This window comes from Salvia splendens, chromosome 18 (assembly GCF_004379255.2).
Source record: "Salvia splendens isolate huo1 chromosome 18, SspV2, whole genome shotgun sequence".
NCBI lineage: Eukaryota > Viridiplantae > Streptophyta > Magnoliopsida > Lamiales > Lamiaceae > Salvia > Salvia splendens.
Window position 1 is genome coordinate 17,566,355 of NC_056049.1, and position 144,179 is coordinate 17,710,533.

Sequence of the window (144,179 nt, forward strand, 5' to 3'; positions counted from 1 at the left end):
TAATTTGTTACTCATGCTAACATTTGCTATACTGCAGTAGCTTTTTAACTTTCAAATTATTATGATGCTAATAAAAAGTGCCATTATAAACATACGTTTTGTATTTGATGCTCATATATGTTTGTTTATACAGTTTCATTAGGGATTGAAGCCACTCACGGTCTAGGGGTGCCTTGTTTTGGTAGTGGCATATCCGTCCCATTTGGCACACTAAAATATTTTATTTGGATTTCGAATCATTACAGTAAAAGCCTCTTTGTGTTAGTACTGAATTTTCGTCAATTTCCATATATTTAAGCTAAAATGATTTTTATAAAAGTTCATTTATGGTCTTAAATATATGTTTATTTTATTATTTTGGCCTAGAACATTTTGTATCCTTAACTTAATATTTTGGTCCATTCGGGTTTTAATGGAAACGTACAAAACTAAATGGTCAACCCCTTTTCCTCTAATTAATACATTAATTGTCTTGCATTCCAGATCCCTCCCGCATGATTTATCATCACCCCTTCATTTCTAAAATCCACGCATGTTGAAGGTGGGAGCCATGAATGAGGATGGCGTCGCCTCCGCCGTCGACTGTAGGGGAATTTAGAATGGAAGGCGTGATGATAAATCATGTTGCGGAGGTTTTGGAATGGAAGGCAAATAATGTATTAATTGGATCAAAGAGGGGGTTTACCGTTAATTTTTTACGGTTCCACTAAAATTGGATTAAAATTGGATAAAAAATGAACCAAATAGATAAGTTAAGGATACAAAGATGTTAAACATATAATGTTTTGCACGAAAGCGTAAAAACATATATATATATATATATATATATATATATATATATATATATATATATATATAGGGTCCTGTTAGGTTGAGATTTTTTAGCTTAATTGAGAATTGAGATGCATTTTCAGCCACTCATTTTGAAATGTCAACTGCAAGTAGATTATGTCAACTAAGGGGTATTATCGTCATTTCATTTCAATAGCCAAAATATCAAATGTCAACAACTCGTATTAAAATGTCAACAACTAAAAAAATGTAATTTTTTTTATTTTTTTAAATTTTTTTTTAAAATTTTTTAAAATTTTTTAAATTTTTTTTAATTATTTTTTTAATTATTTTTAATTTTCGCGCGATGTCAACTAGTGAGACATTATGTCAACTACGATGTGTAGCCTGCACATCAAATGTCAATAGCCCTGCACATCAAATGTCAATAGCCTGCACATCAAATGTCAACAGCTTATAGTTGACATTATATATGTGTAGTTGACATGAATTGTATATGTAGTTGACATTATATATGTGTAGTTGACATGAATTGTATATGTAGTTGACATTATATGTGTGTAGTTGACATGAATTGTATATGTAGTTGACAAAAAAAAATAAAAATAAAAAAAAATGAATAAATAAAAAAATTAAAAAATTAAAAAAAAATTAAAAAAATTAAAAAAAAATAAAAAAATATTTATTAAATAAAATGTATGATGAAATTACAAATCTGCCCTTTCATAATTAATTAATGTAAAAATATTTTCCATGTGGCAAATTCTGGACCACTCATTTAATAAAAATGAGTGGCTTATAATGCATCTCAATTCTCAATTAGGCTAAAAAATCTCAATTGATCACAACCCTATATATATATATATATATATATATATATATATATATATAGGGTCATGATCTATGGCAAACACCTCTTAAACCTATAACTAGAGAACAAATCATAGCCACAAGATCAAGAAAATCAAGGGCTAGTATTAATACATGTAATTTTCTAATTTAAGGAGAAATTAGTTCCCTCAATCATAAATTTACTCCATAATAACCAGACGGGGGTATTATGGTAATTTTGTAAAAGCTTGATACCAAAATCAAGTTATCACAGTTCTCATGGCGTCGCAGCACTCCGCTGAGGGTTTCGTCGAGTTCAAGTAGGCCCCGCAGGGCACCAGCTTAGAGGCGCAATCCAACGACTGCCCCTCCGCCACTCTTCCAGCGGCCAACAACACCGCCACCATCAACAAGGCGGCGGCGGCGCTCCGGAAGGAGCTCATCGCGGTGATCAAGGAGAAGAAGGAGGCGATGGCCAAGGGCGGGCCGCTCCACGACATCTTGTCGCACATGATCGTGGCATCTGACCCCGAGCGGGAACACACAGATCTATGATATGATTTAGCCTGCATTTCCCAATTTATCTTCTGTTTTTCTTAGTTTTGATTTCCTTTACTTAGGGAATTAACATTAGGTGATAAGCTATCGTTGCAATTTTTATGATGGGATGTAGTGTAGTATTTGAATTTTGTGAGATTTTAGCTATGCATTTCAGATGTAGCCCCTTTCTGTTTCTTCTTGCTCTGATCTAATTATAATATCAATGTTGAATTGTCCCAAAAATAATCATGCTAAGAGTGAAGAGTGAAGTAAAATCATGCTAAGAGTGATGTGTTTTGTAAACAAGAGTGAAGTAAAATCATGCTAAGAGTGATGTGTTTTGTGAACAAGAGTGAAGTAAAATCAGAACAAGAGTGATGTGTTTTGTGAACAAGAGTGAAGTAAAATCAGAACAAGAGTGAAGTGAAATCAGAACAAGAGTGATGTGTTTTGTGAACAAGAGTGAAGTGAAATCAGAACAAGAGTGATGTGTTTTGTGAACAAGAGTGAAGTGAAATCAGAACAAGAGTGATGTGTTTTGTGAACAAGAGTGATGTGTTTTGTCCCGGTTTAGGAATATTGCACATTTTCATTACTATGATTATTTAGACCAATATCACAAAATGGTGCATCAAAGCTACTGGATAAATATGCAGAAAATAAAATGGAAAGGATCACATACATTTTTCAGTGACAACAAAAAGGCATAATTTGACATTAAATTAATAAATCAAATGGTTAAGCTATGCTACAAAAAAATAATCAGTGAACAAACATTGCCCAATCAAAAAGTTTAACGGGAACATACAAACAAGAAAGAAACTTATAAACACTTTTATACATAATAATTGAATGTCATAACACCAGCAAAACCTCAAATGGGATCAAATTGATGCAAAACACATTTTAAACAGAGCATAAAATTAAATTTGGGAGTACTATTTTTTAATTAGTTAAATTCGTGACTTGTGAATTTGTTTCTTGTCGTTGTTTTAATATGAATAACTCATATTTAAATCTTTGTTATTCTTCATTCTTACTACTATAAAATTACCATCAAGAAATTATAATACACTTATTATTTTTGAAGATTTATTCGATATTTGTAAATTAAATTAAATTTTGATTTTGATTTTTAAAAAATTATTAAATAGATTATGAAAGACTACTTAGTGAGGTCATAACGTAAAAGGATATAGCTCCATTTATAAATTAGTGCACCATGTGCAATTCATCCCCACAATACAATAAGTTAAATCATCCCCACAACTCATCCTCAAAATCAGAACAAGAGTGAAGTGAAATCAGAACAAGAGTGATGTGTTTTGTGAACAAGAGTGAAGTGAAATCAGAACAAGAGTGATGTGTTTTGTGAACAAGAGTGAAGTGAAATCAGAACAAGAGTGATGTGTTTTGTGAACAAGAGTGAAGTGAAATCATAACAAGAGTGATGTGTTTTGTGAACAAGAGTGAAGTAAAATCAGAACAAGAGTGAAGTGTTTTGTGAACAAGAGTGAAGTAAAATCAGAACAAGAGTGAAGTGAAATCAGAACAAGAGTGATGTGTTTTGTGAACAAGAGTGAAGTGAAATCAGAACAAGAGTGATGTGTTTTGTGAACAAGAGTGAAGTGAAATCAGAACAAGAGTGATGTGTTTTGTGAACAAGAGTGAAGTAAAATCAGAACAAGAGTGATGTTTTGTAAACAAGAGTGAAGTAAAATCACAATAAGAGTGACGTGTTTTGTGAACAAGAGTGAGGTAAAATCATAATAAGAGTGACGTGTTTTGTGAACAAGAGTGAGGTAAAATCATGAGTGATGTGTTTTGTAAATAATTACATTTCACCTATAAACCAACTAATTACATCAACTAATTAATTAATGAATCATTCCTCTTGTCCGCCCATTTCATTAAACTACCCCAGCAGTCACATGAATATGTAATTGATTTCATTAAGAGTACTTTTTTTTATAGATGGGTTAAGATGGGTTTATTGGAGTTAACATAATTATTCCCACTGTTTGTGTTGGGTGGACTTCGAATGCATTTGTACTTAGATTTGTTGAATAATTATTACCACAATTAATTTCATATGAATAATCAACACAATTAATTGTAAAAAAACAAAAAATAAATTAGGTAATTAAAAAAATTAAATAGATGTATATAGAAATTATCCTAATCTTTCGGAAACTCCAAATATAGTTTCCAAATTGAATTGGAGCTGGAAAATTGAGTGATACACACACAATCTGATCAGCCTCACCACCAAATTCACATCATACACCCCTACTCCTCCGCCGGACACCAGAAGGTCCAGCTTCGCCTGATCGAGCATCTCCCAATCAGCCGCTCCAGCGCCGCTCTACTCTCCCGGCTAATCCCCAGCCCCGAGAGCAGCTTCAGCACCCAAAAAAGCCCCAGTAGGAGAACACACTCCTCCCAATCACCACCACCCCATGCACCGCCGTGTCTGCCAGCTCCCCGTACTCCGCCGGAAATAATGGAGTGTGAATTGGAGTTGGAAAATTGAAGGAGATGGTTGGAGTTGAATATGATTTCCCAAAATACCCTTGTTAATTACTTTTTATTTAAAACATGTAAAAATAGCTAAGCCTTGAGATTAATTTGGAGCATTGAGATGTGTGGCTGAGATTTGTTCTCTAGTTATACACTTAAGATTAGTTATATATTGATCACTACCCTATATATATATATATATATATATATATATAGGTCCATGATCAATTGAGATTTTTTAGGCTAATTGAGAAATGAGATGCAATATTAGCCACTCATTTTTATTAAATGAGTGGTCCAGAATTTGCCACATGAAAAATATTTTTAGATTAATTAATTATAAAAGGGCGGAATGGTAATTTCATGTTTAAAATAGGTTGTTCAGCTTGTGTTCTCCCTCTCCTTCCCAAATCACCGAGCAGATCCACGACCCTCACGTCCACGCGGCCCTTCCTCCTCGCCCTGAGGCGGCGCCGCTCCTCCTCCGTCAGGAAGCCGTCGCTGATCTGGCTCGCCGGGATCGAGAGGCGGTTGTGGTTTTTGCTCACGTCGGTGCGGAACAGCTCCTTCTGAATCACCAGCGTCGCCGGCGCCGTCAGCTCCTTCCCGCGCGCCATCTCCTCGATCGCCCTCCTGAATTCCTCCGGCAGCTGCGGCGGCAGCGGCCGATCATGTTCCTGATGCGGCGAATTTTGCCTTATACTCCTCGGCGGCGCTAATTTGGATTGCGCGCTGCGCGGCGGCGGCGAGTACGTCGAATTTGTGGCCTTCTATTGTGAACAACAGAACAAGTCTTCCACATCTTTCAATGTTAAATCCCTAAATCCCATGAAAATCTGTCTCTGCGGCGTTTCTCGGATGTTGTTTATTTGTTGAAAATCTGCGGCATTGGCTGTTGGTTTTTGGGTGAACAAATTTGTTGTTGACATTATACTGAAACTTCAGTTGTAGACATTTGCTGTTGACATGTTGAAATGTAGCTGGTTTGTTGACATTGTGAATTGAAGATGAAAATTTAGGATGACATTTTGTAGGTGCCTTTGGAGGTCTGTTGACATATTGACATTTGCGTTGCTAGTGACATTTCTCTGAAATTTATGAATACATTATGGGATGTTTTTTGCTGACATTTGTGGAATTAGCATGAGAACATACCTTGAGCTTCGTAAGACATATCCATAAAATACCAATTTGGTAGATGAGATTGTATAAAATATTGACATGTCATGTCAACTACGGTACATATCGTGTCAACTACACGTACAAGCCATGTCAACTGTGTTACAAGTCATGTCAACTACACGTACAACCATGTCAACTGCACATAGAAACCATGTCAACAACAATTATAAGTCATGTCAACTAGACATACAAGCCATGTCAACAATCCGACACATTAAAACACGAAATGACACTTATACCCCCGTGTTGACATAATGTGATAGCTGTTGACATGTCGTTAATCTTGTGGATTAGTGGCTGAGATTGCATCTCATTTCTCAATTAAGCTAAAAAATCTCAACCTAACAGGACCCTATATATATATATATATATATTTAGGTCCACAAATAAACTTTAGTCTATATCTTTTACAAGTACGTAAGCATTTCTCACTAAAACGAGCCTATCTTACAAACTACTATTAGTGTTGTTTTAGAATTAAAATCCTATTGATATCAATAGGTTTGTTTTGACACCAGCCTCACTAGCCATCAATACATAACTAATGATAGTACTTATGATTGTAGAATGAATAAATAAATAATAAATTAACTTTGGTAAGGAAAATAAATAAACAAAACATTATAAGATCACTCGTTTAACTATCTTTGGTCATATAGCTTCAAGATAGATGGATTATCTACCCTATCAAACTGCCCTTAAATATATATGATAGCAAAATTAAGACCACTCGTTTGGCAGCAAGAAAGTGCATACTACTATTGAACGAAGAGTTTGAGGCAATTGTTGGAGATTTTTGTTTGGCTAAACTGAATTATTTGTATTTGTGGATATGCACAACATTGTAAAATACATAAATTCTTGTAGGTATCACCTCCATTATAATATTACAAAGCAACAAGAGAATATACAAGAATTGAAGTCCACATCATACTTTGATGGTAGATGTTTCTTCACAAGATTTGTATATTTTCTTATAGGTGAAAAGGCATCACTCAGAGTCATACCCAAAGCCTATCAATTTCTTTTAATCTCCACTTGATCGTGGGGTCCTGCATTTGGATTTGGATCATCAATTTCTGACAAGAACTCCACTAACATATACTTTTATCACCTTTTATTTTTTAGCCTCTCCTCCTTCATTCTCAAACTTCTTCAGCAAATTTTGGAGAACATGTCTGAATTGCATCTGCCACAGTAAGAAATATCTTCTCCTCACCGATGAGGCTCGCCAGCTTCGACGCATGCACCTTGTCCATCACCACGGGTCCGGGATTTGCCAGGACCAGCTGATGCAGGTCAAGCCATTTAAGGTAAGTTTTTTCAATTGTTTCGAATTTATTTATGTTGGTTGGTTACCTCGACGTCTCTCTTTTGCAGGCTTCTCAGCAACTCCTCCAACGCATGGATGCCACTCGTGTCAATGTCCGTGACGGCTGCCAAATCAAACGACGTTACAATGAAGCATGTTGAGAACAGAGGTACTATATCAGTTCGTTGATTCATGAATATCAATTGAGTTTTGTTATATTAAAAGTCAGCAACTACTGATATGTTTTGTGATGCCAACTGATATTAATGAATCAACAAACTGACTGCGGTTTCATTTGATCAAAACACATACGTGACATTTCAATGATAAGAAACTGAATTTTGGGAAGGCCAGCAGTTGTTAGTTGCTCTTCCTCTGTGGTTAGCCATCTCAGTATCCTGCAATAGTGTACAATGCATAAAAAAAAATTCAATGTTTTTTTCTTGATTATGTTAAACTTTAATGGGAAATATATATGATTTCATCACCTTTCTTTAATATAGTTAGAATTTGAGAAATAAATGGCTGAATCAACTCTCACAATCACAACTCCTGGAACTTTGCTTGCCTCTGGATATTGTTGAATATTTCTATAAACATTTGTTCTAGGAATTTTTCCAAGAATGGCTGTTCTAGGCCTTGTTACTTGCAATAGTAATTTAGCGAAGGATATAGAGACCTGTCACGAAACAAAATAATATGATTTGTGTATCAATACGCGATCAAAATGACAAAAGTGTTTATAGTCCTTACAGCAATCAGGAGGCCAATCTCAACAGAGGCGAAGACCACACCAAAAAAGGCTCCCATGCAAGCAATGAAATCGGACTTATCGATCTTCCATATCAGAACTGCTGCGTCGTAGTCAATGAGGCCGATGACCGCTGATATGATGATGGAGGACAGGATCGCGTTTGGGGTGTACTCGAAGAGAGGGGTGAAGAACTGCAGCGTTAGGAACATGACAACGGACATCACGATGTTTGAAATAGCAGTTTGGCAACCGGCCATGTAGTTCACCGCGGAGCGTGAGAAGGAACCTGCAAAAGATGGTACACAAGAGCTAATCATGTAAGCCTCTGATGTATCCAGACTTAAGGATATGGTAGAAATGATTTGATTTATACCCGTGGCGACGTAGCAAGATGTCATTGAACCAGCAATGTTCATTGCTCCAAGAGCCACCATTTCTTTGTTCCCATCTATTTGGTAGTCCTTCATGCCAGCGAATGTTCTCCCGATTGCAACTGCTTCCTGGTATACAACGAACAGATATATGTCGACTACTTTCTACATCGTTCTTGCATGATGTGACGTAAATAGGTTTTCAGAGGAGAAACAGCTTACTGTGAGTGCAATAATCCCAGCAACTAGGCCGATCCTGACGCCTTTCAAGAGATAATCGCCCGTGAAATAGATTTCACGTACTGATGCGGGATTGATGCCTTTCTCTATGTGTTTAACCTGTTTTTAACAGTTCATGATCAAACATATATTATGACTTAAAACCTGAAAAATATCACTAAAATTCCTTACAATCTGCACTCCCTTCTTCTCTGCATGAGTGATGTAGACGAAAAAGGTGGACAGAACTACGGATACCAATGGAGCAATCGCAGGTACCCAAAATAACTTCTTCTTCTTCTTCCCCTGCAACGAATACCGTATCAGAATCTCATACCATTATGACCTCTGCCTCTAAATATGTCTCTCTTTGTTGGTTACTTATATCTTACAATGTACTTTGCTACGAGAAGAAACACCAGAAACGCTGCTGCGATTACTATTGTAGGCCAGTTCCACTGCAGATGCGTATAACACAAAAATCGTACTTCAGTAATCATACAAAGATAGATAGAGATCAAGAGAGGGAGAGAGGACTGACTCCATGGTACGCGGAGCTGAAAATCGAGTGCATCACAGAGATGATATCGGTCTTCTTGGTGAAATTCTTGATTCCTAAGAATCCCTTGAGCTGCTGGAGTGCTATGGTTATGGCAGCGCCGCCCATGAAGCCAACAACAGCGGCATGAGACAGGAAATCAATCAAGAATCCCAATCTGTCACACAACACAAAACACAAAAGTAAGAAACAGATATAAAGATTAACATTTGACAAAGAAAATCAAAAGAGTTATGTATTATTACCTAAGAATTCCAAGTGTTGCTTGTGTTATTCCTGCGAAAAAGGTTGCAGTAAAGGCAAGCCTTCGATATTCCAAAGGATGGTTTATCGGATCAATTTCATTTTGAAGCAACGTTCCCAGCAGGAGGGATACAACAGCAACCGGCCCTATGGCTATATCTCTTGAGCTTCCCATCAATGCATACACCAGAGGCGGGACAAAGCTCGAATCTGATAAGGTTCAAGATACGCACAATATAACAAATACGCAACTAATAAAAATCTACTCAAGACCAAAAACTATCACTCACATAAACCATACTGAGGAGACAAATTTGCAAGCTTGGAGTAGCCAATGTCCTGTTTCATCAAAACGTGATCACAACGTTTACACGTTAAATATACGAAAGTTTTTACTATAAACAGCTTTTTCCAACCTGAGGAATGCAGAGGCTGGCAATGGTAAGCCCTGCAATAAGGTCTCCTTTAAATTTCTTAAGATTGTATCGTTTGCCCCATTCAAGAATCGGAAAAACAGCTTGTACTCCAAGAACGAACTTCCTGGACCTCGACTGATCCTTGAAGGAGTGGAGAGGGTCGTCCGAGAAGAAAGTCTCCTTCACCGTGCTAGAGAACTCCGTCCAAAAATTCTGCTTTGGTGGCACACCAACTCTGTATGGCAAAGAAGCATGGCGTGACGAAGGCATGCTTCTGATATCCATCTCTTTCGTCTCAAACCTCTCTTCGCCACGGCCCTCCATCAAGTACGACTACAACGTGAAACACAGTTACTAGTTAAAACTCACGATTTTCGTTACACTATTTGTTACTATCTGGTTTCATTATTTGAATATTGCCATCCCTATTTATAATAAATTCTTGCAAGAAACATATTCAAACAATTGTTTCAGAGTTAAGAGAGTACTTTTCAACCATGATCATAAAGGGAAAAATAAAAAGTAATAAAAATAAAATATACTATGCTTCCCCGACAGAATGGATGGAAGGAAGCAAAAGTAGGTTGAACAATCTTAGAAATGAGAGTTTACAATACTTTTTTAGGTTTCTCCAACTTTTACAGAATTGCAGGTCAAAGTTTTCTAACTGGTATGAACCTAGATGTTTTTCATGTCAGATACTGATGGATCATGGAAGCCATAGTAATTTCTGATCTTGACTCTCTAAGAATAAAGAGGCCTAGTTTGTGATAGTTTATGTAGGCAATGATATCATTCATGTTAGTGTGTTTGATACATAATGTGTTAGGTCTACTTGTGTTTATTTTCTTGCTAAGGAATTAGGCACTGAATAGACGTGTTTCGAACTTGAAAACTAGAGAAGAAATTGAACAAAACGGAGAAACTATATGTGAGGGTTTGTCGATGCATACCAGAACTTCACATTAGTATAATATCATCCACTTTGAGCAAAACCCTAAAAAGGTCTTTTACTAATAAAGTTGATGTTACACTTATAATGTATGTTAATTACATAACTTGGAAATTAAAAAAATAAAGTCGTATAATCAAGAAATATAATGAAAAAAAAACAGCGTGCATGGCGGAATTAGATTTTGTTTGCATTGAAATGATAGATGTTGCAATAAGTATTCTGATTTACCACAAATTTAATACGAACTTTTCACATTATACCAATCAAAGTACTGAATCAAATGGAAGGGATAAGTTAAAAAGAAATGAAATAAAGAAACTGAGGAGAAAAAAAATAAAGGGAACTGATTAAATTAAGAAGAGAAACCAAAAATTAAATCACTATGTAGCATACAAAATTTAATTATTTCAAAATTTACCGCAAATTATATATATGTTGAATACAATTATCCCTACAGTTTCTACTTTCTAGGGTTTTAGCTTAAAGGAAAATAAAAATTAGATTGGGATAAGATTTTAAACATTCAAATTCGAGTTTTGAGCACTTCATCCCAAACTTGTAGAAGGACATATAGAGTTACAATTGTCACAAAAGATAAAAATAGAAATGGGACCAACAAAGATACATAAAGAGAAATTCACTATTCATTTTGATAAGTTAAGAGTTTAATTGTGAATGATACAAATAACATAATTCAGTAACCTTTTGTACAAATATTTGTTGATGATAGTCACATGATATCAAAAAGATGTAATTTAAAAGTTACTTGGTAGCAAATGCTAAAATTTAGAACATCTTTCAAAGAGAATAAAAATCAATACAATAAAGAGGTGCCACTAAAAGTGCACAAATTGAAAAGAAAATTGACCCACACACCACTCAATTCAACACACTTAGTTAGCCCAAAGTGGCAAAAATTTGTTACATTTTTCTAATAATATTATTGCAAGTATCCCCTAAATTTAATGACAAAGTTAGGAAGTTACCTACCTTTTGCAACGCACACTCAATGGCTCTCTGGTTTCGGAATAAACTTATCACACAGAAATGCGTCCAGGTTCAGTGAACCTGACGATTTGCATTTCCAATTCCCCAATTATTTCTCTCCATTTGTGAACAACATTTTTCTGGGCTGCAATCATTTTCAAAGATGAGTGGAAATTTTGCTTTAGATTGATGAGATGTGGCGATTCCTGTTTCGGATGAACATCAATCCCTCAAGCTTGTTTCTTCTTCACAATAATATTTCCAAAAATCAGAAAAGAATAAATCTTAATAAAAATGTCGGAAAACAAACCAAACTATGGTGTAAGAAGGGCCCCACCCCACGACCGCGTTTATATGAAAATCTCACCATGTCAACGGCAAAATAAAACTATTCATTATTTTATTTCTGTATATATTGGGATTTGTTTCTTTGTACAAAGGAGTAGTAGTATTTCTAAATGGAAACTTCACATATAAATATTAAATTTAATTAAATTCTGATCAATTTTATAACTTTAAAATCAATAATAATTATAAAATATAATTAATTCTGGTCGATTTTATAACTTTAAAAATAAATAATTATATCAAAATTTTGATATTGTTTTTAAATGCCCTATTGATTTAGATTTGGAATAAAACTACACTCTCTTTGTTCAATAAAAATAAAGACTTTTAGGAGTATGGCTGACGAAACGATTAGCGGGTAACGAGTAATTTCCATCCCGACCAGACATTCGTCGAGTATCGGGTTTCAACTACTCGAGGATATCAAAAAATGAGGCAGTATCAAGTAGTATAATTATAAGTGTTGCAAATATCGGGTATATCTGATATAACTATTAGTACCAGATTTTTTTTTTGGATTGGGACTTTCAAATTTTAGTTTTAGTTAAATAAAATATACTACCCGCCGCACCCAGCCCTCCACCTTCTTCATTTCTATTGGGCATCCTTCTTCCGTTATATCCATTGTATAACAATACATGTATATACTGCCATACACGTATATATATTATACTTCCTCTGTTTTAAGGAAGATGATCTCTTTTTGGATGTCATGAGATTTGATGCAGTTTTATTTTATGTTAAGTGGAGAGAATAAAATAAAAGAGAGACAATAAAGTAGAAATAAAAGAATTTATATTTTTAATAATGAATCATCTTGGATTTAACAAACTAAAAAGAAAAGTGAATCATGTTCGGTGGATTGAGGGAGTATATGTACTACATACACATATATTAACACACACACATATGACCTATACTCCCCCCATATATGTGATCCGTTGCTAACTTTCTTAAGTTGTTAACTCTGTTAATTCATTAATACAATGTATTAAAAATGTCAACACGATGACAATGAAATGTCACCATAAACTTAGGTGATATAATGTGATCGTATAGACATTTTTAAAACACTACGTTAATGAGTTAGCAAGTTATCAATTTAAGAAAAGTTTGCATTATAACGCACTTCACTCCCCCATCCCCCAAAAAATAGATAAACATGTATATGACACGAGTTTTAATGTGCAATAGGTAAAGTTAGAGAGAAACGAAAAAAATAAGAAAGAGAAAAGGAAAAAGTAGTGGAAGTAGTGTTAGTTGATTGCATGGTCCAGATTACTAGTGGTATGTAAATGGTTAAAAACTTTCCATATCTGGACTTTGTCTAATTTGGGGACGACCCAAAATGGTAAAACTAGCCTATTTTTCGGGACTGGTGGAGTATTAGGTACAACTCACATATATTCCTTTCGTCTACCAAATTTTGTCCACATTTTTTTTTTCCGTTTTTAGTAAGCGGTTCTACTTTCCACTAACTCATTACACTCACATTTCGTTTTTATTATTTATATTTTATTTGATTTTTAAAATTAAAATTATTGAAAAAATCAGAAAAAATTATAAAATAAAGTAAAGTTTTTCCATTTCCCCAAATATTAATATTTTATTACCATTTGTTTTATTTTTTTATATTATTGTATTTATTTTTATTTTTATTTTTTAATCTCCAACAAGTCCATGAATCGTATATAAATACATTATTCATCACCTATTTTTTTAAAAAAATCCCTCACTCATTCTTTTTTCATCATTCTCTCTAAAAATATTTATTTGCATTCTCAATTCATGAATTGAATCATTTGAAGTTGCTCGGTTGATTGCGCAAATGGAGCAAGAACAACAAGAGTATTATGTACTTTATCGCATTTAATAAATTGTAATTATGTAATACAGAACCGAAACTCTTAATCACAGACGGACTAAAAATGATAAACCGACACTCCTAATAGTGGAAAGAGGTGGTTGGGGTGGTTTAGGGAACATAGATTCAAAAATAAACATTTAGTGATTTAAGAATAAAGTAAAAGAGAAAATAAAATAGCGAATTAACAAATAAATAAAGTAGCAGAGGACAAACCAGGAGAACAAAGTAAAGGAGATTTAGTGTGTATGATTTTGCCAAAAAGAATGAAAGAGCAGGTTTGTACAGGGTCGTGTAATCAACTGATAGGGAGAAGCCCAGACCCAGTCGTGTCGCTGGCACAAGGACCTAAAACCTGTTATCAAACCTCAACCCACTGCTACTGGCTAGTATAATGGAGTAAAAGATCGAATCTCACAAAGATGGATGTGTGCATCATACGATTGAGATGACATTTTGGAAGGTTGGTTTGCTACCACGCTTGGGTTGAGTTTTATCTAGACACGAAACTGAAAGGGGACCTATACTATCCTGACCGGTAAGATGGTATCATATCGGAATGAGATGGTGTATGTGAAATGCAGGGTTGAACTGCTTGAGTGCATGTGAAAAGTGAAAGGTTACTAAAAATGGCCAGACAGCGACTAAAACGGATATCTGACCGAACTGGCCGATTAACTACCAGATCAGCAGAAAAGCTGGAAAAAGCGGAAGGACAAAAAGTAAAAGGTGACTGAAAAGTATAAAGTGGTCCCAAATCAGATAGGGATGTTGTCTTCCCCAACAAGTATGCGAACTTGCAGATAGACAAAAACTCCATGAACAACATCTTGAATTAACACTTTCTACAATTAAGATCTAAATTTTAATTCTAATCAAGAGGATTAACAGTGCTAATCCTAATTCATGCAAACTGACTAACATGCAAGGTGACATAAACTACGCAACTACGGATTTCATGCATTTTCATCAAGTTTAAACGATCGAACACTTGGAATATTGCTCAAAGAAACCAGATCTAATCTATTCAAGGGAATCCATGCTCATAACATTCGGAATTGACACTAAACTAATAGATCGAACTAATCTAGGTAGGAACAAAGTTCAAAACCAAGTATCAACGTCGATCAACAAGAGAACTTCAAAATAACATGAGTTATAGCAGAAATTTAAGCTACGGAAAAACGATAAAGATTGTTTGAGCCCATCGGGTGATGAAAAGGCTAAATCCTTCCAACTACAACGACTGACATGGAACGACAGTGAACTCCCCTCCGGCAGAGTGCTGGATTTTTCAGGTGATTGTAGACTAAAGGCAAGGAATGAGAAGTGGCGGAGCTAGCCTCCGTGTTTGGAACTAGAAGCTCCAAGAGTCTCCCTCTTTCTTTATGTGACCTCCTATTTATAGGGTGGCTTGCCCTAATTTCTAGGGTTGCCTCTTCGTGTGAAATGTCGCTTTTGACCTCTTTAATAGTTAGTCATTTCCTAGCAATCATTCCTTCTCCATCTCGAGCCTGCGGCATGCATCCTGACTAGTATTGCACCCATCTGGCGTCCTTTTCACCTGAATCATTTCGATACCTCTTCTCCTGGCTTGTACCCTTTTCCTGCACACTTCAGCAACTTTCTTGCTGATAATACACGTTAAACCCAACATACTGACTAATAACCAAGGTTTAGAATGCGACTTATCAAAGAGAAATGACTCTATTGTAGTAAAACAACTCAAAAAGGATTACGACTCAACACTAATAGGATGGAGGACCGTCGTGTTCTGGCGTATATGTCTCTCTTTGGTGGACCGTCGGATTCATTCAGTTGCGCAGTTGACGCTTCTTATCTTGCTCTAGATTTCTTATATTGCTCTGGTGGACCTTCGGGTTTGTGCACAACAAACACTTGCAAACCGCCGACTTTATAAAGCTTACGGTGTCGACTCCAAATCATATACTCCCCTCCGTCCCAGTCTAACTGAGACGTTTTCTTTTTCAGTACATCCCAACCTAAGTGACACGTTTCATGTTTTGGTAATAACTTTATTACTCCATTCGTTCCATATAAATATGTCATATTTCCTTTTTCGCCCATCTCATAGAAATAGTTTATGTCCATTTATGGCAACTTTTTTCTCGTTCCTTTTACTTTATCATTTATGGGTCCACCATCCGCTACATAATTTCAGCTACTTTTTCTCCTTCTCTCTTACTTTACTAATTACGTATTAAAATCTGTGCTAATCTCAAATGGTGTATTTCTATGGGACGGATAGAGTATAACTCATTCGAATATATAATTCAGGTATTTTTTTTGCCATCATCTTTTTCCAGCATTTTCTCCATTTGGAGAAATTTTTTCAAACAAGAAATTCAAGAGATATCAAATCAATAACGATTCTACTTTTCGGTGTTATTTTATTATGTTAATTTTGTTTTGTTTTAGTTCATCAACTCATGATAAATAAAGTCCTAAGATTCTGTTTTGTTTTAGTTCATCAACTCATGATAAATAAAGTCTTAAGATTCTAGGATTGTAGATAATTGATTTTAATGTTATACCTGTTTATATATAGTAGCATACTCTGTTACCCATAATAATACGATTACTTTTCATTTTTGTCCATCTTAATAATACGATTACTTTTCATTTTTGTCCATCTTACAAAATTATATGTATTCCAATTTTTGAAAAGTTATCTCAATTTATTACTCATATATAAAAACTTATTTACAACTTATAGTACCATTAAACAATATTTATAATGTTGGTGTCATTATCCACTAACACTACTTTTTCATCTTTCTTACTTACCAATTTTGTCTTAATTCTCGTGGTTTATCCATTGTCCATATTTTTATGGGACGGATGGAGTATATGTTAACGCCTTGTTTGTCATGTGATACCTGCTTATATATAGTATATTCTCTCCAGCCCATAATAATATGAGTACGTTTCATTTTTGTCCATCCTAAAAAAATATGTGTATTCCAAATTTGAAAAGTTATCTCAATTTATTACCCCTATATAAAAACTTATTTGCAACTTATAGCACCATCAAAAACTACTTATAATGTTGGTCACATTATCCACTAACACTACTTTAACTACCTTTCTCCTCATCTCTCTTACTCTACCAATTTTGTCTTAATTCTCGTGGTATATTCATTGTCCATATTTTTATGGGACGAAGGGAGTATATGTTAACGCCTTGTTTGCCAGTGTGAACTTCTCGGTGAGTTATAACACTGAATATGATAACCTTGAGATAAACGCTTTTTGCTGGTAAAATCAAACACGTTTTGCTAGTAAAATCAAGTTTGAGATCTCGGTGAATATATTTTTTTCTAATCTATTGATGTAACATTGAGCATACAATGTTGGTTATACGATACTTTGACTTATCAACATGTGTGAGTTTTTTGTAACCCAACAATCATGACATGTTGGTTGGCGATATCTAACATCGAAAAACACTAATATTGTTTGTTATTCTATAGAATCATGTCTCGGTACACCGGAGATGATACTGTCCTCAAGAGATGTTTTTAAACAAGGTTTTTAATGTCCAAAAACCTAGCTATTTATAATTTATTCCAAGATACCCCATCGGGTCCAAGCCAAATTAAATGAGGCGTATTCCTTTTCAGAACATCCTAGACTAAGTGGGACCATTTCCTTTTTTGCCAATATTAACTTTCTTGTCTCTTACTTTATTCTCTCTTTCTCTCTCCGACTATTATCTACTTTCTCTGTCCCACAGAAATAGACAATTTAGGGTTGACACGGTTTTTAATGCATAATTGGTAAAGTAAGAGGGAAGGAGAAAAAATAGTTGAAATTGTATAGTAGATGGTGGGCACATAGATGATAAAGTAAAAGATGAGTAAAAAATTGTTATAAATAGATATGAACTATTTCAAAGGGTCAGACGAAAAAATGATATATGACCTATTTATATGTGACGGGGGGAGTACTTCCTCTGTTCCCTTATAGTTTAAGCGAAACTTTTTGGCACGGAGTTTAAGAAATGAATGTTGAATGTGTTAAATAAATAGATAAAAAAGTAAGTGATGGAAAAAAGTAGAGAGAATAAAGTAAAACGTGAATAAAGTAGAGAGAGTAAAGTAAGAAAGAGAAAAAAATGTTACTATATATGAAAATGACTCAACTATGATGGAACTTCTCGAAATGGAAAAATGACTCAACTATGAGGAAACGGAGGGAGTATATTTAACCCGCTACATACCGCTTCCTATATTCTTGTGCCAAAATAAAATTGGTTTCACTCAGGTTGGGACATAAAGATGACCTCTTCTTTGTGCGACCCGAGATTTTATACAACTTTATTTTATGTGTTAAGTGGAAAGAATAAAGTAAGAAATAGTGAATAAAATAGAAATAAAAATGTTTCTATTTTTAACAATGAATTATCTTCATTGGGATAAACAAAAAAGAAAAGTGCATCATATAATTCGATGAGATGGAGGTAGTATATACAAATATGACTCATATTCCAGTAATTTTTTCAAACTACTTTTCTTAAAACCCATAGGGGGTCAACACCCTGTCCCTATATATATGGTTGATGATCTTGACACCACACAAATATCACTTGGTTTTATTATGCAACCTGATTTGCTACACTGAAACATGTGTAGTCAAATGGATGTGCAACCACCATCAAGCCAACAACTAACTCAAGTTCCCCCAAACACTTCAATTAACACCGCCATGGCCAAAGCGTCGCCTGAAAACTCCGCCGCCGTGGAGTTACAGCCGCTAGATACCGAGGCGGCCGCGGGCAGAGCGGAGAGGTCCAAGTGGCTGCTGGCCTCCGCCGACCCCCCGCCACCGTGGCAGCAACTCTTCAGCTCCATAAAAGAGTCTGTTCTGCCTCACCCCACCACAAAGCAACATAGGCCAAACCGACTACTACTCTTCTTGCAATCACTCTTTCCAGTCCTCAAATGGGGGAAGAACTATAAAGCTTCAATGTTCAAGAGTGATTTCTTGGCTGGCTTGACTCTTGCCAGTCTCTGCATTCCTCAGGTTTGTTTCTTTAATACTTTCTTCGTTCGCCATTAATTGTCTCATTTTTCTTTTTTATCTGTCCGCCAATAACTGTGTTATTTTACATTTAATATATTTATCAAATGGTGTGCCAGTTAGATATAGGACATTTATTCATGGATTGCATAATATTTTCATTTATTTTGCAGAGTATTGGATATGCTAATCTGGCTAAAATGGATCCACAGTATGGCCTGTGTAAGTCTTGCAAAAATTACAGTAGCTTCCACACTAACATACACCAATTTTCTTTTTTCTTTTTTTTTAATAAAAATAAATCTGTTTATGTAATATTTCAGACACAAGTGTGGTTCCGCCATTGATATATGCTGTAATGGGAAGTTCTAGAGAGATCGCTATTGGTCCTGTGGCCGTGGTCTCATTGCTGCTCTCTGCGATGATCTCCAAAGTGGTGGACCCTTCTGCCGATCCGACGGCATATCGACGGACCGTTTTCACCGTCACCTTCTTCACCGGCGCCTTCCAGGCACTCTTCGGAATATTCCGGTTAGTCGACTTTCTTATTCTATAAACTTATATTCCTTCCATTCGTCATTGAATACCACACTTTAATTTCATACGAATTTTAAAACATATAAAATAAATGAGTGGAAAGGTTAAGGTAATGTAGAATCCATTAATAAAATTAAAAGTGAAATAATTCCATGGTGAAGAAGGAAATACATCCTATTTTTCTAAAATAATACTCTATCCATTCTAAATAAATATGCACTTTTAGTCAGACATAAGTTTTAATGCACAATTGGTAAAATAACACAGAAGTAGAAAAAAAAAGTTATTAAAGTATTGTTAGTGGAGAATGAGTCACACCTCATTAGAGGAAAAATAGTTAGCAAATTTGGAAAGTATATTCTAGTGGAACGGACTAAAAAGGAAAGAATGTATATTCTTGTGAGACAGATGGAGTATAATTTTACCATTTTTTAGAATTAGTCCAATTTCTATATATAGAAAACACAACTTAACTACTTTTTTCATTCATGCTCATATTTTACCAATTTTGTATTAAAACATGTACTTGTTTATAAAATTCTAAAAAAATTATAAGTTGTACTCACTCCGTTCTATAGGTTTTGTCACACTTTGACCGAAAGAGGTTTTTAAAAAATGTAATTGAAAGTGAGTTAAAAAAGTTTAGAAATATGAGTCATACTTTTATATATTAGTTTTATAATAAAATGCGTGTGAGAATTAGTTAGTGGAATATGAGGTCCACTACCAAAAATGGTAAAAAGTGAAATGTGATAAATTTTTTGGAACCGACAGAAATGTAAAAATGTTTTGGGACCAAAATGAGTAACTAATTAAGGATTTTTCATGGCGTTTCAGGCTGGGATTTCTGGTGGATTTTTTGTCACATGCAGCGATTGTAGGATTCATGGGAGGTGCAGCTATTGTGATCGGCCTCCAACAGTTGAAGGGATTGCTCGGAATCTCCCATTTTACCTCCAAAACTGATGTCGTCTCTGTGCTTACTGCTGTTGTCAAAGCACTTGGTCAACAAGTAACTAATTACTACTAAAATACTATGATTTGTGTGTCTTAATTGGATTGAACTATCAACTCATGTTCAATCAACGTACGCAGTGGTATCCATTGAATTCTGTCCTGGGCTGTTCCTTCTTGATCTTCATCCTGATCACCCGATTCATCGTAAGCACTACTAAAACTACTAGTTCATTCATTACCAAAAATAAAATCATATTTTGTCCTTATATTTAGGACAAAAATTGACTTTTACTCTAAATAAAATAAATGAATTTGCAGGGGCAAAGAAACAAGAAACTGTTCTGGGTAGCCGCAACTGCGCCGCTGTTCTCAGTGATAGTATCGACCTTAATAGTCTACTTATCGAATGCGGAAAAGCATGGCATCAAGATCGTGAAGCACTTGAAAGGTGGCCTCAATCCGAGCTCGCTTCACCAGCTAGACCTGGGAGGCCAGCATGTCGGAGAAGCAGCCAAAATCGGATTAATATGCGCGTTAATAGCACTTACTGTCAGTTCTAGATCACATCTCTCTCTCTCTATATATATATATTTGCATCTTGAATTAAAATAAAAATACTACTATAAATGAATAAATCTATTCGTTTATAAATAATCAGGAAGCCATCGCTGTGGGGAGATCGTTCGCGTCCATGAAAGGTTACCACCTGGATGGGAACAAGGAAATGGTTGCCATGGGAGTGATGAACCTGGTTGGATCTGTAACATCATGCTACACTGCGACCGGTAATTAATCCATCAAAATTGACAATTTTTATTTGTTTTTCCACGCGTGACATGAATATATGTGGAAAATGAATATTAGGTTCGTTTTCAAGAACAGCGGTGAATTACAGTGCAGGGTGTGAGACAGTGATATCTAACATAGTTATGTCAGTGACTGTGTTGATAAGCCTGCTTCTCTTCACCAAGCTCTTGTATTACACACCACTGGCTATTCTGGCTTCGATCATTTTGTCGGCTCTGCCTGGACTCATCGATCTGAACGAAGGCTATAACATTTGGAAGGTCGATAAGCTGGATTTCGTGGTCTGCATTGCTGCATTCTTCGGTGTTCTCTTTGGTTCTGTCGAAATCGGCCTTCTAGTCGCGGTAATTTTACATAGTTTTTTGCATTGATAATTGACAAAACTTAATTGATATCGTGACCGAATAAGCAGGGAAGCTTGTAGGGAATAGTCACCAAGTCTGCTGATAGATGTCTTTTCTCTAACAAAATAAAAATACTTTTGTTGCATTTTTTATCAAAAATTCTGAAATAGAGTGATAGGAAGGATGATGTTGGATTAGTGGTAGGTAAATTGCGTAATGAGTGAGAAGGAATATTAACGGTGATGTTAGAAATGATGTACGGATAATATGATAAAGAGAGTAGTAAGTGGAGAATATTGCAAATTAATAAAAACAAGTTGAAGTAAATGGTTTACATAAGAATCAAACAAAAGAGTTTCCAATTGGATATATAAGTTTTACTTCATTGGCGTGGGATATTGACTAAATCTACAGTCACAAAAAATAAAAAAATTACTCCATAGATTTTTGGATATTTGAAAGTTGAGTGTGATAATTATTTGGAATTGGACTTTCTTTGGAAATTATATGTGCAAAAATAATTGTAACTAATTTTGATTATAATTAGTGAACGTCAATAGTTGGTGCAGATTTTTTTTCTATAAAAGTTACTACGGTATAATTTTAAAAATAGTCGATGATTTGAGAGACATATTTGATATTATAGTGAATATAGCTACTCAATTTCTAGGAACTTCACCGTATATAGAATGGTAATATAAAAGTCAAAATTATATTAATTAATCGTTGATTTTTATTTTTAGAGAGCTTGGGAGAGCAATCATCTTCTTAATATTTCTTCTTTCAAATTCAACAGTATTCTAGTACATTCTACAAGTTGATGGTCCTTTTTAAATAGTAGTCCCTATTAAAATGTTTGGCTCAAAGATTCGGATGTAAAAGGCATGGAGAATTTAGGGTTTAATTGTGTCAATATCAATGTCTTTAAAACACGTCCAGGTTCAGTGAATATGAGAATCTCCCATCTAATAATCAGCATCTAGGGTTCTTAATTGGAGTACCATAGAAAAGGTATCTTCAACAGTCGTAAAGAAAAGATTTTAATAAAAGTTTACCGAGATTATATTCCTTAATTGGTTGCTTTATTTAAGTGCTATCTTGATTCCAACGAAAAGTAACTCGGCCACTATCATATTTAATTATGAAAAGCAACTTTCAAAAAATGAACTTAATGCAATAAAAAGGTTATGTTTATAAATAGATTCTGTCAAAATTAAAGCCATATACTATACGACATTTTATCTACTACGTTTACAACACAAATTTTTAATCACAACCAAAATAAAATATTATGCTCCAAGTAGGGTTTCAACTGGTATTATATTTGTATGAACTATAAAATCACTTGAGTATAAACTAATGGCAAAAGTACAAATCCAGAACTATGCAGAATATGAATATTTTATATAAAAAAGATTTATATGTATGTACCGAAATTGAAAAAGATAAATTTGGGTTTTTGAACTTGAGCAGAACTCATGTAATTAGATAGGACCTGAAAGACAAAATAAGCTCAAACAATCTAATGTCAAAATAACTACTACTACTACTACTACAATTTAAGGCAACAAAAAATAAAATTACATGTTTTTAATTTACTTTATATGTCTATATGTTAATTTCCAATGAAATAATTAACGCTGCATGGTTTCTTGAGATTAGAAACAAAACTTTTGAATAAAAAAAACTATTGCATTAGTGTTACCATTGAAGCTCTATAATGTGGAATATAATCTTTCAATTTTTATGTTTCATGACTTGATCTAAGTACTTTCTCCTCTATTATGTGTCCCAGTTTTTTCGTTTAGTAGGAGTAATAAATAAGATGGAGTTATGGAATCGGTAGTGATTTTAGATCCCATCATTAGATAGTTTAGAATTTAGATTGAAGAAAATCTTGCTACGTACTAAGTATTTAGGAAATTGAAATTCGTTTGGTGAATGTGAAAAATGCAGGTGGTAATGTCATTTGGGAAAGTAATAGTGATATCTATCAAACCTAGTACAGAAGAATTGGGTAGAGTTCCAGGGACAGACATTTTCTGCAACATAATGCAATATCCCATTGCCAACAAACTCCCCGGCCTCTTAATAACTCGGATTACTTCTGCAACGTTTTGCTTCGCCAATGCCAGTTTCATCCGAGAAAGGTACACGCACACTACTTGTGCACGCACACACACATTGTTAGTAGTAGTTATAGCATTTTTGGATGAGTTAGCATTTGATTACACTTCATATATATTTGTGTGATTGTTGAATCAAACATAAATTAACGAACCGTATATATATGTTTCAGGATTTTGAAGTCAATAGACGATGAAAATAACATCGAAGAAGTCGCTAAAGGACGGCTTTATGTATTGATCCTCGACATGACTAGTAAGTAAATAATGTTATGATTAATTCCAGAGATTAATATATCAACCAATTATGATTATATTTCCATTTTAAACATGGTTTATCACTTTTAATTGTAATCTCAATTTCACATTTAAAGCAAAAATAGACATGCCAAAAAAATTCCGATGAATAGAAAAATGAGGTGACATGCAAGATACATACATGCACTGATGCAGTAGTATTTTTTAATCCAAACCCAATAGTTTGTTTTGTCGACTAGCGTAAATTCATACCATCTTTTTTCAGAATTCGTTTGAATTTCTTTTTTGCTACGTATTACATACATACATAGAGATATTGAAGATGGAATGTATTCAGACAGGGACGGATCCAAGATATTATAGTCGAGGGGGCAAAAATATAAACATACAAATTTCCATCTTATATATTATCTAGGACTGCCGTTTTTCTTCTTAGGTGGGGCAATTTTATTTTTTTATTTCAAAATATAAGGGGGCAATTTAGTGGTTAATTAATATATTAAAATAATTTTCTATATATATCTACATGTGGGAAGTTGACTCTGCCGTTTTTCTTCTTAGCTGGTGCAATTTTATTTTTTTATTGCAAAATATAAGTGGAAAATTTAGTCGTTAATTAATATATTAAAATAATTTGCTATATATATCTACATGTGGGAAGTTGAGGTGGGGCATTTTCCTCTTCTCATTACACATTGGATCCGTCCCTGTATTCAGATTCATACGCTAAATATATGCAAACTGTCACACCATGCAAATTATATACACCAGTAATGTACATTTTTAAGTGTATATAATGTACTATCTCATATAATGTAAAATATATGAATTATGTATATTATTAGGGATAGTACATTATATATACATAAAATGTACATTATATGACGTTTTGCCTGTAAGATTAGTTTGACGTCAACACACCCTTATTAAAGATTTCATAAGTCGTAGTTTAGCACTGTAAATTATCACAATTGATCAAGCATTCTCTTTAATTTTTCCCTTTTAATTAATCTTTGAGGGGTATAAAACCTATTAATTTACCAACAATGGCAGATGTGATGAATATCGACACTTCGGGTATTCATGCGCTAGAAGAAGTGCACAAGAAACTGAATGCAAGAGGACTACAAGTAAGCCATATTTCCAACTCATATAGTGATAAAGTAGAAGTACATGTTTTGCTTTTGCTTTTGCTTTTGAATTATTATTTTTTTTGGGTTTTAATAGTTAGCAGTGGTGAATCCGAAGTGGCAAGTGATTACGAAGATGAAGGCAGCAAAATTGATAAATAAAATTGGTGCAGCTGAATGGGTTTTCATGTCTATAGGGGACGCCGTGGAAGCTTCGGTTCTTCTCAAAATGAATGGTCTCAATAGTTGTTAATTAGTGAGCTTGATGTGTTACTATTAGAGGTGTTTGTGCTTGAATAAACATGATACATTTAGGACCTGCATTTCATCCAATATGTAATTAATGCTGGAATGAATCATATCCATCATTGTAAACTACTCTTGCCTCCTCTTGTTATATGTTCGTGTGAAGAATGTTACCTCTTTTCGTTATACCTAATACTTTTAGCTGCAACAGTTTATTTCTTTATAATCTTCTTCATGTGCGTCGAATTAGAGTATCCACAATGGGGCGCCCTAAAGCCCACCCTATGCACCGTCACGTCTGCATTTTATCCTCCTCCCCTTCCACCTGCAATGGGGCGCCCTAAGCATTTTACTATTGTTTTATTAATTAATTTAAATATTTTCAAATATATAAATGCAAACTTAGAAAAAACACAACGATTAACTAAGAACGGCAAAAAATTCATTGATTATAAAAAAAAGTTACACGGGTTAGAAATAAAAAAAATTGACTATCCTACAAAAGCCCCAACTTCCGGCTCAACTCATCGATCAACCTCTGAAGGAATTCGGCTCTGGCCGGATCCATACACTTCATAAGGGCATTGTGTGTATCCAACAACGTCCGTGCCATCTGAAAGAAAGGTGCGGAAGCCATGGATACACGCACACTAGAGATATATTTGGAGAGAGAGCTCAAATCGGCATTTTTCATTACTTCAAATGTAACCGGATGCAATACATATATACTACATTCAAACGACCTAAAACATTGTACTAATCTACTTTAACAAACTTTGCAAGACATGTTTCCTCTTTAAACCGCGCAACACCACGTCGCGCCAAGTACACATGTGGTCCACCATCTTAGCTGGCTTGTCGGCGGTTTCAACACGTGCGAGGTTGATCATTGGCTCCTTTTGTGCCGCACACTCTTTCCTCTTCTTTGTCTCATTCTCAGCTTCAGCTCTCGTGGAGTTCGTGGTTGTTCTGGTTTGCGCACAACGCACTGTAGCTTGATCAACTTGACGGTCCAGTGACTTGAGATCACGGATCGCGGCTTGTTGATCAACTCGGCAGGTGGCGGCTTGATCAACTCGGTTAGCAGCGGCTTGACCAACTTTGTTATCTCTTCCAACACGCCCCCTCAAACCGAGTGAGGCTAGAGATATTATTCCCAATCTTTCTCTCAGCTTCACGAAGGGTTGTCGACTCAAGGGTTTAGTGAATATATCTGCTATTTGATCCCACGTTGGAACATGCCTCAACTCAATCTCCCTGCTCAGAACCTTATCTCGAACAAAATGGATATCTATCTCAATGTGCTTAGTTCTTGCATGTAAGAATAGGTTAGAAGCCAATGCAATTGCACTCAAGTTGTCCACCCAAATCACTGGACTCCCTTTCTTCTTAATCTACAATTCACTAAGCATAGAAGACAACCAACTCACTTCAGCAGCTGCTTGAGCTAGGCTCCTATACTCAGCTTTTGTGCTGGATCTAGCAACCATAGTTTGTTTTTTAACACACCATGAGACAGGGTTCCTTCCATGATAGACACACACTCCTGTGGTAGATCTCCTATCATCTAGGTCTGCTGCCCAATCTGAGTCAGAGAAGGCACAAACCTCACCAGTAGAGTTTTTAGTTTGAATTCCATAATCTAAAGACCCTCAAAGATATCTTAAAATCCTCTCCACATCTCTCCAATGTGTGTCTAATGGTTCAGCCATGTACTGACTCACCTGGTTCACAGATAGCGTCTCAATCGGAGAATAGTCACACCACTGCTAAGAACTAGATTCACTATAAAACAAACATAAGGGAGTAGGGGAAGGGGGCTTAGCTTGCGCGAGGATCGATTGACGACGGAGCCCCGGAAGCTGCCGCGAGGCAGCTGCAGGGGCGTGCGGCGACGGGGAAGCGAGCTCGAAGCAGCGGCGGCAGACGTCGACGCCGTCGAGCGAAGATCGAGGAGGATCTGGTGTCACGGCCTCCCGAAGAGCCGACGGAGGGAACCGGTGCCGAGCGACGCAGCGGGCGGCAGCCCTGCTCGTCGAGCAGCCGGATACCAGGGACGGCAACGCTGCAGATCCGCCGGGGAGTCGGCGGCGGCAGCGACGAGATGGCTGTCCTCCAAGAGGCGACGCCGGAAGATAGGAGGTGCCTTCCTCCCCGTCAGTGCAATCGCCGGACGGAGCGAAGCGGAAGGGAAGCGGCGGGCGAATTTGGTAACGCCGTTGCTTCACCTCCGAATTAAGACGCCCAAATTGTTGAAACGAGAGTGAAAAATGCCGTGTTTAAGAAGAGTGAGAGAGAGAGAGACAGAGAGGGAGCGTGAGTAGATAGCGCCGCTGATTTGTCTCAGTTAGGCATTTACTTTGAAGAAATTGGGAGAGTTTTTTAAGGAGTCACGTCACGATGGGGAAGGAGTATATTTGAGGCTGAATTTTGGACCAATTTAATTACTTGTTTGGGCCACCATATGAATAAGGAAGTTGGGCCATAATTGAATTTAAAGGAAAAGGAGAAAGAGAATGGGCTTGTCCCAATTTATTAAGGACTTTGATTTAATTACTGGGCCACCCTATTTTAATGTTGAGGCTTCGGTAATCAAAAGTCGGGCCGAATTAATTCTTTCTGGGCTGGATTTAAATTTTGGAATTTAGCTTGGAGCTTAATTAATTAATTCTCGAATAAATTACTAAATTTTCGAAGATGGAAAATGTTGAAGTTGTGGACGCGGACCGGCGTCACTCTGCAACGCCATGGGCTGCCTTAAGAAAGTTTAAAGAAGAGAATTAGAATGGATTTTTCCAAGAACCCATATTTTATGAAATAATTGGCCAAGTATTTGTTTTCTAGAAAATAGAATTTCTCCGGATTTAGTTAAAGTAAATAATTAAATCCTGCAAAGTAGTGAAGCCGAGGTAGGATTAAGAAAAATCCTATAAGCGGAGACTAGGATATAGGTGTTAACCAATAGGATGCATGCATTCTTTTCTCAAGAAAAAAAATAGTTCAAGTACTAATTAGCGTGTTACGCTATTTATTTTCAAATGATAAAATGCTCAAAGGCAAGTGAGGCTAAAGCGAGTAATTGAGTTGAGGAATCAGCTTATCAGGTGGGTTTTCTTTTAATATCCAGCACATTAGTGTGGATATAAAGCAAATAGTTGTGAAATTATGAAATATATTTTTCTCAAAATGGAGTTGTGAATATTTTCAAGTTGTTGTCATGCCATAAAATGTGTGTTTTTGAGTCCTATCTGTTGGGGCTATATGTCTGCGGGTTTTGGAGACGCCAAAACTATGTAACGAATTCGGTTCCCAATGGGACCGCAAATTATGTTCGGAATAATGTGCGCGAGGGCTGTGAGCCATCCAAGAGGGGTTGGCCGGCTATGGTGTCCGCTAAAGGTGGCCATCTTCACGGTACACGATTCTCAGATATGGTATACATTTGAAGAACTTAGACTGCAGTCGGACTTTTAAGATCACAAAAGAATTTAGTATGCTCGGGCCTTTTAAGAAAAACCCTCGTGTGATACTGTTGATGGATGACATCTATATAATGTATGTTTTGTTTTTCGGCCCGTGTCCACTGAGTCGATGCCCTGCATGTATTTATAAATGTGCAGGTTGAACGTCAAGAGAAAGGAGTATTGATCGGAGTTGATATTATTAAATAATCAAGTGGATCTTCCAACGATTCGCTTAGTAAGGACTTATTCCGCTGTGCTTTTGTGAAGTGAGAATTGTAGAATCTCACCATCGAAATCTGATTGTTTTGATGACATGTTCATTCCCGTTTCAAAGACCATGTAATTGACTACTTGACTTCTATTTTATGATATCGATCGACTTGGCCTTTGTGCAAATTCTCAAAATTTTCCCCTTTTCTTTCCCCCGTTTCTATAATCCCTCTCATTAGTCGCGGTTTACCCGCTTTCGCTATCCTTAGCAAAATGCGGTCGTGACAGTAAGCATTGGGCATGGAATAACTACCCGACCGCGTTGATAGGCTAGTTCACGAGCTGGTTCAAAGGCACACACCCCAAGATCATTCTCGGAGCCATTGCAAACTAGCAGCTATGGATTTGACATGTTTACTTTGGTACCCGTGAGCAAGAACCATGGTTGCGCTCAGATTCTTCAAGCATTCGTCAGTACCCGCGAGCGAGAAGCCCATCAACGACTCCATCGCGGTATGGTAGAGGAGCTTTGGGCACGTAACCATTGATATGTATTTGTATTTTTTAAAAGATTGTTTCTCGTTGTATTTTTTTCTAATATTGTAATACAACGAAGATTTTCGTATTATATTAGTTGAGTCTTTCAATTTATTTTATTTATAAGGCAATAAACAAAAATTATAAAAAATAAATAAAATATGGGTGATGTGAGAAATGGAGATGGGCTGATGGATAGGGCAAACTATTGCAAGAAGATGAGACGGATGATAAAATGCTGACATGGCAGGAGGAAAATAGAGATGGATCGAATGATAAGCTTGAACTAGTGTCAGTGCTCCAAACATGTTCTCACTTATCATATCTGTGTCTAGTAGAATATGTAGTACGTGATCTATCCTGCCTAAATCTCAATATGTTTCCTCAAGAAAACGGTCATCCTACCCATTTACGCACAAGAATATAATTAATCCTTAGTATAACTTTTGAGTTGAAATCAAAGCAAGTGAGTAATAAACATAATAATTGAAACATATATCAAAAAAGAAAAGAAAAAGCAGTGATTTAAGGGAGATAGAAGGCGAGTCTGTCTTCATGACTGAACCGGAGGACTAAACACTGCCACCGTTTGAACAAAACAAAACCACCACATGGCTTCAACCCCAAGCTATTATTGGCGATTGGCTGTCCACTACTGTGAATGGCCTTATAACACTCCGCCGCCACAGTCGCCTCGTCCTCAAACTCATCCTCGTGCACGTGGACGAGATTGAGGACGAGGCGGCCATCCCATCGATCGGCTCTGAACTACTCATGGCTCACTCTCTCCTCTCCGATTATCAACCGCCCATCGCTCGTGCAATACTTCTTCATCGCCCACGCCACCCGAGATATCGGCGGCGGGAACTCCTTTTTCTGCGCCGCCGCCATCCGCCTCCTTCCCTGAGGCGCTGCGGCGGCGGCCGATTCCAGATCTGGCATCGGGAAATTTAGAATTGGTGAATTTGGGGTTTGTGCATGAGCGGTTCATATAAATACAGGAAGGAATGGTGTAACATATATTTGTATGAATAGATTTAGGAAACAAAATCTCGTTAATTAAGGTAATTACCTAAACAAAATATTTCGGATGATCCTCAATTATCTATTCCTTACATGTGTATATATAATCGTTTTAGATAAGATATTCATTAAGTGAGATGGATAGGTGTTAATTCTTGTTTTTCAACTTCACCGGAAATATTAACAATAGTAACATTTGTACACATGGTTTCTAGAGTATTGCATAATTCGAATTTTAAATAGTCTTGAGGAAATGTCAAAGAAATCATATGCTAGTACGTCGGAAAAAATATTTTTTTTAGTCTTGAGAATTTTTATATGACACTGAAACACAAATTTATCGAGTTTAAATCAAGCTAACCATATTTGGATCATTATTGGATTGATGGATTTAGATTAAGTTTGTATTGAATCTTACTGGATTTGGATTTAGATTGATATTGAGTTAATCCGATAACGATTCAATACTTACTATTTTTCTCATAATTAAGTTTATAGACTATTTATGTAATACTAAAATTACAGTCACGCTAACTTAATAGACAGACTACTTATGAAATATAGTCCTAAAATTATTATAAGGATAACTGTAAAGAGTAAAACAAGACTGACAGCTCGAACGTCAACAGATTCATCCATAAAAAAATAAATCCAGCTAATTATTTTGATCTCTGATTTGAAGTTTATTCACTCTTTATTTCCATATTCAAGGGCGTGAATCATACTCTGATAATTAATTAATAACTGAACATTATTGCAATTTGCACATCTCCGATCCTCTCACTTTTTTTTTTATCTCATTTATATCGTCAACAATATCATTATTATGGGATTATTAGATAACATCACATCACTTTTATAAAATGGAGATTAAAAGAAAATATGAAAATTTATTTTCGAATAATACTATGAAACTTGAAATGAATTCGACAGATCTAAAGAATGTGATTGTTTAGAAATTATAAAATTTTGAACAACGAATGATAACTCATACTATCATACACTAGCTAGTCTTTATTTACGTAAGCTCGGAGAGAATTACGAATCTTAGACATTTGCATTGCACTAATTTTATATGTACTCTCTTATCTTTAAAAAATCATGAAACATTGCTATAATGGTTTGAAGATTTTTTGCACACTTAAATATTTAATTTAGACCAGAATATCTCATACTATAAGGTCTTTTTTTATGAGAGAACGTCTCTTCGGTAGCACTTTGATCATTCATTTTTTTGTCTCCCTAGAAAAAACGTCAAAATATAATTAGCAATTTTGATTAATTATTCACTAAAAATAAAACAAATGTTGTGTCGGACTTGTACCCGCCACTATTTTGAATTAAAAAAAATTCTAAATACAGTTGATGACGAGAAAAGTCTGCCACTTAAACCAAAAATAAAATAACATAAAATTTAGTGTCAGAATTATTTCTGTCTCTAAAATTGAAATTAAAAAAAGTTTGAAATATAGTTAATGACCTCAAAATTCTGTCACTGATTTAAAAGCTTACTAAATTAAACAATAAATAAATTAATTTAGTGTCAGAATTATTTCTGTCTCTAAAATTGAAATTAAAAAAGTGTGAAATATAGTTAATGACGGAAAAAGTTTGCCGCTGATTATAAAATTACAAAATTAAATAAAAATAAAATAACATTTAGTGTCATAATTATTACAGTCTCTAAATTGAAATTAAATAAATTTTAAATATAGATATTGACGGTAAAAGTCAGCCACTAAATAAAAAACGCAAAATCTAAAATAAAAACAAAATGAAATAATTTACCGACGGCATCTTCCGTCACTATGATAAAAATATAATGTTACTATTTTCAGATGCTCATTTCGTCACTAGTTCTGCCAATAATTAGAGAATGATAGCTCTCTATCACTTATTCCGTCAGTAAATCACGCTTTTTTTTTTGTAGTGTGATAAATAATTACTCATCACGACACGATATACTTGACGGGAAATAAATAAAACAAAAGGACAAATTTTCACTCATACAAAATACATAAATAACCATTTAGCTTTGAGAGTATATTGGTAAAAAAAAGTTGTTCCAACAAAATTATATCAATGTCTAAAGATGTCAGTTAATATTTTTAAAGAATATGAACCATAAATAATACTCTCTCCATCGCATTTAAAAAAAATATTTTCATTTTTGAATTGTCTCACTTAAAATGAAATGTTTTCTTAAATAAAAACAATATTATTTTTATTTTTTCTCTTTTTTACCTTATTCTCTCTCCACTTAACTTATAAAATAATAATCCTTCCATCCCTCAAGAATATGTACGCTTTCCTTTTTAGTCCGTCCTACAAGAATATGCACTTTCTACTTTTGAAAAGTCTTCTCTTTCTAATGAGGTGGGACTCATTCTCCACTAACAATACTTTATTTACTTTTTCTCTCTACCTCTCTCTTACTTCACCAATTTTATATTAAAACTCGTGCTGACCCCAAAATGCATATTCTTTGGGGACGGAGGAAGTATAATTTCACAATCATTCTAGTGAGCCCATTACACGTAATGCAATACTGTACAAATTTCAAATGTTGTAGTAACTGTTAATATTGAATGTATCAGAGCATCCATACTAGGACAGACATCCCAATAGTCTAGCGCTAGGACTAACCGACGCCCTAGCCAATAAAACAAATTGAAAAATATGATTAATTCATTTTAATTGTTGGTGTTTAGAAAATATAAAACAAATAAAGTGCAATTAGTTGTAAATATTAAGTATAAATAAAAAATAAAAAAATTGGGACGTTTGTGCTCTTGTCCGCTGATGTGAGGTAGGACGTCCGGTTTCGGGCGTGGACGAGCGCTCGTCCTACTTCGGGATGTCCTACCTAACGTCCTACCTTTAGTCCGCTATTGCGATGGATACCTCCACGGACTAACCGCTAGTCCTACCTGACATCCGCTATTGCAGATGCTCTTATAGTATTAATACTTCTAAAGGCTAAACTTCAAATTTTAAATTTAGCTTAATATAATTAGGGTTTAGAAACCCTAAACAATTTAGGTTAGGCCCAGCCCAAAGAAGATTAGATATTCACTATATATACAACTAATTCTAACAACTCTTCTACTCCTCTCAAGCCTAAACGCCGTTTTGTGTATTCCAAATCCTTTCCCGAATTATGTTTTTGTTTCTTCTTTTCTCTTTGAAGGTGATTGTTGTTCTCGGGGGTATTCTATTTGCAAGATTGTATCCCGAATTAAATATGTTGTGTGTTTGGTTTATAAGATTCAATCCTACAATTCAATCTTAGATGGATAATCATGAGATAACTAGTCAACTAGTCATAGCTCCTCTATGACTAAAATAATCTCACAACTCAATTCTAGATTGTATTTTGGTATTATTTTATTTAGGAAAACGAACACCACCTATGATGTTAATTCTAAGAGAGCACAAATTCAAATTCGGAGAGAGCACAAATTCAAATTCATATATATTTTTTGGCTTGGCATGTTCATTATGATTTTCATTGTATTATATTTATGTTGATTAAAAATTTTAATTATTCTTTTATACTAGTACAAAATGTATAAAAAGGGGCATGTATTTTAATCTATATTTATACTATACCTATTCATTATGATTTGCATATTATTTTATATTTTATTGAATGTATAAATAGTAGTAACATATAATGTGTACATTGAAGATATAAAAACAGACTTTGATATATTATATTATCTTGAAACACGCAAAAAAGCTTATTTTATAAACATAAATTGAAAAAAGAAAACGGCTATCTTTTCTTTTCAAAATTGCAAATACGCTTAATTTATCTTGTTTTTTACTACGATAGTTTTTTTTCCCTCTGGATTTCAAATCAAATCAAATTCGAGCTGCTGAGTTTTTCCTCCCATTTTTCCAAATTCCCAACCCAAATTCCCAAATTGAACTAGGGTTTTAAAATTTTCACTGATTCAAGAGCATGGCTGTATTTCCCCATTACAGAAATTGTGTAACAATGGTGGCGGGCCTGGCAATGTCTATGGCCATTATGATTTCTCCCGAAAACTCCCCTTCTATTTATAGATTTTATTTTTCCTAATTTTAAAAAACTCAAGATTTTATTTTCCTAATTTAATTTATTTCGATGTTGATTAGGAATATCTCCCAAAATTTATAGTATAAATATGGTATGGAAAGAATTATTATCATCCTAACTCTCTTACTTCTATCTAGGGGTGTGCATTCGGGTTTCGGTTCGGTTTTTCGCCCAAACCGAACCAAACCCGAAAAACCGAATTTAGACTAAAATTAAAACCGAACCGAAACTGAAAAACCGAAAACCGAAAACCGAACTTAAAAACCGAATTAAACCGAAAAACCGAAATTTTTAAATTTCAACCAAAAACCGAAATTGTATGAAAAAACCGAAAAACCAAAATAAAAAAAATCACAAAACTATAATAACATGATTAACATACATCAACCAACAAAATTTACATATCTAGGCAACTCATCAACCATTAGCATAAAAGCTAAAGCCTTTCTTAGCCTTTTCTTGATCAAACTTCTCTTTTTTTCATGGCCTTTGTCATCCTCATGGGGAGTAACTTTAGTTACATCAATGCTATCTCCAATGGCTTCTCTTTCATTATTCAACATCTACAATAAGAAAGATTTAGAAAATTATATATTAAATCGTAAATTGGAGAAAATTATAACATCAATGGACAATGATAATCTCCAATTGTTCACCATATGAAATTCAACACTCAATTTCAACATCTAACGATGCATAAATTACAACAATTAAATTTTGTAGAAAATTAAACACAGTATCAGAAGAACAAAACATGCAGAGCACAGCTCCTGATATATAAGATCAATATATTTCAAGAATGAAAAGGCAAGTGGGATTTCAATAAGGCAGACGTAATTATTCCCATCTAATTGTTTAGATATCCAATTTACTGTTGTAAAAAAATGCTAGAAAGAGGCGAAGCCACCCAAGTCAAGAAGTCTCCATATTCAATAATCAGATACAAGAATGAAGCAAACTAAGATTTTCAACATATTCGAAGGACAAAAAATCTCAATCAATGATGCTCTCTCAATGTAAACTCGAAAGTACTAATAATCCTAGCATAGAAGCATACACCAAAAAGCCTCTAGCAAGAAAGCAGAACAACAAGAGAAACAGAGAAGCAACAAAAGATACAGTATAAACAGAGGGAGAATAACAAATTTTGAGCAAATGTGGTATAATTTTCACTCCTGCACAACATGTGAAAACGAAAGCAAATGCAAAACTCACAAGGCAGCATAGGCAAAATCCTTTCACCATAATCTCTAAAGAGCCAAGCTATAATATTTGTCAACAGAAACACGACACCATAAGCATATCGAGCCCTCAAAGACTTCTTCTTCCGGGCAGAGCACCGAAATTTTGAGCGGCGTGGCTGGCTGAGGGATGCAATACACAAATTAAATAGGAATCAAATGAGTAGGAGATTTTACCTTCTTGAGCGGCGTGGCTGGCTGAGGGAGGAGGCGGCTGCTGGACGCTGGAAGGCGACGAGTCGTCGGGTGGAGGGGCGTCAACGTGGAGAGGAGCAGACGGCCAAGAATCTGGAGCACGGCTGGAGGGCGGAGGCGACGGGGAGGAGAAGAGAGGGGAAACAGAGAGGAGAATAGATGGCGACAGAGAGGAGAGGAGAAGAGATTCCGAATCTGGATTTGGAGAGGAGGCGGAAGGAGTGAATTAGGGTTAGAGTCTTTTAATGAGTACTATTTATATAATATATATATATATATATATATATGTTAAATATAATTCGGTTTTTCGGTTTTTCGGTTTTTTTTTTCATCAAAACCGAACCGAACCGAAAAACCAAAATTTTCAAAATTTTAAAACCGAACCGAACCGAAAAACCGAAAAAACCGAACCGAATTTCAAATTTTCGGTTTGGTTCGGTTCGGATATTCGGTTTCCTGTTTTTTTGCTCACCCCTACTTCTATCCCTAATTTATTCTTACTTTTCATAAGCTGCCTTCAAATTAATATGGAGAGAGGTCCTTCCAAGAATTAGCAAGAAAGATTTGCAAAGTAATATGGAGAGACATCCTTCCACGAGCTTTTAATATTTTTTTTACTCATAATTCTAAAATATTCTATAATTCTAAAAATCTACTCATAATTCTAAAATATTCTATAATTCTAAAAATTTCCCAAAAAATTATTAGGGTATAATTTTTTTTCTTAATGTAGCATGTAAAAAATTCAAGATTTTTTTTGAAAAAATATGAAATACTATTAAATATCCTTTACTCCCCTTGTCCCACAAAAATAAGCACTCTTTTCCTTTTTAGTTCTTCCCACAAGAATTTGCATTTTGTAATTTGGAAACTATTTTTTCTCTAATAAGGTGAGACTCATTCACCACTAACAATATTTTACTTACTTTTTCTCTCTACCTCTCTCTTACTTTAACAATTTTGCATTAAAACTCATGTCGAACCCAAAATGCATATTCTTTGGGGACTGAGGGAATACTATTATATAAAATTTTATTCTGAAAAAATCAATCTTACATATTTAGTAGGACGAAGAAAGTATTAGATATGTTTAGGAAGTAAAAACCTATTAAAAATATGGTGGTTAAGGGCACCCGCAACGCGTCTCGCGGGTGTCCCTTATCTCGTCCCGACGAGACGAGACTCGCGCGGGACGCGTTGCAGCGTCCCGTCTCATCCCCAGCCCGCCGAGACGCCCGTCGCTGCGAGACGGCGCGCGAGCTGTCTCGCCACACGCGCGCGCGACGTGTCGCGCTCCGGAGCCATGCGTGACGCCCACTCGCCGGCCCGTGAGTGGGCGTCATCATGTTGACGCAATAAATCATTTTTTTAAAAAAATTAAAAATTAATAAAAAAAATTAAAAATTAAAAACGGTCATATGACCGTTCAACGGTCATTTTCCTTTTTTATTTATTTTTATTTTTTTACTCTATAAATACTCCTATTTGATCCTCATTACACATTAACACACATCTATTCTTCTCAAATCATCTCTCTTTCCTCTCCAATTTTCATCTCAATTCATCTCTTTTATTCTTGTACCAAAGTTAATCCATTCATGGATCCATTTGAGCAAATGCGTCGAATAATGGAAGAACAACTTGAAGAACTGCGACGTAGGGAGGCGGAGGAACCCGCGCCGCCCCAAAGACGATCCCGGACTTACATCCATCGTAACCGGAAGGAAGTCACCGCAAGGTTAGTATGCGATTACTTCTGCGATAACCCGGTATGGGGAGATACCTACTTCCGTCGCCGTTTTCGCATGCAGCGACCGCTATTTCTCCACATCGCAAATACGTTGGCAGCCCGGGAAGAGTTCTTCCAAGAAGGGTTCGACGCCGTTGGCCGTCCTAACCACACGACGCTGCAGAAATGTACTGCAGCTATCCGTCAGCTTGCGACTGGACAAACGGCGGATTTGTTCGACGAATACCACCACATTGGAGAAAGCACTGAGAGAATGTGCTTGATCCAATTCTGCAAAGGCGTCCGGGCAGCCTATACCGACGAATTTCTCTGGAAGCCAAGCACGACAGATTGCCAGTTTCTGCTCCACCTTCACGAAGAAGTGCACGGATTCCTCGGGATGCTTGGCAGCATCGATTGCATGCACTGGCAATGGAAGAATTGCCGTGTGGCGTGGAGGGGGTCGTACACGAGCGGCCACAAAGGCACCCACCCTACCGTTATACTCGAGGCCGTTGCCGACTACCGGCTATGGATCTGCATGAGTACTTCGGGGTCCCCGGATCGAATAACGACGTAAACGTGCTCAACCAATCCGACCTCTTCGCTGAAGTTTTGGATGGTAAAGCGTCGGCCATCAACTTCATCGCTAACAATCAGCGGTATACAATAGGGTACTATCTTTCCGACTGCATTTATCCGAAGTGGCCAACCTTCGTGAAGACATTCAACAGGCCAGTGAACGAAAAGCAGGCTCTTTTTGCGCAGAGGCAGGAGGCTGGAGAGGGCGTTCGGGGTTCTCCAAGCGCGCTTCAGCATTATCAAAGCCCCGGCTCGTACGTAGGTTATAGAGAGTATGGTCGACATCATGTATGCGTGCATAATCTTGCACAACATGATTGTCCAAGACGAAGGATCTGAGGCGGGAAACTGGTTCGACCTTGAAACCCCCAGAAGCTCCACCGCAAGTAGTCCGCCTCGTAGTGAAGTTCATCCGTCTATACAAGAACGGTTTTCTATTTGGGCAAGGACACGTGATTCTACCGCCCACGCCCAACTCCAAGATGATCTAATGGAGCACATTTGGGCAAAATTTGGCGGAAGAAATTAAATTATGTATTTTTAATTTTTTTAGGATTTTTAATTATGTTTTTTTAATTTTTACGAATTTTAAGTTATAATTTGTAATTTTATTTTATTTAATGAAGTGTGTTTTTATTAATTGAATTTGTTGGAAATAAAAATAAAAAATGAAATTAAATGAATAGTAATTTAAGAGATGGTTAAGAGACGGATAAGAGATGGAGGGTTGCAGGTTCTATCTCTTAGTTAAGAGATAGAGTGAAAAGTACAGTAGGGCCCATGAATAGTTAAAGGATGAGACGGTTACGAAACGGATAAGAGACAGCGTTGCAGATGGCCTAATTCAATTCAAAAAAGTTTAGTTATATGATCCAAAGTGAAAAAAGAAAAGAAAAGAAATTTGGATGTGATGGTAGAAACAATGATAGAATCTCGTACAATTCCTGATCGCTATGTGAATTTGAACAAATAGTTATTACATGGTGATAAGGCTCATTTCATGTATCGGTTTAAGGGTAAAATGTATACTACTTGATCGGTTTATCGCGCTAAACAAGTGTTAAAATATGCAGAAATCCTACTTGACCAAGGCAGTAAGGCCGAACTGATCAAGTAAGTACAAAAGGCGAAAAAGGGCCAAGAATCGGGGTAGTTGATCAAGGGGGAGCGATCAAGCAGTTAGTTGGGGACCGTTGGCTTCTAGAAGAAGAACACGTGAGGAAATGAGCTGGATATGGCGTAACATTCTGTTGTCAAGGACGACGTTCTAGAAGGGGACACGTGCCGGAATATGAGAACGCAAGGACGAAGCTGTTATATGAATCTGTTACCAAAAAGCATCGGCATTCTAGAAGAACAACACGTAGCAATCAATGAGTCGCTCACTCTCAGAATGAGCGAATATTTCCTGTCAAGATCGTTATCCAGCTGGGAGTCGAATCGAGCTTATAAATAGATGATGTGCCATCTCAAGAAGGGGGATCCGAGACTTTACTTTCCGTCTAATTTAGCTTAACTTAGTTAACTAGTGTAGTTTAGCTCCCTAGCTTAGTTTAGATCAGTTCTCTAGTTTAGTTTAGATAGCTTAGTTAAAAGGGCGACCGAAGGGAGCGCTGCAGAATACTCATTTCTGTCTGAGTTATCTTAAGTTTCCCGCTGAGATTCTTCTCAGTTTTTACCACTTTCATAGTTTCCGAAGTGTTAGCTTAGTTTAATTTCACGTTGTACTCAGTTTTTAGTTTAATCGAAGTTATTTTGCGTTTACATCCTCGCATTTACTTTTCCGCTGTTACCTACAATTCACTTGACCCAGTAGTTAAAGTTCCATTGATCAAGCTAGCTAGTTTAATTCTGCCTAGATTAAAAACAGTAGTTAAAAACTCCCAAGTTAAAGCGTGGCAGTAGCCAATCCCCCTGTTCACTACTCACACACTCGACACACCAACTTCTCTGTGGGATCGACCCCGAACTTGCCGCTTTACTGTTAAAGTTGTGCAATTTGGGAGTTATAAATATTTTCTTGCGTGAGTCGGCTTGAGGATTGATTTGATTAAGTGGGAACGACAATTTACTAACTGATCCGACCGGTTCGGTTATCTTCTATATAACTTGATCCAATTCCAATCCGTCGATCTCGAGCTCACCAAAATGGCGTCGTTGCCGGGGAAGCATGGTGTTATTTTATGTTTGTGTGTTGTGCGTAGGAGTAAATAGTTTTATTTCTTTCTTTTCTCATTTGTTTTTCCTGCTGTTGATGAGAAGGTACCACCAAGGCGATTACTGGAATCATCCCTTTATATACAGAAGAACTAACACTCAGTGGAGAATCCAGGAAGCCGGCGTAGTTACCACTCGTTACAGAGCCGCACAAGCAGCAGCAGCCACCGAGCAGAACACAAACCCACCACCACCTGAACAAGCAGAAGTAAAAATGGCCCTTGTCCCTGACGACTCGGGAATCGGCTCTCTACACGCTCATGATGAGAGAGAGCCCACACATGCCATCGCCGCTGCTCCTGGGCTGCGGACCATCGCAATCAAATCCGGAGTATTGGCCGTTTTGTCCCACTTCTACGGCCTTTCGAAGGAGTGTCCGTATGCTTTTCTGGAGGAATTCTTCCGATACTGTGATATTCAGCCTGTGCCAGCTGGATCCACATCCGAAGATTACAGGCTTAAGGCTATTCCCTTCGTTTTGAAGGGGGACGCGGGTGTCTGGCTGTCTAGGCTGCCAGAAGGATCCATCAGGACTTGGGCCGAATTCCACATTATATTCCTCGATCGTTTCTTTCCAGCATCGAAAACAAGTGCCCTGAAAAGGGAAATTACAGAAGCCAGACAGGAGTATGACGAGCCCTTCGGCCAGTACTGGGACAGGTTCCAAGGGCTACTTCAAGCATGCCCTAACCACAAGCTGAGAGAGAAGGAGATCTTCTCGATCTTCTATGGCGGACTCACGGTGGACAGCAAGAACGACCTCAACCTCGCAGCTCAAGGGAATTTCTCCAAAACCCCATCCAGCCAAGCCAGGAATATCCTGGAGAGGCTAATTGAAGCCAAGCGGTCGTACGAAACATCTCGAGGGCAGTACAGGAGAGGAGCAGTGCACGCGGCAGAGGCGCGCAACGATGAGAAGCTAGATGCTCGTTTTGAGCAAACGGAGAAAAGGCTGCTGGAGGCAGTGGAGAAAGCCAGGCCGCCACCACAACCTGCACCGAAGGAAACGCAGTATGTGCCGCAACAGCCCCCACCAGAAGAACATCACTATTACTATTGCGAGTTTCCCCCTGAGGTGGAACCGTAGGCCCAAGTGAATGTTGTTGGCAACTGGATCCAGGGGAGACAGAGAGATGCTCCGTGGAGGGACCACCCCAACTTCAGATGGACTAATCAGAATCAAGGCCAACCACAACTAACCGCGACACAACAGGTACAACCCTCTGACGGGCAGTCCAACTGGCCAGCTCGAATCCTGGATGGACCAAACACTGGAGGGAATAGAATGCAGGGAGGTCAGGCAGGTTGGTCAAGTGGAGGACAGCCTAGCTGGTCAAGCCGACAACAGGAAGGAGAATGGGGGTACCAACACCAAGCCCCTCAGTATAGCAACTAGGGAAGGCAACCAAGTAATCAAATGGTGAGTTATGTTCCGCAGTACCACAGAGGAAACCAGCAAAATCAAGGAAACCCAAAGTATTTCCAAGGAAACTAACAAAATCATCTTTCCCAAGACCAACCAGGACAGTATGGGCCCTCCGGTTTTTACCAGCAAGGCCATGGGGGAGGCCGATTTAATCAGAGGTATCACAGGCAACAAAATGAGGGCCCAGGAGATGCGATGATCTCGCATCAACCACGAGATGCAATGCGAGAAATACAAGAGACTCAGAAAGAACAGAGGGCTGTACTCGAGATGCTTACAAAGCAGTTATCTCAGGTAGCCATGTCTTTGGGCGAACTGAGAGGGAATGAAGGGAAGATTCCAGCTACAGTGCAGCAGCCTAATGGGCGAGAAAATGTCAACGCAGTCTCTGTGAGATCAGATGGAGTCTATCGGAGCTCATCTGCGAGTTCTCCGGCACCCACAGAGGGACCGACCCAAGAAAAAAACAATGAATCCAGGTTCCTTGGTCGAGTCTCAAAGGGAGGAGAATCCAGTACCCTTGGACAAATCGCTGAAGAGGAGAAGATGGTTAAGACAGAAAATGTACCCGAAGAAATCCAGAGGAATAATCTCCCATCAAAGAAGGCCGACCCAGGGGTGTTCACGCTCCCGATTTCTATCAGAAACGTTCAAGTGGGGCACACACTGTGCGACCTAGGAGCTTCTATAAATATTAATCCGTATTCTATATACGAAAAGCTGGGGGACGCCAAGCTTGTCCATACTGATCTATTCATACAGCTAGCAGATGGGTCTTCTATCAACCCAGAGGGAATTCTGGAAAATGAAATCGTCAAGGTGAACAAATTTTTGTACCCCGCCGACTTCTTCATCATCAAGATGACAGACCCAACAGCGGAGGAGTCCCCTGGAGTCCTTTTGGGAAGGCCCTTTCTATCTACAGCCAGCACAGTCATCGACGTCGGCAAAAGGACGATGCATCTAGATTTTAATGGAGAACGACTTACATTCGGCATCATTGAAAATGTAAGAAAGCCACAAAACGGTGAGAGCATGCAGTCGGTGGATACAGCCAAGCCTAGGGTGCAAAAGAAGTTGGGAGAGGAATTCCCGAGATTTAACAAAGGGGCATCCACTGGCCCAAAGGGACAGCTTAAAAAGGAGGTGGATGAATGGTTCGATCAAAGGATAACTGAAGGAATGAATGATGAAGCCATTGAAAAAGCAATCATGGATTTCTGTAAGCCACCACAGTCAGTTGAGCCGAACTGGACAGCTAAACCAGCGGGGGTCGAAAACCACCTGATCAAGACACCCCAGTGGGGAGAATGCTGAAGGAGATCCCTGCACCTGCAGGACAGTTACTGTCATTACCAGCATTACCGGGTACCTTCACGAACCTGTCCACCCAGAGGCATAAAGAACCAAACCACCCAGACCTGCAAGGACAGAAGAGAAAATTGTTGGAGGAGCTGGGGCTGAATCAAAAGGCAATTGAAGGAAAAATATCAGACTTGATGGGGATTGCCTAGGTCCATGCTTGCGTTCCACCATGTCTAAAGAAGAAGTGACGCCCCACTGTGATCAGCAGCGTAGACTCGACCCCACTGTGAGAAACGGAGAGCTCACGGTGGGGCAGAAGGAGTTACTTTTCCAGTATCAACCCAAGCTGATGCTCGAGAGGAGGAAATTAAAATGGGTAGACCCTCGTACCACCGCCGGATCAAATGAAGAAATCAGACTCAAGGGGGGCGATCATGATTCGCCACCCTTATTAATGAACAAACATGGGGTGAAACCTTATCGAGATAAAACCAGGGTGGGCATGGTGGAAGATATTCCACCACTCATGCCTAACTATCACCAGCAAGCAGGTAAAGGGAGTGATCGAGTACTCATGGGTAGTCTGCTTGATCAAACAACAACTTCTTTATCTGATCAATTGACATCCTAGGGGATTCGTTCAAGGCCTTGTAGTTAATGTAAATAGTTTTTTTATTTTTATTTATTAAGTTTTAATTAAGAGTCGGAAGTAAAGGAAAGGGCGTGTGCCACCATCTCTATCTCTGCCATCTGCTGGGTGCCTATCTACAGAGGAATATAATCATGAAAATACCTAAGCCCGCCCCTATCCTTCTAAGGTGCAATCCCCCAGAGCTATTCAACTTGATTTTCTTTTTCAACAAGGGACTCTTGTACATGAAGGACGATGCCGTCCACTTCTACGATGTAGAGGATGAAAGGCCTGAGGTAACCGTCATAACTGGGAGAAGGAGCAGGGCCGACGCAAGTACAGAAGCTGCAGAACAGGGCAGCCCAGAAGTGACAGCAGAAACTGACGGAGATAGCAGGGCTGAGGCCCACTTGGACACGGAGGAGAGAGTTCCGATGGAAACGGTAACGCCAGAATGGAAAGAAGACATGGCAGCACTAGGGAGCGCCTTGAAGGACGAAATGACAGCCATAAGGAGCACCATAATAGAGAAGACGGCGACCATGGGGACAAATGTGACCGAGGCACTGGCGACCATAAGAGGCGACATTGGAGAGGAAATGGCCGCTATAAGGAGCAACATCCAGGAGATTCAAACAGGTATCGCGTCCCTACATTCTGCAATTCACAGCTTTAAGGAACCGCTAGGAATCAATGCCGAAAGGATGGCTGAGGCTCTGCTGCTGATGATGAAAATGGTAAAGTTCGTCCAGCAACAAACGTTTCAAACCCACTTGAGCACTCCTACAGAGATCCCCAAAGCAACTGCCCAAGGAACTCAGTCAGTTTTTCCTTCCCCAGCGGCCCCTCCAAGCAGCAGCATGCAGCACTCCCCTACCGAAACTGCACAGACGACCATGTCTGATGATCCCCCACTTCCACTTTCCAAGCGCCCGAAGGCGTTACCACGGAAGTCAGGTCCATGAGGGACCGGAAAAAAGCAGTTGAAGTACCCCTTACCCCATCTTAGCTCACGTTAATTTCAAAACAGTTTTAGTTTTAATTTGTTTTTGGTATGTAAAATTGTCATTCTATTCCGCATCACACTTAGACCTGCGTTGGGTCTAAGTGTGAGAAGTATGCATGCCATATTGCTTGTTTTTGTCTGCCTATATCTTTTTGGATTTTGTTAGCATGTTGTGATTGTGGCACTATCTCACACTTAGCCCAGTGTCTGGTCTAAGTGTGAGAAGTTTTCCTTATTTGTTGTTGTGCTGTCGCCTGTGCCTAACCCTTCTTTCCACTGCATCTAGTCCCTCAGGGACAAGTTCATATGCAGTGGGGAGAGGGGACGGGTTAGTTACAGTAGAATCATACATGCTAAAAATTTTCAAAAATAACAAACTCCAGATAGTAATAAGATATGCAATATGCATGAAATTGAATAAATGGAAGACTTGATTACTTTTTGGGAGAGTTAGAAAAAGGATTCAGTATGCTCACATGTAAAACTTGATTGCAAAAACTTGATCAATTTGAACGACGCAAGTATGATGGAAACTCTCAAAATCTAAACCAACTGTGAAGCCTCTCTATATGTGAGTTATAAGCCAAAAGTAGAACACTTTCTACTATTTTTACAAAAGAAAAAAATTTACGAGAGGCTGATTTTTAATATTGAGATGAAAATTGCACAAGTAGTAAGGACTAAAGGCACTAGGACTTAGCCTTTTGAGCCGTTTTCTTCCTTCGATTCCACAACCCCGCCTCATTATTCAAGGCACCCCTTAGTTAACCACTTTGAGCCCAAACACCCTTACCCATTCTTTGAAGCCTTAAGACCAAATACAAGTTTCATATCACATGAGAAAAGAGGGTCGAAGAGATGAAGTTTGTCAAGGAAAATAAAAGGGGGTAACAATAGAATGATCGAAATAAAGGGTAGCCGGGTTGATCAAGTTAGACAATCGGGTTGATCATATAAAAAATGATGAAAATGTTTGAGATAAAGAAAAGGCAGGAAATAGTTGTAACCTGACCCAGAAAATCAAAAGTAAACAAATAAGCCGAAAGTTATAAGGCTAAAGGTCGAAATTTGATCGAGAAGGAGCATCAAGAAGAGGAAGAAATAAATATCCCAATTCTGATCCAGCGAGTTTAGTCAAATCTTTGGCTTTTCAACTAATGTGATTTTTCTTTAGAATTTTATATTTGAACTTAGAACCCCTAGGACCCTACCCTAATACGTTACTACCCTTGAGCCCCGTTACAACCCAAAACAAAGACCTTAAGGAACTATCTTGTGCAGTCCGATTCAAGGTATTAAATTTATGGCAACACCGAGTGAACAGTCCTAACAACTCTGTGAGAAATGAGCGACTGAGTGAATCCAACAGTGGATTTTAAATTGAGCAATCTTGACAAGCTGACACCTTGATCAAGCAAAGGCAAAAGAGAAGGAACACAAGCTACTGACAAATGGATTGACCTCGACCTCGGGTATGATTGTTGAAAAATTAATCGGTCTAATGCATATATATGTGAATACGTGTTTTTTTATCTTGAGGTCTTGTTTTTTTCTTTTCATTTTTTTCTTTTACTGTGAAATAAGTAAACCATGCCTGAAATTTTCCTTATCCTTTTCTTTTCTTTTTCTTTATAGTTGGGGACAAGTATGTTTTAAGTGTAAGCAGTTTGATAATGCTCATTTCATGCATCTGTTTAAGGGTAAAATGTATACTACTTGATTGGTTTATCGCGCAAAACAAGTGTTAAAATGTGCAGAAATGCTACTTGGCCAAGGCAGCAAAGCGGAACTGATCAAGCAAGTACAAAAGGCGAAAAAGGGCCAAGAATCGGGAGAGTTGATCAAGGGGGAGCGATCAAGCAGTTAGGTGGGGACCGCTGGCTTCTAGAAGAAGAACACGTGAGGAAATGAGCTGGATATGGCGCACCATTCTGTTATCAAGGATGACGTTCTAGAAGGGGACACGTGCCGGAATATGAGAACGCAAGGACGAAGCTGTTATACGAATCTGTTACCAAAAAGCATCGACATTCTAGAAGAACAACACGTAGCAATCAATGAGTCACTCACTCTCAGAATGAGCGAATATTCCCTGTCAAGATCGTTATCCAGCTGGGAGTCGAATCGAGCTTATAAATAGATGATGTGCCACCACAAGAAGGGGGATCCGAGACATTACTTTCCGTCTAGTTTAGCTTAGATTAGTTAACTAGTGTAGTTCAACTCCCTAGTTTAGTTTAGATCAGTTCTCTAGTTTAGTTTAGATAGCTTAGTTAAAAGGGCGACCGAAGGGAGCGCTGCAGAATACTCATTTCTGTCTGCGTTATCTTAAGTTTGCCGCTGAGATTCTTCTCAGTTTTTACCGCTTTCTTAGTTTCCGAAGTGTTAGCTTAGTTTAATTTCACGCTGTACTCAGTTTTTAGTTTAATCGAAGTTATTTTGCGTTTACATCCTCGCATTTACTTTTCCGCTGTTACCTGCAATTCACTTGACCCAGTAGTTAAAGTTCCATTGATCAAGCTAGCTAGTTTAATTCTGCCTAGATTAAAAATAGTAGTTAAAAACTCCCAAGTTAAAGCGTGGCAGCAGCCAACCCCCCTGTTCACTACTCACACACTCGACACACCAACTTCTCTGTGGGATCGACCCCGAACTTGCCGCTTTACTGTTAAAGTTGTGCAATTTGGGAGTTATAAATATTTTCTTGCATGAGTCGGTTTGAGGATTGATTTGATTAAGTGGAAACGACAATTTGCTAACTGATTCGATCGGTTCGGTTATATTCCATATAACTTGATCCAATTCCAATCTGTCGATCTCGAGCTCACCACATGGCTTCTCCAGTTTCGAAAACAAAATGAAAGAAAAGAAACAAGATAGAATGTGCACTACAGCTATGTACTACTCGTACTTGCTGACCAATTTTAATGATTGGCTGCTCGATACTTGTACGTCTTTCCAAAAATTCCCACTCAGGCTCTGTTTGGTACACAGAATAGAAGTTGAATTGAAATGAAAGAAATTGAATTCTAATTCAATTCCAAATCATATGTTTGGTAAAATGAAGTAATTGATATGAAATTGAATTTGAAAAATTTGTGCACACATATTGTACACACATTATACACAAAAAATATGCTCGCACACACTTCACAGAACATACACATGAACACACACTACATACATTATACACAAAATACATTCAATGCACACAATATACACACACTATACACAAAATACACACACGACACACATTATACAAAAATTCTAAGGGTAAAATTGTCAAGTCAAAGAAGAAACAACCCTATGGATTTATGTCACACTGCTCTATAGTAGAAGAATGAATATGAAGAAAAGGGAGTCGTTCTACCACCTTCACTCCAGCCCAAAACCTTCGGCAGCCAACCGAGGGAGAATTTCAGCCTTTCATTTTCAATCCAACCAACGTAGCTAGCAGTTCCACAGTCCTGAGGAATTTACGCATTTAGTTTTTCGTTTTCATTTCCATTTCTGTTCCTAGTTCTAGCTATCTTTTAGATTCCAGTTTTTCGTATTTAAACTTGTAGTTAATCTCAAGTCTCGTTGTTGGAAATAGTATAGCTAAAGGTCAGTACCACATATTGAACACAGGGAAAACTATCACAGATTGTCTACCTTATACTTAGCTTCTTCTACTATTTGAAGAAAATAAAGGATTTTTTTATTTTTTAAAAATAAAATTGTAAAAGCAACGAAAGCAACGGAAGCAAGTAAAGATTGTAGATAAATACACAGAGATAAACGGAAGAGATTTGGCAATTACAAGGATGTGCTTTCACAGTTATGATTAATAAAAATTCCAATTACAACACCCTAGCACAATTCATACTTCACTACAACGAGTCACATATTTATTGACTATGCAGTACAAAGTGGATTACGGACACTAGGGGCGTCAATCCTAGATTAGTAACTCCTAAAGGCTCCTAAGACTCCTATTGTTCTCGATCTCAATTAACAGTGTCGTTTTAAGGGAAGCTAATTGTAATGTCAACTAAGCTCTTCTGACTCATAAACCTCCTCTCATGATTATGTTGCAAGCCAATCTTACGACTATGTTGCAAGCCAATAGATCATCACAGAATGTGTCACTCAAACGTGAAGCAATTATCCAATACTTAGATTAGAAGCGAAGTATTGAATAAAACGGATATTAAATAAATAGGAACTGTATAAACCAAATTCATTACTGACACATCCCTAGAATTTTATGAGTTTAGTTACACTTGATTAAATAAGCTAAACACATACTACCTTTGTCCCGCATTAACTGTCACATTTGCTTTTCTGCACTCGTTTTATAAAAATGATACTACTTTCGTCCCGCATTAGGAGTCGTACTTCACTAGAACGAGTCACGTATTTATTGTTCTTCACCTCGATTCTGGACCGTCCAAGCGTCACATCAATCACCTGGGCCGGCTCACAATTCAAGTGGGCATTCAATTACCCAATTTCGGGGTCATCATCTACCGCTGCTGCCATAATTTCTGGATTTTTCTTTTCTGGAAATAAGTTTGTTGCAGGCTTAACTGGTGAGGCGCGATCTTTCTCACTCGCTGAACTCGAAGGTGCTAGACCTGCTATGGTTAACCCTTATCTGGTAGTAGCAGGAGCTAGAGCCTCTCTGATCCGCTAGTTAGACTTAGTGTCTCTTCAATTGACTGTGTTATTCCAGTGTCCAAACTTCGAGCCTCCGTACATAAACTGAAAAGAAAAACAAAAATATAAATAGATCAAAACTATATACACCCAAGTATCTCAACACATGCATATATAACATCATTCATCCCGGCAACGGCGCCATTTGAAGGATGTTTACTTATCGCAAACTGATCACACACAATATAAAGAAAATAAAGTTCAACGCAGACTGATCAAGAAGCGTCGGTCGACAGATCAAGCAGACTACTAAACATGTTGTTGGGTGCCCAAACAGAAACGAGGACCTTCAAGACCTTAACCCACAATACTATGAATTAGTAAATGGAGTGTTTAAACATGCGTTGTGGACATTTCGGGATGGTTGTTGCCACGCAACTGTGTGGGTTAAGTTCTACTCTATTGGACTGAACTGAACTGACCAAGAATTAGAATACTAACTGATCAGCTAAACATGCGATGAAAACATTAACATTGCAAACGGATCAAGCGAACAAAAAAGAAGGGACCATTGTGTACGAGTAAATTAAGCTGTGGAAAAGAGAAAAGGTGACACGGACTACTTCCTAACTAACTCTAATAGTCTTCTTCCTCAAACAAGCCAAATTAAACACAGATTGGAACATCATTTCAGATCGGAAACAGAGCATATGCCGCAAAAGAACAAAGCACTAAATTCAAACTAGATCCGTTCAATTAAATCACGTACACAACAGATCAAACAATAACTACTCTATTCCATGCAAAACTCAGTACCAACTTCAGATCTGACGTAAATTAAACTCCACCTAACTAGATCTAAGCAACCCACCAACAATTAAACGCGATCACCCATGCACAAAACCAAATCAAGCTCACTAACTCCAGATCCAACCCAACTTCCACCTGAGAACTTTATGGCACCAAACTTTTCACAGGATTCCAGAATTAAAACAGAAATTAAACACAAATTCAAAAAATGCACCGATTACGAACTCGCGAAATGAAATTAACTAAGGAAAACTTAGATTAACAAGATTCAGACAAATATATTCGAACAAAGAGAGTACAAAGATGAAAGGATGGTATCGGCTCCTCAGAGCTTAAAAACACGGGACAAAATGTAGATTTCTTCTAAACTAAGCTCTCTCCCTCCAAACGAGGACGTAGAGAGTATTCTTCCGGTAGAACTTACTTTTCATGCTTCTTCTAGCTTTCTTATCCTATGGTTTCTGCTGATTTCTGTGGAGTGGTGTGACTATGGACTAAGTGATGAGGAATGATCGTGATTCTCGGTGATGATCTCTTCAGAGTCCCTCCTTCTATTTATAGGACGACTTTAGCACCAATCCATAAGGTAAATCCTCATTATTTGGCATTTATGCCCTTGCATAAGAAGGCACTGTACATTCTCTCTCCTCTGACTCATCCTTCGCAGCTCCTTAGTATTAGGTCCTCTTGATCAATCTGCATAGCTGCCTGGCATGGTCGCTCCATCTCTCACCAACTTGATCAGTTTGCTCAACTTTTGTTCTCACTTGATCAAGTTGCATCGTCACTTGGTAAATTTCCAATCCTGCACACTAAAAACTCCACTTTCCTTGCGTTATTTCCCCAAGTTAGTATATTAATCACCATAAAACTATGCATGAAACGAGCCTTATCAGCAGGGCATCGAGGTGCTTCGACAGGGAAGTCGAAGAAGAAGGGCAGGGGCAAGGGCAATGGCAAGGGGGTGGCAGTGGAGTCTTCGCAGGCGGAGGGCGCAGAGGATGCGGGGGATGAGGAGGAGAGCGATGGGGGACGTTAGACCGTCTGGAGTGAGGAGGAGTGCTTGTCTCTATCTAAGGCTTGGATCAGTGTTGTTGATGATCCCATTGTGTTAAGCAATCAGCACATCGAAAGGATGTAAGCTCCCATTGCGGACGCCTACACAACCTTCAAGCCGACGGACGAAAAGTGTCACGATAGGGAGCAGTACCGGAAGAAATGGGAGCGAGTAAGGAGGGTGATCTCCCAATTTACCGGCATCTACGAGAACAACTCTCGCATGCTTACCAGTGGCCAAACCATGGACGATGTGAAGAGGTTGTCGTTGTAGCAGTACCCCGAGACCGGGAAGTTCAGCGTGTTTAAATACTGGGACGCCTATGTGGTACTGATTAGAGATTCCCAAGGTTTTCGGTTCGGGCGGTTATCCGCGGAACCGTAATCGGCGGTTCCGGTTCCGAACTGGAACCGTGAGATTTAAATCGAACCAAAACCGTCACTTTTGGAACCGTGGTTCGATTCAGGTTTCAAAATTTTGGAACCAAAACTGTGCCGGAACTGCCAGTTCCGGATGGTTCTAGACCCTAACCGTGAAAAACTGCGGGAAAACCGTGAAACCGTGCCGAAACCGCCAAAAAACACCAGAAACCGACTGTTCGGAACCGTGAAAAACCATAAAAAACCACCGAAAAACCGGCAGTTCCAAACCGTAACCTTAACCGCCGGTTCTGGAACCGGAACCGTAACCACGAAACACCCTCGCGGTTCGGTTCCGGTTCAACAATTTCCAAAACCGGAACCGGCATTTCCGAACCGTAACCACCGGTTCCGGAACCGTGGGCATCTCTAGTGCTGATGGATTCCGCCAAGTTTCATGCGGGTGTTGCCGCTGGCTGGCCGAAGCGGACGAAACTCAACATCTCCGGCGAGTACGACAACAGTGCCGTTTCCCATGACCTCTCCGACGATGCCCAAGAGACCCCTCCACCGGTTCCCTGCCGCCGTCGCCCGGTTAGGCAAAAGAATGCGATGCGGATGTCTAGGAGAGGTGCCAACAGGACCCAAGAGGTCCAATCGGAAACTCCTATTGCCGAGCCACTTCCCGGTTTCACCCAGCTCGCGCGCATCCAACAGCAGCAGAGCATGATAGAGGTCGGGAATAGAGAACGACGGATGACCCCTTACACAAGGATGTCCGTATTCTTGTCGAATTTTTAATTCCGTATTTGTGAATTTTTGAATTTGGGATGTCCTAGTGTTTGTCCACTATTGTGCAGTGGGATGTCCTTATGACGTGGCAGGAGGTGTTTTTGGGATGTCCTTGGGCTTGTCCGCCGGGATGTCCGCCCCTATTGTGGATGCGCTGAGTATGCACATTTGGTTGGACTCGGGTTTTAATACACAATTGTTAAAGTAAGAGAGATGTAGAAAGAAAAAGTAATTAAAGTATTACAAGTGGAGAATGGTTCTCACCTCATTAGAGAGAAAAAAGTGTCCAAAATTGGAAAGTCCATACTCTTGTAGGACGAACTAAAAAGGAAAGAGTTCATACTCTTATGGAACAGAGGCAGTATAAAATGATTAAATCTTTATCACAATATTAAAATATTATATTTTTTAACTAAAATAATAATTTTATTTCTTAACGAATAACTCGAACCTAACCTGACTTACTCGAACCCAATCCGAAATCATTGAATTTTTATTAGGTCTATCAGATAAGGACCCAAACCCAAAACCAATTAACTTCGACCGAACAATGTTTGTGTTGAGTTTGTGTGTTGAACATATTAGAGTAAAGGCCAAATGTGGTCCTAAACATATGACGTTTTTATAATTTTGGTCCTAAACATTACGTTTTGAATTATTCGGTCCTACACATTTAAAAATGGGCTGAATTTAGTCCTTTTTGGACGGTTTCGTTTAAAATTGACGGTCAACGGTTGTTTAAGCTATTTCGACTAAATTAGGGGCAAGATTAGAATATTAAATTTTTTCTTATGTCTAAAGTACAAATTCTCTCAACAAAAAATCATCTTCTCTAATTGAAACAAATGCAGTGGATCCTCTCCATCAGATCACCGGAAACCACTTACAAACTCCTCCTCAAGCAGTGGCTCAAATAGGAGGAGCTCATCCTCAACCGCCTCTCCTTCAAGGAGACCCAGATCGACGCCACCCGCAAGGAGATCTCCCACCTCTACTGCCTCTTCTTCTTCTTCCTCTTCCACTCCACCGCCCTCCTCGTCCCCTTCTCCTCTGCCGCCGCACGCCCCCACCTCTGCTGCCCCTCCTGATTCCCCTCCCTCTGCTACTTGCTCTTCTCCTTCGGTTTCATTTGGGCCATCTAGTACAAGACTGACTCTGAATCTCATCTCAAAGAAAAAATATGGCCTGCAAAAAGCAGAGTCTCCTTCCCGGAATCCCCTTATGTACCGTGGTGGTCACGTGCATCCCCCTTAGCAGCACCCCCTAGAACTCCAGCACGGCGGTGATAATCACCACCCTCCACAACGATAGCGCCCCCTCCCCTTGTATCTCTCTCTCTAATCACTAATGTTTTCCTTGATTCACAAAGAGATGGAAAGAAATCAAACTCCCTAGATTTCCCCAATCCCAGATATATAAATATATTCTTTTTCTAGTCAAGAATCATCTTTTATGAGAAGGAATTTTTAGCAAAAAAGGGGAGGGATTTTGTAGATAGACAGAGAATGAGGGAAGATGATTCAAATTGGTTTTCGAAATGGGATGAAGAATTGCCGTCACCGGAGGATCTGTAGCGGTGGCTTTCAACATCCAACTGGCAACGTATTTCAAAAATAAGAAATAAAAATAAGAAAAATTAAATATTTTAATCTAACCCTAATGCAGTCAAAATAGCTTAAACAACAGGTGACCGTCCATTTTAAACGGAACCGTCCAAAAAGGATTAAATTCAGCCCGTTTTTAAATGTGTAGGACCGAATAATTCAAAATGAAATATTCAGGACCAAAATCGTAAAAACGTCATATGTTTAGGACCACACCCGACCTTTACTCAACATATTATTAAGAAATTCACCCATTATTGTTGCTAATAAGATTTGTTCAACTTCAATTATTCAAAAATATTGAAGCAAGCGTCAAACAAAACACAAAAATTTAAAACCCAATTGCCATAAATTATTTAGTCTTGGATATAAATATATACTACTATATGTATTTCCTACCTAATTTGCGCTGCTAAAAAACGAAATATGTCTATTTACTATCTAATTTTCAGATTGATTCATAGTAGATAGGCATGCACACGGGTCGGAAACCGCCGGTTCCGGTTCATGAACCGGCGGTTCACGGTTCATCATTACCATGAACCGGAACCGGCTCGCCAAGGGTCCCGACGGTTCCGGTTCCGGTTCAAAAAACCGCCGGTTCACGAGGCGGTTTAAAACCGCCGGTTTTTTGCCTGAACAGCCGGTTCCGGGCCGGTTCGGCGGTTCGTAATTTTTTTTTTTGCATTTTTTATTTGTTTATATATGAAATGTGCGTAAATAAAATTAAAAAAACAAGATGAAAGTTGCAATTTTATTGAGATTACAAGTTACAACAATTACAAATCACAAAAAACTTGAAGTCTTGAAGTCTTAAATAAAAATTTAAATACAACGAGACTACTAGTCTACAACTACAACGAAGCTAATTACAAATTACAAAAAAAGACATGAAGTTCTGAACAATAAATTTATAAGTATATATACTCTTAGTCGGCGAAGGAGATGTTTCTACATAACTAAATTGAGGACACCTTTAGCAATTTAACCTTAAATGTTGAGTTTCGTCTAACAATCAACAATTATAGTAGAATTGTCAAAAGTTTCCCGAATTTAGCCTTATAGAGAAATCTACTTCATCGACTAGAGTATATACAAATACAATTATTTAATTGTATTTGCATATTTTTAAACTAGAAACAAATGGGGAAAAAAGAAAGAAAGGAAAAAAGACTTGAGCTCAACTTAAATTTAAAATTTAAGTTGAGGTGCCTACGTATCCCTAATGCTCATTTGCATTAGGGAATCAAAGCCCACGTAGTTCTTTTACCTTACTTACCTATTTGGCTTGGCCAGCGGTTGACGGTTGGCCTACGATTCATCCCCGGTGAATTCTTCTTGTGATCCCTCCTGACGATCATCCCAATCATTTTCTTGTTCTCTGACGTCAGCTTTGGCCCAATCATCAAGTAACATCACGGCTTCCATATTTTTCGCGGAGAGCTTACTTCTTGATTCATCCAACACACGTGAGCCAACACTAAAAGCGGACTCGACGGGGATAGTGGAAGTCAGAACAGAAAAAATCTCTTTGGCCATTAACGCAAGTATGGGAAAATCTTTCTCGTGTGTTCCCCACCAATCGAGGACGTCGATTTGGGCGGGAGGAGTATGACCTTAATCACCAAAGGAAAAGAGTGAATCGAAATATAAATCTAACTCACTTACCATACCTGAGGTCGACCTTCCGCCGGTGCTATAGCTGTATAGGTTGGCTAATTGGGATTGCGCATCGGGGTCATCATAATCAGCTTGAAATGCGAAGCCAAAGTTATGTTGTTGAGGAGGGGGAGGTCTTCTGACTTGGTGGGTACTGTTATACATGGTTTCATATTCGGTGTAGAGAGCACGCAAGTTAAACTCGAAGGTTTGTTGGATAATTGACCGGTCCGGGAGGTTTATTTGAAATTTTTCTGAGAGGTCTACTTCGAATTCATCACTGGTATCCGATTGCAATGCTTTAAGTGGACCAATATTAATAGAACTCAAATTGTTATAATAAAAATCTAAAATCCCGGAGGTATCGGCTAATTTCCATTTTGGATCCAAGACCTTTGCAATAAAAAACACCGTTGGAATCTCACTGAAATACTTAAGCCATTTCTCAATCATATAATATATAACACACATCAATTCAGGTGAAGAGTAAGCATTTTTCATCGTTGTTTTAAAACCAAGTGATATATACATGCAATGCTCTAAAACATGAACAGCAGTGCAATAATAAACACCCGATATTCAACAGACGCATTCTTGAAATATTTGAACAATTTAAATAATAAAGCCACGCTATGATCCCAACAACTATGCGAAAGATATAAATCAGAAACGGGATAGGTTCTAAAAAAATCACACAAAGAATCTTTATGTGTCAAAGTAGAATTCAAACAATCATATGTCGAATTACATCTATAAGACACATCCATGGTAAAATTCGTATATCTTATATTCTTTTGATGGCAATACTTCTTCCTAGCTTTGCCAATAGGTGGCTTTTTATGGATTAATCTAACTGCAGTTCTAATAGGACTAACATGCTTTTGCCATAATTCAAGCGCATCTTGTACACATAAATTTAAAATATGACATATGCATCTTTGATGAAAATACTTACCTCCAATAACCGGAGCACAAGCCGCAATCAAGTCATTAATACTTGCAGTGTTAGCAGCTGCATTATCAAAACCAAAAGAAAATATCTTATTGCGTAATTGAAATTCATTCAAAACTTGAATAATTAATTAAGCAATTTCGGGTGCACTGTGTGGTGTCTCAAATTCTCTAAAACCAATTAAACGTTTGTTCAAAGTCCAACTATTGTCCACAAAGTGAACCGTAATGCCCATGTATGAATGTCGGTTAAAACAATCAGTCCATACATCTGAGCAAATGTTCACTTTGTGTCCCAAGTTTAGTAATAACGTGATAATTCAACTTTTTTCTCCAAACATTGTCTAACGGTATATCGTTGAACGGTCATTCGACCTACTCTTTTGATAGCTACGTTCAAACCACTTTGCATAGTAACCTCAAATTTTTTGTCATCATAAACATTAAAAGGAAAATGCTTCATTGCAGCCCATCTAGTCATAACGTCAGCAAAATATTTTTGATCATATTTAAAAAGAGGCGTACCTGACGAACCTGAGCCACCAGGTTGGAAGTTTAGTTGGGTTTGGGTAGAGGTAGTGCCACATTCTACCAGATGCTTTGTCACCAAATGACGACGGAGGGTGCCATATCCCCCACCACTCGCAAATTTGTAGACTTTATCACAATAGTTACAATATGCACGAAACGTCGATGTCTCTTCTTGAGAGTGCGGATCATGAGGAGTTGGAATCACCACCGAGACCTTCGTGTAGTGTTTAACAAAAATATCAGATTTCAAAGCTTTTGTAGTATTAGTGGGTGGAGGGGGAGGAGGCATGTCCTTATTTCTGCCAGTGCTAGACGGAATACGAGAATGAGATCTATCATCATTGTTGTCCGAGTCCGACGATATAGACACGTCGTACTCATTATCTTGTTGGGAACCACCGCCCCTGCCCCCACCTTGATGCGTTTCAGCGAGTAGCATGACGGTCCTATGATCTTCTTCTATCTATAAATATTATATAAGTTGAAGTTTAATTAGGAACACAAAAAAAATTAAAAAAACTCAATCTTATGAAATTATGAATTGTAAAAAATAATTTTATTTTTTAGAACGTACTTGCATGCGTTCAGCCGCCACTCGGGAAATCTCTTCCATAACTTCTCGACAACTAGGTCGCCTTGATTTTGAGGGACGACTACTTTGATCTTGGGCAATTCCTTTGCCCCGATCACCACGTCCCGGTCCACCACGAGAAGAAGACATAGTGCAAAATGAAAGTAGTATGGAATATGGAGTATTGAATAAATGGTAAATTACGAACACCACAACAAATATAGTAGTAAGTAGTAACTAGTAAACAACTTGAGCAATTATAGAGAATGAGGAGAGAATAGAGAAATTGAGATTGAGAGAATGAAATCCTTGTTAACACAAGAATGAGGTGAGTAAAAATGATGGGGGAAGTAGGGTATTTATAGGAGTAAAATTGGAAGAAATAAAAAAAAATTCAAATTCGGTCGGTTTACCGCATGAACCGGCTGTTCAGTCCACGGTTTCTGACGAAAACCGGCGGTTTCTTACCGGTTTTCAGGCCTATACACTGCCACCTATGCTCTGCCACCTGAAAAAGCACCTGAACCGTCGGAAACCGGCGGTTTATGTCAGAAACCGCCGATTTTTTTGCACACCTAGCCGGAATCCCACCGTTGGAACCGTTGAACCGCCGGTTTGAACCGGCTCACCGCCGGTTACGGTTCACGATATTCCCGAACCTAAACCGGCCCGCTTGAACTGTCGAACCGTCAGTTGGTTTAAACCGCCGGTGCCGGTTCCGCTTCCGGTTCATAAACCGACGGTTCCGAACCGCCGATTAACCAGCGGTCCAGTTCGGTTTGTGCATGTCTTAGTAAACTTCTATTTTAGTCTTTGAATTCAAAGCAAAAATAATTTTTATCCTCTTTCAACTAAAATATAATACTCCCAAAATTTAGTTATTGATTTATTGCAGCCCATAAACTTAGTTATCGATTCATCTGCGCTACCGTTTTTCTCGCAATCTTCTTACTTCAAAAACTCCCAAAATTTGATCTTTTCTTCTCCCTTCACTACTAGATCTTTCTATTCTTCACAATCAATTACGATTCGTAATTTTTTTGGGGGATTCTTGAAGATTTTACAGCTGAAAAGTGGTCAATTGTGGTCCAATTTTTCTTTTTAACATTTGCAGAGTTTTGATCTAGATGTGGATTTACTATTGTTAAGCTAGAGGAGATGTATGTTTTCGAATAAAGTTCGTGTTTTTGTTTTGTATTGTTCATATTTGTGTGATTTAATTTGAAATAATTGGGTCTGAGAAATTGAGGGGTGAAGGTTTATTTTGATGGCTGTGGAAGAATTAGTTGAGCTTAAATTTAGGCTGGCTGATGGCAGTGATATTGGGCCAAGCAAGTATAGCTCTACCACAACTGTGATTTCTCTCAAAGAAAGGATTATTTCACAGTGGCCTAAAGGTTTATTATGAATTCCAAATCTCTTCTTGTAATTGTGTTTTTCAGCTGTTCTTTGGTGGCTAACTAGGGTTCCTTGATCTCTTTTGATAACTGTGTGTTTTGAGGTTTGTTGGAGCTTTATGGGCAGTGCTGAATTATTGTGTGTTATTTTATTTGAGTCTAATGCATCTTGTTCTGTTTAATTGTTGTATATATTACACCTTTGTATTGAGATTCATTTGCCTTTTGTTTCTTTAGCTTGTTTTAGGAGAAATGCTGAAGCTATTTATGGATTTCTGTATTAGGATATCTGAGCACAGTAACAAAGAAATGCATAACCTTTCGCCTGATCTCCCTGATTTTACTTGCACGTTGGGTGGATCTGTACCACGTTGTAAAATTTTTGGACTTGTTTCAGTTAACTTCACAGTAGAAACTAGATTTCGTGTTCGATACAACTGTTATTAGCTGCTATGGAAAATATTCTTACTAGTGATTATTATGTAGATACAACTTGTATGCTGTGAAGTTGATTAGTTAATAGGGTTTCGCGTGCCTCTCATGGTTGTTCAAGAAGCGTGACAGTTTTAGTTTCAGTTTTAGAGTCCCACTGATTAAGCCATATGATGCATATATATGGTTCTTGTTCAAATTCTTTCCCTTACAAGGGAATGGAAAATCAGTTGTAGGAAGCCATTGTACTCTCTGTCGGGTATAAAGCATATTTCCGAACTGCTTCGTTGAATATAATTTAGAAAGGATTTCAGAAAGCACATTCTTAGCTCTTGATGCACCTCAATGTTCCAGGCTAATGAGTAGCAACTTATACAAAATGAAGCATAAAGTTCAACTGAATAAATGTATGATCAATGTAGACTAATTTGTGTTTTATTGTTTCTGTCGTTAGCTGATCTACTCTTCCGTAAAAAAGATGTGATATTGCCAATAACAGTGCTGTCTATGTGTTTGTCATGGAAATATTCTTGTTATACAATCATCCATCCTCATACAGACACTTTGATATTGCAGATAAAGAAAATGGACCTAAATCTGTAAATGATATAAAGCTCATTAACGCTGGAAAGATACTAGAAAACAACAGAACACTTGCTGAATCACGAACTCCTCTAAGTGAGGTTCCTGGAGGCGTCATCACAATGCTTGTGGTAGTGCGTCCTCAGCTTCCGGACAAACACAGTGGTAACTAACTATGTCCTAACATTGTCTATTGCATGCTTCATCTGTAGGATGTGTTCTCGTAGTAAACTTATGAAACACGCTAGTTCCAGGATTTTTTAAATTAGCATGGAAGGCACGGCACCTCTGCATGAAAAACATACTGCAATTTGTTTTGATTTCTATGGTAAATTTGTTCTCCAAGAGTTTGTAGGAGATTAAATCGCGTCCATCTGTACTTATAAACCTGATTATTGACATGATTTTCCCACCTATACATATCAGCACTTGTTGCGGTCATTGATGTCGTTGTTTGCTTTAACACACGTAGCTCGATAAACTGCCCATAAACCTAGCTTGGTTGCTGATAAATACTGTATTTGCCTCAGATAAATTGCAGGATGAATCCCAGAAAAAGGTTGGATGCTCGTGCTCAATCTTGTAACGTATTTAGCAGAGCCACAACAACGTCGTTTTGCATTGCAGGTTGCTGAACTACATTTACATGCATTTTACGTGTTCTACAGATTTATGAGTTCAGTTTCCGGTAAGCTGTACAATCCATATCGAAAAAAACTCAGTTTTTTCATAACACAATTAAGGATGAATATATATATATATGTATGTCACTGGAATGAACCGTTTATAAAAGTAATTTGCTTTTGAAACAACACTTAAATTGTTCCCAAATCAGAAAATGATTGAGAATTTGGCCAGGGAAATGGAGATTGTTTCCGGCCTCTCACCTGTTTGATACATTTGGCTTTGTATCTAAAGATTTGTTTGAAGTGTTTGATAAAAAGGCGAGTTTTGGTTACTATTTTGCCATTCACTTAGATTTTAATTGTTTATTATACATTCTTTCATTTTGAGAAGGTGTCTTTACCTCTTCTTGGTACAAAAGGTAAAAAAGTTAGTTATTTTTGTTCGGCTTTTGAATTTACCTTCTTTATTTGGATTCCATTACTTTTTAAAAAGGTATATTTAATTAAAAAAAATATCTTCTCAATATACCTTTCCCTTTAAAGCATTTCTAAATATATGAAGTTGTGGCAAGGCAAAGGTAGATATCTCCCACCACACTTCATCGCTTAATTCCTTAACATGCCATGCTTTGTGTTGAATCGATAGAATCATTACCTATAAACTCAACCATGAACCATGAACCATGAAAATAATCTCACTTGGGCTTTTGTTGGCGCCAAGGATAACTTTCCTACATACCAAACTGCAGTGTTTCACCTGCAAATATAGCTTTTCAGAGCTATTCTTTATCATAAAAAATACTAACAGAAGCTACTAGTATAAGATAAGTAAGAAAAAATATCTAGTTATATTTAATTTATTTAATTTTCAATAACAAAATCAATCAAAAGGTGTGAAAGGAGGTGCGAAATACCCTCCGTCCTATAGAAAGAGGCTGATTTTTTTTTTGTCCAATATAAATAGTCCATATTCATTTATGACGACATTATTTCAACAAATTTTTTTACTCATCTCCTACTTTATCAATTACGTATTAAAACTTGTGTTATCTCCAATTAGTCTGTTTCTACAGGACAGTTGGAGTATGTATTTTATATTAATGTATTTACAATCATACTCTCTCCGTTCGCCATTAAATGTCTCATTTTTTCTTTTTAGTCCGTCCGCTAATAAATGTCTCATTTCACTTTTTACTATATCTGGTAAGTGGACCCTACATTCCACTAACTCATTTCACTCCTATTTTATTATAAAACTAATATATATAAGTAGGTCATACGTTCCACTAACTTTTCTACCCACTTTACTACATAAAATCAAACAATTTCTTAAAATCCATGCCAGTCAAATATGGGACATTTAATCATGGACGGAGGGGGGTATTTTATTATCTGTATACCATTATCCAATTGTTAGTTTAGGAAACATACTAAATAAAAATTAGAAAAACTATATAATGAAGAAAGATAAAGAAAAAAGATGCCGATCAGAAATAATAATTGTGACCGAAAGTCGGAGAAAACTTGATTTATTTTATATAAATCAATTATAGAATGTAACGATTTTTTTAAATATTTTTAGGCAATTGCATTTTATCAATTATAATGAGTACATCAATAACATTTTTTATTCCTTTTCTTAAATCACTCAATGCTTACTTTAAGTTTTGAACTTTTGACGTTCATTGGCCTTCCCAATTTAATTATTTGAGTTGAAAGGAGTTTTTAATATAACAAACATTAGAGATTGATTATTTCTTTAGTAAAATTGTGGTTTCTCCAAATAAAAAATAATATTTTCACAATAATAACAATAATAACAACTCATGTCTTATGTTATCAATAATATGATGTGGTTTCTCATCCCACATCAATCCTAAGAAGCAATGGAAAAGAAAGAGTAAATAAAAGGGTAGAGAAAGAGTTATTGTAATATATATTATACATTATAAATTATATACTGGACCGTTTATTTGAGGTTTAAATACCTTATGATATAATTTGTATTTATGATATTGGTTTTAAAATTTTAAATTTAATTTTAATATAAGTTCAGTTAAACGGTTAATTGACTAATAGGGCAGTTATAATTGGTCGGTTAATCAAAGTAACTGTCTACCAACCATACCGGTTTTGGTTCTGATTTCAATGCTTTTTTGCTGTCAGTTAACCAATAAATCGGTTCGGTTAGTAACCGAAATGACTGATTAACTTGTCACGACCGCATTTTCTAAGGATAGAAAATATGGTTGATCGCGACTAGGGGAGGATTAAAGAAGCGGGGAAGAAAGGGGAAAATCAACACAACTCAACCACAACCCGAAACAAATGGGAATAGCTCGAAATAAATCAGAGTTTTGAACAAAATAGACTTGAGTCTTTTAAGATGCACAACGGAAGCAAATGAACGCGGTTCCATGTATGAAGACATGAACCTCCGAGAGTCAAAATCTGACTGAAGTAAGTGTCTTGTCTCAATAGCACTTCCTCCACCACTTCGCTGCTCAACCTGCACATTTAGAAATATATGCAGGGCTGAGTACAAAAAGTACTCAGTGAACACATTGCCGAAAATTACACATATACATTTGAAAATATTGTCAAGCCATCATCACAGTAACACTCGGGGGTGTTATTGAAAATGCCCGAGCTTACTAAAAATATTCACATTGGACTGCAGTCCCTTTTTCCTGTACTTAGCCATATCTGATCACATTGTGCCGTTGAGATGGTGTTCTCACACGGTCACCTTCCCTGCCCATCATGTCAGAGGTTTCCATGTACCGGGAAGGTGGCCACCTTCCACGGTCATCTTCTCTGCCGTTCACGGTCAGAGGTTCCAAGTAGGGACACCACCCTACTAGGACTCAAAATCGAATCGATTCACATATATCATCTTTCATAATTCACTTGGCCTTAGCCAAACAGATAGGCATCATACACAAAACATTTATGGTAAGACAACATCTTTAAAAATCATGAACATGTGTTCGTGTTTTCACAAAATACGATTTGTATTTGTCGTATAAGAAAGCTCACCTTGGTCGTTTAGATTCCTTAACTTGAATTTTCCTGACTCCACCCTTAACTCACGGAGATAGCCTTTTGAAAACAAACAACGTACTAATAAGACTCGAGAAATTCACATACTTATAGGAATGCATGCCCCTACTTTATTTCTTTTATCATTTGTCCACCGTTAGAAAAATTTTAGAAACTTGCATATTAATTAAATTGAAAAATTTAATTAATAGCACTTCTTTATTAAACTTAATTATTTATGTGACTTGAGAATTTCGGCTCTCTCTTTCTTTCCATTTCCTTAGCGGCCGCCCGAGGCGTCACGGGGCGATGCCGGTCGGCCGCTTACGCCCATAATTCCTCCGTTAGCTCCTCGTATTTTTCCATCATAATATCGAACAAAAATCCCAAAATTATATAAGCGCTTAACCAAATTATCGCAAGTATTTCCCCTCGCCCTTACATTTATTTCGAAACTTTGGGTAAATTATTTGTACATCGAATTATTCTGAGAATTAATTAAACAATTCCCCACAATTAATTTAATTACCAACTCAAAGATTTATTTAATTATCGGCCCAAACTAAAATATCACCATCCACCTTATTTCTCCAATTCAAAATTTGTTAGTCCAATTCCTTTAAAGAAAAACCAAGGTTCAATCTCTTTTTCTTTTGTTTAAAAAAAACAAAAAGGCCCAAAAGATAAGTGAATTTCGAAATCGGGCCTTCGTTCAATTATTTACTTATTTACTGGAGCCCCAATTATTAGAAGAATTGGGCTCAAATTATATACTCCACTCCTTAGTCCAAACAAACTAAAATGCTAGCCCTAAATCATTAAATTCTTTAGCCCAATTTAAAGAAAAACTAGCCCCACCCATAAAGCCCAATTTTAAAAACACTAAGTTAAAAACATAGCTCTTCTCCTTCCTCCCTCATTCACCAAAATGCACAGCCTCCTCCCTCTCACACCTTGCTGCCGCCGTCGCCAGCCTCCCTCCATGCCACCGTCGTGCCACCGCCACCTCCGGCGGTGGTCCTTCCTCCCCCTCATCTCTCTTCCTCCCTTCTCTCCCTCTTTCTCTCTCTTCCTCTCAAGCCTCACGCCGCCGCCGCTGCTGTACGCGCGGCGGCTCGCCGTCGCGGCCTCCACCTCCCTCTCTCGATTTCCACCGCCATCACATCATCGCTGCTCCACCGCCTCAGCCCCCCTCTCTCGATTTCCACCGCCATCACATCATCGCTACTCCCTTTCTTAATTTATGCTTACCTTGGTTGTAGGACTTGGATTATGTATTTTATATGAATTTGGTGATCCTTGAACAATTATCTTGCTACTTATCTTGCTACTTGAGATTTGATGGTGAAACATGGTGTTAAACTTGCTGTGTATTCTTGATTTCTGAATTGGGCAGATTCTAATTTCTCTTTTGATATGCGTATGCTTGTTCGTATGTGCAACAAAGCAAAGGTTTGTTGTTTACCTGTTTATGTGAAAGTGAAAAGTTGTTGGATGGTAGTGTTTGACTCTACAATTGTGTGAAATTCTCCTTCCTCAAACTCCTCTATCAACGTTGGCTTGGCGTGTAGACAACTTAGGATGGAATTGATGGTGATGTGTGTGTGTGGGAAAGAAAAAATGATTGTATATCTATATATACAATATACAAAAAGTGGCATTGAAAGTGACGTGTAGCAAGTTGGTGTAGCAAGTTCTTATCTCCAATTTATTCTCCTTGACATCAAGAGTGGATAGATATGATACGATTTCTTCTGCCATTCAATTAATGCAGCATTTAATGCTGTGCTGAAAAAAAACGATTCTATGTATCTGCCCTCTATCTCTCTCTCTTTTTTATTTTATTTTATTTGTTTATTAAATTTTATTATTTGTATATTTATTTACTTATTTATTTAATTTGGTATAGGAAAAAAAAATCCAGCTTAAGCTCGTGGCTTTGGTGTAGGAAAACAAATAACATCCATAGCCTTCTCTGATGATGTACCAGGCTTTCTTGGAGTGCGAGCACGACCGTTGCACGGGCTGCGTGAACTTTTCTCTAATTGTAATAGATAAGGATTTGATAAATTTGTATAATAGTAATTTAGCGGACTTCGGAGATATGCCGGACTTTATAACTTTTTATTTGGTGTTATTTATTTATTTTTTTTTTGAAATATTCGTTCGAGAACGAAGCAACGATTATTTATAATTCCAAGATCAATTATTATACATGGAGATGGCAGATTTCGAATACTACAACGATCACTTATTATTTATCTTTAGGCTAATAATAATAATGAGGTATGAAAGTTCGGGTTGTTACATTCTACCCCTCTTAAAAGAAATTTCGTCCCGAAATTTAGGAAGTATTTAGACAAAAAGCTCGGGATATCTCTCCTTCATTTTCTTTTCTAGCTCCCATGTTGATTCTTCCTATCTGTGGTTCAATGTCTTGCCTCCCATGAGGGTCTCGGGCGAGGTAATATAGAGTTGATCTAACCGTTTTAACTTTGATATGAACTGAATTTGGGATTCCAAGAGAAATATTTGAATCGTTCTTGCTTTGTGTAGGCTCCAAGGTAGCCATGAAAATAAAACGATTATAATTATTTCAATTACGTGAGTGTTTGGTTCACCACAAACTTTCACCAGTTGCTTGCAACAAAGGTTTTTATGAAATGCGAAGACTAGGCTCAATTGGGCTCATTATGCTAATTCCCAAAAAAGAAAAGATACAACTTCAAAGGGCTTGAGCTATACCCATAGAACTAGAAAATTTTATTGCGGGAAGAGCTTGCCAGATGGAATAAATTGCGAAAGTGAGGGTATGAGGAAGAGAATGTAGATGTCAATAATAGGTTGCCAATAATATTCCAAATGGACAATCAAGTAGAAAAGTTTCAAGTATCCCTAGATGATAACAGAAAGGCATGAGATGGTTGGTTACAATTGGATTTGAAAAGAATAGGAATAACAAACAATTGCATTTTGCTCAACAACACCGTGACAGAAGATCATATCAACGAAATTTTTAGAGTTTATAAGCAGTTCAAGGAAAACTAACTTATAAAGAGTGCAACAAAAGGAAACTAGCCAAGGGAGAAGCAATGTGCCAGCTTTAACATAGAGCTTGCAGAAAAGCTCAAATCAAGAGATAACAGTCATATTGAATTCAGAAGATGAGAGTACTCATGTAAAACAAAGAGATTGTCGATAAGTATGTCTGAAAACACAAAGGGTCAAATTAAAAAGTTTAAGGTCTCACTAGATGGCTGCTACAATATAGTAAGACTGAAAATGATTGGGCTCAAGTGAATTTGAGAGAAAGAAGAATAACAAGGAACTACCTTTTTGGGTCAACAATATCGTGATACTATATCACGTTAATGAATTCACAAAGTTTATAACCAAATCACAGAAATTAACTAGTAGAGAAGACAACCAGAGCAAACTTGTTTGGGAAGGGAACAAATTACTTTAGACTTGGAGTTACCAAAGAGCTCAAAGCATGAGGGAATAATTATAGTGGGATTAAGAAGAGGTGGCTATTCTTTATAAATTAATGAGTGTCAGCAAGTACATTTGAAAGCACTAAAGCTCTACTAATGATCTTTGAAGAATATATTATCATTGAAGAGACAATAGTTTAGGGAAACATGTTAATTCTGAAGGCTATAAATAAAGCAGCTCCTAGTATAGGAGTTTGGTGGCAAGAATTCAGAGAGTCAATGTATTGCTTTTATACGGAACGAGTAAAGAAGGACCGTAGTCACTAGAGGTTATCAGAAAACATGAGGGAGCAAGCTCAAAACTGAAAGTGATTCACAACCTTGACATAGAAGAGGGAAAATAATGACACATTACCTTGCAAAGGAGGTCATTTAAGATCTTAATTCAACAAAAGTATTTTGATCAGGGGGATTCGAGAAAATGAAATTCATGGAAATCCAAGTGAGCGTTGCTGATGAATCTTCCTGGTTAACTACGATGGTGATACTCCGTTGTTTAACTATTTATAGAGGATGGTAAACGAGTTAGGAGAAACTTTGGTCACAAGCTACTTTCACCTTACTATCACGTCAGATGACCATATGTGGGAATTATGACTCCTTGGTACTCTCGGTTCGTCAGAACGCTCATCCTCGTAACACGCCATTTCTGTTTACTTATTATTGTAAAGCTAAGTTCTTTGTTTACATTGTAATCATATTCTCTTGCTATGTATGTATACATCGCTTAGTTGGATCAAAGGTATGATCCTTTGGAGTGATTGGATTGTCCAGAAAGACAATGGCTAACCCAGATTATTCATGTCATTGGGACGTAGAAAATGACATCCAACCTCTATCACCTTTCTAGAAACATCGTTTTGTTCTATGTTGGATTGTTTTTCTCGAAGTTTCTTTCTTATCGCTTCATTTTCTTTTCGTCGCACGGGAAAGCGAGAAATGTTATACTGTACTTCTAAGTTTGAGTTCATATTGCGTTCTAGAAGGAATGCATATCTAAGTAATCTAAGTTCCTTGGAAATTTCGATTTTCCCTTACCAGCAACATGATTCAATGACTAACTCAAAAAAAAAGAGATATCATTTCACCAATTGGTACCAGACTCGTATACTTTATACTTTCATATTTCAGTATTTTTTTTTTCCATTCAGGGAAAGTTACTTCTTTTATTCATACATTCGCAGTCTTTAGCCAAGAAAAGACATACTAACTCTTTCTTTAAGCATGCTACCAAATCAAGAAACATCAACTCTTTCTTTAAAATTCGTATTTTCATCTGTTCACTCAAATTAACTACATGAGTTATTTCTCCATTTCAAACTTTTAAACATCTTAACTTTCTTTTGAAAAGAACAAGTTACCTTTTTCCTCATTGAGCGCGATTGGTGGGAGCGCTAAGAGCATTTTCATCGATTAGACAGTCTAGTGGAACAAGGCTAGACCAAAGATTTTCAAAGAAGACTCTCGGGTTCAGAGCTAGAAAGAATGCTCTGATACCACTCTGTCACGACCGCATTTTCTAAGGATAGAAAACACGGTTGATCGCGACTAGGGGAGGATTAAAGAAGCGGGGAAGAAAGGGGAAAATCAACACAACTCAACCACAACCCGAAACAAATGGGAATAGCTCGAAATAAATCAGAGTTTTGAACAAAATAGACTTGAGTCTTTTAAGATGCACAACGGAAGCAAATGAACGCGGTTCCATGTATGAAGACATGAACCTCCGAGAGTCAAAATCTGACTGAAGTAAGTGTCTTGTCTCAATAGCACTTCCTCCACCACTTCGCTGCTCAACCTGCACATTTAGAAATATATGCAGGGCTGAGTACAAAAAGTACTCAGTGAACACATTGCCGAAAATTACACATATACATTTGAAAATATTGTCAAGCCATCATCACAGTAACACTCGGGGGTGTTATTGAAAATGCCCGAGCTTACTAAAAATATTCACATTGGACTGCAGTCCCTTTTTCCTGTACTTAGCCATATCTGATCACATTGTGCCGTTGAGATGGTGTTCTCACACGGTCACCTTCCCTGCCCATCATGTCAGAGGTTTCCATGTACCGGGAAGGTGGCCACCTTCCACGGTCATCTTCTCTGCCGTTCACGGTCAGAGGTTCCAAGTAGGGACACCACCCTACTAGGACTCAAAATCGAATCGATTCACATATATCATCTTTCATAATTCACTTGGCCTTAGCCAAACAGATAGACATCATACACAAAACATTTATGGCAAGACAACATCTTTAAAAATCATGAACATGTGTTCGTGTTTTCACAAAATACGATTTGTATTTGTCGTATAAGAAAGCTCACCTTGGTCGTTTAGATTCCTTAACTTGAATTTTCCTGACTCCACCCTTAACTCACGGAGATAGCCTTTTGAAAATAAACAACGTACTAATAAGACTCGAGAAATTCACATACTTATAGGAATGCATGCCCCTACTTTATTTCTTTTATCATTTGTCCACCGTTAGAAAAATTTTAGAAACTTGCATATTAATTAAATTGAAAAATTTAATTAATAGCACTTCTTTATTAAACTTAATTATTTATGTGACTTGAGAATTTCGGCTCTCTCTTTCTTTCCATTTCCTTAGCGGCCGCCCGAGGCGTCACGGGGCGATGCCGGTCGGCCGCTTACGCCCATAATTCCTCCGTTAGCTCCTCGTATTTTTCCATCATAATATCGAACAAAAATCCCAAAATTATATAAGCGCTTAACCAAATTATCGCAAGTATTTCCCCTCGCCCTTACATTTATTTCGAAACTTTGGGTAAATTATTTGTACATCGAATTATTCTGAGAATTAATTAAACAATTCCCCACAATTAATTTAATTACCAACTCAAAGATTTATTTAATTATCGGCCCAAACTAAAATATCACCATCCACCTTATTTCTCCAATTCAAAATTTGTTAGTCCAATTCCTTTAAAGAAAAACTTTGGGTAAATTATTTGTACATCGAATTATTCTGAGAATTAATTAAACAATTCCCCACAATTAATTTAATTACCAACTCAAAGATTTATTTAATTATCGGCCCAAACTAAAATATCACCATCCACCTTATTTCTCCAATTCAAAATTTGTTAGTCCAATTCCTTTAAAGAAAAACGTTCAATCTCTTTTTCTTTTGTTTAAAAAAAACAAAAAGGCCCAAAAGATAAGTGAATTTCGAAATCGGGCCTTCGTTCAATTATTTACTTATTTACTGGAGCCCCAATTATTAGAAGAATTGGGCTCAAATTATATACTCCACTCCTTAGTCCAAACAAACTAAAATGCTAGCCCTAAATCATTAAATTCTTTAGCCCAATTTAAAGAAAAACTAGCCCCACCCATAAAGCCCAATTTTAAAAACACTAAGTTAAAAACACAGCTCTTCTCCTTCCTCCCTCATTCACCAAAATGCACAGCCTCCTCCCTCTCACACCTTGCTGCCGCCGCCGCCAGCCTCCCTCCATGCCGCCGTCGTGCCACCGCCACCTCCGGCGGTGGTCCTTCCTCCCCCTCATCTCTCTTCCTCCCTTCTCTCCCTCTTTCTCTCTCTTCCTCTCAAGCCTCACGCCGCCGCCGCTGCTGTACGCGCGGCGGCTCGCCGTCGCGGCCTCCACCTCCCTCTCTCGATTTCCACCGCCATCACATCATCGCTGCTCCACCGCCTCAGCCCCCCTCTCTCCCGAATCTGCAGCCGCCGCCACTGTGCATGCACAGGCGGCGGCTTCGCCGGTTCTTCTCCACGCCTCGCGCTGCCGGAGTAGCTCCCCGAAGCCACCACAGTCGCCGCCTCCTCGCCGGATTCCCAAAAGGTGAGGATTGATTTATTGTTCTTTCCCCTTTTTTTCCAATTTCTATAAATTTATAATCTTAGATCTAAAGTTTTGGAATTTAATTTGTGAAGGTTGTGATATTAGTGACGTATCGGGGTGTGGGGCTGTCCTCGTCGTCTCCGGGCTGCCAAAGACCCGTCGCCGAAAATCCGGCAGTTTCTTATTCTAGAGATAAGTTTCTTAATTTATGCTTACCTTGGTTGTAGGACTTGGATTATGTATTTTATATGAATTTGGTGATCCTTGAACAATTATCTTGCTACTTATCTTGCTACTTGAGATTTGAAGGTGAAACATGGTGTTAAACTTGTTGTGTATTCTTGATTTCTGAATTGGGCAGATTCTAATTTCTCTTTTGATATGCGTATGCTTGTTCGTATGTGCAACAAAGCAAAGGTTTGTTGTTTACCTGTTTATGTGGAAGTGAAAAGTTGTTGGATGGTAGTGTTTGACTCTACAATTGTGTGAAATTCTCCTTCCTCAAACTCCTCTATCAACGTTGGCTTGGCGTGTAGACAACTTAGGATGGAATTGATGGTGATGTGTGTGTGTGGGAAAGAAAAAATGATTGTATATCTATATATACAATATACAAAAAGTGGCATTGAAAGTGACGTGTAGCAAGTTGGTGTAGCAAGTTCTTATCTCCAATTTATTCTCCTTGACATCAAGAGGGGATAGATATGATACGATTTCTTCTGCCATTCAATTAATGCAGCATTTAATGCTGTGCTGAAAAAAAACGATTCTATGTATCTGCCCTCTATCTCTCTCTCTTTTTTATTTTATTTTATTTGTTTATTAAATTTTATTATTTGTATATTTATTTACTTATTTATTTAATTTGGTATAGGAAAAAAAAATCAAGCTTAAGCTCGTGGCTTTGGTGTAGGAAAACAAATAACATCCATAGCCTTCTCTGATGATGTACCAGGCTTTCTTGGAGTGCGAGCACGACCGTTGCACGGGCTGCGTGAACTTTTCTCTAATTGTAATAGATAAGGATTTGATAAATTTGTATAATAGTAATTTAGCGGACTTCGGAGATATGCCGGACTTTATAACTTTTTATTTGGTGTTATTTATTTTTTTTTTTTGAAATATTCGTTCGAGAACGAAGCAACGATTATTTATAATTCCAAGATCAATTATTATACATGGAGATGGCAGATTTCGAATACTACAACGATCACTTATTATTTATCTTTAGGCTAATAATAATAATGAGGTATGAAAGTTCGGGTTGTTACATAACTAGTCCTAATGTGAACTACATACTAAATGTCAAGTGCACCGACGCCCTTGATGACCTTGGATTGATTGGGAGAATGGACAAAGGAAGGAGGGGCGAGACGAGGCCGAACAAGTGAGCCGGCGAGTGAAAGGGCGCCCAAGAAGAGCCACATGTCTAAGAGGCTCAAAGAGGGCGGAGTCTTCTGGCTGACAAATTGTTGCCAAGTAACATGGGCGGACCTACATGAAGAGGGCAAGGGGTTTCCGCCCCTATTAAATTCATCTTTCACTTAATTTTTTTTCTTTTTAAAAATTTTTTAATTTGAAAATCTAGCCTAGGGCATACCGTACCGGAAATTACAGTATGACAAAATTCCATACCGATACCGTTACCATACCGTAATAACGGTATGTGGTATGGTAATGGTATACCGAAAAAACCTATTGTATCCAAAATATTTGTAAATGTAATATATATATATATATATATATATATATATATAAATGTAATATATATATTATATTTAATTTTTTTTAAATTTTATTTTATATAATATATATATAAATGTAATAACATTTTTTTAAAATTTAATATAATAAATATCCAAAATATTACATTTAATTTTTTTTAAATTTTAGAGAATTCTATTTTTAATTTTTTAATATAATATATATAAATATAATATATATATTATAACATATTTAATATTAATATATATATAATAATCTATCGGTATATCGGTATACCACGGTATAGAAAAATTGATACCGTTACCGTACCGAAACATTGCGGTATGGTATCATACCGTACCGAAAACTGCGGTATACCGAAAAATCAGTATTTTCGGTATTTTTCCAGTACGGTAAGTCCGATATTTTGGTATAAATTCCCACCCCCATGCATGGGTGGATCCAGGATTTAAAAATCGTGGGGTCGGACGAGATAATTAATATAATAATATTATATATATTATAAAAATACATTACAAATAAAATTATCTTTGTTTTATCACGATAGTTGACTTTTACGAGTTCATATTTTTAACTTTTACGAATATTCATATTTTGAAGCTGGCCGAAATTTTATCATTGGAAATAATTGCAAACATATCTTCCAGTCGTTGATTGTGTTCAACATTAGCACCAGAAGAACAGATAAAACTCATGAGAACAGATACAAACTCAAGATATTTTTAAAATAAATTTATCCATTGATTTAATATGGATGGTAATTAAAATCAATAATAAAAAAAACATAAGTATATAATTATTATATTCATAAAAATTAGGTCAAATAAACAAAATAAAAGTAAAAAAATAATAAAACATGATTAAAAGAATATCAATAACGCACCAATTTTTTTTGTGCAAAGCCTATGCCCCTCAAAAATCTTAATCTTAGTCTCCTACTATAACTTTCTATTTAATCAAAATAATAATTGGGTAGAAATATAGAATTTTTATTTATAAAGAAAGTTGTAACTCTTGTAATAAAGATAAAATTATTTAAAAAGGACAGTATTGACTGATTTTTTTAACTAATAAACTTAAATAAATTAGGAATTTATGTAAATTTGTGGGAAAATTAAGGAGAAAAAAAGTTAATACTACATGGCTTAGAAAATTATTGGCAGGCGAATTAAATGAAAAAGCAGTATTAACGGCGAGTGACCAGAGGCAATCAATTAGATTTTTTACTTATAGATTTTCTAACCCAATCAATAGGAGTATTAACCACTCCTCAGCCCAAAAATCAATATTAACCTCTCTGTTCATCTTCTTCGTTGATAATGCATCAGCTTCTGCAACCCCTCCCCTTATCTATCTCTACTCTATTCTTATTAGAATTGTTCCTTTCTCCTCTTAGTTTTTGGAAAAGGCGGAAGGCTTCGGGTAGAGTTGAAGCTGGCCGTGGGGGTCGGAGACGGAACTGCACCAGGTCAAAGGTCGAAGATGATGTTTTCCGGCCGTGTTCGGTGGACCGCCGGTGGGGTCGGCCGACCCCGCGCGACCCCACCTGGATCCGCCGATGCCCCCATGTGTGCGTCCGTGCTGACCGATTGGGACTTCACCCCTATAAAAGTCTTCAACATCATCAATATAGGAATAATTAATTGTTGACTCACGTTCAACAAAACTTTCAACCATTTCGCAAAAAATGGAAGGCATACGAAAGAGATACGAAACAAGTAGTCGGCTTCAAACAACTGAAAAAAAAAGTTCTTCAAATACACGAATAAATATTTCTAAATTGATTCTATAAGGAGAAAAAACTCAACACTATCCACCAACCACATAAAAACATCAACACACAATTACATTATACTCCCTCCGTCCCACAATAAATGTCACTACTCCTTTTCATTTCGGTCTGTCCCACAATAATTGTCACACTTCATTTTTACCATAAATGGGAAGTAGGTCTCACATTCCACTAACTCATTTCACTCACATTTTATTATAAAACCAATATAGAAAAGTGAGTCCTACATTCCACTAACTTTTTCAACAAATTTTTCTTTAAATTTCTTAAAACTCGTGCCCACAATAAAAGTCACAATTATTGTGGGACGGAGGGAGTGATAATACCAATTAACAAAAAGCAAGTGTACAAGAAAATTAGAGAAAAGAGGCATGGGCTAAGAAAAAAATATTTTAATATTTAGATGCAAAAAGATACAAAAAATAATAATAAACTAAATACTTAAAAAGGAAAATAAAATAAATGTTGAACTAGAAGAATCCATGGCGACAGTTCCCACCATGCAACACATTGAACAAGATGATCGCCAACTCCTTTTGAATCCCATCACTCTCTCGATCCATCCGGGCCCGGTGATACTCCCTCACGACGACGTCGGGCACCACCACCCCCCGGCACAGGGGGCACGTGGCCCGGTGCCACCGCAGCCACTTCTCGAGGCAGCTCCGGTGGAACACATGGCCGCAATCCACGAGCTCCATCGCCTCGTCTCCCGGCTCAAATTCCGACAAACAAACGCTGCATTCCTTCCAATAATTCGGGTGATTCGAGATTGCGAAATTGGAGGTCTTCTTGTTGATGATGGATCTGTATTTGTAGCTCAAGCTTATGTGCTTGCAATGCTTCGACAGAATAACAATGGCTAACACCGTTAATCGGAATAGTTTGGGAAGGATCTCCACCATGAAATTGGCTAGGATTTCATCTAAGAAAGCCAACATGTTTGATAATGCTCTCATCTCATCACTTTTTTTAATAGGTTGTATAGTAGTTTGAGGGCAAACAATTGTATATATATATGTAAATTCCTTAGTGTGTTTGTGAATATTTGGATCCATGGATTTGAAAACACTTTTAAAGTTTTGGTAGGTATATAAAGCAAGACTATGAGTATATGTGCATGATACCACCAACTCTTATGATAATGAGAGTTTTCTTAAATAATGGTATAGATTGCATTTGACCTCGTAATAAAAAAACTCATTTAATGTATGGCAACCATAATTGTCGTGAATACTAATGTTAGTAACTTGTGTCTTACTATAATGATTGGTTATAAATATCTGATATTAGTACTATAACATAACATGTACACGTTCTGCCCTATTAAAAACAAAATATTTCATAAAATAAACTTTACTTTTTTCTCTTTGTTAATTTACTCCTTCTTTATTACCTTTAAAACAACACTATACAAAATCTCGTGCCGAAAACCAAATATTTTATATTTATTGGGATGGAAACGCATGTTTTTATATATACTCCCTCCGTCTCATAAAAATATGGGCAATACGTATGACACGCGAATTAAGACAAATTTGGTAAAATAAGAGAGATGAAGAAAATGATATGAGAAAGTAAAAGAGATGATGAGAGTGGTAGTTAAAGTAATGTTAATGAATAGTGAGACCTACATTATTTAATTAATATAACTTTCCAAAAATGAAATGCACATATTTTTATGGGACATGTGAAGTATAAATTAAATAGTTCTATTTTGTAATTCGAATTTTGTAGTTGGTGGTCGGGAAGGATAACTTGAAAGTTTCACAAATATGAGAAGTGTTGGTTTATTTTTTCAAGTTTACAAGTTTTACTAGAATTAATATAAGGTTTTGGTTCAAGATACAAGAAACACAGATGCTGTATTATGAAGGTACAAGCTATCTCTACCTACCACGTCTAAGAAAAAAAAATACTACTGCTACTATATTTTTGGTACGTATTCATAAATAGTCATTCCGTTTCCTAAAAATAGAATTTTTTCATTTTTAATTTGTTTTTTAAAAATAGAAACTTCTTATTTTAGGAAATGTACCCCCACAATCCACTAACATTAATTCGTCTATTTTTTCTTCCCGTCTCTTTGACTTTATCTATTTTTCTCTTACTTTTCCAATTTTATATTAAAATGTGTCGTTTCTAAAATTTTAATTTTATAAGAAATGGACCTAATAAGTCTCACAAAAAAATTTACTAGTATAGTGTAATTTGAGATTGTTAATCATTTTATTCGGTGAGGGAGATAGTCGAGTTTTAATCTAACTTAATTTTTCCGTAGCCAAATACTTTCTCTGTCCCATTAGAAATGAAACGTTTTCTTTTTTGGTTTGTCCCATTAAAAACATAAAACGTTTTCTAAAATGGAAACAACTCTATCTCTACTCTTTCATCTCTCTTACTTTACTCTCTCTTCATTAACTCACAAAACAATATTACATAAAATACCGTGTCAATTCTCAAATATTTCATATTTAATGGAACGGAGGGAGTACGTTCCATCGTTGTTGTTCTTGTAATCATATGTAATTGTTTCCATCGTTGTTGTTCTTGTAATCATATGTAATTGTGTAGTCGATATTTTGCCTCAAAATATAAACATATATAGAAATAAATCGTTATCGCTCGATGTTGAATGGCCTCAATTTTTTTTATATCAATGTTCACGTCTTTTAGATCTTCCAATAAGTTATTGACGCTTTGAATCTTCATGCTGCGTCACCATCCATTTCATTTTCTTCTAGAATAACTCCCACTGCTCCATGATACAATGATCCATATTATAACCTTGTTTATATTTTTTAAAAGATAAGTAGACCTCTCACATTTTATCAAATTATTAACGTATACACTATAATATTAATATATATAAAAATGGATTATATATTTCACAAATTTTCTACCAACTTTACTTGCGTTTCGTTAAATATGCATTTTATGATTACGTAGAATTCTTGGAATTTCAAAAATCAAACTACATAACCAATTGTTTAATTGAAGATGTCATACTATTAGTATATATTTATACATAGAAAGGCAGTGACGCCATATTCCGATTTTGAATCTAGATTTGATGAGTTGTGCGGTTGGTGACACATTTTAAGAGGGCTCATGGACCATTAACGTGCACTACTACAAACAATCATGAATCAACAAACGCACTAAAACTAACCAAATTATTTCAAGTATAATTGTGACATTTGAGTGAATTGTATACCACTGAATATATCACACCATTCCTTAAGGCTTTAAGTTTCAAACCACATATTTCGTGGATCGAGTTCGTCACTAGAGCAACATTTTTTAATGCAAAATCAAAGGAGGAAAGTGTTTTTTTGGACTTATAAAAGTCAAGTCTGCGAGTTGAATAATCATCCATTGTACACTGCCAAATTTCACCAAAGTGAACCCCAAAAGGTAATCTAATTGAAAATCACAAGCCTTCTTTTTTTTAAATGCGTATCTTTACACATATAATAATAATAATATAAAAAGAAAGTGAAAATATTGAAAAACAAGATAAAGAAAAGAATGATCTAATCATGCGCGTTTTATTCCTAGGCTGCTGCGTTTTGCACCACAACACAAGTTGTTGTGCTTTTATGGATCCATAAGATGCCATCTTTTAATGCCGAATTCAAAAATTTTATTTTGGGGTGCGATAAAGTACTTGGAGATTTAAAATTCAATCTATCTTCTTTTTTTTATATACTATATAAAAGTAGATTAATTTTTTTATATTTTTACTTGAAAATGTTTCAGTGTCAGACATGATTTTTTGGATATTTATATTAAAAAGAATTCAATTTAGTTTTGATTTTTTTTAATTATTTAAACTAAAATAAACCACATCATATCATATTTTTAATATAAATCCCAAATCTAAGCATTAAAAATCATAATATCCGACCATACACGCTTTATTGTGTATAAAATAAATGAAAGAATAAATAATAAATTATTATATTTAATCAAACATTAGATAGAAACTATAAACAAATTATTTAATTAATCAAAACATAGAAACTATAACCAATTAGTATTAGATATAAACTATAATCAAAACAGAAAAAAGCGAATTGAGAGAATAGCAGAAATTACTATTTTTTGAGGAGTCGATCCTGAAGTCAATGCTTTACCACTAGGCAACTTAAGATATACTATTTGGGTTATATTTGCACCCTTGGTTCTTAACTAGATCCGCCAGTGCCATTTTCTTCACAATCACTAGTTAATATCATCCGTCTCCTGAAGGGAAATGAGTCAACCTAAATGATGGAATATCGCTCTCATCAAAAAGATATAAATAACTTTTATAGTTAGGAGGGTATTTGGTCCAAAAAAAAAAATACCAAAGTCCCTTCAGCGATCTTGAATTGATGTTTAGGGATATCTGGTGATATTTTAAAGAATAAGGACCACAGATTATATTAGTTCAATATTTAGAGACCTAAAATGTACTTAGTAAACAAAAAAATATTTATTGATAATATCATGTAGTAGGTGATTGTCGCATGTCTTGTTCATCTTGAATATTGAATTTGAATTGAAGTGTGTGTGCCTTCATGTTATATCATCCTTAAGATCCATGCCGCCACTAATACACATGAAGTAATGAAATATTCTTTCTACGTCAACAAACAAAATTGCGAATCAATTTTACAGCAGTTTGTCAGAACTCATACAACACAAAACCAAACCTCGATATCCCCTCAAGGATACAAAACTCAACAAAAACTAATCACAAAATTGACATCCTTGGAACCAGACCTCATTGCTTACTTAGAGCCTTGAGATGTGAACATGTTTGGGTACGAGAAATCCATATCGTCATCCATTGGTGACAATGGCTGAGTTCGGTTAAGACTGCTATAGCTGAAAGCATTGTCGCTCTGAGAGTAGGAATCGAATACGCCCTTTGCATCATCAGAAGAGTGTTCTGAGGCGCTCTTTCGGCCTGGAGAGGCGAAGAGGGTGTTAGAATGCGCAAACGGGTTTATTGCATCTAAATCAACCTCCTCTTTGAGGCCTGTCTTGGTTTTGTCGAGGTGGAACGGATTCTCAGATTCAGAATACGAGAAATCTTCTCTCTATTTCTTCATGAGCTCAGTTATACGAAGTTCAGCAAGGCTACATGCTGATCGTACAGCTGCTGCTGCACCCTATGCTGTCTCTGCGGCTGCCTCAGCAGCAGAGACAACGTCTTGGAAATCAGCTTTATCATCGATTGTCTTCATGGCAGAGGGCGATGGACCATTTTCTTCCATAGGAAATGGTTCTTCCAACTGCGAAAGATTCACTTTATCCAATGATATATTTGCTTCATTCATGCCTTTATTTGACTGTGATGGCTTCTGCATAGGAACTTCTGGAAAGCCTATGATTACAAAATCTTCATCAGAATCAGGGTGTTCACCCACAGCTGATTGTGAGGTAGTAGACATAGCCTCATCATTATGCGCGTTGGTAAATGGAGCTCGGGGTCCGGGATCACTGACAAACCGGATTGGCCCATCCTGGATAGAAACGTCACCAATGTAACGCAAGAAGCTAAAAATCTCAATGGAGGTACAGAAGTGATTCTCACCAGCAAGTCGTCACGAGTTTTCAGTAAGTCATTTTCCGAAGAACTTGGATCCCAATCAAGCTCATGCTCTTTGGCAATTTCCTTTAGCAGTTTCAGTTTAACATCAGGAGATGGAGCTCGGACGGATAAAAGTTCAACCAACTGCAACATCTAGCCGTTAAAGGATTCATAAAAGGAGCTAACACAAGCTGTTAAAAGATGACAGTTTATGTATAACCTGCCGATTGACACCACAGTCGGATATAAGCTCAGCTGCAGAAGACACGAATTCTTTACCGTATTTATCAGAAAACAACGTTTGGACCTGATGCAACTCTGGCAGATCAGTGCACCTCGGTGCAGCAAAGCATACACTAGAATTGGCTTCTTTCAAGTCCAGAGGGCATTCCCTGATAATCATACAACATAAAGAGCTTAACCTCATAACACATACACTTCCACATATAGATTCATTACATTTCAGGAGAAGCTGGTATTAGTACTATTAATTGACATGAGAAATGAAACTGATATAGCAGCAGTGGCGGATCCAGGATTAAAAAACGGAGGGGGCGAAATAAAATAATAAATAATAAAATATTAAATATAATACTTCAATATGTTTTTTTAGCAAAATGAAAGTCTATTATAATTCAAGTAGCTCTAGCATCTGTTAACCGAGACAACTGATTTCTACGGGTATCCATATCTTGAAAACGTTTCAAGATTCTTTCATTAGAAACACTAGCAAAGATGGATCTTTCATTGTATACTACCAAACTGTCATTCAACCACTCATCTCCCATCCTATTCCGCAAGTCAGTCTTGATAAATTTCATTGCTGAAAATACTCTTTCAACAGATGCAGTCGCTACAGGTAAGATCAATACCAACTCAATCAGACGATAAACCAACGGAAAAACTTTATCTTTCTTGGTTTCAACAATCTTCTGAGATAGGCTAGCCAAATCTTCAATACCATTCAATCGTGCATCTCTTCTCACAACATCAACAAAAGTTTCAAGTTGTTTAAACAATTCAGTATGTTGAGTCGATGTGAAGTCCTTTGGGTAAAGAGTAGCAAGATGAACAAGCTTATGAACGTTAAAAGCAATCATTTTTTGGATCGAGGCATGCCATACAACTTAGTAAGTCTGCGGATGCCTCAGAGAAACGATTTTCCATCTCTTGTGTAAGTAAGTCGACGACCTAATTGACACACAAGAAAGATTAAATATCAAGATGATTCTAATTTAGTAAATGAATAAGATATTAAATTTCAAATTACCTGACAAAATATTTCAACACGATAATGATGGTAGTTCTTGATGTTTGAACCATTCCTCTTACTAATCCGCTTTGGAGCATCATCATCCATGTTTGTTATTGAAATGTCATTTGCCCTACAAAAATCATTCACTTCTTGCAAGAGAGTATCCCATCCAAATTCTCGAAATGATCTCAAGCTTTCTTTCACATTCTCCATCAAGAAAATCGCATTTAAAATATCTTGATCTCTTTGTTGCAAGGCACAAGACAATGGTTTAATAACCCCCAACAAATGTTTAATCAACATAAGGATGAATACAAATTCAAAAGTCTCCATTTTCTGTACGAGACCTATAGCTTTGCCCCTTGTTTCATATTCTTCTCCATCAACAAGTACGTTTTCAAGTACTTCGGTTACTGACTGCCACATATTTGCAAGACGAATCACGGTGACATAATGAGATCCCCATCGAGTATCACATGGTCTCTTCAAAGAAGTTTCTTGATTTTGGCCTCTACCAGTACCGATTTCCCCATTCTCTATCATTTCAACTAGTCTATCGTGCTCAATTAGTCGAATCATATCAGCCCTTTTGCAAGAAGAACCACATGGTGTGACAATCGAGATAAGATAACTGAAAAAATCACAAACATATTGATTTGTCTTGCACACGGCCACACATACCAATTGAAGTTGGTGGGCAAAACAATGGACATACCAAGCTGGTGAATTTTCCTTTAAAATTAGTGCTTTCAATCCATTGCATTCACCTCGCATGTTTGATGCTCCATCGTATCCTTGGCCTCTCAATCTTGACAAAGATAACTTAAACTTAGCAAATACGGAGTCAATTGCCTCTTTCAAACAAACTGATGTAGTTTTTTTGACATGAACCAAAGCTAAAAACCTTTCAATTATCTGACCATCCTTGTTCACAAATCTTATGACAATTGCCATTTGCTCCTTTGTTGAGCAATCACGTGACTCATCAACTAGGATTGAAAGTGTCTGTCTCCAAGTTCTCCCAATATATCAAGTGTGGTTTCCACCGCACAAGCATTAGCCATATCTTTTTGGACTGATGGAGAAGTCATTTGGTTATTTCTAGGGGCATTTTTCAAAATCACTTTACCAACTTCATCATTCCTCAAACCATACCATTCTAATAACTCAAGAAAATTACCTTTGTTCAAAGACGTAGATGACTCGTCATGTCCCCTAAAAGGCAAACCTTGAATCAAAAGAAAACGAACTACATCAACAGTTGCAGTCAATCGAATTCGATATTCCTTTTCTTTTGTTGTCATACCTCTACTTACAACATAAGTCACACTTTGCCTTTGATTGACAAAATTTTCATATTCTATCCTTGCTTTGTTGTGTGCACTACTTTTATCCCCAACATGCGCCTTGAATTTTTCTAGTGCTTTTTTCCAATTAGAACAATCACAACTAGTGAAGGCTTCATCTCCCGGTGCCACATAACCACGCTTGAAAAGAAAACAGTAAAAGCAATATGCGGCATGTTTCGCTTCACTATATTCTAGCCAATCATAATCTTTGTACCAAGCATCTCTAAAACTCCTATTATCTTTTCCTTGACGCGTTCTTTGAAAAATATTACCCTTTGGTTGACAAGGGCCTTTTGCTACATATTCTCTACGAATACGATCCCAGATATTCACACCATATTCTGCAATTGGTTTTCGCAAACCAGGATCAGCCTTGATTTCACTTTCATTTATATCATCATTCTCCATCAAATTTTCTTCAGCATTCTGTGCTTCTAGTTCTGGACAAGAATCCAAAATTCTTGGTCTTTTTCCAAAATATTTCTCCATACCTAATGAAACAAAAAAAGGTATAATTATAAAATATTATAACAAAGTAACTATCATTTACTCACTTTATACTATCCATGGGACCACACTTTGTCAATAGCATTTACAACATACCACATGGAACCCACCCAATGTTTTATATATACACCACTAACTACTTCGGCACTTCTCATTTTATAGCCATTCCAAATTTTCAATCTCTTTAAAATTCAAATGCAGCTGTTGTATTTTTTTTCCTATTCCAAGTTTCAACTATGAGTTGCTGCTGCCTCTTTAATCTTCTAAGCTACTTTTTTTTTCCTATTCCAAAAGGAAAATATTTAATCTTTCCTCAATGGCTAAATGCCTAAAATCTACAAATTCAAAGACATGAATTTGAATTTTAAAACACAACACACCTTCAAATTTATGAAATTATGCTTCTGGAATTTGAGAATGGTTGAGCTTCTTCTTGAGATGGAAATTGGAGAGGCAGCAGTCAGCAGGGGCGGACTTGTGGAGTTGTGGTTGTGGAGTCCGGAGGGTGGACGGCACGGAGGAAATCAGAGCTTCGCTGGGAGCAGACTTGTCACTCCCTCCGCCATAGCGTATGGAATTTGGGGATTTCTTTAGGGCTGAAGTTTATTCATTATTAGTTTTTATTTATTAGAGTTTAATTTTATTGAAAAGGTAGATACGGTTGGGCTTTTAGTTCTTTTTTAATTGGGCTTGAGTTGAGTTTTAAAATTTTATTTCAATTGAGCTTGGGAGATAATAATTATTTTTTTTCGATCAACGAGGCGACGTCGGAGACAACAGAGGGGGCGGATATGGAAAATATACATCCGAGATAAGGGAAAATTAGTCGCATGGAGGGGGCGACCGCCCCCTCCTGCCCCCCTGATCCGCCACTGTATACAAGTATATAGTAATATTTAACACATTGAGCAATAGGGTCCAGTTAGGTTAATTGACAACTATGTTAACAACCTACATTATGGAGATGTCAACTAAATGTAGTTGACATACATAGTCTTCTATTGACATCTAAATGTATGTCTTCTATTGACATACTCCCTCCGTCCCGTGCTACTCGCACGTTTGCTTTTCGACTCGTCACAAAGTCCTTACACTATTTATAATTTAAGTTAGAATTAATGCATTTAATTAATATGTTAGTTTAAGTTAAGAGCTCTTTTATTAAGTGATGTCTCATTACACCTAAAATTCTTTTTTAATTACACAAAAAAATCAATCCCAAATTTACGGCCTAAAATGAAAAGTACGAGTAGCATGGGACGGAGGGAGTACATTTCAACAGAGTTAATGTAGTTGACATCCATAACGTAAGTTGTTGACATAGTCCCCGGTTATCAATTTAAGATAGTTATCAACTGATCATATCCCTTGAGCACTATCACATGATGAAAATACTTAAGAATCGATCGAACTTCATACTTTTGTGCATCCATAATAGGAAGACGAGCAGCAATAAGCTCACAGAACAATTCAACCAATTCGTGAGCAGCCATCATCTTCTCTTCCCGTAGAATATTCTCCACCTAAATAAACAACGCAACGAGGTTGCTAATGCTATCGATTATAAATACACACACGAAAAAAAATCAAGAGAGGAGGTGTATATATCGCTAACCCGAATCCTAGCAGAGGCTTCGTGACCAGTCTCAAGGAGCTTGGGAATTTCTCGACGCATCTGTTTTATCTGAACCTCCCTTCGATTCCAGAACAAAATCCAGAATGCCAGAGCCGGGAATCATAAGAGTTCCGGCAAATCCGATGTGAATTCTCAACAATTCACGCACAAATTCAATTAAAAAGCCCTAGAGATATTTATACTGCACCGAAAAAAAAAACAGAGCAGGGGAAAAGAATAGAGATATTACCATTGGGAGGAATTGAAAGATTTGGTGAAGTAAAAATCAAGCATTGTGATAGCTCGAAATGATGATCGGTATATGAATATCGAGAAGAGAAAATCGATGTGAATATGAATATGAATATGAATATGATTAAAATTTAAAAACGGGAAGCAGCTCCACAACAAGCGGATGATACGTGTATGAGCTGCGAGTTTCTTAGTTTCCAAGTATCGCGTTTTCATCAAATTTCATTTATTTAATTAATTTATATTTTTATATGTGATTGGCCGACAGGTAACCAAATTTGGATTTAATAAAATTATTATTTATTGCTCACTTTCGTCTATTAATTTTGATTTGGTGCAGCATTTAAGATATTAGTACTTAGATTTTGTAAAAAATATATATATAGAAAAAATAGTATAACGTGAGTTTTATTTTTATTATGATTATTATAATATTGTAGTGAAAAAAAAAATACTCACATTTCACTAATTTCATCTCACTCCCAATTTGTTATAAAATTTATTTAAATTTTTTAAAATTCGTATTGGATCAACGATATCATATGGTGAACGAATGAATTAATAAAATATAGATCACATATTAAAACTAGAGAAAAGTGAATGGATTTTAAATTATAGATATTACAAAAATAGATTTTTAAATCATAGAAGTCTCAAGATGAATGTGGTTCGCTTTAGGATTTTTTTCATTATTATTTGGCAATGGGCTGGGTTCGATAAATCCAAATTATTCTATTGAATTCACGAGACGATCAAATCTGGCCATTGTGTGTTCTTAACTAAAGTCATTTATATCTTCAAACCATAATATACTAGTTAGAAAAGAACATTGTTAGTAGTTAGCTACCATTTAACCTCACCTCACTACATATTTGGGTTAGTAATAAAATACAAACTCTAAATATTGTATAAACTTCAAACTATAATTTGGACCATTCAAAAATATCAACATATTATGAAATAGTAACAAAAAAGTCAACACAGTATCAACCGTTAATATTGTATTGACATATTGTAGGGATCAGACTATCCGGATTCACTATTTACCGAGACCTCTTTGGTCTTGTTTTACAAGATGGCTCAGTCAAACCACCAACCAAGCGACTGATTTAATACAAGGACACTAGCTATTACAATCAATGAGCTAATGAACTTAAACACTGCCTTCACGAACCAGAATCCTCAAGATTCACCGAGAACCCTGCACAACTAGAAACCCTAGTTAGTAAAATAAGAAAGATCCTTTCGGATCTACACAAACCAAGCAGTAATAAGCAATATAACAAAGGAATCGCATAGATCTATAAGCAATGGCTCAGCCACCCGCCAATAGTACAGATCTATTCACCAAAACAACAATCCAAGGGAGCAACGTTGAGTTCAACCGTGAAACTCTTCACAAACCATAGGTTGCAACCCCAAACCACTCCACTGCACCGGATCTAGCCGATCTCAAAGCTCACAACCACAGAAACCTCTCCACAAGAAACCCTAACTTCTCTGGAACCCCTGCAACCGAAGTAGTTGCTAATCTCAAACCCACACACTCGTTTAATCACACAAATATCAGTGATAAACCACAGTGGAACAACCAGAGAAACATCAGAGAAGGAAAACTCAAGGGAAACTCAAGAACTCGAGAGAGAAGTGTGAGAAATCAGAGAGTAGAGAGTGAAGTGAGGCGGTGAGTGGAGAGAGGGGGGTATATCAACCCGGGAATGGGCTAGGGCAAAAAACTAGCCCAACTTACCTGATGGGCCAGATTAATTCCAGGCCCAACAATAATAGTCCACCAACTTAACAGCCCAAACAATCAACATACTCCACCTTGGACATTATTTTTGGGAAACCAATTGCACTATTAGCTAAGGTTTTAATCATCATAGCCTACAAGGCAGTTCCCACAGCACCAAAGAACAAGGTTCAATTGCACAGGGAAGCAACCAGGTTTGCCTACAAGACTCCTGAGGGGCTGACACCCATTAGTCTTGAGGACTTAGTGCCTCCAGCCACCAGCTACCCTTACCACAGTAAGCTTAGAGGCTGAGGTCTTTAACCCCCGGGACATGCAGCTATCCTAGGTCAAAATGCAGATATTTAATGCAGAAAAGAAGTTTTTCAAGTGGTAAGCATTTAGTTCCCATGTCAGCTGGGTTCTTATCAGTGTGTACTTTTAAAAGAGAAACCTCATTCTTTTCTACAATATCTCTGATGTAATGAAACCTTACATCAATGTGCTTAGTCCTATCATGGAAGACTGGATTTTTACACAGTTGAATGGCAGATTGAGAATCTGAAAACAAAACAGGAGGAGTTTTCACAAAATTGAGTTCAGAGAGCACTCCCTTTAACCATACAGCCTCCTTCATTGCCTCTGTAATGGCAATGTATTCAGATTCAGTGGTAGAGAGAGCTACAATATGTTGCAGCTGTGATTTCCAACTTATGCAGGACCTGCAAACAGTAAAGACATAGGAGGTGGTGGACTTCCTCTTGTCTCTATCATTAGCATAGTTAGAATCAACATAACCAGTCAGTTTTACACCATCTTCACATCTGGAATAGCACAATCCATACTTAGAAGTATGTTTCAGATATCTTAACAACCACTTCAAGGCTTCCCAATGAACAGGACCAGGATTTGACATGTATCTACTCAAACAAGACACAGCATAGGCAATATCAGGCCCAGTACTAACCATCAAATACATCACAGATCCAATAGCATTAGCATAGGGAACCTTTTTCATGGCATTGATATCATAATCAGATTTGGGGCACAAGTCTTTACTCAACATGAAATGAGCAGCTAAGGGAACAGATGTAGGCTTAGCATCAAACATGTTAAACTTCTTCAGAATTTTGAGCACATAGGGTTCTTGATGCAAAACAAGTACACACTCTTTTCTATTTCTGATAATATTAATGCCTAATATTTTCTGAGCATCCCCTAGATCTTTCATGTCAAAATTCTTGCTCAGAGCAGTTTGCACAGCAGTTATAGTCTTCAAGCAGGGACCCATTATTAACATGTCATCCACATACAACAGAAGAAAGACAGGAGCAGCAGTATTCAAGTTTTTAACATACAAGCAAGCATCAAAAGTGCTCCTAACAAAACCTAGATCATGCATGCAAGTATTAAACTTAATATTCCACTGCCTAGGTGACTGTTTCACACCATACAAAGCTTTCTTGAGCAAACACACATGATTAGGAAACTTAGGATCAACAAAGCCTTCAGGCTGTCTCATGTAAATAGGTTTATCCAAGTCACCATGCAAGAAAGCAGTTTTAACATCCATTTGTTTCAGTTCCCAATCAAAATGAGCACACAAAGTAAGCATCAATCTCACAGTTGTAAATTTAACCACAGGGGCAAAGATCTCAGTGTAATCTACCCCCTCTTGTTGAGTAAAACCCTTGGCCACTAATCTGGCCTTATATCTTAAACCCTCTACCTCACTTTTAAGTTTATACAACCACATGCAATCCACAACAGAGGCACCTAGAGGTAGAGGAACAAGTATCCAAGTATGATTAATTTTCAGAGAGTTCATTTCCTCTAACATGGCTTTATGCCATTCATTCCAGAATTTAGACCTAGTAGCTTGTTTATAAGATTGAGGCTCTTCCCCATCAGCTTCATGAACATTGAAAGCCAAATTGATTAAAGCAACCAAGCCTACATAACCATCATATCTAGCAGGTTTATGAATTTGCCTCCTAGGTCTATCTCTAGATAAGATGTAATCATTTAGATTTGGAGCATCAATAGCATTTTGAATACCAGAGGGAGAATTAAGCACATTCTGGACAGGCATTATAGGAGGATTACAGACAGGACTACCAGGTAAGTCAGCAACATTGTCCATATTATCATTTGAGGGCACATTCATATCATTATCTTGTGGACCCCCTTCATTAGGTGTTTCATTAGGAGTATAGATTGGAGTACAGTTCCAATAAGGCTGCTCCACCTCACTTGGAACATCCTGAGGATGTTCCACAGCAGTGGGTGTATTTGTGGACTCCACCTCAATAAGAGGGTCACTGTCCACATTCTGTGGAGTAGGGTTTTCAGCCATTTGCAAGCAAGGGAATTCAGATTCATTGAACACAACATCCCTAGTAATAATGACTTTAAACCCTGGCTCATCTCTTAGCCATATCCTATACCCTTTCACACCTTCAGGATATCCCAAAAAAACACCTTTCCTAGACCTTGGTTCTAATTTATCAGTTTTAGTATGCACAAAAGCAGAGCAACCAAACACTCTCAGATTAGAAAGATCAAGGGATTTCCCAAAGAACACATACTCAGGACAGAGTCCTTGCAAAGGCACAGAGGGAGATCTATTCACAAGATAAGTTGCAGTCATTAAAGCTTCACCCCAAAATTTCTTGGACAATCCAGACTTAGCCAACATACATCTCACTTTATCAAGTAAAGTTCTATTCATCCTCTCAGCCACCCCATTCTGTTGAGGGGTATAAGGGACTGTCTTATGTCTTTTAATGCCATGACAAGCACACAAATCATCAAATTGTTTATTACAAAACTCTAAACCATTGTCAGTTCTGATAACTTTAATCTTATTCCCAGTTTGAGTCTCAATAAAGGTTTTCCAAGTAGTAAATTTTCCAAACACATCATACTTGTGCTTCATAAGAAAACACCATACTTTCCTTGAAAAATCATCAATGATTGACAGAAAATACACAGACCCAGAGTGGGAAGACACAGAGGCAGGGCCCCACACATCCATATGCAAGTATTCCAAGACATTTTTACTAATGTTAGCAGGGACAGGGGTGGGAAAAGAAACCCTATGTTGTTTACCCAAAACACATGTGTCACAGAAAGGCATGTTGCCCATTACATCAGAATCAGACAATATTGCATGTTTTTTCAAAATGTTTAACCCCTTTTCACTCATATGACCTAGCCTATTGTGCCACAGTAACAATTTATCAGAATTTACCACATTAGCACAGGCTTTATCACAAGTCAGAGGCACAGCATTACACACATACAAGCCACATTTTCTCCTTGCCTTAAAAAGACACATAGAACCCTTACAGATCTTCATACTTCCATCTCCCCACTTTCCACTCAGGCCAGAGTGCTCAAGTGCAGTACATGACATCAAATTGTAGCATAATTCAGGCACATATCTTACATCATTCATGTTCAACACATAGCCATTCTCAAACTGCAAACACACAGTGCCAATACCTTGAACAACACACTTTTTATCATCAGCCATAGAGACATAGGTATTAGTTACAGGCTTTATATCAGTGAACAATTCCTTAAAAGGACTTACATGGTATGTACAGCCAGAGTCACATAGCCAATCATTTGAAGAGAAAGCACATTTGGGGGAGGCATTAATATACATCAGACCATGCAGCATAAACACAGAGTCATTTTCATTTTCAAATTTGACAATATTTGCCACATTTTCAATCTGTGAGTTTCCATTATTATTGTTAGGAGGTTTATACTTCTTTAGCTTATTACAGTTCTTCTTAAAGTGCCCAGGTTCCCCACAATTATAACATTTCCTGATAAATCTAGGGTCCTTACTGTTGGACCTAGATCTGAACTTTCTTCTGGAGTTAGACCCTCCATTAGATTCATTCCCCCCTCTTGAGTTAGACCTTCCCCTAACATTTAAAGCCTTATTAGGAGTAGCCTTATCAGAAGCTCTTTCCCTTAGATCCAATTCTTTTGATTTAAGAGAGCTAATTATCAAACCAAGAGGAGCAGCATCTCTGCCATATTTAATAGCTGCTTTAACATCACTGTATGAATCAGGAATGGCATTCATCAAAGCAATACTGGTATATTCATCAATAGTTTTATCTCCTGACCTCTTAATGTCTTGAACAAGCTTTTGAAATCTATCCACATTGTCATCAATATCTTTTGACAAATCAAGCTTAAATTTAAAAAGTTTTTCAAGCAAATACATCCTTGAAGACATAGAAGTTTCAGTGTACAAGGTATCAAGATATTTCCACATTTCAGAGGCAGATTCAATGTGATTTATCTTCCTAATCACAGAGTCAGACAAATTGAGAATTATAGTTGCTTTTGCCAATTCATTCATTTCATCAAGCTTATCTTGTGGGGTATCAGTAGGCACAGTACCATCAACACATTTAAACACTTTTTGCTGAATAAGAACACATTTAAGCTTCTGTTTCCAAATCACAAAGTCATTTTTGCCATTGAAAGGGACCAAACTGACAGGTTGAGCCATTTTAGAAGCAAACAAAAGAAAAAAGAAATTTCAAGCAGCACAGAGAGGAAGAAAAAAGGCAATTAAAACCCTCAGCAGGCAACCAAGCAAGCACACAGACAGCCTTTCAGGCAGCAAGAGAACACAGAGTTTTCACACAAGAACCTCAAATCCTTGACTGTCACGAGCAAGGCCGGCTAAGGCTATCCCAGTTCGCAATCACTCGCTTGTGGAGGGCGCAGGGGGTCACTTAGGCAGCACAAAATGCTTGGTGGTCAAGTAATAAGAGATTTTAAAGCAGAGAGCGCAAGAAACACCACGGAAGCAAGAAACACAGTGAAAAAACACACCAAGAAACCCTAAGTCTTGCCAAGACTGTCTACCAGCAACAAAAAAACCCAATCCTATAGTTGGCACTAAACAGAAAAAGAAATATCCAGAAAGATTTAGCCAATTTACCAGAGCAAACCCCCACTCGAGGGAGGGTTCCACTTGCCCACCTCCTTTAGCGACTCGGCGTGCCGGAATAGTCCCCCCGTGGCTCTGATACCACTGTAGGGATCAGACTATCCGGATTCACTATTTACCGAGACCTCTTTGGTCTTGTTTTACAAGATGGCTCAGTCAAACCACCAACCAAGCGACTGATTTAATACAAGGACACTAGCTATTACAATCAATGAGCTAATGAACTTAAACACTGCCTTCACGAACCAGAATCCTCAAGATTCACCGAGAACCCTGCACAACTAGAAACCCTAGTTAGTAAAATAAGAAAGATCCTTTCGGATCTACACAAACCAAGCAGTAATAAGCAATATAACAAAGGAATCGCATAGATCTATAAGCAATGGCTCAGCCACCCGCCAATAGTACAGATCTATTCACCAAAACAACAATCCAAGGGAGCAACGTTGAGTTCAACCGTGAAACTCTTCACAAACCATAGGTTGCAACCCCAAACCACTCCACTGCACCGGATCTAGCCGATCTCAAAGCTCACAACCACAGAAACCTCTCCACAAGAAACCCTAACTTCTCTGGAACCCCTGCAACCGAAGTAGTTGCTAATCTCAAACCCACACACTCGTTTAATCACACAAATATCAGTGATAAACCACAGTGGAACAACCAGAGAAACATCAGAGAAGGAAAACTCAAGGGAAACTCAAGAACTCGAGAGAGAAGTGTGAGAAATCAGAGAGTAGAGAGTGAAGTGAGGCGGTGAGTGGAGAGAGGGGGGTATATCAACCCGGGAATGGGCTAGGGCAAAAAACTAGCCCAACTTACCTGATGGGCCAGATTAATTCCAGGCCCAACAATAATAGTCCACCAACTTAACAGCCCAAACAATCAACATACTCCACCTTGGACATTATTTTTGGGAAACCAATTGCACTATTAGCTAAGGTTTTAATCATCATAGCCTACAAGGCAGTTCCCACAGCACCAAAGAACAAGGTTCAATTGCACAGGGAAGCAACCAGGTTTGCCTACAAGACTCCTGAGGGGCTGACACCCATTAGTCTTGAGGACTTAGTGCCTCCAGCCACCAGCTACCCTTACCACAGTAAGCTTAGAGGCTGAGGTCTTTAACCCCCGGGACATGCAGCTATCCTAGGTCAAAATGCAGATATTTAATGCAGAAAAGAAGTTTTTCAAGTGGTAAGCATTTAGTTCCCATGTCAGCTGGGTTCTTATCAGTGTGTACTTTTAAAAGAGAAACCTCATTCTTTTCTACAATATCTCTGATGTAATGAAACCTTACATCAATGTGCTTAGTCCTATCATGGAAGACTGGATTTTTACACAGTTGAATGGCAGATTGAGAATCTGAAAACAAAACAGGAGGAGTTTTCACAAAATTGAGTTCAGAGAGCACTCCCTTTAACCATACAGCCTCCTTCATTGCCTCTGTAATGGCAATGTATTCAGATTCAGTGGTAGAGAGAGCTACAATATGTTGCAGCTGTGATTTCCAACTTATGCAGGACCTGCAAACAGTAAAGACATAGGAGGTGGTGGACTTCCTCTTGTCTCTATCATTAGCATAGTTAGAATCAACATAACCAGTCAGTTTTACACCATCTTCACATCTGGAATAGCACAATCCATACTTAGAAGTATGTTTCAGATATCTTAACAACCACTTCAAGGCTTCCCAATGAACAGGACCAGGATTTGACATGTATCTACTCAAACAAGACACAGCATAGGCAATATCAGGCCCAGTACTAACCATCAAATACATCACAGATCCAATAGCATTAGCATAGGGAACCTTTTTCATGGCATTGATATCATAATCAGATTTGGGGCACAAGTCTTTACTCAACATGAAATGAGCAGCTAAGGGAACAGATGTAGGCTTAGCATCAAACATGTTAAACTTCTTCAGAATTTTGAGCACATAGGGTTCTTGATGCAAAACAAGTACACACTCTTTTCTATTTCTGATAATATTAATGCCTAATATTTTCTGAGCATCCCCTAGATCTTTCATGTCAAAATTCTTGCTCAGAGCAGTTTGCACAGCAGTTATAGTCTTCAAGCAGGGACCCATTATTAACATGTCATCCACATACAACAGAAGAAAGACAGGAGCAGCAGTATTCAAGTTTTTAACATACAAGCAAGCATCAAAAGTGCTCCTAACAAAACCTAGATCATGCATGCAAGTATTAAACTTAATATTCCACTGCCTAGGTGACTGTTTCACACCATACAAAGCTTTCTTGAGCAAACACACATGATTAGGAAACTTAGGATCAACAAAGCCTTCAGGCTGTCTCATGTAAATAGGTTTATCCAAGTCACCATGCAAGAAAGCAGTTTTAACATCCATTTGTTTCAGTTCCCAATCAAAATGAGCACACAAAGTAAGCATCAATCTCACAGTTGTAAATTTAACCACAGGGGCAAAGATCTCAGTGTAATCTACCCCCTCTTGTTGAGTAAAACCCTTGGCCACTAATCTGGCCTTATATCTTAAACCCTCTACCTCACTTTTAAGTTTATACAACCACATGCAATCCACAACAGAGGCACCTAGAGGTAGAGGAACAAGTATCCAAGTATGATTAATTTTCAGAGAGTTCATTTCCTCTAACATGGCTTTATGCCATTCATTCCAGAATTTAGACCTAGTAGCTTGTTTATAAGATTGAGGCTCTTCCCCATCAGCTTCATGAACATTGAAAGCCAAATTGATTAAAGCAACCAAGCCTACATAACCATCATATCTAGCAGGTTTATGAATTTGCCTCCTAGGTCTATCTCTAGATAAGATGTAATCATTTAGATTTGGAGCATCAATAGCATTTTGAATACCAGAGGGAGAATTAAGCACATTCTGGACAGGCATTATAGGAGGATTACAGACAGGACTACCAGGTAAGTCAGCAACATTGTCCATATTATCATTTGAGGGCACATTCATATCATTATCTTGTGGACCCCCTTCATTAGGTGTTTCATTAGGAGTATAGATTGGAGTACAGTTCCAATAAGGCTGCTCCACCTCACTTGGAACATCCTGAGGATGTTCCACAGCAGTGGGTGTATTTGTGGACTCCACCTCAATAAGAGGGTCACTGTCCACATTCTGTGGAGTAGGGTTTTCAGCCATTTGCAAGCAAGGGAATTCAGATTCATTGAACACAACATCCCTAGTAATAATGACTTTAAACCCTGGCTCATCTCTTAGCCATATCCTATACCCTTTCACACCTTCAGGATATCCCAAAAAAACACCTTTCCTAGACCTTGGTTCTAATTTATCAGTTTTAGTATGCACAAAAGCAGAGCAACCAAACACTCTCAGATTAGAAAGATCAAGGGATTTCCCAAAGAACACATACTCAGGACAGAGTCCTTGCAAAGGCACAGAGGGAGATCTATTCACAAGATAAGTTGCAGTCATTAAAGCTTCACCCCAAAATTTCTTGGACAATCCAGACTTAGCCAACATACATCTCACTTTATCAAGTAAAGTTCTATTCATCCTCTCAGCCACCCCATTCTGTTGAGGGGTATAAGGGACTGTCTTATGTCTTTTAATGCCATGACAAGCACACAAATCATCAAATTGTTTATTACAAAACTCTAAACCATTGTCAGTTCTGATAACTTTAATCTTATTCCCAGTTTGAGTCTCAATAAAGGTTTTCCAAGTAGTAAATTTTCCAAACACATCATACTTGTGCTTCATAAGAAAACACCATACTTTCCTTGAAAAATCATCAATGATTGACAGAAAATACACAGACCCAGAGTGGGAAGACACAGAGGCAGGGCCCCACACATCCATATGCAAGTATTCCAAGACATTTTTACTAATGTTAGCAGGGACAGGGGTGGGAAAAGAAACCCTATGTTGTTTACCCAAAACACATGTGTCACAGAAAGGCATGTTGCCCATTACATCAGAATCAGACAATATTGCATGTTTTTTCAAAATGTTTAACCCCTTTTCACTCATATGACCTAGCCTATTGTGCCACAGTAACAATTTATCAGAATTTACCACATTAGCACAGGCTTTATCACAAGTCAGAGGCACAGCATTACACACATACAAGCCACATTTTCTCCTTGCCTTAAAAAGACACATAGAACCCTTACAGATCTTCATACTTCCATCTCCCCACTTTCCACTCAGGCCAGAGTGCTCAAGTGCAGTACATGACATCAAATTGTAGCATAATTCAGGCACATATCTTACATCATTCATGTTCAACACATAGCCATTCTCAAACTGCAAACACACAGTGCCAATACCTTGAACAACACACTTTTTATCATCAGCCATAGAGACATAGGTATTAGTTACAGGCTTTATATCAGTGAACAATTCCTTAAAAGGACTTACATGGTATGTACAGCCAGAGTCACATAGCCAATCATTTGAAGAGAAAGCACATTTGGGGGAGGCATTAATATACATCAGACCATGCAGCATAAACACAGAGTCATTTTCATTTTCAAATTTGACAATATTTGCCACATTTTCAATCTGTGAGTTTCCATTATTATTGTTAGGAGGTTTATACTTCTTTAGCTTATTACAGTTCTTCTTAAAGTGCCCAGGTTCCCCACAATTATAACATTTCCTGATAAATCTAGGGTCCTTACTGTTGGACCTAGATCTGAACTTTCTTCTGGAGTTAGACCCTCCATTAGATTCATTCCCCCCTCTTGAGTTAGACCTTCCCCTAACATTTAAAGCCTTATTAGGAGTAGCCTTATCAGAAGCTCTTTCCCTTAGATCCAATTCTTTTGATTTAAGAGAGCTAATTATCAAACCAAGAGGAGCAGCATCTCTGCCATATTTAATAGCTGCTTTAACATCACTGTATGAATCAGGAATGGCATTCATCAAAGCAATACTGGTATATTCATCAATAGTTTTATCTCCTGACCTCTTAATGTCTTGAACAAGCTTTTGAAATCTATCCACATTGTCATCAATATCTTTTGACAAATCAAGCTTAAATTTAAAAAGTTTTTCAAGCAAATACATCCTTGAAGACATAGAAGTTTCAGTGTACAAGGTATCAAGATATTTCCACATTTCAGAGGCAGATTCAATGTGATTTATCTTCCTAATCACAGAGTCAGACAAATTGAGAATTATAGTTGCTTTTGCCAATTCATTCATTTCATCAAGCTTATCTTGTGGGGTATCAGTAGGCACAGTACCATCAACACATTTAAACACTTTTTGCTGAATAAGAACACATTTAAGCTTCTGTTTCCAAATCACAAAGTCATTTTTGCCATTGAAAGGGACCAAACTGACAGGTTGAGCCATTTTAGAAGCAAACAAAAGAAAAAAGAAATTTCAAGCAGCACAGAGAGGAAGAAAAAAGGCAATTAAAACCCTCAGCAGGCAACCAAGCAAGCACACAGACAGCCTTTCAGGCAGCAAGAGAACACAGAGTTTTCACACAAGAACCTCAAATCCTTGACTGTCACGAGCAAGGCCGGCTAAGGCTATCCCAGTTCGCAATCACTCGCTTGTGGAGGGCGCAGGGGGTCACTTAGGCAGCACAAAATGCTTGGTGGTCAAGTAATAAGAGATTTTAAAGCAGAGAGCGCAAGAAACACCACGGAAGCAAGAAACACAGTGAAAAAACACACCAAGAAACCCTAAGTCTTGCCAAGACTGTCTACCAGCAACAAAAAAACCCAATCCTATAGTTGGCACTAAACAGAAAAAGAAATATCCAGAAAGATTTAGCCAATTTACCAGAGCAAACCCCCACTCGAGGGAGGGTTCCACTTGCCCACCTCCTTTAGCGACTCGGCGTGCCGGAATAGTCCCCCCGTGGCTCTGATACCACTGTAGGGATCAGACTATCCGGATTCACTATTTACCGAGACCTCTTTGGTCTTGTTTTACAAGATGGCTCAGTCAAACCACCAACCAAGCGACTGATTTAATACAAGGACACTAGCTATTACAATCAATGAGCTAATGAACTTAAACACTGCCTTCACGAACCAGAATCCTCAAGATTCACCGAGAACCCTGCACAACTAGAAACCCTAGTTAGTAAAATAAGAAAGATCCTTTCGGATCTACACAAACCAAGCAGTAATAAGCAATATAACAAAGGAATCGCATAGATCTATAAGCAATGGCTCAGCCACCCGCCAATAGTACAGATCTATTCACCAAAACAACAATCCAAGGGAGCAACGTTGAGTTCAACCGTGAAACTCTTCACAAACCATAGGTATATCAACCCGGGAATGGGCTAGGGCAAAAAACTGGCCCAACTTACCTGATGGGCCAGATTAATTCCAGGCCCAACAATAATAGTCCACCAACTTAACAGCCCAAACAATCAACACATATTTTGTTGTTACTATTTTCTTATCTGTTAACTTTTTCTAAAGATACAATATACATCCATTTTGATTTGAGTATACAAAACACTTTTGATTTGGGTATAGAAAAGAACATGTCATTACTTAGCTACCTTTTATCCTCATTGCATGCATATTTTGATTTGTTTATTCTTTCTATGTTTGTGGAATTGTCATTTATGTTCTTGTATAAATCAATTTTATTACAGACGCAACATAAATATTCACATCGAAATGAAAAACATATTGACCGAGTGTTATATAGGAGTAGTAAATTGTGCGGTTAGGTACAATATTGGGCTAATTTTATATCAATCCAACTTAGTAAAGTCTAACTCAAACTCGATCTGTTAAGAAAACTTTCAACCCGAACACGAACCCGATATGTTACATTCAAACCCGCACATAATACAAACTCATTAACGACACGATGTAATACAAGACAACATCACATGATAATAACACGATAACGACACGAACCCGATTTATACAATTAAAACTTGATATTACATAGTTAAACTTGATTTATACGATTCAAATCCGATTTACACGGACCTAGATGATAAACTAAAATATATACCCTCCGTCCCTCTTTAAGTGGAGCATTTCTTATTTTGTACGAGATTTTATGTAGTGTGTTTTTTTAGTTAAGTGGAGAGAGAATAAAGTAAGAGATAAAATAATTACAAAGATTGATAATTTCATTTTAATAAATGAATCATTTAAAGTGGGACATCCTAAAAATAAAATTGTGTTATTTAAAGTGGGACTAAGGAAATTATTTTTAAAAATAAGAAAAATAATTAAAATAATAAAATTATGTTTTAACGGATTACCCAGATCCAATATAAAAATTATCGAATTTTTAGTGGGTTAATCAATAAGGATATTAACCCAATAAATTTTTACCCATACCCATAAATTTAGTGCATGTCCGTGTCTGGTTGAAATTCTATGCCCTAGTGTTATACTTCCTCTGCCCGTAGTTAAGTCATTTCCTTTTTTTTGGTAAAAACTTTATTCTCTCTCTTACTTTATTCTCTCTCCACTTTAACTTTTAACACAACAATTTCTTAAATCTCGTGCTCAAAAGAAACGCCCCAACTACCTTGGGATGGAGGGAGTATATGTAACTGTTTTGTCTTTTTATTTGTCAAGGTTCACAATCAAGCTATATTACTCCCTCCGTCCCATAAAAATATGTGCACTTTCCCTTTTCGCCTGTCCTATAAAAATTTGTGCATTCTATTTTTGAAAAGTTATATCAATTTAATAATGTAGGTCTTACTATATATCCACTAGCACTACTTTAACTATCATTCCCCTCCTCTCTCTTGTTTTACCATATCATTCTTCTCATCCCTCTTATTTTATCAATTTTATCTTAATTCATGTATCATACTCATTGCTCATATTTTTATGGGACGGATGAAGTATATAATTAAAGCTTTGCTTGTGCTTTTCCTCCGTTAAATGGCTTGGTATCCTTCCAGTAAGTCACCAAAATATCCCAATGCTTAGTTGAACAATCTATCATGCATACAGCCAAATATCCAAAATTCACCTCATAAATTCAAGCTCATTTACTCACAAAAGGTAGATCAATCACAAAATGTGGATAGAAAAGAGACCAAGGAGAGTGTTATAGGTTAAGATCTCCTCTAGGACCATTGGGCCACACCTTCATTGAATTTGAAGCCAACCAAGAGATGACTACTTTAACCAATAGATAGTTCCATCAATCTAGCATATCTTTATATTAATTGATAAATTAATAAATGCAATCACAAATAAAGTGGAATTGATAAAAACTCTCGAACAGTTTTAAGGGTTTTACAATGATTTAAAATATACTATGCAAATGAGCTCCAAAAGAAGTATTCCTTCCGCCATAATAGATAATATAGTCACAGAATGACATGAGTTTTTAGGAGATGTTGCTTTATGTGTTAAGCGAATAGAAGAAATAATATATTTATATTAATACAAAAGAAAACTTAAAAAAATAAAATAAAATATGACATCTTTTATGGGACAAACTAAAAAATGACTTCTATTTATGAAAAGTATGGAGTACTTTTTACTTGGTGCTTCAAAAAGCAAGGAAAAACAAATAATTGGTTGAAAAGTCACTCCTTGCTGGATCTACCCTGACAGTAATGCTAGAACAAGATAATTACTCGATTGAGTAATAGTTTAGTGTAATTTTTTTTTAATATAAAGTATATTTATTACATAATTATATAAATAAAAAAACTTTATTTAATTATTTAATTTATATAAATTATTGATAAGTGTTGTGGGATTAATGTGTAATTTAATAATGTATGTAAGTGGAGTATAATTGAAAAAGTATAAAAAAAGTGAATATAAAATATTCCTCTAAGTTTGAGTTTGAGTTTGAGTTTAAGTTTGAGTTTAGAGTAAATGATTGAAGTGAAACTACTTTTTGAGAGACACATATTTAAAAATGTGTTTGAGTTTGATGTAAATGGATGGCGATGAAAAGGTTTAAGATCATCTTAAACCATTTAAACTAAACTCAAACCTATTTTTAGTGTGAATGTCATATCAGATTTTACTCCAACCATTTACACTAGACATAGACCAAAAAGAATATTCTCTACTCACTTCTTACACTTTTCAATTATATTTATAATATTTTTCTAAATTACAACTAACCCATAGCAATTTGTCAATAACTTGAATCAAATTAAATAATATAATAGTAAGACTTACTCCTTCCATCTCACTTTAGCAGTTCCGGTTGACCATTTTAAGTGTCCCAGTATAGGAGTCCCGGTTGAAATATTCTATAAATGGTAATAGATCTCGCATTCCACTAACCTTTTTTCACAAACTTTCTTTTCCATTTCTTAAAACTTGTGCTGAACTCAGATAAGACCCCTAAAGTGGGAAATGGTGAGTATTACTTAATATGACTATATATAAATTATACTATGAAATATTACTAGTTACATACTCCCTCTGTCCCATTAAAAATGAAACATTTTTCTTTTTGGGTTGTCCTATTAAAAACGAAACGTTTCCTAAATTGAAATAACATTATAACTATTTTCCATCTCTCTTACTTTACTCTCTTTTCATTAATTCAGAGAATTGTTGGAACATATATACTAAAAAGCATTTTTTGAGTTTATTATGAATTTGATAAATTGCTTGTATATTGTAAACTCTCCTCATTTAATGAGAATAATAAATGTTTTCTTCATTTTACTTTAATGGGTAATTATATAATTAAAACGCCGGAAAGTAGAATCAGTCTAAGTCTTCTACATTGAAGGCTTAGTCGTGGAACAGGTCATCACAGTAGATGACTCAGACGGAACCTTGTAAAAGTAAAACTTTTTCACAACCTAGATAGGCTTTGGCTACCTATCGCGAAAGGTTGCAGTGTCCATCTGAAAGTCGTCTTTACCTTGATAATGACTAGTGACACTGGTGTGGTATAGCATTGAAAGGATCTAAAGTATAAACACGTCTTTATCGTTATCTACTGAAAGACGATGTCTTGGAGATTTAATATTTCTTAATCTTTGTAATAATATAGGACACTCGTTATTTAATCATACGCTGTTTTGACTTATCAGTAGGTGCAGGTTTTTCGCAACCCAATATTCCTGATATCTTGGGTAGTAGTAATTAATAACTAGTATGGTGTTAGTTTTATTATTACATTGAATCGTGTGCCTTCGCTGTTTGACTATATCTCCAAGAGGTGTTCGAGAGAAGTTCTATTATTCGGAAACCTGGCCGGTTTGGATTTAATCCAAGATTAATAGAAAAGCAAAGTATATTTTAATATACATCCCGTACTAGACAAACTCTTGGAAATAAAAAGATATTAATTAATTTAAAGTCCATAGCAGACTACAAATTAGTTAATGGATATGGAATGTCTTAAACATGTGATATAATATACTAAAGATGTTAACCCGGATTGCTTGTAATCACGGATTGGATGGGTGGTCAGTATTTCTTCGATAGTGGCACAAGAAATATTTCATTGGCCTTATATTGAATTATGTGTTTTAATTTAATTAGTAAAGAAGGTCCAATAGGGGAGGCCCAATCCAAGCCCCATAGATCCCTAACCTAGCCCATCACTAACTCTATAAATAAGGATGGAGGAGGTGTGACAAATACACAACATATGAAGTGAAACCCTAGCCTCCACACCTTGGAATTTTTGGCCCTCACTCTCATAGGGGAATTCGAAATTCATCTTTAGGTGTTCTTGGCATTCTTGTCTTCTCCAATATCCTTATTATTTCTAAGAGATTCCTTCCACAAGGAATTTAGATCTAGAGTTGGGTCATAGGTTAGAAGATCATTGGCCTTGCAATCACAATCAAGCTTCAAGATCTACACGTGGAGAACTAGCAAGCCACTTCGATTCTTTGGAGAATCATAATTGTAAGTATTCACAGTCATAATTTAATTCTAAATTATGTGATTAATTGTGCAATAATATGTCTCTACATGTTCAAGCATGAAATTGAATCGATCCACATAATCTCCTAAATAGATTCTTTTGTAGATTTATTTAATTTGCAATTTCCGCTGTGCAAACCCCAACAAGAACAACACTACATAAAATTTCATACCGAAATCCAAATGTTTCATACTTATTGGGACGGATGGAGTTTAAAATAACCACTATTTTAAAATTAAATAAGTTTTTTTATAATTACCAAGGGTATCCACGGCGGGCCAAGTGACTCTTTCCCGCGCTGATTTGTAGACATCTCAAAGGGTGGGACAACTGTCCCAAGAATTTCAAGTTGCTCCATACCCAAAGGCAGAGATCGATCCCCTGACCATTTAGTTAAAGATGAATGAGTCTCATGCCACTCAACCACACTTCTTGGGTTATTAAATTAAGTTTTTATTAGTTGTTGTAAATTTAATTATTAAGCTTTCTATATTTTTATATATATTTTTTTATATATTTGACTTATTATGTGTCTTTTTTATTTTATATAACTTCTTAATTTTACTTATAAACAAAGTAACTTAGCACAAGAAAAATAGAAGCAAAAGCTTAAACAAAAAAAAGGTCATTGACAAAAATGTCCTTCAAGACTGAGGTGTTTTTGACCCAAACAATTTCAAGTTGCTCCATACCCAAACAATGTCCTTCAAGACTGAGCTGTTTTTGACTCAAGAATTTTAAGTTGCTCCATAAGGATGAATGAGTCTCATGCCACTCAACCACACTTCTTGGGTTATTAAATTAAGTTTTTATTAGTTGTTGTAAATTTAATTATTAAGTTTTCTATATTTTTTTATATATTTTTTTTATATATTTGACTTATTATGTGTCTTTTTTATTTTATATAACTTCTTAATTTTACTTATAAACAAAGTAACTTAGCACAAGAAAAACAGAAGCAAAAGCTTAAACAAAAAAAAGTCATTGACAAAAATGTCCTTCAAGACTGAGGTGTTTTTGACCAAACAACCTCATTTGTAATGAAGTTAAATGCTAGGGGTGAATAACAATAATTTTATTATTAGGAGTCCGTGAACCACAAGGGGACTAAAGATGTAGTTCACTTGATAATAATAGAATTATTTACGTTATTATTTGTTATCATCTTCTTCAACGCAGTCAAGTCTGTGTCTGTTCTTCCTCTGTAAGTTTTTTCCTTATTTTTTCTTCTTGTATTTTTGTTTCTCCTCCTTTCCCTTTTCCTATTTTGAAAAACGATTTGGACTTGAATGCAATAAATCATAACCTAAAAAAATGGTTTTGGGATTTTTTTGCATTTTAAGTTTTGTATTTCCACACAAGAGATTGTTCTAGTATAGAAGATCATCACGTGGAGAAGGCGCAAACAATCTTTGTTTTAGGATTTATATATTCTTTAAGCATGAATTACTTGTGTTCTGACATGTAATTATGTGTTAACATGTGAATTGATTAATCTCATAATCAGTCAAATATATCCTATATCTGATTTATTTGTTTTATACAAGTCTTCCGCTGTGCAAGGGGCCCCATTATCCCAGTATTAAGACCATATCCAACCATTTATGCTAAACTCAAACCTATTTTAATGTAAATGTCACATCAAATAGTGCTTTACTTCAACCATTCACACTAAATTTAGACAACAAAAGAATAGAGAAGACTTACTTTTTACATTTTTCAATCATATTTATATATTTTTTCTAAATTACACACTAACCCTTAGCAATTTTCAATAACTTCAATCAAATCAAAATAATATAATAAAGACTTATTAATTAATATGATTATATATAGATTTTATTATTTATTAAATATAAAATTGCATTATTTAAAAAATTTACATTAAAAAATACTCCATCCGTCCCTTGAACATTTGTCACATATTTCTATTTTCGTCCGTTCCGTAAAATTTTGTCACATTTCACTTTTTAGCATTTTTGGAATTGGATCTCACATTCTACTAACTCATTTTTGTTCACATTTTATTATTAAACTAATATTTAAAAGTAGGACACACATTCCACTAACTTTTTCAACTCACTTTTCATTACATTTCTTAAAATCTATGCCCAATCAAAATGTGACATAATTTAAGGAACGGAAATGAATATATTGCAACGTATACATAAAATAACTAAAAATTAAAATTAAAATTAAAATTCTTTAAAGATACCACAAGTACATAAAACATATTCCCTCCGTCCCAAGGAAGATGACCCCTTCCTTGGGAGACACGGGAATTTATGCAACTTCATTTTATGTGTGAGGTGGAAAGAGTAAAGTAAGAAAGAGACAATAGAGTAGAGAGTGTTTCCATTTTTAGTAATGAGTTATCTTGATTGGAACAAACCACAAAGGAAAGTGGGTCATTTTCTGTGGGACGATGGGAGGACTTTTCGTGCGTCACATAGATCTAACTCCAATTTACCCGATTATTATATTAAAGTTTTTATTAATTATTGTAATTTTAATTATTAATATTTCTATATATTTTTTTATATATTTAGCTTATTAATGTGTCCTTTTATTTCATGTATTTTCTTAATCACATTTTAATTAAGTCAGGTATCTTTTTATTTAATCAGGTCATGTATTTTGTTTTATTTTATGTATCTTTAAGCATCATATTTTAAGTCTTTTAATTTTAGACTTGATTTTTTTAAAAAAATGTGTATAAAGATATGGTAAGGATCACCTAATATAATTGCTAATTCATTTCCTAATACATCACTATTAAATGGACAAGTGGATCTTATTGGCAAAAGAGATATCTTTTTTTAACACAACCTCTGTCCTCCACCTGCACTCTTATTTTATCTATCTAGTTTTTGTTAATATGAATAATTATTGTATTAAATCTTTATCAGCCATAAAAACTTTAAAAACTCTTTACTTACTATGCCAACTTCTAATATTCTTTTTTAGCAATGGAATTAATCTAGAGCACGATAACGTCCATCACATCTACTCTAATTAAATTACAATATTTTTTAATTTGAGTATAATTTTATTTTACTATTACGATGATGTGTAGGCAGGACTATAATTTTTATTGAACTAAGTGTTATTATTAAATTCACTAGTTATTATTAAATATACTAATTGATCATTCAACTTGGAATGAATTAGTTTTATTATTGATTATATTACTGTAAACATTTATTTATTGAAATGTATTTTATATATTATATCTATCTTGTAAAAGTAATATAATTTTATCCAGGCGTGCACAAACCGGACCGGTAGCGGCGGTTCAAACTGGCAGACAGTTCGAAGGGTCATGCGGGCGGTTCACGACGGGTCAAACCGGCGGTTCACCAGTTCCAACGGTGGGATTCCGGATAGGGTCATAGGTTTTCAGGCTTTTTCAGGCTAGGTGTGCAGAAAAACCAGCGGTTTCTGACAAATCCCGTCGGTTTACGTCAGAAACCGCCGGTTTCAGACGGTTCAGGTGCTTTTTCAGGTGGCAAGATATAGGCCTGAAACCGGCATGAAACCGCCGGTTTTCTGCAGAAACCGTGGACTGGAACCGCCGGTTCATTTGAACTTTGATTTTTTTATGTCTTCCAATTTTTCTCTTATAAATACCCCACTTCCCCATCATTTTTACTCACCCCATTCTTGTGTTAATAAGGATTTCTCTTCTCAATGTCAATTTCTCTATTCTCTAACATCATTCTCTCTAATTTGCTCAAGTTGCTCAATACTTTATTGTTGTGATTGTGCTCTCTTTCACTACTTAAGTTGTTATTTGCTTACATGCATACACCATACTCCATAATCCATATTCTATATTACTTTCACTTTGCAATATGTCTTCTTCTCGTGTTGGTGATCAGGACAAAGGAATTGCCCAAGATCAAACTACTCGTTCTCAAAGATCCCGACGACCTAGTGGTCGAGAAGTTTTGGATGAGGTTTCCCGATGGGAGGCTGAACGTTTGCAAGTAAGTTCTGATTTTATTTTTAGCATTCACAATTTCATAATATTAAATTTATCTTTTTTTTATGTTCCTAATTCATACCTTATAATATTTATAGATCAAAGAAGATTATAATTCATAGGAGTGCCATGTTACTCACTCAAATGCATCAAGGTGGGGGGGAGGTCATAGTACTTACCGCCAACAAGATGATGACGAGTACGACGTGTCTATATCGTCAGACTCGGACAACAACAATGATGATGTGTCTCGTTCTCGTGTTCCGTCTAGCACCAGCAGAAATAAGGACGAGTTCTTACATTGATAGAACGAGTCACATAGGTTATGCTCATGCGATGCAAACGTTGATTACAAACATTAGGGTTGTCAATCCTAAATACGTAACTCCTAAAAGATCTTAAAACCCTAGAAAAGTCCTCACTTTCAATTAACATTGTCGTTTTAAAGGAAGCTAATTGTAGTGTCTACTAAGTGGATCTAACTCGCCAACCTCCTCTCACGATTATGTAGCAAGTTATATTAAATCATCACTGAATGTGCCACTCAAGCGTGAAGCATTATCCATTAACTAAAGGAAGAAACAAAGTAAGAACAAACGGATGTTAAATAGAAATAAGAATTGTATAAACTAATAAAAGTTACTAACACATCCCTAGAATCCTATGATTTTAGTTACACATGATAGAATAAGCTAAAAACATAGATTGAAGGGAAAACAATGAAAACATAAGAACTAAAGCAATAAAACCCAAAGGTTAAATCCTTGTAGCCTTGATGATCTTGAATCCTTCTTCAACTCCTTGCACAATGAAGCACTCTAACTTTTAAGCTCTGGAAATATTTGGCAAAGAGAAGATCTATATTTGATGAAGCTTTGGGGGCTATTTATAGGGAAAAATCGTCCCTCGACATATAAGGAAAAAAGTTGCAAAATATGGTAAATCTTGGAGAGAAAGTACGGCAAATTCTGCTCGCCGCTTTTTCCCAGCGGGCCGTTACACCTTGGCCAGCAGTCGTTGTGGGTTGGTCCGAGGCTTCTGACTCTTGGCTGTCGGGCCGCTGCACTTGTTTCGGCGGTCGCTAGCCATCATCCCTTAACTCCCTGGACTCTCGGTAGCGGTCGCCACGCATTCTCCGGCGGTCGCTGGGCGTGTCTTGACTTCATGCACAACTTTCTCGGAGCGGGCCGCTACTGACTTAGCTGTCGTTGGGCACCAGCGGTCGCTGGCTGTGTTGCAGCGGATCGCTGGACATGCAGAACAACTCCAAATTTCCCTTTTTAGGCTCAAATATGCACATTTGTCACAAAACATGTCAAAATACTAAAATGGATAAAATATGGAAATAATGAACATGTAATGCAACTTTAACATTGAAAACGGACCAAAAGATGGCATTAAAACTGTGCAAAATCCGAGGGATCAGCTCCCCCAAACTTACATTTTTGTTTGTCCTTGAACAAAACATAAAAGACACAAGAATAGACGCACGAAATGAACAAGGACTAGACGTCATAATTGCCTCAAAGTATGGAATATATAGATCAAGCATGTATTAACGCAATCAAATCAAGCAAGGATTATTAGTGCATTTTCATTACTAACTCATGGAACACCTTGAATTCATGCACTCACATGTGGTAAACTTCCAAAGATAGGAAGTGTTCTCTCACTCTCAAAGTGTATAAGGTAAAGTATTTAAGCACTCAAATCATGCATCATGCAAAGTTTACCATAGGCTTACTCAAATTCTAATCCCTCCTCTACTAGATGTGATTAAGCATCAAAAGTCCGAACGGTCTTTATTTTTTGTTGTAATGTAGGCTCTTTGGTAGGTGAGGAATATTTGGCTAAAAAGTGGCTGAAAATAAAAATCCCAAGTAGAGTTAAATAGACTCCACTTTTCATATAAACCCAAGACACTTTGTGATAATTATTCTCCTTCAACTCACATTCCAAAACCTTTGATATTTCTTTTCTTCACAACCTTTCTTTTTCTTTTTTTTCTATCCTTTCTTTCTTTTTCTTTTCTTACATAGGTATCCTTTCTAGATTAAGCACACTTTCGAATTTTTCTATTTCACAACATGCACTTTTATAACATTAAGCACACTACTTTTCACAATTTCACAATTTTCCCTTATCTCTCCAATTCCTTTACAAAAGATAAAATAAAATAACTATACTAATGATACACTCGGATTTTGCACGGTTTTAAGGCAATCTTTTGGTCCGTTTTCAATGTAAAAGTTGCATTTCATGTCCATTATTTACATATTTTATCTATTTCGGTATTTTGACATGTTTTGCTAGAAATGTGCATATTTGAGCCAAAAAAGGGAGTCAAAAAGCAAAGTTGAAATCTGGAGTTGTTCTGCATGTCCAGCGGTCCACTACAACACTGCTAGTGTCCGCTGGTGCCCATCGACCGCTAAGCCAGTAGCAGCCCGCTCCGGGAAAGTTGTGCATGAAGTCAAGACACGCCCAACGACCTCTGGAGGATGCGTGGAGACCGCTACCGAGAGTCCAGAGAGTTACGGGATGATGGCTAGCGACCGCTGAAACAAGTGCAGCGGCCCGCCAGCCAAGAGACAGAAGCCTCGGACCAACCCACAGCGACCGTTGACCAAGGTGCAGCGGCCTGCTGGGAAATAGTGGCGAGCAGAATTTGCCCTACTTTCTCTCCAAGATTTACCATATTTTGCAACCCTTTTCCTTATATGTCGAGGGATGATTTTTCCCCTATAAATATCCCCCAAAGCTTCATCAAATATAGATCTTCTCTTTGCCAAATATTTCCAGAGCTTAAAAGTTAGAGTGTTTCATTGTGCAAGGAGTTGAAGAAGGAATCAAGATCATCAAGGCTACAAGGATTCAACCTTTGGGTTTTATTGCTTTAGCTCTTATGCTTTCATTATGTTCCCTTCAATCTATGTTTTTAGCTTATTCTATCATGTGTAACTAAACTCATAGAATTCTAGGGATGTGTTAGTAACTTTTATTGGTTTATACAATTCCTATTTCTATTTAGCATCCGTTTGTTCTTGCTTTGTTACTTCCTTAAGTTAATGGATAATGCTTCACGCTTGAGTGACACATTCAGTAATGATATAATATACCTTGCTACATAATCGTGAGAGGAGGTTGGCGAGTTAGACCCACTTAATAGACACTACAATTAGCTTCCTTTAAAGCGACACTGTTAATTGAGAGTGGAGACTTTTTAAGGGTCTTAGGAGGTTTTAGGAGTTACATATTTAGGATTGACAACCCTAATGTTTGTAATCAACGTTTGTATCGCATGAGCATAAACTAGGTGACTCGTTATATCAAAGTAAGAACTATACTAGGGTGTTGTAGTTGGAATTTGTATAACCATAATTATGAAAGCACATCCCTAGAATTCCCTTATATCTATACTTTTATCTCTGTGTTTATTTGCAATTAGTTGTTTCTTTGCTTTCAAAAGTTCTTTGTTATAAAAAATTCCCAAAACTTTCGATTTTCCAAATAGTAATTGAGTTTTAATAGAAGATAGACTGTCTGTGTTTGTTTTCCCCATGATCAATATTCGATACTAACCTTTAGCTATACTATGCGTACTCTGTATACTTGCAGGTATTTATAGTTCCAATAAAAAGTGCATCAACTAACCCAAGGAATTGTCCCCATTGATTTGGCTTCCAAAGAATAGACTTAAAAGCTCAAAATTGGATCCAAATGGATAAAACATTTTTTTAAAAAGGGTCAAAATTTTGGATATAAAAGTAGGTATGAGAAGATGGCCTAACATCCTCCTTAATCAACTTAAACACTATGTAAACTTAGGCAGACGAGGAGCAAGGTCTAGAAACATGCACATGAATGCAGATAAATCACACACGAAAGAAATTAAGGCTCAAATCTCACAAGGTATAAGCATGATTCAAGGCGAACAAGCAATTCACTAATTATGCACATTTTAACCAAACCATCATATAAAACGTCAAGCCATACTTAATTAAAGATGAAAGAACTTTATATCATAGGTAACTCGGTCTAATGTGTCCCTAAGCATGCGTGTTTCTAAGTTCTTCATGCTAAGTTCATGACAAGGATTTACCTTCGGGAATTTTCAAAAACAAAAACAAAAACCTAAGCTCACGGTCCACCACTTCATCCCCCCAAACTTATTTATAACAAAGTGTAACATAAGTTTGTAGAGTCGGTAGGGATGTAAGTAAACTAAGGAAAACAATAAAAGATTTGAAAATTTTCGCGTAGAGGTCGGACGGGCGAAAATTAGAAAATTCACGGCTGGGCACTGTGATTGGCCAGCGGACCGCTGCAGAATCGCTAGCGGTCGCTGGGTAGAGTCCAGAAACTTTCTGTGTGTTCCCAGTGGGCCGCTGCGCAAGCACCAACGGTCGCTGGGAAGAGTCCCATACCTTAGAACGGGGTTGCAGATGGACGAGGACTTGGTATAGCCCGGCTCATGATCTTCATCTTTCGTGGTCATCGCACCCCAAACATCAGATTACTCATAGTCGACCTCTTCATCAGGATTGAGATCGAAATAATGGAACACCTCACAAAGGTCCTCCATGGAAAAAGAGAAGTTGAGGTTGCCAATGCGGAAGTCGATGCTGTCGGGGTTGTGGGAACGGTGGTTCTTGTGCACCTTGAGTGTGCTTAGAAACTCGAGAGTGAGTCTCCTATATGACGACCACCTCCATTGGAACATCTGGATGAGGCCATTCCCTTCCCCGATGTTGCATTATGCCCAAAAATCCTCTAAAACCCCCAAAGTAACGAGGGGAAGGTCGTGGGGGTAGCGTGAGGGTGTCGTGTCTCTTGCCGAGACTCTCTTCCACATAGCTTTGTTCTCATCCATTGGAAGGCTAACTCGGTAGCTATTCGCATTCTCGGTTGTACCTCTTGTTGTCATTTTCCTACAAAATAAAACCAAACTCTAAAAGAGCACTAAACAATAGACAAACAAGGGTTCCCCCAAACTTGCACTCAACTAAGCATACATCACAAATCAACACATATGTGCAAGTTTGTATTATATAAGCATCCTAAATTGTAGCATGTGATCATGTAAAACAAAACCAACAATTTAGAACAATAGAAATCCATCCCACAACGTGAATTCATCCCCCATGGAGAGATATGTCAACATAATCAATACAAATCAACAATATCTATGAATACACATGTATTGCAATTCATGGAAATAATAATAGCCTCACAATGCTATAAACATGATTACAAAAAATAAACAACTAAGAACAAGAGGGAAATCACCAACAAAAACTACCAATTCATCACCCTATACAAAATCTAACCATGAAAAACAAGCAAAAACATCATCACACTCATCCCCCATACTAAAGCATGCTTTTCAACTGAATAATTCATCAAGAAAGATTAAAATCCATGGAAGAATTCAATCAAAACTCAGAAATTAAAAGTAGGATTCATACCTTGAGTTGGAGGGAATTGAACGACGAAAGCTTGAACTTAAGAATGGAATGGAAGAATGAGAGTGTGGGTATGTGAATTTGGTGATGTTTTGCAGTTGAGGTCGTGTGCAAAGGAGAATTGGAGAAGATTTTGGAAAGAATGAGACACAACTCACCTTATATAGGCGTAAACGCGTTACTGACCTCTCCGTGACGACCGCTACGCAACGTGCGGCGACCGCTGCGCGTGTTGTGAAAATGGTGCATCTCCAAGGGGCCGCTGTGGCCCACACAGTGACCGCTACAGCCCGCCCTAGGCCCTCCCTATGGCCCGATCTGTTCCTGCACACTAAACACTTGGCAGCAACCGTTGTGGATTATGCAGCGGTCGCTAAGATTAATTTTTTATAATTTTAATTTTTTTACGTGCACAGAAAAATGCACAAAAATTAAAGGAAAAATAGAAAATGAAAAATAAAAGAAATAAATGAAAAACAAGTTGGGTTGTCTCCCAACAAGCGCCTTTGTTTAAATTCGTTGGCTCGACTTGAAGTAACCCAACTAAGTGGGCGGATCAACGACACTAGTGCTGAAGACCGCGAACTAGACCATTTTGTTGCAAACCTTCTTCCATCACTTGTATTTTTCGTTCGAGGTCTTGATCACGTAGACTTCGGGGTCGACTAGAGTTTGAGGCTCCTTCTTGGCCTTCTTCTTCTTCTTCTTCTTCTTAGGCTTATCTTGCCAGGGAGGTTTAGTATGCTTAGGCTTGCTCTTTTTTTTAACTTGAGGAGGAGTATTGACAATAAAAATAGAAGGGTTAGAAATATCCTCCCCTTCTAATGGCCTAAAAGGCTTAGACATGCCGGTCATCACGACCGCCCTGCATTCACGCTCCACTTTTGCTTGTTACGCCTCTTCATACCTAAGCATTTCACTCTCAAACTTGTAAGTGGAGTGACTGAAGTTGTCACTAATTGTGATCTCGCCTCTACCTACATCAATAAGAGATTTGCATGTGGCTAGAAAATCTCTGCCTAAGATTAGAGGTACATTTTTATCTACTTTCATATCAAGGATAATGAAGTCGGCAGGGAATATGAAATCGTCTACCTTTACCAAGACATCCTCAATCATGCCCACTGTTTTGATTGCCGAGTTTTCGGCCAACCTTATGATCACATCCGACGTCTTGAGAGGTCCGATGTTGAGCTTTTCATAGTACTTTATTGGCATGATGTTGATGCTAGCCCCAAAATCACAAAGGGCCTTTTCCACTTTTCCTTCTCCAATTGAGCACCTAATGATGAATTGACCAGGATCCCTTTGCTTCACGGCCCTCTCCCGTTGAATGATCTCGCTGCAATGATGTGGGAACTTAAGGTCGGCTTTAGTAGGTTTCTTCTTTCTCATCACGGCCTCCCTTAGTAGCTTTGCGTACCTAGGTATCTCCTGCAACGATTCAACGAGAGGGATGTTAGTATGGACCTTACAAATCATATTTAGAAAATGCTTGAACTGCTCTTCAAGCTTGAACTTCTTCTTCGGCTGGAAAGAGAGTACAATCCCATTGTGCCGCACGAGCTCCTTCTTAGCGGGCGTCTCTGCCTCTTCAGTGGCGGGCCGCTGCGATGTGTGCGGCGGTCCGCTAGGCGTCGGGCAGATTCCAGACTGTGCCCCAGTAGCGGCCCGCTGCTGAGTGTACGACGGTCCTCTGGGTGTCGGGCAGCCCCCAGATTTCGTTCCGGAGGTGCTTCATTCATCATTTTTCAGCTTGGCGACCCACTTCTTGTTTATGTCCGCCACTTGTGCTGCTGCCTTTGCCTTGTCTTCCTCAATCTTCTTGTGGACTTGATCCATTTGAGTCTTCCTCTGTCTTCTTGCTCAACCTTGCCTCAATGACCCCAATCTTAGTGTCATTGGTCTTCCTATCTTGCACTAGCACCTCTAAAATCTTCATAATCCCTTGGTCATACTTCTCCTCCTTCTTGATAAGTTCAACAACTCCACCCTTGCTAACATTAAATCCTGCGGAGGGTTGCAAGAAATTATTGTTAGAATAAGAGAGGCCAGGATGAGGACGATTCCCGTTATAATTATTGAAATGACCGCCCCCTGGTAAGGGTGATAATTGTTTTTGTAACCCCAATTGGGACTGCCTCCTTGTTGCACGTAGTTGACATCTTCTATAGGAGCGGGAGGAGCGTCAGGTTTGGTGACCGCAATGATGGAGGTCAGTAGAGTCAGATCCTCTCTTCTAGATGTGTCCATTGTTAGAGTTTGTATACTAGAAATCACCTTTCGAGTGATTGAATACTATAAAACTCTTTATTTATTTTCAAATGGATGAAACATATTATTTTTGTCATAATGTTGTTATGTTTTACATTTAAGGGATGTTTATTGTATGTTTAAATGTATAAGTAACTTAACAAAGTCTAAGTCTTTGTTTTAGTAGACCGGTTGTGGGCGTCGTCCACTTTAAGGTAACACGATCAGTTCTTAACAAAGAAAATAAGAATTTCGCAACTCAGATAGGCCTAGACTACCTATCGTGAAAGGTTGCAATGTTAGTCCGCATATTTCTAAGCCTTACTGAAATAAGATGAAATTGGTGTGGTAGAGCACTGAATTGGATCTAACAGCGAGACAAGTCTTTATGCTATCTACTGAAAGACGAGGTCTTGATAAATTATTTATTTCTTAATCAATGTATGTTAGCATTGAGCATACAATATTGATTATGCACTACTTTGACTTACCTAATGGTACGGTTTTTCGCAACCCAATAATCCTGGTATATTGGGTAGTGGTGATTAATATCTAGCGGAGCTAAGATTGCTATTATATTAAATCTTGCGTGAGGTGAGTCTCGTTTGATAACGTCCTCAAGAGGAGCTCGAAACAAGGCTTTATTATTCGGAACCTAGCTAGTTGGAGTTTGATTACTCTATGAATAATAAATAAGCGTTTCTTGCTAAGTCCACTCTTGGAATTAATAATATGTTATTTAATTAAGTTCATAGCAGACACTAATTAATTAATGGACGTTCCTATCCTAAGCGCGGGAAATGAATGACAAATAAATGGAAACCCGGTTACTTATAATTTCGGATTTGGATGGGCAGTGCAATATTACTTCTGTAGTGGCTGCTCGTAATATTCCAATATAAGCTTGTATTAAATTGTGGATTCAATTTAATTAGTAAAAAGCTAATTGGAGGAGGCCATATCCGAAACCTTCCATGGATCCCTGACTGAGCCCAATATGTGACTTAATATAAATAGGAGAATAAAGGAGACAGAAAATTCAATTATTTTACTTCATAATTTTCATCCCCCTCCTATTCCATGTAGGGGATGATTTTTACTCCTTCAGCTGTCCTTCGTGAGATAGAATTTATGTCTTCTATATTTAATTCCTAGTATCCTGGTGAGATCATCCCACACTGATATCAGCATACAGTCCGGGAACCAGTCAGAAGATCTGTGGTGTAGTACTCAAGAGCTTCGCGTGGAGAAGGCGCTAACCATCTTCGATTCTTTGGAGAATCCTCAAGTTAAATTGGCTAATACGTAGAAAGCATGTTTTATGTTTCAATTATACTTAAAGCATGATTTAGTTCAAGTTATGAGCATGATACATTAGATAATTGCGCGAAGAGAATCTGTCTAAATAATCTGCTAAATTGATCAGAGTTATTATGTAATTGATTTATGTACGCTTGCGCTGCCAACTCCTTCATCTATTTGGTCAACCCGAACTCTAAGCTCGACCAATTCCTTCGCAAAGGAACTCTCTTCGGCCTGCTCCGTGGCCACTACTCTCCTTGAGTTTTGTCTTTCTTTCGACCACCCTGAAAGAGCAGGTTTGTGTCAGGTGTCGCGTTAAGCAAAGGATGTATCCTACTGATCAGGATGGAAGTCCCAGCTAAGCCTGAACCTGGTATCAATAATTCCTAAACCCACTTCTACTGACTAGTATAGTGGACGTAAGGGTCGAATCTCACAGAGATGAATGCGCTTTGGTAATTGTGGTGATATTCTGGAAGGTTTGGTTAGCTACCACGCTTTGGGTTGAGATTCTAACTAGACTGGAAATTAATGTGGTACTCTACTGACTAGGAGGTGTGAGAGATGATTGATAAGCAGCTGTGTACGTGAGAGTAGGGGACATTATGTTTCAGAAATTATGTGGGAGGTACGGGGTTACTATAGAAGGCTAAACGGAATATCAGAGAAAAAGTGGTACTTAGGTGACTTGACTGACAGATCTGTAGGGTACCAGCAGAAAAGGTAGAGAGAGGTAAGGACAAAAGTATAAAGTAACTAATAAGCAAAAGTGGTCCCAAACTTAGATGTGGATGTTATCTTCTTCAACAAGAATTAGATCAGAGCAACAAACCCAGAATTGTAGATAAGAAATGCAGATTAACAACTTCAAAAACACAGATCTAACAAATTAAACTCCAAATCAAAAGATTAAACTAACGGAACTGGCATTACGCTTACTGGGTGACATGCAAGGTGGTAGAAGTCACGTAAACTAGGCTTTCACACTTAACCATTTCAGATCTATAATCTAAAAGCAAAATAAACTCATGAACTCAGATCTATCAATTCGGAAATGAAAACATGCTTGCAATACCTTGAAATTACTGAAACAGTTAAATCTAAGCTATCTAGGCAGAAAGAAACAGAATCAAACAGGCATCGATGTACAGAAACAACTTCATAGCATAAAAACGTTCGGATCTTAACCACAGTACTTCAAGTCAGAAAGTATTGAAAATGCAACAGATCCAACGTAAGAAAACAAAGTGCTATTAACTAAGAAAGCAAGTAAAGATTGTTTTGCCACTCCGGGCGATGAAACTGTTAACACTACGAAACACGCTGACTGGAACGAGAGGATGGGGAACTCCGGCGAACTGATGAGCTTCAGGTGACCATGGCTGTGGCGAGGAACGAGAATATGAAGGATAATGCTGAAGGATTGATCTACCGAAGAGAGATTTCTAACTAAGCGTAGGAGTTGATGAACTAATTGATGATGATTCTCTCTCCAAGTGGCTTCCTTTTATAGGGAGGCCTCCCTTGATTTTTAGGGTAGACTCTCTTCATGAAATGACTCTTTTGCCCTTTGCTTACGACTGATTTTCCCAGCTATCCTTCTTCTCCATCTCGAGCCTTTTTAGCATGCATCCTGGTCAGTATTGCACCCTACTGACTCCCTTTTTCACCTGAATTATCCGAACATTCCCATACTGGCTAGAACACTTTCCCTGCACACTTTAAGCATTGTTTTGCAGATATATTCCAAGGCTTCAAGGCAATCAATGAGTCGTTTATTCTCAAAATGAGTGAATATTCCCTGACAAGATCGTTATCCAGCTGGAGGCCGAATCGAGCTTATAAATAGAGGGTGTGCCACCACAAGAAAGGAGGAGACACTTTACTTTCCGCCTAGTTTAGTTTAGCATAGTTATCTAGCGTAGTCCAGCTCTCTAGCTTAGTTTAGTTTAATTCTCTAGCTTAGTTAGATAGCTTAGTTAGAACGGCGACCAAAGGGAGCGCTGCAGAATACTCATTTCTGTTAGCGTGACTTAAGTTTCCCGCTGAGATTCTTCTCAGTTTATCGCTTTCTTAGACTCCAAGTGTTAGCTTACTTTAATATCACGTTGTAATCAGTTTTTAGTTTAATCAAGTTATTTCCGCTTTAAATCCGCACATTTACTTTTCTGTTGTTTTCTGCAAATCACTTGACCCAGTAGTTAGAATTCCGTTGATCAAGCTAGCTAGTTTAAATTCTGTCTAGATTAAAACAGTAGTTAAAACTCCCAAATTAAAGCGTGGCAGCAGCCAACCCCCCCTGTTCACTACTCAAACACTCGACACACCAACTTCCCTGTGGGATCGACCCCGAACTTGCCGCTTTACTGTTAAAGTTAGGAAAAATTGGGAGTTATAAATTACTTTGACAAGGCGGAAAGGGCGAGAGCTAGAGTGCATTGATTAAGTGGAAACGACATTTGCTAACTGATCCAATCGGTTCGGTTATCACTTCATATAACTTGATCCGCATTCTATTCGTGTTTTCGATCTCTTTCCTAGTCCTTCCAAAATGGCGCCGTTGCCGGGGAAACATGGTGTTACTTTATATTTGTGCGTAGTGCGTAAGTGTATATAATTTTGTTTCTTATTTTTTGTTTTTGTTGTTGATGAGAAGGTACCACCAAGACGATTACTGGAATCATCCCTTGATATACAGAAGAACTAACACTCAGTGGAGAGTCCAGGAAGCCGATGTTGTCATCACTCGTCACAGAGCCGCATTAGAAGCAGCAGCAGCCACCGAGCAGAAAACACAACCACCACCACCAGAACGAACGGAAGCAGAGATGGCCGTTGTTATCGACGATTCGGGGATCGGTTCTCTACCTGCTCATGATGAGAGAGAGCCCACGCATGCCATCTCCACTACTCCTGGGATGCGAACCATTGCCATCAAATCAGGAGTCCTTGCCGTCTTGTCCCACTTCTATGGCCTTTCGAAGGAATGTCCGTATGCTTTTCTGGACGAATTCTGCTGGTACTGTGATATTCAGCCCGTGCCAGCTGGGTCCACATCCGAAGATTACAGACTCAAAGCTATTCCTTTTTTCGTGAAGGGGGACGCGGGTGTCTGGCTGTCAAGGCTGCTGGAAGGATCCATCAGAACGTGGGCTGAGTTTCGCATGATATTCCTCGATCGTTTCTTTCCAACATAAAAAATAAGTGCCCTAAAAAGGGAAATTACAGAAGTCAGACAGGAATACGACGAGCCCCTCGTCCAGTACTGGGATAGGTTCCAAGGGCTGCTTCAAGCATGCCCTAACCACAAATTGGGAGAGAAGGAAATCTACTCGATTTTCTATGGCGGACTCACGGTGGATAGCAAAACGACCTCAACCTCGCAGCACAAGGGGATTTATCAAAAACCCTTTTTAGCCAAGCTAAGAATATTTTGGAGAGGCTGATTGAGGCTAAGCGGTCGTATGAAACCTCTCGAGGGCAGTACAGGAGAGGAGCAGTGCACGCAGCAGAGGCGCGCAACGATGAAAAGTTGGAGGCTCGATTCGAGCAGATGAAGAAGAAACTGCTTGAAGCAGTAGAAAAAACGAGACCACCGCCACCACCTGCACCAAAGGAGACACAGTACATACCGCAACCGCCACCTCCAGAAGAACATCATTACTATTACTGTGAATTTCCCCCTGAGGTAGAGCAAGTGAACGCAGTAGGCCACTGGAACACAAATGGCAACTGGATCCAGGGGAAGCAGAGAGATGCTCCGTGGAGGGACCACCCCAACTTCAGATGGACTGATCAGAATCAAAGCCAGCCACAACTAACCGCACCTCAACAAGTACAACCCTTCAACGGGCAGTCCAACTGGCCAGCCCGAATCTTGGATAGACCAAACACAGGAGGAAATAGAATGCAGGGAGGTCAGGCAGGATGGTCAAGTGGACCTCAAGGGAACTGGTCAAGTGGAGGACAACCTAACTGGTCAAACCGACAACAAGAAGGAGAATGGGGGTACCAACACCAAGCTCCTCAGTATGGCAACCAGGGTAGACAACCAAGTAATCAAATGGTGAGTTATGTCCCGCAGTACCACAGAGGAACCCAGCAATCCCAAGGGAACCTACAGTACTACCAAGGAAATCAACAAAACCATCTGTCCCAGAATCAACCAGAGCAATATGGATCTTCCGGTTTCTACCAGCAAGGCCATGGAGGATGCCGATTTAATCAGAGAAATAACAGGCAGCAAAATGAAGTTCCAGGGGATATGATGGTTCCACATCAGCCTCATGATGCTGTGCGGGAAATACAGGAAGCCCAGAAGGAATAGAGAGCCGCATTAGAAATGCTTACAAAACAGTTATCTCAGGTCGCCATGTCACTAGGCGAGCTGAGAGGTAATGTTGGAAAGATTCCGGCTACAGTGCAACCTCCAGCAGGGCGAGAGAATGTTAACACAGACTCTCTGAAATAAGAAGGAGTTTATCAGAGCTCAAATGCAAGTTTTCCAGTATCCAGGGCAAGTCTTAGTAAAAGCCTTGAATCCAGCGCCCCTGATCAAGTCACAGCGAAAGAAGAGTCTAACATATGTGAACATGGTGTTGAAAAGAGAAGGAGGGTCGAAGCAGAGGAAGTAACCGGTAAGATCCAACCTGATGATCTTCCCTCAAAGAGAAGTGACCCAGGAGTATTTACTCTCCCAATTTCTATCAGAAACGTTCAAATGAAGCACGCAATGTGCGACCTAGGGGCTTCCATCAATATTATGCCGTATTCTATATACAAGAAGCTGGAGAACGCTAAGATCGTCCAAACCAATATGGAAATACAGCTAGCAGACGGGTCCTACATCTACCCCGAGGGAGTTCTGAAAGATGAAATCGTCAAGGTGAACAGATTCATGTATCCCGCTGACTTCTTTATTATAAAAATGACGGAACCAGGAGCGGATGAGTCTATTGGAATCCTTTTGGGGAGACCTTTCCTACCCACCGCTAACACAGTCATTGACGTCCGCCATGGGACAATTAATCTGGAGTTTAAAGGAGAGCGACTTACAGTCGGCATTAATGCAGCTGCAAGAGAGCCACAGGACAGAGAGAGCATACAAACAGTAAATGCTATAAGCCCTCGAAAAAAGGAGTTTCCAAAAAGGGAATCCCTCAAAGAGCCACCGTCTGGTTCCGCTAAAGGCGAACAACCGAAGAGAGAGGCAGCAGAATGGTATATGATGGAGACACAACCAAGCTGATCTACAAGGACAAGAAGATGGATCCATTGATCATTACAAGTGGACCAATTACAAGAGCTAGAGCTAAGAAGATAAAGGAGTCCATGTTGCTTTTAGTTGTTGATATAAAAGCCCAATTACAAGACCATTCTACATTGGACCAAGTGGTGAATATTATTCAAGTTTGTGGGCAGCCCAAGACTTGAAGTGTGGAGTCACTACATATCACATTTTGGAGGCCCAAATTGATGATACATGATGCATTTTCGTCCAAGTTGGAGCAGCCAAAATGAAGGGTCTATTTTAGTTACATTTTATGTTAAATAAGTGACTTTAGATATCCTAGAGTTACACCAAAGGTTTAGGAGTTACTTTTCTTTTATTATGAGTCATTTTTAAGTGTCTTAAGTTGTACTAATGATGTGAGACTTTCAAGAGTCCATTCTAGCCTATAAATAGGCTTGTAAGCATGTCATTTAAAGACACCATTGATAAAATACGAAATAGACTTTGTCTTGTAAGTTGAATTCTCTTTGTAGAGGTTTTCACTTGTTTGGAACTTATCAAGATACTTTAAGCAAGTTCTTGTGGCGTTCAACCATACCGAGGTTCTTGGCTGATCATATAGCCATCGGGTCGAGGTTTTCTAAGCTCTGGAAGTAGATCAAACCAGATTATCAATCAAGGGAGTCCGCTGCCAAACCTTATACGTGGGGTTCTTGGATCAATATATCCAATGGGTCCTTCGTCGTATCCCAATCCTTATCATTTTGTATCACGAGCCAACTGGTATTGATCTATCCTTAGCTTTATCTTACATTGTTTATCTTTCATATCCTTGAAAAAAAAACTGAAAAAAACTGAAAAAAACCGAAAAAATAGAAAAAAAAATGAAATACATATTTCAGCTCATATTTTCTTGACCATTTCCTTTCATCCTTCATTCAAGGGCTGATGTTTGGTTGGTCGTTATTAGATCTTGTTTGTTCTTGATTTGTTTTTTACTTGTGTTATCTTTGCAAAAGAGAAATAGTGGTAAAAGGCTTGAGTGGTGAGATTATTTGAGGGGAGGTAAAAGCCAACGAGTGATATACACGAGTGTTTTGTGAGGTTTATTTTTGTGTGATACACGAGTGAATTGTGAGAATGGATTCTACTGATGAAAATCAAATTGATCCTACGTTGCAAGCCATCCAACAACATTTTAGAAGGCTTGGACGTGTTCTGGAAAGTGTTTCAGAGCGCTTGGAGAGGCTGGAACTTCAAGCAAATGCAAACAATAACGAGGAAGAAGAGAGTGGATGAGAGGATAATGCTTCACATAGGCATCGAAATGAGAGGCATGGAAACGGTAGAAGAGGGCGTACAAATGAAGTTGATGGTGATTTGAGAAGTATCAAACTGAAGATCCCAACATTCCAAGGAAGGAGTGACCCCGAAGCTTATTTGGAGTGGGAGAGAAAGGTGGATCTCATCTTTGAATGTCACAACTATTCCGAGGAGAAAAAGGTTAGCCTTGCTGCTATTGAATTCACTGACTATGCTATAGTTTGGTGGGATCAATTGACAACTAGTACAACGCGATATGGAGGAAGACCAGTTTCAACTTGGGAAGAAATGAAAGGCATAATGCGTAAGAGATTTGTACCTTTTCCTTATTTTCGTGAATTGTATCAAAAATTACAATCTATGAAACAAGGTACTAAATCTGTTGACGAGTACTACAAAGAGATGGAGATTGCTATGATTAGGGCAAATGTTGAAGAAGATAGAGAAGCAACCATGGCTCGAATCTTATGTGGGCTGAATAGGGAGATTGCAAACATTGTGGAGCTTCAACACTATGTGGAGTTGGAGGACATGGTTCATATGGCCATGAAGGTGGAGAGACAATTGAAGAAGAAGGGAACAATCCAAAAGAATTTTTCAACAAGTTCTCATTCGTCAAGGACAAAAGAGTGGACTTCATCCAAATCCAATTTTGGGGCAGCTTCTAAACCCCAAAATGAAGCGTCGACATCCAAGTCCAAAGAATTTGAGAAGGTTAAAGGTATTTCTACTTCTACTCGAAATAGAGATATCAAATGTTTTCGTTGTCAAGGTGTTGGACACATTGAATCTCAATGTCCAAACAAAAGGGTGATGATTTTGAAGCCAAATGGAGAGATAGAATCCGAAAGTGAACGTGAAGATGATGATGATGAGGAGGAGGATAAACAATTGGAGGAGATTGGACCAGAACATGGAGAACTTTTGGTGGTTCGAAGGGCTCTAACATGCAAAACAGAAACGATGATCAACAAAGGGAGAACATCTTCCACACAAGGTAAACTTTGCATAATGATTATTGATGGTGGTAGTTGTGCAAACGTTGCAAGTTCTGAAATGGTGGAAAAGTTGAGCTTAACAATGAAAAAACATCCTAATCCATACAAGCTACAATGGCTTAATGAATGTGGAGAAATTCGAGTGACTAAGCGAGTTCTAATTTCGTTTTCAATTGGCAATTATAAAGATGATGTTCTTTGTGATGTTGTGCCAATGCATGAAAGTCACGTTCTTTTGGGGAGGCCATGACAGTTTGATCGTAGGGTGATTTATGATGGATTTGACAACCACTACACCTTCAAGCACAACAACAAGTCTATTATGCTTGTCTCATTGACACCTCAACAAGTTCAAGAGGACCAACAAAAATTGTCACAAGCAAGGAGAGCTCGTGAGGTTGAGAGAAAAAAAAAGTGAGGGCATTGAAAAAGAGTCGAGTGAAAAAAAGAGTCGAGAGAAAAGTAAGAATGAGAGAAAAAAAAGGTGAGGGCATTGAAAAAGAGTCAAGTAAAAAGAGTCCGAATGAAAAAAAGAATTTTTATGTGGGAGCAAAAGAAATAAAGAGTGCAATAGTTGAAAAAGAGAGTGTTTTCACCTTAGTGTACAAACAGTCTTTGTTTACCACTAACGAATTAACCACTTCTTTGCCAAGTACTTTTGTGTCTCTTTTACAGGAATTCGAAGATATTTTTCCAGTGGAAGAATCAAGTGGATTACCTCCATTAAGAGGTATTGAACACCAAATTGACCTTGTTCCCGGGGCAGTTCTAGCAAACCGACCAGCCTATAGAGCCAATCCCGAAGAGACTAAGGAAATTCAAAGGCAAGTGCAAGAGTTGTTGGACAAAGGAAAAATCCGTGAGAGCATGAGTCCATGTGTTGTTCGGGTAATTGTTGTCTCTAAGAAAGATGGATCATGGAGGATGTGCATCGACTGTCGAGCATTCAACAAAATCACGGTAAAGTATCGCTATCCTATTCCTAGGCTAGATGATATGCTTGATGAATTGCATGGATCTGTTGTGTTTAGTAAGATCGATTTGAAAAGTGGTTATCATCAAATTCGAATTAGAGAATGAGACGAATGGAAAACAGCCTTTAAAACAAAATTTGGTCTATATGAGTGGTTAGTAATGCCTTTTGATTTAACTAATGCACCAAGTACTTTCATGAGATTGATGCACCATGTTTTGAGAAAATTCATTGGAAAATTTGTGGTTGTTTATTTTGATGATATTCTTGTCTATAGCAAAAATGTGGATGAACATCTTAACCATGTGCGTGCAGTTTAGGATACCTTACGAAAAGAATCATTGTACGCAAATCTCAAAAAGTGTTCTTTTTGCATGGATAAAGTTATTTTTCTGGGTTTTGTTATAAGTGCTAATGGGATTGAAATGGAAAAGGAGAAGGTGAAAGCTATTTTAGAATGGCCAATTTCTCAAAATGTAGCACAAGTTAGAAGTTTTCATGGTCTTGCAAGTTTTTATAGGAGGTTTGTCAAGGATTTTAGTACAATTGCTACACCTTTAAATGAGATTGTGAAAAATGATTTTGTTTTTATTGGGGAGAAAAACAAGAGCATGCTTTTAATCTCCTTAAAGAAAAACTTACAATTGCACCAATTCTTTCTTTGCCTAACTTTGATAACATGTTCGAGCTTGAATGTGATGCATCTGGAGTAGGCATAGGAGCTGTTTTGTTGCAGGATGGAAAGCCAATCGCTTACTTTAGCGAAAAGTTGAAAGGAGCTCAATTGAACTATCCAACGTATGACAAGGAGTTATATGCTTTGGTTAGAGCTTTGGAAACATGACAGCATTACTTGTGGCCTAGAGAGTTTGTAATTCATACGGATTATGAATCTCTCAAGTACTTGAAAGGTCAAGGTAAGCTTAGCAAGAGACATGTTAAGTGGGTGGAATTCATTGAATCATTTCCCTATGTAATCAAATACAAAAAGGGAAAAGAAAACATTGTGGCTGATGCATTGTCTCAGAGGTACATTTTGATCACTACTTTGAGTTCTAAGTTGCTTGGTTTTGAGTTGATTAAGGAAATGTATGATATTGACCCGGACTTTTCTTCTATCTATTTAGCTTGTGAGCATGCTGCATTTGACAAGTTCTATAGGCATGATGGTTATTTGTTTAGAGAAAATAAACTGTGCATTCCTAAAGGTTCTATGCGTGAATTGCTTGTGCGTGAAGCTCATGGTGGTGGTTTAATGGGGCATTTTGGAGTCCATAAGACAATGGATGTTTTGCATGAACATTTCTTTTGGCCTAAAATGCGTGTGGATGTTGAAAGAATTTGTAAAAGATGCATAACTTGCATGCAAGCCAAGTCTAAATCACACCCACATGGTTTGTACAAACCGTTACCAATTCCTAGTGCACCTTGGTAGGATATTTCAATGGACTTTGTCGTTGGTTTGCCAAGAACAAAAAGAGGTAGAGATTCAGTTTTTGTGGTTGTTGATAGGTTTTCAAAAATGGCACATTTTATTCCATGTCACAAAACTGATGATGCATCTCATATTGCTGATTTGTTCTTTAAAGAAATTGTCCGTTTGCATGGTGTTCCTAGCTCAATTGCGAGTGATCGAGATGCTAAATTTGTGAGTCATTTTTTGCGTGTGTTGTAGAATAAGTTGGGAACTAAACTCTAGTTTTCTACTACTTGTCATCCACAAACAGATGGACAAACTGAAGTAGTTAATAGGACTTTGTCTCAATTACTACGAACTTTAGTTAAAAAGAACTTGAAAAGTTGGGAGGGATGCTTACCTTTTGCTGAATTTGCTTATAATCGAAATGTTCATTCTGCTACTAACTTTTCTCCATTTGAAGTTGTGTATGGTTTTAATCCATTGAGTCCACTAGATTTGATTCCAATACCTATTGAAGAACGTGCAAGTCTTGATGGAAAAGCTAAGGCTGAAATGGTGAAAAGATTGCATGAAAGGGCAAGACTCAACATTGAAAAGAGGACAGAACAATATGCAAAGCAAGCCAACAAGGGTCGGAAACAAGTCATCTTTGAGCCGGGAGATTAGGTTTGGTTGCATATAAGAAAGGAGAGATTTCCTTCGAAAAGAAAGTCCAAGTTGCAGCCAAGAGGAGATGGACCATTCCAAGTGATCGCAAAAGTCAATGATAATGCTTACAAACTAGACTTACCTGGTGAGTTTAATGTAAGTGCTACTTTCAATGTTTCTTATTTATCTCCTTATGTTGGTGAATTAGATTCGAGGACGAATCCTCTTGAAGAAGAAGGGAATGATGAAAACACAACCAAGCTGATCTACAAGGACAAGAAGATGGATCCATTTATCATTCCAAGTGGGCCAATTACAAGAGCTAGAGCTAAGAAGATAAAGGAGTCCATGTTGCTTTTAGTTGTTGAAATAAAAGCCCAATTACAAGACCATTCTACATTTGGCCAAGTGGTGAATATTATTCAAGTTTGTGTGCAGCCCAAGACTTGAAGTGTGGAGTCACTACATATCACATTTTGGAGGCCCAAATTGATGATACATGATGCATTTTCGTTCAAGTTGGAGCAGCCAAAATGAAGGGTCTATTTTAGTTACATTTTATGTTAAATAAGTGACTTTAGATATCCTAGAGTTACACCAAAGGTTTAGGAGTTACTTTTCTTTTATTATGAGTCATTTTTAAGTGTCTTAAGTTGTACTAATGATGTGAGACTTTCAAGAGTCCATTCTAACCTATAAATAGGCTTGTAAGCATGTCATTTGAAGAACCATTGATAAAATACGAAATAGACTTTGTCTTGTGAGTTGAATTCTCTTTGTAGAGGTTTTCACTTGTTTGGAAATTATCAAGATACTTTGAGCAAGTTCTTGTGGCGTTCAACCATACCGAGGTTCTTGGCTGATCATATAGCCATCGGGTCGAGGTTTTCTAAGCTCTGGAAGTAGATCAAACCAGATTATCAATCAAGGGAGTTCGCTGCCAAACCTTATACGTGGGGTTCTTGGATCAATATATCCAACGAGTCCTTCGTCGTATCCCAATCCTTATCATTTTGTATCACGAGCCAACTGGATGACCAAGCCATTGGAAGAGCAATTATGGAGTTTTGCCAGCCGTCACAACCAGCTGAGGCAAGAGAGATTACTCAGCCAAGAAGGGTCGAGAAACCACCTGACCAAGCCGTTCCATTAAAAGAAATGCTGAAGAAGGATCCCTCGTTTACAAGGCAACTATTTTCCGTACTAGCATCACCGATGGTATGCAAGGACCTGTCCAGTCAGACAGATCACAAGACAGTCAAACCACGATTGCAGAGAAACGAAGAATTACTCTTCCAACATCAACCCCAGCTAATGCCCAAGAAGCAAAATTCAAACTGGCCGGAACATGGGACAGTCATGGCAAGACACACACATGTGGCAAAATTTCCGTACCTTATTAACCAGGGGAAGATCAGAATCTTGTTAAGGCACGCTAAGGGCCTTGGACGACGTATCAAGGATTTCACCGGGAGAACGCAGATCCTGACAAAGCTTCCCCAAGACGACATGGAGTTTAAACTTTCTGATGACTGCAAAGCCACGTTCCCATTCCTAAAGGAACAATTGATGAGTTATTCTATATTCGTGGTCCTGACTGGAATCACTCCCTTGAGGTGATGTGTGAGACTAAGTCGGAAAATCCAAGGGAAAAGTTATGTTTTCCTCTACGCATCAAAAGCATTGGGTCAGGCGCAAAGGAACTATGATGTAACAGAAAAAGAAATGTTATCGATAGTCTTTGCATTTGTTGCGTTCAGGCAGCACCTACTCGGTTCCAAGGTGACGGTGTATACAAACCAGACGGCCATCAAATACCTATCGTCGAAGAAGGGATCAAACCCGCATTTGATCAGATGGTTACTCCTTCTACAGGAGTTTGAATGGGAAGCAGTTGACAGAAAAAAATGTGAAAACATAAAGATCCATCAGGAAAGGAGGATTGATCAAGGTAAACAGAGAAACTGGGAGCAACGTAAACCTAAAAGGGCAAAGTTCGCAGGAAGGACCAACGGTTTGGAGCAAAGCGAGCTACCCGGAAGGAAGGAAAGGAAGGCGTTTGTAGTGGACGATATTTCGCTACCAATGCCTAGCTGGTACCGGTAAACAGGTATAAGGAGGGATCGGGTATTCATCGATGGTCTGCTTGATCAAGCAATAATTTCTAAATCTCTAAATCTGATCAAGTAACATTCCAAGGAAACCCGGTCAAATCCTTGTAAATAGTTTTTTATTAAGTGTGTTTAGTTTTATTTTCGTTAATCAAAAGTCGGAAGTGGAGGAAAAGAACTGATAAAGTGGAATAATGTGAGCTGTCATCGAGATTTAATGAATCACGTGATCAATGCAATTTGAATTTAGTTAGGGGAACAAAAATTGAGTTGATAAGAGCAGGTGATGACGAGACATGTGCAGTAAGTAGAGACGTGTCAGGCGGCGCCGACTGTTGAAATGAAAGGACGTTCTGGAGAGAGGAAGGAAGTGTATCGGGGAAGCTTTGCCATCTGGCATTCTAAAAAGGCGCGCCGGTACACGAAAGGTCGCAGAGATATCAATAAGCGGGGATCTCAACAGTCGGAATTTGAGTATAAAAGAGGGTTTTCCGGATCTCACTTTCCATCAAATATCTTCAGAACCTTTGTGCTATCTTCATTCAGAAAGAAATGCAGGGCAATCAACTCGAGACCTCCAATACTTCCTCGTTTTCTTCAGGAGCCGGTCTCGATAGTAATAATCAGAGATCCTTTTCACCACCGAGTCCACCAACCACTAGAACCTCATTATCGCCTCCTAAATTCATCAGCCCACTCCAATATGTGGACCCGACTGACATAAGGCGTGTGGACTCCCGTGGAGATTCACACCGCCCTAAAGGCTCGCCCGAGGATTTCTCGGTCTAAGGACCCTGTTCCGCCACCACCAACAGAGGGGCTGCCTCGTCCCAGTGATCTCCCTTTACGACGAAAGGAGGCAGAATTTAACCTTTCATCGACCACAGAAGAAGACTCCATCCCGAGAAGAACGCGCCACCAGGCAATGAACCAGCTGCTTCTTGAAGCTGAGGGTTCAAGACAGCAAGTGGATGAGGATAAAATCAAGTGACCAGAGCAGTCATTGAAGCAAGCAAGACTGTGGAGAGCAACCAGGTGAGAGCAGAGAAAGGGAGCAAGAGGAAGGGGGAAGAAAGTATCTTTCCTCCCCCTAATATGGGCCATCATACCAATTAAGGTATGGGGCTTACTAAAGCTGCCAGCAGGTCTTTTGCTTCCCCTCCCCGAAGGAGAAAAAGAATAAAAATACCAAGGAGGATGAGCTCCGATAAACACGAAGCCGTAGAGGCAATAAGAAAGGCCTGTGTAATGGAGGCAATAAGGAAGGAGCGCAACATTCCCCTGATTCAGCTATCTAGAAGGCAGTACTATCACCCTTAACCTTGTTTCTTTGCGTAAATTGTGTACTCCAATCTCACACTTAGCCCAGTGTCCGGTCTAAGTGTGAGAAGTTTCCCTTGATTGTTGTTATGCCGTTGCATGTGCCTAACCCTTCTTTCCACTGCATCCAGCCCCTCGAGGACGAGTTCATATGCAGTGGGGAGGGGGGACGAGTTAGTTACAGTAGAATCATACATGCTAAAAAATTTTTGAAAACAAATTCCAGATATTAATAAAATAGGTAATATGCATGAAATTGGATAAATGGAGGACTTGATTACTTCTTGGGAGAGTTAGAAAAAGGATTCAGTATGCTCACATGTAAAACTTGATTGCAAAAGCTTTATCAATTTGAATGACGCAAGTATGATAGAAACACTCAATTTCTAAACCAACTGTGAAGCCTCTCTATATGTGAGTTATAAGGCAAAAGTAGAACACTTTCTACTATTTTTACAAAAGAAAAATTATGAGAGGCTGATTTTTAATATTGAGATGCAAATTGCACAAGTAGTAATGACTAAAGGCATTAGGACTTAACCATTTGAGTCGTGTTCTTCCTTCATTCCACAAACCCGCCTCATTAGTCAAGGCACCCCCTAGTTAGCCAATTTGATCTTATACACTCTTTCCCTTTCTTTGAAGCCTTAAAACCAAATTCAAATTTTTATATCACATGAGGAAAGAGGATCAAAGAGATGGAGTTTGTCAAGGGTAACGAAAGGGGATAGCAAGAAAAAAGAGGGGCAGCCAGGTTGATCAAGTTAGACAATCGGGTTGATCATTGATCATATAAAAAGAAAATGATGAAAATGTTTAAAAAAAATAAAAATAAGGGCAGGAAATAGTTGTAACCTGACCCAGAAAATAAAAAGCAAAAATAATATAAGGCTGAAGGTCGAAATCTGACCAAGAAGGAGCACCAAAGAAAAAAAAATCCCAATTCTGATCCAGCGAGTCTAGGCAAATCTTTGGCTTTTTGACTCATGTGATTTTTCTTTAAAATTTTTTATTTTTTTATTTTTTATTTTTGAACTTAGAACCCCTAGGACCCCACCCTAATACATTACTAACCTTGAGCCTCGTTACAACCTTAAAACAAAGACCTTAAGGAACTATCTTGTGCAGTCCGATTCAAGGTATTAAATTTATGGCAACATCGAGTGAACAGTCCTAACTTCTCAGGTGAGGAATGAGTGACTGAGTGAATCAAACAGTGGTTTTTGAATTGAGCAATCTTGACAAGCTGACACCTTGATCAAGCAAAGGCGAAAGAGAATGAACACAAGCTACTGACAAATGGATTGACCTCGACCTCGGGTATGATTGTTGGAAAATTATTCGGTCTAATGCATACATGTGAATACGTGTCTTTATCTTAAGGTCTTGTTTTTCTTTTCGTCTTTTCTTTTACTTAAAAAATAAATAAACCATGCCTGAAATTTGCCCTATCTTTTTCTTTTCTTTTTCTTTATACTTGGGGACGAGTATGTTTTAAGTGTGAGCAGTTTGATAGGGCCTATTTCATACATCGGTTTATGGGTGAAATACATGCTACTTGATCGGTTTATCGCGCAAAACAAGTGTTAAATGTGCAGAATTACCACTTGACTAAAAGCTTCAAGGCCGACCTGATCAAGCAAGTACAAAGGCGATAAAAGGCTCAGAATCAGGGGAGTTGATCAAGGGGAACGATCAAGCAGTTAGGAGGGGACCACGGGTTTCTGGAAGAAGAGCACGTGAGGAAATGAGCTGGATACAGCGCACCATTCTGCTATCAAGGACGATGTTCTAAAAGGGGACACGTGCTGAAATATGAGACGCAAGGACGAAGCTGAGTCACGAATTTGTTACCAAAAAGCGTCGACATTCTAGAAGAACAGCACGTAGCAATCAATGAGTCGCTCATTCTCAGAATGAGTGAATATTCCCTGACAAGATCGTTATCCAACTGGAGGCCGAATCGTGCTTATAAATAGAGGGTGTGCCACCACAAGAAAGGAGGAGACACTTTACTTTCCGCCTAGTTTAGTTTAACATAGTTATCTAGCGTAGTCCAGCTCTCTAGCTTAGTTTAGTTTCATTCTCTAGCTTAGTTAGATAGCTTAGTTAGAAGGGCGACCAAAGGGAGCGCTGCAGAATACTCATTTCTGTTAGCGTGACTTAAGTTTCCCACTGAGATTCTTCTCAGTTTACCGCTTTCTTAGACTACAAGTGTTAGCTTAGTTTAATTTCACGTTGTAATCAGTTTTTAGTTTAATCAAGTTATTTTCGCTTTAAATCCACGCATTTAGTTTTCTGTTGTTTCCTGCAAATCACTTGACCTAGTAGTTAGAATTCCGTTGATCAAGCTAGCTAGTTTAAATTCTATCTAGATTAAAACAGTAGTTAAAACTCCCAAATTAAAGCGTGGAAGCAGCCAACCCCCCTGTTCACTACTCACACACTCGACACACCAACTTCCTTGTGGGATCGACCCCGAACTTGCCGCTTCACTGTTAAAGTTGTGCAAAATTGGGAGTTATAAATTACTTTGGCAAGGCGGAAAGGGAGAGAGCTTGAGTGCATTGATTAAGTGGCAACGACATTTGCTAACTGATCCAATCGGTTCGGTTATCACTCCATATAACTTGATCCGCATTCTATTTGTGTTTTCGATCTCTTTCCTAGTCCCTCCAAATAGTAAAGCTGCAAGTTCGGGGTCGATCCCACAGAGAAGTTAGTGTGCGGAGAGTGTGTGTAGTGAACAGGGGGTTGGCTGTTGCCACGCTTTAACTTGGGAGTTTTTAACTACTGTTTTTACTCTAGGCATAATTAAACTTGCTAACTTGATCAAGGTAAATTTAACTACTGGGTCAAGTGAATTGCAGGTGAAAACGTAACAGTAAATGCGAGGATGAAAATGTAATAACTTTGATTAAACTAAACTGAGAGCAGTACAGCGTGAAATTGAAACTAAGCTAATACTTCGGAAAATAAGAAAGTAAGTAAACCGAGAAGAATCTCGGCGGGTAATTTAGGAATACGCCGACAGATAACAAGTATTCTGCAGCGCTTCTTTAATTCCCCTTTCTAACTACGCATTACTTTATCTAAGATAAGCTATTCTAGAAACTGAACTAAGCTAGAGAACTAAACTAAGCTAAACTAGACGGAAAGTAAAAGATCGGATCTCCTTCTTGTGGTGGCACATCATCTATTTATTATGCTCGACTTCGACCTCTAGCTGGATAACGATCTTGACACGGAATATTCGCTTATGCTGAGAGTGAGCGACTCATTGATTGCTATGTGCTTCCCTTCTAGAATGACGACGCTTTTCAGTAACAAATTCGTGACTCAGCCCCGTCCTTGCGTCTCATATGCCAACACGTGTCCCCTTCTAGAACGTCGTCCTTGATAACAGAATGGTGCGCCTCATCCAGCTCATTTCCTCACGTGTTCTTCTTCTAGAAGCCAGCGGTCCCCGCCTAACTGCTTGATTACTCCCCCTTGATCAACTCCCCCCCGATTTTTGGCCTTTTATCGCCTTTTGTACTTACTTGATCAGTTCGGCCTCGCAACCTTGGTCAAGCGGCATTTCTGCACCATTAACACTTGTTTTGCGCGATAAACCGATCAAATAGCACACATTTTACCCATAAACCGATGCATGAAATAGGCCTTATCAAACTGCTCACACTTAAAACATAATTGTCCTCAAGTATAAAGGAAAAAGAAAAGAAAAGATAAGGCAAATTTCAGACACGGTTTGCTCATTTCAAGAAAGTAAAAAGAAGACGAAAAGAAAAACAAGACTCAAAACCAAAAACACATATTTACATGTATGCATTAGACCGAATAAATTTCCAACAATCATACCCGAGGTTGAGGTCAATCCATTTGCTAGTAGTTCTTGTTTCTCCTTTTTCGCATTTTCTTGATCAAAGTGTCAGTTTGTCAAGATTGCTCAATTTAAACCACTGTTGGATTCACTCAGTCGCTCATTTCTCACCAGAGATGTTAGGACTGTTCACTCAGTGTTGCCACAAATTTAATACCTTGAATCGAACTGCACAAGATAGTTCCTTAAGGTCTTTGTTTTGGGTCGTAACGGGGCTCAAGGGTAGTAACGTATTAAGATAGGGTCCTAGGGGTTCTAAGTTTAAAACAAAAATTTTAAATTGTAAAAAGAAAATCACATGAGTCAAAAGGCCAAAGATTCGACTAAACTTGCTGGATCAGAGTGGGATGTTTATTTTCTTACTGGATATTTGGTCAGAGTTCGATCTTTAGCCTTTTAAATTTTTGGCTTATTTCCTGACTTTTGATTTTCTGGGTTAGGTTACAACTTTTTCCTGCCCTTTTTTCTCAAACATTTTCTCGATTTTTATTAACCCTTGATCAACCTGATTGTCTAATCTTGATCAACCCAACTACCCTTTATTTCGACTATTCTATTGCTATCCCCTTTCGTTTCCCTTGAAAAACTTAATCTCTTTACCCCTTTTTCCTCATGTGATATAAAACGTAAAATTCGATTTTAAGGCTTCAAATAATGGGTAAGAGTGTATGGGCTCAAAGTGGTTAACTAGGGGATACCTTGATTAACGCGAAGGGTTTGTGGAACGAAGGAAACGAAACGGCTCAAATGGCTAAGTCTTAGTGCCTTTAGTCCTTACTACTGTACAATTTTAATCTCAATATTAAAAGTCAGTCTCTCGTCAAATTTTCTTTTGTAAAAATAGTAGAAAGTGTTCTACTCTTGGATTATAACTCACATATAGAGAGGCTTTCATAGTTGGTTTAAAAATTGAGCGTTTCCATCATACTTGCGTCGTTCAAACTGATCAAGTTGTTGCAATCAAGTTTTTACATGTGAGCATATTGAATCCTTTTTCTAACTCTTCCAAAAAGTAATCAAGTCTTCCATTCATCCAATTTCATGCATATTGCCTATTTATTACTAATTGGAATTTGTTTTTTTTTTGAAGATTTTGAGCATGTATGATTCTACTGTAAATAACCCGTCCCCCCTCCACACTGCATATGAACTCGTCCTCGAGGGACTGGATGCAGTGGAAAAAAGGGTTAGGCATAGGCAACGGCACAACAACGAACAAGGGAAACTTCTCACACTTAGACCAGATACTGGGTTAAGTGTGAGATAGTGCCAACAATCAAAACATGCTATCAAAAACAGAATAACACATAGGCAACAAACAGACAAAGTGATGAGGAATAGAATAACAGTTGCACATACCAAAAACAAATTAAAGCTAAAAATGTTTTGAAATTAACGTGAGCTGAGATGGGGGGTTGTACTCAATGCTTTCCGGGAGGATTACTGGGAGAGGCTGAGGTATGCTTGGAGGATGACGGGCGCCAAGACGGAGAGCTTGTAGAGGGAGGTGGTGGTCGTCTGGTCTTGGGTGGTTCCCAACAACCTGGCCAGCAGGACCAGTTGAGCATTTGAATTATCCACCAGCTGCATCAATGTCTGCTCCACTCGGAGCTTCCATACACTGACAGTGCTTGCAGCCTCCTCCTGCTCCATCCTTGGAGTGGGTGCTTGGTGTGTATCCTCCTCTTCTCTATCGGCAAGGTTGTTGAGGTCTCCTCTAGCCTTCTTCTCCCAGGGGCTGGCTTCTTTGCTGCTCCCGCTGACCTGCTGCGTAAAACTGGAAATTCCCTCCCTTCGTCTTCTCTAAAACCTGAATTCTAACAAAGAAGTCAAGGTCAAACATTTCAGGACTAGGGCAAAAGACTGGGGGTCAGACTTTTTTCACTATCCAGTTCCTCCTCAGGTAAGCCCCGAGGAGGTGGCAGATGTTCAAATGGCGGGCAACATGGGTAGCCATTTGGTTCATGGAATACGCCAGCCAAAACCCAAGGCGGACTTTCCTCTGTTCTCTCATGCTCCACATAAAATAGAGCTCAGCCAGAGTGAGGATTGTCAGTGTGTTGGCTTGTCCGAGGAGATTGGAGGCTAGATAAACCTGGGCTAGGCGGAGGGCAGGATCAGCAATAAGATGTCCTCTGGATTCATAAGTTCTGAAAGTAGGGGCACGTCCTCCGCAAATTACCTTCCAGACTGCCTGCTGATCGAATTCGATTTTCCTCTGAGGGAGACCGATATCATGCCCAACCCAGACCCCGTCAGCCACCTGTTGTTCCGTGTAGAGGCCCATCCGGATGGAGAAGTCGTTTCGGCTCATCAGTTGTTCCTAGCCAAAGACCCTGAAGGAAACACTCTTGTCGTTCAGGTCTGAACTTCCGGTGAAGTGGAAGGATGTGAAAAACTCCTTAGCCAGGTCCTCCGGCAGAGGGGTCTCATCGACCTCTAGCAACCATTCAAAACCGATGCCGGCAATGTAGGCAGAAAACCTCTCCTTCATCTCTATCTTCTCCAAGGATGGCTGGTGCAGCATCTTCCATGCCTTTAACTTCTTCTGGGAGGTCACCCTTTGATGCACCTCCTTCTTCATTTTAGGATCATCGAATTCCAACATCTGTTGGCGAAGAGCTGGGGTCAACACCACATGCTGAGGAGAGTAGGCGGTGGAGGGAGAGGTTATAGGCCTTCCTTGTTGTCTTCTGGACGTTCGGGTCCAACGCAACTCCTGTCCCGTCGAATCACTGCCCTCATCTCCGGGCCGTGGGGAAACGGGTGCGGAAGCATCTGCAACGGTGACCTCTGTGTTAGCGGGGCGGCTTCTCTTGGGAGCAGGGATAACACTTTCTTCCCCTTCTTCTTTCTCTCCCTCGCCAGGCTGCCCTCGGTAGCCTCTCTCTCCTTTCCATACTCCTGGATCTGAGGTTCTTCTGGCTCTTCTTCATCCACCAGCCTCCGTACTGTGCGTTGCCTCTGCACCACCGTTCCCTCCTCACCCTGTGTTTTCAGGTTTTCAGCTACCTCCAGGTGTCGGTCCGTTGTCATACGCCGCGTCTGACGGCGTAGCGGCTCCTCCTTCTCCTTTTATGTTTCCTCATATTCGAACAATGGGCGGAACTCCTCCACCTCTCCATCGTTAATGTAGCCGCACCCAGTCAAATGCGGCTCATGGACCGAAGCGGAGCCGCCACCGCTTGTTGGCGATGGAATACCGAACGGCTGCCCATAGTCCTCCCCCAATCCTTCCCTGTCAGAGGTAGATTCGCTGTGTTGCATTAGCTGGACGGGGTACTTAGGTGAGGGTGATATAGGAGAGCTAGGAAGGGGGTTGTAGGTGATGTAGGAGAGCTAGGAAGAGGGGACAGGGGTAAAGTCTGGATGGGGGATGTGGTTTTGGGAAGAGATGGCGGCGAAGGTTGGATAGTAGATGGTGGAGGTGATGTAGGAGGGCTAGGTGGGGTCTTTGGTTTAGAGGATGAAGCTGGGTTTTTAGACCAGGAAATCCCAAGTCTAGCTTTGAGTTCGGCGTATGCTGCTGCATCGCCCAATTCGCGGGGTATACTTCAAAGGATTTTGTCAAGGTGCCGTAGAGTCTCCTTATCTACCTCGGGCCATGGAGTGGCGGTGGTTGGCGTAGATGGGTTAGGATTTCCTTGATGAACTTGGGATGAAGTTTCTTGGTCTCCTCTGTCGGCGCCGACACTGGAGGATGATGAAGGAGTGGGAATTTGCTCTATCAACATATTTGCTAGTAGTGGTGATGAGTGCTAGTGGAGAAAATGTTCTAGGTGAGGGTTCGAAATTTGGAGCGGTATGGGGAGAGTAAAAGGAATGCATTGTAGTCGCTTTTAGTTGAAAGTGAAACACGGCTCTGAGATCTGCCTATTATATTGGTATCACGACTGTTGAGATCTCTGCGACTGTTCATGTACGGGCGCGCCTTTTCAGAATGCCAACTGGCTTAGCTTCTCTGATACGCTTTCTCCTACTCCCTGGGACGTTCCTGCATTGCGACAGTTGGCGCAGCCTGACATCTCTCCAATGACTGCCACTTGTTCCTGATAAATTAAATCACTGTGGCCATTGGTTAGCCTTCGTTGCACTGATCAAGTGGTAAGTTAAATCCAGATGCAAACTCTATAATTCCACTTGATCAGTTTCTTGCCTTTACTCCCGACTTTTAATTTTCGAAGACATAAAAAAACTAACTCTTCAAGAAATATTTACACTAACTATAAGGATATGACCGGGTTCCCCTAGGACGTCACTTGATCAGTTTAATAGTTTTAGAATTTGTTGCTTGATCAAGCAGACTACACAGGAGTACCCGATCACTCCCTCTACCTGGTCACTGGTTAAGATTGGGCAGGGCTAGTGGAACTTCTTCCACCAGGCCTGCTTCAGTCTTGTCTCTATAGGGTTCAACCCGATGACTCTTTCCTATGAAGAAGAGCAAATTGGGGGAGTCTCCTTTGTGCATGTTTGCCTCCATTGTGCATGTCGCCATGGTGGCATTAGGGTTCGCCCATTCTGATTTCCGCTTCCTGGATATCAGTTCGATTTGACACTGGGATGGTAGCTCCTCCTATTCACCGATGGGCTCTTTCTTCCTTGAAGAGAGGTTGGTCACTCCTTTCTCCACCGTGACTGGATGTATGCACCGTTTTGGGTTCATCTCCATCAGGCCTGCTGTCTTCCACCTGATTACCTCATGACGCAGCCTTAGCTCTTCAATCAGTTGCCCTCCTTGTTCTTGCAGATTTGATTTGACTGGCTTGTGATACGTCTGATCGAACAAGTCTTTGAAGGTAACAGACGATCCAGGTAAGGGCAGTAGTTGCCTCGTAGGCGCGGAGTTCTCATTCAACTTTCTTCTTAACGGGCCAGCTTAGTCAAGTGGTTTTTCGACTCTTCCTGATTGAGTGATCTCTTCTGTCTTTGCTGGTCGTGTTGCTTTGTAGAAATCCGTCATTGTTTCTTCAATGTCCTGATAATCCATTTTCCCAATCATTGTCGCTTCGAGCCAGTCAGTTGCTTCCTTTTTAAGCTTTTCATTATTAGTGGAATCAGAGGGTGGTTTAATGAGGAGTTCCTTTTTCAGACACTCTTGCTCCAGAGGTCTAACAGTATCTATTGATTGTATGTTCTCGTTGTCCTGTGGCTTCCTTGCAGCTTCATTAATATCAACTGTAAGTCGCTCTCCATTAAACTCCAGATTCATCGTCCCATGGCAGACATCAATGACTGTGTTGGCGGTGGATAGGAAGGATCTTCCCAAGAGGATTCCAATGGGCTCCCCTGCTTCTGGCTCTGTCATTTTTATGACAAAGAATTCGGTGAGGTACATAAACTTGTTCACCTTGACGATTTCATTCACCATAATTCCCTCGGGGTAAATGCAAGATCCATTTTCCAGCTGTATCACCATATCGGTTTCGACTAGCTTTTCTTCACCCGGCTTTTCATACATAGAATATGGCATAACATTGATGGAAGCCCCTAGGTCGCACATTGCTTGCTCCATTAAGACTTCTCTGATGGAGATTGGAAGCGTAAATACCCCTGGGTCAGTCTTCTTTGGTGGAAGATCACTAGGTTGGATCACACCGGTCACTTTTTTTGCTTCGACCAACCTTCCCTTTTCAATGTCCTTCTCACGGGTGTAAGACTCTTCTTCTTTTGTGACTTGATCAAGGGTGCTAGACTCAAGGCTTTTGTTATGACTGGGTCTGGGTGCTGGGAAACTTGCAGCTGAGTTTTGAATAACCCCTTCTGATCTCAGAGCGATTGCATTGACATTCTCTCGCCCAGTGGTTGGCTGCACTGTAGCCGGAATCTTTCCTTCATTTCCTCTCAGTTCGCCTAGTGACAGGGCGACCTGAGATAACTGTTTTGTAAGCATCTCGAGTGCAGCCCTCTGTTCCTTCTGGGTTTCTTGTATCTCTCGCATTGCATCCTGGGGTTGATGCGGGATCATCACATCTTCTGAACCTTCATTTTGCTGCATGTTATACCTCTGATTAAATTGGCCTCCTCCATGGCCTTGCTGGTAGTAGCCGAAAGGTCCATACTGCACTGGTTGGTTCTGTGGGAAATGATTTTGCTGGCTCCCTTGGAAGTACGATGAGTTCCCTTGGGGTAGTTGGTCTTCTCTTTGGTACTGCGGGACATAATTCACCATTTGATTGTTCGACTGCCTTCCCTGATTGCTAAACTGAGGGACTTGGTGCTGGTACCCCCAGTCTCCTTCCTGTTGTCGACTTGACCAGTTAGACTATCCTCCACTTGACCAGTTCCCTTGAGATCCACTTGACCAAACTGTCTGACCTCCCTGCATTCTGTTCCCTCCAATGTTTGGCCTCTCCTGGATTCGAGCAGGCCAGTTTGGCTGCCCTTCAGAGGGTTGTATCTGCAGTGTCGAGGGTAATGGTGGTTGGCTCTGATTCTGATCAGTCCATCTGAAATTTGGGTGATCTCTCCATGGGGCATCTCTCTGTTTTCCTTGGATCCAGTTGCCATTTGCATTCCAGTGGCCAATGGCATTTACTTGGGCTTGCGGTTCTACCTCAGGGGGGAACTCGCAATAGTAGTAGTGATGCTCTTCTAGTGGGGACGGTTGCGGCACATACTGCGTTTCCTTTGGTGCAGGTGGTGGAGGTGGTGGAGGTGGTCTGGCTTTCTCTACTGCCTCCAACAGTTTCTTTTCCATCTGCTCAAACCGAGCCTCCAACTTTTCATCATTGCGCGCCTCTGCTGCGTGCACTGCCCCTCTTCTATATTGTCCTCGGGATGTCTCGTACGATCGCTTGGCTTCAATAAGCCACTCCAGGATGTTTTTGGCTTGGCCGAATGGGGTTTTTGAGAAATCCCCTTGGGCTGCGAGGTTGAGATCATTCTTGCTATCCACAGTGAGTCCGCCATAAAAGATCGAGTAGATCTCCCGCTCCCCCAGCTTGTGATTGGGGCATGCTTGAAGCAGCCCTTGAAATCTGTCCTAGTATTGGCCGAGGGGTTCATCGTACTCATGTCTGGCTTCTGTAATCTCTCTTTTCAGGGCACTCGTCTTTGATGCTGGAAAGAAGCGATCTAGGAATATCATGCAGAACTCAGCCCAGGTCCTGATGGATCCTTCTGGCAGCCTTGACAGCCAGACACCCGCATCGCCATTCAAAACGAAGGGAATAGCTTTGAGCCTGTAATCTTCGGATGTGGATCCAGCCGGCACGGGCTGAATATCACAGTATTGGCAGAACTCCTCTAGGAAGGCGTACGGACACTCCTTCGAAAGACCGTAGAAGTGGGATAAAACGGCCAGCACTCCCGATTTGATATCGATGGTCCACATCCCAGGAGTAGTGGCCATGGCATGTGTGGGCTCCTTCTCATCATGAGCGTGCAGAGAGCCTATCCCAGAGTCGTCAGCGACAATGGCCATCTATGCTGGTGGTGGTTGTGTGTTCTGTTCAGCGGCTGCCGCGACTTCTAATGTTGCTCTGTAACGAGTGGTGACCACGCCGGCTTCCTGGACTCTCCAATGAGCGTTAGTCTCTCTGTATAGAAAGGGGTGATTCCAGTGTCCACCGCGTTGGTACCTTCTCATCAACAGTGAAAAACAAATGAGAGAACAAGGAAATAAGACTATATACATCCGCGCACTACGCACAAACATAAAGTAACACCATGCTTCCCCGGATACGGCGCCATTTTGGAAGGCCTCGAGAGGGGTGCGAATTCAGACCAAGTTATATTGAAAATAACTGAACCGATTGAATCAGTTAGCAAATGTCGTTGCCACTTGATCGAGTCAAACTCGCTCTCACTCGTTTCCTACCAATGTAATTTGTAAACTCTCAATTTTGCACTACTTTAACAGTAAAGCGGCAAGTCGGGGTCGATCCCACAGAGAAGTTGGTGTGTCGAGAGTGTGTGTAGTGAACAGGGGGTTGGCTGCTGCCACGCTTTAACTTGGGAGTTTTTAACTACTGTTTTTACTCTAGGCAGAATTAAACTTGCTAACTTGATCAAGGTAAATTTAACTACTGGGTCAAGTGAATTGCAGGTGAAAACGTAACAGTAAATGCGAGGATGAAAACGTAATAACTTTGATTAAACTAAACTAAGAGCAGTACAACGTGAAATTGAAACTAAGCTAATACTTCGGAAAATAAGAAAGCAAGTAAACCGAGAAGAATCTCGGCGGGTAATTTAGGAATACACCGATAGATAACAAGTACTCCCTCCGTCCCAGGGTATTAGACTCGTATACCATTTTGGGGTTTCCCAACATACTTGACCACTTTCTATTTATGGTAAAAATTAAAGAATTTAAGTAACACCCTTATTACAATTAGGATTAAAATAATGTTAATTAATCTAATGTTAATTGAATGGAAATCGATACCCAACCCACCAACATCATTTCATTTTTATGTCTTCTCTCTCTTCTAGACTCAATCCCTCATTCTCTCTCCACGCCTCTTCCAAAAAAAAACCTAGATCTAACATTTTCTCTCAAACTCACGCATCCATGGCTTCCAACGACGAAATATGTGAGCCTAATCCAAGCAATGATGGTGGGTTAACCCCCGACGCCCCCTTACTCGCTCGCTATGGTGGTCTGCTGGCAGTGGCGGTGGCGGAGGAAAATCACTCGTCATGGTGCAAGGAAAGAGGAAAGCTCAAAGTTTTTCAACCTTCTGCCCCCCCGTTGTGCCGTCTGTTGAGTCCGCCGAGAAAGCTCCGGCTGCCGACGCCACCACCCCTGCCGTAAAGAAGTTCAAGAGCGGTCGGCTGAAATTAAAAGGTCTGAAAGCTGTGTTCCAACAAATATCTGACCATGATGCTGCTGCCGCCGGTGAAGATCCTTACGAACGTGATATATATGCACCCGTGCATTTTTATGGCTTCAAATAAGGTTAAAATTGATGAGATCTTTCCTCTGTTTTAGTTTCTCTCTATCTGAATTTGCTGAATTTTTTTGTTAAATTTGCTGAAATTATTTGTTAAATTTGCTGAATTTGTTTGCTGAATTTGCTGAAATTTTTGGTTAAATTGGCTGAATTTGCTGAAATTTTTGGTTAAATTTGCTGAATTTTGCTGAATCTCATCCTCAACATTTTGTTGGGGGCTGTTAGATCAGGCTTAATGGCTGATGTATGAGCTCTAATCAGCCCTGCTTGCACCCATCTTCCTATTGTACTCTTAGAGCATCCTAATCCAACAGCCAACGTTCTGATACTTCCTCTTTTAGTGTAGTGCAAACTTTGAAGTAAAATAAGATCAACATGAATACTTCTGCTACATGGTTTGTTCTTCCTATGATTGATTGCCTGCATTGTTTCTCCTCTTGCTCTTTGTTTTTTAGCTGCTGGCCAATATCTTGTGCATGTAGAAGCTGATACGTTAAACTTCTCTCGAGCTTCCTTCATCGTGCCTCGCGGTGGCTTGCCGTTTATGCATCTCTCATTGATGAACTGCACAATTTGTTGCTGAAGCTTTGTACATATACTTGTAGCAGATCGCTGCATTCTGGATCTTTTGTGTTGTGTGAATGTAAAGTAGGTGTAAGAATATTTATGGCACACTGGAGTATTTATGTTAGTCTATGGCCCCACTTGTAGTGATTTCACTGAAAATTTGAAAAAATTGAACAGGTAGCATATGTGGCAGAAGTGGCGCCACTTTTTTTAACTTGAAAATTTCATCAGGCGCTAAATGTGAATCAAAGTGAATCAAAATTTCAATTTACTTTTGATCTTTTCCTAGTCATTGATTATTTTAATGTTTGCAATACATATTGTTTGAAATATGCTCAATTTGAACTTGACGTCGTAAAGTTAATTAGAAATATGCTTTGAAATATCAGTAAGCTAAATGCATGCATACAAAAAAATAATTATTCTATTTATTTTAAATTTAAAAATAAAAATACAACATATCATCTAATCTACTTTATTATCAACTTCATTTACACCACTAAACACCACATCCTAAATTCCTGTGCCCAAAAGAAGTGAGACGGAGGGAGTATTCTGCAGTGCTTCTTTAATTCCCCTCTTTAACTATGCATTACTTTATCTAAGCTAAGCTATTCTAGAAACTGAACTAAGCTAGATAACTAAACTAAGTTAAACTAGACGGAAAGTAAAAGATCGGATCTCCTTCTTGTGGTGGCACATCATTTATTTATAGGCTCGACTTCGACCTCCAGCTGGATAACGACCTTTACAGGGAATATTCGCTTAT

At 38.2% G+C, this 144,179-nt stretch overlaps 6 protein-coding genes and 1 long non-coding RNA gene across 16 annotated transcripts; 3 read left to right on the top strand and 4 right to left on the bottom strand.

Moving 5' to 3' along the window:
• Nucleotides 1-6,715: 6,715 nt before the first annotated feature.
• Nucleotides 6,716-11,700, bottom strand: LOC121775830 (sulfate transporter 1.3-like). 6 transcript variants are annotated; one of them, XM_042172899.1, is made up of 13 exons: nucleotides 11,685-11,700; nucleotides 9,740-10,072; nucleotides 9,614-9,662; nucleotides 9,326-9,533; nucleotides 9,063-9,237; nucleotides 8,914-8,979; nucleotides 8,714-8,827; nucleotides 8,525-8,641; nucleotides 7,931-8,431; nucleotides 7,666-7,856; nucleotides 7,490-7,575; nucleotides 7,225-7,301; nucleotides 6,716-7,154 (listed from the first exon to the last, which is right to left on the bottom strand). In XM_042172899.1, the coding sequence occupies exons 2-13, from the start codon at nucleotides 10,061-10,063 to the stop codon at nucleotides 7,011-7,013; spliced, it is 2,052 nt and encodes a 683-aa protein (XP_042028833.1). In that variant the 5' UTR covers nucleotides 10,064-10,072; nucleotides 11,685-11,700; the 3' UTR covers nucleotides 6,716-7,010. The 6 variants fall into 6 exon arrangements, with proteins under 6 accessions (XP_042028833.1, XP_042028831.1, XP_042028832.1 ...); XM_042172897.1 differs by lacking the exon at nucleotides 11,685-11,700 and adding an exon at nucleotides 10,357-10,474; XM_042172898.1 differs by lacking the exon at nucleotides 11,685-11,700 and adding an exon at nucleotides 10,282-10,312.
• A 6,791-nt stretch (nucleotides 11,701-18,491) lies between these two features.
• On the top strand, nucleotides 18,492-25,527 carry LOC121777760 (low affinity sulfate transporter 3-like). 2 transcript variants are annotated; one of them, XM_042175112.1, is made up of 12 exons: nucleotides 18,492-18,939; nucleotides 19,110-19,158; nucleotides 19,260-19,467; nucleotides 20,311-20,485; nucleotides 20,569-20,634; nucleotides 20,749-20,979; nucleotides 21,089-21,215; nucleotides 21,295-21,581; nucleotides 23,538-23,731; nucleotides 23,881-23,963; nucleotides 25,019-25,095; nucleotides 25,193-25,527. In XM_042175112.1, exons 1-12 carry the CDS (start codon nucleotides 18,541-18,543, stop codon nucleotides 25,346-25,348), a joined length of 2,052 nt encoding a protein of 683 aa, XP_042031046.1. In that variant the 5' UTR covers nucleotides 18,492-18,540; the 3' UTR covers nucleotides 25,349-25,527. The 2 variants fall into 2 exon arrangements, with proteins under 2 accessions (XP_042031046.1, XP_042031045.1); XM_042175111.1 differs by having other exon boundaries at nucleotides 25,019-25,527.
• Nucleotides 25,528-34,928: 9,401 nt separating this feature from the next.
• LOC121776828 lies at nucleotides 34,929-37,807 on the bottom strand. The gene is made up of 3 exons (XM_042173990.1): nucleotides 37,802-37,807; nucleotides 36,078-36,347; nucleotides 34,929-35,222 (listed from the first exon to the last, which is right to left on the bottom strand). Exons 1-3 carry the CDS (start codon nucleotides 37,805-37,807, stop codon nucleotides 35,043-35,045), a joined length of 456 nt encoding a protein of 151 aa, XP_042029924.1. The 3' UTR covers nucleotides 34,929-35,042.
• A 21,021-nt stretch (nucleotides 37,808-58,828) lies between these two features.
• LOC121777971 (membrane-anchored ubiquitin-fold protein 6-like) lies at nucleotides 58,829-61,335 on the top strand. Its single transcript, XM_042175317.1, has 3 exons — nucleotides 58,829-59,363; nucleotides 60,372-60,542; nucleotides 60,908-61,335. The coding sequence occupies exons 1-3, from the start codon at nucleotides 59,234-59,236 to the stop codon at nucleotides 60,961-60,963; spliced, it is 357 nt and encodes a 118-aa protein (XP_042031251.1). The 5' UTR covers nucleotides 58,829-59,233; the 3' UTR covers nucleotides 60,964-61,335.
• Nucleotides 61,336-69,985: 8,650 nt separating this feature from the next.
• Nucleotides 69,986-72,547, top strand: LOC121777252. Its single transcript, XR_006045450.1, has 2 exons — nucleotides 69,986-71,370; nucleotides 71,463-72,547. It is a non-coding gene; the product is annotated as an uncharacterized LOC121777252 (long non-coding RNA).
• A 2,810-nt stretch (nucleotides 72,548-75,357) lies between these two features.
• LOC121776829 (E3 ubiquitin-protein ligase RHA2B-like) lies at nucleotides 75,358-75,828 on the bottom strand. Its single transcript, XM_042173991.1, has one exon. The coding sequence runs from the start codon at nucleotides 75,826-75,828 to the stop codon at nucleotides 75,358-75,360; it is 471 nt and encodes a 156-aa protein (XP_042029925.1).
• Nucleotides 75,829-79,499: 3,671 nt separating this feature from the next.
• Nucleotides 79,500-85,615, bottom strand: LOC121777092 (IST1-like protein). Of its 4 annotated transcripts, none has more exons than XM_042174234.1 (6): nucleotides 85,448-85,615; nucleotides 85,198-85,349; nucleotides 85,002-85,105; nucleotides 80,692-80,863; nucleotides 80,475-80,615; nucleotides 79,500-80,403 (listed from the first exon to the last, which is right to left on the bottom strand). In XM_042174234.1, exons 2-6 carry the CDS (start codon nucleotides 85,255-85,257, stop codon nucleotides 80,050-80,052), a joined length of 831 nt encoding a protein of 276 aa, XP_042030168.1. In that variant the 5' UTR covers nucleotides 85,258-85,349; nucleotides 85,448-85,615; the 3' UTR covers nucleotides 79,500-80,049. The 4 variants fall into 4 exon arrangements, with proteins under 4 accessions (XP_042030168.1, XP_042030167.1, XP_042030165.1 ...); XM_042174233.1 differs by lacking the exons at nucleotides 79,500-80,403; nucleotides 80,475-80,615; nucleotides 85,448-85,615 and adding exons at nucleotides 81,596-81,662; nucleotides 81,742-83,566; nucleotides 83,963-84,178 and having other exon boundaries at nucleotides 80,793-80,863; nucleotides 85,198-85,231; XM_042174231.1 differs by lacking the exons at nucleotides 79,500-80,403; nucleotides 80,475-80,615; nucleotides 80,692-80,863; nucleotides 85,448-85,615 and adding exons at nucleotides 81,037-81,662; nucleotides 81,742-83,566; nucleotides 83,963-84,178 and having other exon boundaries at nucleotides 85,198-85,231.
• Nucleotides 85,616-144,179: the final 58,564 nt, after the last annotated feature.

Excerpts from the sequence above, each read along its gene's own strand:
- LOC121776828 (XM_042173990.1), bottom strand. Across the intron at positions 35,223-36,077 it reads CAGCCACGCCGCTCAAGAAG|ATGTTGAATAATGAAAGAGA; the intron begins GTAAAATCTCCT and ends TTCTTATTGTAG.
- LOC121777092 (XM_042174231.1), bottom strand. The coding sequence starts at position 82,680 with ATGGCAATTGTCATAAGATTTGTGAACAAGGATGGTCAGATAATTGAA. Across the intron at positions 81,663-81,741 it reads GTGTTGAAATATTTTGTCAG|GTCGTCGACTTACTTACACA; the intron begins GTAATTTGAAAT and ends TGTGTCAATTAG.
- LOC121775830 (XM_042172899.1), bottom strand. The coding sequence starts at position 10,063 with ATGGAGGGCCGTGGCGAAGAGAGGTTTGAGACGAAAGAGATGGATATC. Across the intron at positions 8,642-8,713 it reads AGAAGAAGGGAGTGCAGATT|GTTAAACACATAGAGAAAGG; the intron begins GTAAGGAATTTT and ends TGTTAAAAACAG. Across the intron at positions 7,576-7,665 it reads TCTAACTATATTAAAGAAAG|GATACTGAGATGGCTAACCA; the intron begins GTGATGAAATCA and ends ACACTATTGCAG.
- LOC121776829 (XM_042173991.1), bottom strand. The coding sequence starts at position 75,828 with ATGTTGGCTTTCTTAGATGAAATCCTAGCCAATTTCATGGTGGAGATC.
- LOC121777971 (XM_042175317.1), top strand. The coding sequence starts at position 59,234 with ATGGCTGTGGAAGAATTAGTTGAGCTTAAATTTAGGCTGGCTGATGGC. Across the intron at positions 59,364-60,371 it reads TATTTCACAGTGGCCTAAAG|ATAAAGAAAATGGACCTAAA; the intron begins GTTTATTATGAA and ends TTGATATTGCAG. Across the intron at positions 60,543-60,907 it reads GCTTCCGGACAAACACAGTG|ATAAATTGCAGGATGAATCC; the intron begins GTAACTAACTAT and ends TATTTGCCTCAG.
- LOC121777760 (XM_042175111.1), top strand. The coding sequence starts at position 18,541 with ATGTGTAGTCAAATGGATGTGCAACCACCATCAAGCCAACAACTAACT. Across the intron at positions 20,980-21,088 it reads GCGCGTTAATAGCACTTACT|GAAGCCATCGCTGTGGGGAG; the intron begins GTCAGTTCTAGA and ends ATAAATAATCAG. Across the intron at positions 21,216-21,294 it reads ATCATGCTACACTGCGACCG|GTTCGTTTTCAAGAACAGCG; the intron begins GTAATTAATCCA and ends AATGAATATTAG.